This window comes from Helianthus annuus, chromosome 2 (genome assembly GCF_002127325.2).
Source record: "Helianthus annuus cultivar XRQ/B chromosome 2, HanXRQr2.0-SUNRISE, whole genome shotgun sequence".
NCBI lineage: Eukaryota > Viridiplantae > Streptophyta > Magnoliopsida > Asterales > Asteraceae > Helianthus > Helianthus annuus.
In genome coordinates, this window is record NC_035434.2 from 112,833,460 (window position 1) to 112,977,638 (window position 144,179).

At 37.8% G+C, this 144,179-nt stretch overlaps 5 protein-coding genes, 3 long non-coding RNA genes and 1 pseudogene across 9 annotated transcripts in view; 4 read left to right on the top strand and 5 right to left on the bottom strand.

Moving 5' to 3' along the window:
• Window positions 1-2,576, bottom strand: part of LOC110915588 (purine permease 1) — a 3,351-nt gene extending 775 nt beyond the window's left edge. Inside the window, exon 1 of the mRNA XM_022160318.2 lies at window positions 1,424-2,576. Within this exon, the coding sequence (XP_022016010.1) occupies window positions 1,424-2,200 (777 nt within the window). The 5' untranslated portion in view covers window positions 2,201-2,576. The remainder of the gene's footprint in view (window positions 1-1,423) is intronic.
• Window positions 2,577-23,553: 20,977 nt separating this feature from the next.
• Window positions 23,554-28,912, bottom strand: LOC110889769 (endoglucanase 9). The gene is made up of 6 exons (XM_022137337.1): window positions 28,537-28,912; window positions 27,956-28,254; window positions 25,446-25,931; window positions 24,909-25,038; window positions 24,639-24,814; window positions 23,554-24,003 (listed from the first exon to the last, which is right to left on the bottom strand). Exons 1-6 carry the CDS (start codon window positions 28,910-28,912, stop codon window positions 23,611-23,613), a joined length of 1,860 nt encoding a protein of 619 aa, XP_021993029.1. The 3' UTR covers window positions 23,554-23,610.
• Window positions 28,913-33,004: 4,092 nt separating this feature from the next.
• Window positions 33,005-60,200, top strand: LOC110889759 (annotated as a pseudogene).
• Window positions 60,201-65,639: 5,439 nt separating this feature from the next.
• Window positions 65,640-67,011, top strand: LOC110915580. 2 transcript variants are annotated; one of them, XR_004881301.1, is made up of 4 exons: window positions 65,640-65,743; window positions 65,820-65,997; window positions 66,496-66,617; window positions 66,748-67,011. It is a non-coding gene; the product is annotated as an uncharacterized LOC110915580 (long non-coding RNA). The 2 variants fall into 2 exon arrangements; XR_002579097.2 differs by having other exon boundaries at window positions 66,496-67,011.
• A 4,133-nt stretch (window positions 67,012-71,144) lies between these two features.
• Window positions 71,145-96,255, bottom strand: LOC110889749 (purine permease 1). Its single transcript, XM_022137319.2, has 2 exons — window positions 95,202-96,255; window positions 71,145-71,483 (listed from the first exon to the last, which is right to left on the bottom strand). Exons 1-2 carry the CDS (start codon window positions 95,919-95,921, stop codon window positions 71,145-71,147), a joined length of 1,059 nt encoding a protein of 352 aa, XP_021993011.2. The 5' UTR covers window positions 95,922-96,255.
• On the top strand, window positions 77,354-79,657 carry LOC110915576. The gene is made up of 4 exons (XR_002579079.2): window positions 77,354-77,942; window positions 79,088-79,173; window positions 79,304-79,393; window positions 79,475-79,657. It is a non-coding gene; the product is annotated as an uncharacterized LOC110915576 (long non-coding RNA).
• LOC110915571 lies at window positions 93,564-94,272 on the bottom strand. Its single transcript, XR_002579059.2, has 2 exons — window positions 93,986-94,272; window positions 93,564-93,909 (listed from the first exon to the last, which is right to left on the bottom strand). It is a non-coding gene; the product is annotated as an uncharacterized LOC110915571 (long non-coding RNA).
• A 31,556-nt stretch (window positions 96,256-127,811) lies between the features above and the next one.
• LOC110915565 (phosphoribosylaminoimidazole-succinocarboxamide synthase, chloroplastic) lies at window positions 127,812-133,639 on the bottom strand. Its single transcript, XM_022160291.2, has 12 exons — window positions 133,129-133,639; window positions 132,955-133,056; window positions 131,907-132,036; window positions 131,497-131,589; window positions 131,334-131,422; window positions 131,057-131,137; window positions 129,638-129,727; window positions 129,452-129,541; window positions 129,061-129,111; window positions 128,931-128,977; window positions 128,569-128,626; window positions 127,812-128,099 (listed from the first exon to the last, which is right to left on the bottom strand). The coding sequence occupies exons 1-12, from the start codon at window positions 133,450-133,452 to the stop codon at window positions 128,037-128,039; spliced, it is 1,218 nt and encodes a 405-aa protein (XP_022015983.1). The 5' UTR covers window positions 133,453-133,639; the 3' UTR covers window positions 127,812-128,036.
• Window positions 133,640-140,530: 6,891 nt separating this feature from the next.
• LOC110889732 lies at window positions 140,531-143,448 on the top strand. Its single transcript, XM_022137307.1, has 4 exons — window positions 140,531-141,374; window positions 141,431-141,808; window positions 141,908-142,579; window positions 142,910-143,448. Exons 1-4 carry the CDS (start codon window positions 140,531-140,533, stop codon window positions 143,446-143,448), a joined length of 2,433 nt encoding a protein of 810 aa, XP_021992999.1.
• The last annotated feature ends 731 nt before the right edge of the window (window positions 143,449-144,179 follow it).

Below are 144,179 nucleotides of genomic sequence, written 5' to 3' on the forward strand. Positions count from 1 at the left end.
ATTATGTACGAAACGTACATAAATAACACTACTGAGTTCGGGGGTCCCTGTTGTTCACAAACTCTTTCTAGTTTCGACCATGATTCATGAGACATTTTGATGAAAAAAATTCAAATAAGTCTGTTGTGGAAATGTTAAAAATCAAAACCAAATATAATATTTTACCATCAATCTTATGAAGTTAAGGGTATCTATTTCAGTCAACACTGACGAGAAGTTTGTTTACATAATAAAGAGTTAAATGCCTGGTTGGCCTTTGTGGTTTACAAATATTGCAGACGTGGTCTTAATGCTTCAATAATTACAGAGTTGGTTCTAGTGGTTACAATTTTCGCAGTCGGGTGATCCTAAGTTAGATTTCTCAGTTAAGTGTATGTGAAATGAGTATCTTACCCTTAAACAATTAAAAAAGTATAAATATGGTGCAAAGTTGTGGATTTCAGCGGGACATCAAGACTCACCGGAAAAACGAATCTGGCCGGCGATGCGATATCGAGACTCACCAGAAAAAGTATTAGAGATTTGATGCGATATCGAGACACACCGGAAAAACAAATCGGGCCGAAAAATCTTGTTTGCCGGAATAAGAGTTAAATCGATTGAAAACGTCTTTGACAAGTCAACAATAGGTGGTGATGGTGGTGGTGCTCGATTTGAGGGGGGGGGGGGGGGGAGAAGATAAGGGTGGGCTATCTTTAAAACCTTTTTATTGTTCAGTGGCAATCTAGTCATTTCACACACACTTAACTAGAAAACTTAACATGGGTCAGTGATAAGGATCACCTGAGTGCGAAAATTGCTACCACTAGAACCAACTCTGTAATTATTGAAGCACTAGGACCAAGTCTGCAAAATCTACAAACCACAGGGACCAACCAAACATTTTACTCTATAATAAGAGCACAAACGCATACATGCAAACACATACATATATTTTTGTTTATTAATTTAACGAACAAACATGAACACGTGTCCTTCGATCATTTATGTTCGTCAATTTGGTTTATTTATGTTCACTCATTAATATTGATTTGATTATGTTGGTTTAGATATTAATTTAAATTTATATATTAGTTGTTAGTGATAGTAAGAAACTAATCATGCATCAACCCTCCCAATCAAATTCTATAACCAAGCCATGGGTCACTAAGTAACAAACAAATAAGTATACACTAATTTCTTTCATTTAGGCTCGTTCATTTATTTTCATCTACCTTTGTTTATGTTCATATTATTATAGAAGTAAGTTCAAATACAAACCATCTTTTATATAAAAATTGTAACAAACATTTAAAAAGTGCCAACAAACATACAAGAAGAGAAACAAGTTTTTTTCTTAAGGAACAAATATTAAAAAGAAAATACATTCATTTAATTATTGTTCATTCGTTCATTCACCTTTTTTTCAGGTAAAAAGCTGTACCTGGAAGTCATTGTTGACAATCATTCCGACCACACAAAACACAGTAGCAAACAAACTCAACACCATCTGAATCTCCAACACCAACGTATATGTAATCTCCTGTTGTGCCTTGTTGTACGTTAGTTCTATCAACGGCAACAAAAACCCATACACCAACGCTGCCATCAACGTCATCACGAACCCCATCGTATACTCCTTCTTACTCTCCCCCTCCGGCCGGTCACTGCTCGCATGCAACGCCAGCACCCCCGCCCCAACAGTCAACAGCACAACCGCGTTGACAGAATACGGTGTGAACTTTAGTTTCACAACAAGGTAAGCGAAAAACGCCGTGAAAGCGAGCTGGAAAGCTATGATCAACGAGGAGGTGGAGACGGGGAGGCGGGCAACGCCATAAGCATACAAATAGTTGTCGAGACCGGTGATGAGGCCGATGAAAACCGCGGCCAAGAATAATCTTGGACGCATGTAGAACAACTTTGTGGTTTTGTTGTTTTGGTTTTTTGCCACTGCACTGCGGCAGAAGTAGAGAATTATAATAACCGCAATAATGAACGGAAACCCAGCAGTTTGTAGGACTGAAGACAACCAGACGCGGCTGCCACCGTGGACGAAGTAGAGGCGCATGATCAAAGGACCACCACAGGTTCCGATAGATAACAAGAGACAGTTGAGTATTAGAAGTGTCTTTCTTGCAAACAAGCTAACTTCTGTCGTCATTGGTGTGGTATTGGTGTCTTTGCTAATGGTGATGGTGGTCTCTTTTTGGTTTTCCATCTTCTTTGATATAATAAACTTAACTTCTAAGGCCAGGGATATGCTATACCGCCCTTGGCCACCTCAGCCTCGTTAGTACCCCCTACCCATCCCATCCCCTGCTCGCCAAAGGGGGGGGGGTCATCGATCCTCCGCCGGCCCAGTAACGAACGCTAATGGCAGCTGCAGGTGGGACCCATTGTTTTCAACCAATCATTTTTTCTCTTTATTTTTGTTTTTTGTATTTTGTTTAATAGGGATTTTAAAACATTGGATGCAAGTTAAGGGAATGGTTAAAGCCCCTTATGTGATATGACGCTGACGTAACACTATAAAGCCCCTTGGGAATTTAAACCACACCTCCAACCTATGGACTATATATGTCGTATATTTATGTGAAGTGATAGTTTCCAATTTGTGTGGAAGGCATGCAACTATTATATAAATTATGCCCCTCACCCAAAAGTGCTGGGTTGTAACCTCATTTCGTGGCGTGAAGTAGATTTAGATCCGTTGGGTATCACTAGATTCGATTAGGACTTTTTAAGAAAATTTCTATGTAGTTTTTTTGAATGAAAAATTTGGATCAATGACGGACCACTAGAGTGTTATCGTTTTGCGAGCGGAACCATCCGATCATATCTATCTCCCCTAGACAATAAATATGTGAAAAACCTTCTTGTGAGAATCGAACCCATAACCTAATGGTTCCTAACCTTTATCCCACCTAAAAAAATGCCAGCGATGAGCAAGTATTATGTAAATTATAAAGGGTTTTCTGGGATGTATACATCATTACAAGTAGAAGTCCATAGCTTAGATAAAATTACCAATTTAAACCTCTTTGCATTGGTTATCTCTTTAAATGTTTATACATTCCTTATTTCCTTTCGGAATTAGCTAAGATTTCCAATAATACTTTCCTTTTATCATTCCATTTTGCTTTACACTGTGTTCCCGAGTTTCATTTAACGATAGAAGAGAAAGGAAGGGGAATTATAAGGGAATGGAAAGGAAAAGATGTGATTATATTCGTGTTCCCGAGTTTAATGAAAAGAAAAGGAAATGAAAGGAAATTAAACATTTTATGTGTTCCCGAGTTGGGAGGAAAAGAAAAGAAAGTTTATTTATAATGAATTAGAGGGTAATTTAGGAAATTTAAAAAAGTCTGAGATTCATAATAATCTTTTCTCACCAAATCTCTCCAAATTGGGAGGATGAATATTTGCATCAATCATCCCCTTGTTTCCTTTCTTTTCTCACCACTTCCCTTCCTAAAAAAATCTCCGGAACACATTTTTTACTCTCATCCTTTTAATTCCTTTCTCTTCCCTTGTTAAATAAAACTCGGGAACATAGTGTTAGCGTCATATCATCATCCATCTCCAATTTTCACCCCCTAAATCTTAACCTATTGTAGATGGAAAATCACAACAATAGACAAGTTGACCTTCAAAGTTAACAAATATGCATATTTAGCCTTGACAAAACAGATAAAGACAAAAAAGAGCCAATCGCACGACGCAAACAAGATCAGTAGGCTTAAACGGCGAATGCCTACCCTCGAAATAGCCTACACAAAAACTCAAGATAAAGTATATAGGGTCCAAAAAAAAACCGACAAAAAGGACATATGCAAAGTGTAGGTTAAATAGCCAGCAGATGAAAAAGCGTAGGCTAAATAGCAGGCAAATGAAAAGGGGTAGGCTAAAAAGAGGAGGATAAATCCTATCTGTCAGCTATTTAGCATACGCTTTTATCTATTTTGCCAAAGGCTTGAATATGCATGTGTATTTCGTTAATTTGAAGGTCAACTTGTCATTTAACTCCGTCATGTATATGCGTATATATAATAATGAAACCGTAAAAAATACATGAAATTTAGAACAATTTGTTTTTTTTTTTTTCAAATTAGAGAACACTTATCTATGAAACACTATAATATTATTTAATATTTAAATTAGTATACTTCTTGGAATTGTTTATTTGTTCAGATATATCTTTCCAATGTCATAAGTGACTTTTTCATTGTTATTCTTTCCAAGTCTTTTCATTTACGTCAAAAACTCAACCATTTATCTTCTCTTTTGCTTTATTAAACGACATTCTTAGTTCTTCTCATCTTCATATATTTTCTAACGTTAAATATGTTCCACCAATTCGAGAGAAGGAATTTATGCTTTTCCCAATTCCGTAATTCTAAAATATTAGTTTCTTTTTGTTAGACACTAATTTCTACAGAAGACTGCGGTTGAATATCATCTTCATTATGGTGACACAGCTCCTGACCTTTATTTTCTCGAATCGTATTATGTGATATGATACACTCATACAATATGCTTCTATTTTTTTGACCATGTTCATGCCGAATTTTGCATCGTGTGTAAATTTTGCTTGAGAACATCAAATGCTCATTGCATGTCCTTTCTTGCTACTTCTTGAGTTGCTTTAAGCTTTTATCGTTTTCATCTTGTGTACATGTGAACTATTTGACAATTCATCAAAAAGATAATATTCATGTTTGTATTCTACTCCTCCAACTTGAAATGAAAACTCGGTGGTATTCTATTTATGATGCCGAGAAAATTCGGGGACTAATCAAGAACATTGATGTCATTATTGAAACCGGCAACTCCACAGAATGCAAAACAAAACAAAACTATACCTTATTGTCTCAAGCCGAGTCGAGTGAACTAATCCTTGAAACATCCCCTGCCCCCACCCTCACCGTTCAGTTGTACAATATGCTTTAATAGGGAGGGGGGGTCGCTTTTTGGTTTTCCATCTTCTTTGATATAATAAACTTAACTTCTAAGGATAGGGGTGTGCTATACCGCCCCTGGCCACCTCAGCCTCGTTAACGCCCCCTACCCATCCTCTACCCGCCAAAGGGGGGGGGGGGCGTCATCAATCCTCCGCCAGCCCAGTAACGAGCGCTAATGGCAGCTGCAGGTGGGACCCATTGTTTTCAGCTAATCAATTTTTTTTCTTTTTATTTTTGTTTTTTGTATTTTGTTTGATAGGGGGCTTTAAACCATTGCATGCAAGTTAAGGGGAGTGGGGCTAAAGCCCCTTATGTGACATTGCGCTGATATAGCTCATACGTGCCACTATAAAGCCTCTTGGAGCTTTAAACCACACCCCCAACCTATGGACTATATAATATATATGGCTCCGACGTGCCACTATAAAGCCTCTTGAAGCTTTAAATATATAGCATATATATAGTATATATTTCGTATATTTATGTGAAGTGATGGTTTCCAATTTGTGTGGAAGGCATGCAACTCTTATATAAATTATGCCCCTCACCCAAAAGTGTTGGGTAGCACTAGATTAGATTAGGACTTTTTAAGAAAATTGTTATGTAATTTTTTTAAAGAAAAATTTGGATCAATGACGGACCACTAGAGTGTTATTGTTTTATGAGCGGAACCATCCGATCATATCCATCTCCACTAGACAATAGATAAATATGTGAAAAACCATGTTATGAGAATCGAATCCATAACCTAGTGGTTCCTAACTTTATCTCACCTACAAAAAAAAGTCACTATACTATAATGCAATGAGCAAGTATTATGTAAAGAGTTAATTGACATTCTAGTTTCTGAGGTTTGTCCAAAATTTACCATTTTAGTCCAAATAGTTTTTTTCTCCTCTCTGGGTCCTTGAATTTTCACTTTTGTTGCCATTTTGATCACATACCCTGACTTCATCCAAAAACCTCATTTTTAACCAGGGATGGGGATTTTAAATTTAAATCTTTACAATTGCCATTTTGATCCAATTCTTAAAAAAAAAAAGAAATATATATAATATTAGTAATGATTATTATTTTATTATATATAATATATCATATATACACGTATACATCACTAACATACATACATCAGTCTCTCTAATATCTCACTCCCTCAGTCTCTCTAAAACCACCACTTTCCATCTCCAACAATGGCAGCCATCACCACCTTCCACCGTTTCACAACCCCTTTCTATCTCATGGCAGCCATCACCACCTTCTACCATCACCAACATCAGACACCATCCCCACCGTTTCCGTCAACATCCACCGTTCACCATTTACCACCACCACCACCGTTCACTATCACCACCATTCACCATCACCACCATCCTCCACCGTTCACCATCAAAACCCAAATCTGAAAACCCCAAATCCAAAAACCCTTAACCTTAAACAAAAAACCCAAAACAGTATACAAGTTGCAAATCATACCAGATGAGCGGCGGTCAGAGCTTTCTTGGGGTGGAAAAAGGGGCGACGGTCGGAGCCTCCACACATACACACATCAGTTGCCGGCCATACTGTGTTTTCTGGCCATGGCTCTTGTCAGAAACAACGGATCTCAGTTCAATTTTTTTCCCAAAATCGTCACATCTCAACAATCTCGGGTTTCTTTCAGATATGGGGGTTCTGAACCCGCTATTGCAACCTATTTGGGTGGGTTCTAAACCCACTATTTTCACCAATTAGGGTGGTATTTAAACCCACGATTGCGAACTCATCCAGAATCCATTTTCCAGCGAGTGCGAGTGATGGCTATTTAGACACCAGCAGGGTCATCGTCTTTTAGGGTTTCATGTGAAGAAAGTGAACGGGGTGAGGCTATATTTGATGGTGAGTGGTTGTGGTTGTAGTGGTGAATGACGGTGGCTGTGGTGGTGCACGGTGGTGGCAGTGGTGGGGAATAGTGGGGGTGGTGGTGTGGATGAAAGAAATGGGAGAGAAGAGAGAGAGAGAGAATTAGGTTTGAAGATGAAATTGATATGTTTATATTAATATATGCTTATATTTATAATATTATTTACATTAATATAAATATATGTTTATATTTTATGACATTTATATTTTTTATATATAAAATTAGTTTTGCATGAAAATGGAACCGAACAAAACATATACGTAATTTGACCAAAATACTGTTGAGTTAACTGACAATTTTTTAACAAAGTTAGAGGGTGTGATCAAAATGGCAACAAAAGGGAAAAGTCAGGTACTCAGAGAGGAGAAAAAAACTATTTGGACTAAAATGGTAAATTTGGACAAACCTTAAGGACTAAAATGGCAATTAACTCTGATGTAAATTATAAAAGGGTTTTCTAGGATGTACACATCATTACAAGTAGAAGTCCATAGCTTAGAGAAAATTACAATTTAAACCTCTTTGCACTGGTTATATTGATTTTAATATCTTTTTAAATGTTTATACATTCGTTATTTCTTTCCGGAATTAGCTAAGATTTCCAATAATACTCCTTTTATCATTCCATTTTGCTTTAGCGTAATATCATCATCCATCTCCAATTTTCACCCCCTAAATCTTAACCTATTGTACAGGGAAAATCACTAGAATAGACAAATTGACCTTCAAAGTTAATGCTTATTTAGCCTTGACAAAACAGATAAAGATAAAAAAGAGCCAATCGGACGACGCAAACGAGATCAGTAGACTAAAACAATGCCTACCCTCGAAATAGCCTACACAAAAACTCATGATGAAGTATATTAGAGTCCACAAAAAAAACCGACAAAAAGGACACATGTAAAGTGTCGGCTAAATAGCCCGTAGATGAAAAAGCGTAGGCTAAATAGCAGGCAAATGAAAAGGGGTAGGCTAAAAAGAGGAGGCTAAATCCTATCTGTCGGCTATTTAGCATATGCTTTTATCTATTTTGCCAAAGGCTTGAATATGCATATATATTTCGTTAATTTAAAGGTCAACTTATCTATTTTGATAATTTTCTTTGTTTTATCTAGCGGATTTACTTTTGAAGGGATTCGTGATCTTATTCTGAGCAAGGACGTCAGATAGAAAAGTTCAAGTGGATCATCGAGTGAATTACTGAATGTTGGCAGAGGAAGGAAGAATAACAGAGATAGTCGGAGCAGGGTCAGAAAGACGAGTCAGTCTAGGGCTCGAGGTGATGTAACCTGTTGGAACTGCAAAGAAGTAGGACATTTTAGGAATCAATATCCAAATGAGAAGAAAGAAATCAACGTTGCAGTAAACCACTCAGATGATGATGTTTTGATCTGTAGTGTGGAGAGCAGTGCGGATTCCTGGGTTATGGATTCGGGTACTTCATTTCACGCTACCCACAGCAGTGAAGCACTGCGAAATCTGAAAGAAGGTGATTTTTGTAAGGTAAGACTGGCGAACGATGAGGTTCTTGATGTGACGAGCATGGGTGACTTAGATCTGAAGACTCCAGTCGGTTCATCGACTTTGAAGGATATCAGGGTGATTCCAAGCTTAAAGAAACAGTTAATTTCTGTTGGGTAGTTGGATAAACAGGGGCACGAGGTTAAGTTCAGGAACAGGCAGTGGAAGGTTCTAAAGGGAAATCTTGTCGTAGCCCGAGGAAAAAAACGGGGTTCGCTGTATATGGTCAGTTCACCGTCTGAGGGAGTAACCGTCCCAGTTCAGAAAAAGACCAAGATCCGGTTCACAGAATCTCGTGGGTAGAAGAGGGTTTGCTTTGTAGATGGCAAACCTAGAGCCACAGGTCAGACTCAGGATGAACATGCTGGAAAAGGTTCAGTAAAACCAGTCAGGGGCATTCATGGCAGTGGGAGCACGGGACGTGCTTCAGTCAAAGTTACCAGACGACAGTGGGTTAAGAGAACCAGTATTCCAGCTGTTAAAGTCTCTCCAGTTGATAATCTGCTTTATTTGGAGAGTGTTTGTTCTCAGGATGTTCCAAGATCGGGCAGTTCGTGTCAGTGGGAGCCGATAGGAACAGAGAATGAGTCAGGGGTAGACTTAGCCATGACTGATGTGTTGGAGCTAACAGAAGCTTCAACGGGCCTTCAGGATAATAACTGAAGAGAAGGCCGGGTAACTAGGAAGGAGCTAAGATCAAAAGGTTTTTACAGAAATGCAGATGCACAGTTGAAGCACAGGTCAAGATTATCCCGTGGCTTCAAGTGGGAGATTGTTTAGTATGAAGCCACTTGATCAAGTGGACAAGACAACTTCTCTGGTGTCAGGATAAGAGGATAAGGGGCAGGGGCCATTATTCACTGATCTTGTTTTATTTCTACTTCTTTCTCTTTCTTCAATCTCTATATAAGAGATTCATATGTATTGTAATTTCTAGTACCTCTCCAAGTATTATAAACTCCTAGTTACCCGTGGGCGTAGGTCAGTTTAGACCAAACCACATAAATCCTTGTGTTCTTGATTGTGGCAGATTGTGTGAGAGCAGAGAGTGTGTGGTGTGAGTTCGTGTGTGAGAGTGTACTATCCTAACACCGGTCTTCTGTTAGTGGATCACTAAAGATCATATTGCTTGCTCTACCGAATCTTTAACCGGCCAAAGACAAAGAATTAAGGAAATAAATAGTGATGGCATACATGGTAATTTGGGGATTTCAATAAGGGCAGGCCCAATATGATCTTCATGAACATTTTTATTTGGGCCCATGTCGTGAGAATCGGAGTTTTAGTATAATTGTGATACCGTATGATACATTATCCGAATATATACATCCTACAAACCCATATACACACGACCAATACACACGAGAGAACTAGAGAGAGAGTTTACAGAGAGCATTTGTAAACATTGTGCTGTAACTGTTTTTCAAGTATTAATTTTTGAGGATGAACTTTGATGGATGTAGGCATTAGGTTAAATTTAGAAGCTAAACGTCAACTTTTTGCCGATAAAAGTCCAAATTTTAACCTTGATCCGGTACCGGTATAAACCAATTTACCGGCGGTACAACTTCTTTGCTGTTCCCTCAAATTACCGTTATGATTCTTGTCGGTCAAGATTCCGGCACCTTGTATAAACTGGTCTTCTGTTAGCGGATCACTAAAGACCATATTGGGCTTGCTCTACCGAATCTTCAACCGGCCAAAGACAAAGAATTAAGGAAATAAATAGTGATGGCATACTTGGTAATTTAGGGATTTCATTAAGGGCAGGCCCAATATGATCTTCATGAACGTTTTTATTTGGGCCCATGTCGTGAGGATCCGAGTTTTAGTATAATTGTGATACCGTATGATGATACGAAAATTATCATCTTCAATAATTTGAATGTTTACGGTAGTTATAAGAATTGTAACATGTGTATACTATATCCTTATGTTTTTAGCACTCTCTTTCTAGATTCCTTCTTTCTAAGATTTACGAGCGTATGGTGGAGTTTCACAATGCTAGCACGAGTGTTCAATTGATAGAGTTGTTCTAAGTTGTGATACAAATATTGACCGGAACAAGAAACCCTACAGGTGCATGCGAGCACATTTGTTGTTTACGAGTGAATCTTCAATATTGCGATTGCTATTCGGTTCATCGGGTTTTCTAAAGTCTCAATAAAGGCCTCACGCAAGCTTATTGAGTCACCTTTCGTCACACGCGGTGGTATGGGCCCACTAACTGAAAGAAAATTGTAACTTTTGGAAATATAATAAACCTACGCAATAAATAATAAATAGACAAAAAACACCAACATAATAGCCCATCACGCTTTCATGCACCGAGCACCACCGTTGTTGAGGTTGAGACGAAAGGTAGGGTTTTTGGATGTATGACGGAGGACTTATTTTGGTTACATATTCTTTGATTCATGTTAGTTTATGTTTCGATTAGGTGTTTTTGATCGGATTATTATTCAGGTTGCTTTATGTTTGGTTTCGGTGTTTTTGTAATTATTTCTCAAAATTTAGTTATTAGGGTTTGATTCATGTTAGTTTATGTTTCGATTAGGTGTTTATCAAGAACCTGCCTGCTAATTATTTCTCAAAATTAGTTATAATCAGGGTTTGATCAGGTTGTTATTTAGATTACATATTCATGTGCTTTGATTCTTGTTAGTTTTGTTATAAATAACTCTCCTTGAAACGCTTGCTTTTTTTGGTTAAATACAGACAGAGGCGAACGTTGCAATGACTGCTATCGACATTGACGACAAAGACAGCGAGCAATTTGTGAACTGGAAGGAACAGTGGGGCAAAGTGTACGCTACCGAAGAGGAGGATGATCGTAGATTCGAAACCTTAAAAAAAAAACTCCGTAAAATAGAGGCTCATAATTCTGGTCCAGACTCTGCATATTGGACGATGGGTTTGAACAGATTTTCGGACCTAACTAAAGAGCAGTTCAAGACAGAATTCCTCTTATGCAAATGTAGGTCCGGCTAGGGGAGGATCTAGTCGCCTAATCCTTGTGTACAAACCAAACCGGTTGTGCGGAATCCAACCGAGATAGCAAACTGAGATCGAACACGTAAATGATGGACACGAGACTCAACGATTAACACCAATGTATTAATACTTGAAAAACAGTTACAGCACAATGTTTACAAATGCTCTCTGTAAACTCTCTCCCTAGTTCTCTCGTGTGTGTGTTCTGTTTGTTCTCTTTGTGTTCTGTCTGTATATATAGCATCATCAACACAAACCATGACGAAACAGAACTGCCCTCGGCGAAACACAATGATCATCGACGAAACAGAAGAATAGACGACGAAACAGGATCAATGTCGACGAAACAGGTTTGTTTCGTCGACAACCTCTATGTTTCGTCGACTTGGGCTTTGGCCCAAACAGTTGAGGCCCAACTTGCTTTTTTCGCCGAGTTGGTTTAGCCCAATGATATGTTTCGGCCTACATTTGTTGTTGTTGCACACGCCGGAGGAATGTCGTGGCTTAAACCGAATCACGTCGAGCCGAGTTGCGTCCACAAATCATGTATCAACAAACTCCCCCTTGGACGCTACTCGTGAGATTCGTCTTCCATGTCTTCTATGTCGGAGGATCTTCAAAGTCTTCACATCTTGTAAGTAGAAAGTGTATCAACAAGCTCCCCTTTTCATGTAGGAAGTGTGTTAACAAACTCCCCCTTAACATAAGCTCTCCTTTGAGTTATGCTCATGAATCTTTTGATCTTCAATACTTGAGATCCTTGTGGTGTTGACGATTGGCCAGCAGCAACTCGATCATCTTTATCATTTGAGTGCCTTCATGTAGTGTTTTCATTCCGAAGCTTATCATCGAACATGTTCTCCTTGCCTTTAGCATCTGCACATGCAAGAAAGCTAAACGCGTAATGAGAACAACTGCTTGGAATATAGTTAACATAAACAAATGACACACATGTGACCATTTTTCAATCAACTACCGTCCGACAGTTTGAAAGTTTAACAAATTTATCAACTTTAGTCTTTAACTTTCAAAACTTGCAAATTTCGACCGTTTATGAAGATTTAGTCGATTTGATTTTCAATCAGGTTTCAAGTAACGAAGACTCGAGATCCAACATCGTACAATCGAAAATAAGATAGAAATAAAATCTTTTTGGCTTTTAGAAAGTTTATATTAAAACACACCTAAAATCTTTTTGGAATTTTTGAATATTTCAAATGTAAAGACAGAAAGCAGTAAATAAATATATACAAAGATGCAGAAACTGAAAGCATTAAATAAATATTTACAGACATTCTTTTTGTGAGCTTCGAGGGTAAGAGAATCATATCAGTGTACAGTCACGCCAAAACGCTCTTGTTGTTCAATTAGTTCACATTAAGATAAGCATCCTATAACGATTATCGGTATTGTTGTCCACATAAGCTCAACTTATCAGATGTAACCATGGCGAGGGGATACGTTAAGGTATGATTTATACTTACCGACCGGTGTTCATCCACATCACGACACATTCCCGTATCAAGGTATGCACGAGGATTCATCTTACTGGTGAGTATACCATTTATCATCTGTTTTGACGTATATGAAAATGTGAGATACTCACTTATTTTGATTGAAAACAAGCCCTATGTGATAGAATCACTTATTGATGAGGAACTTGATTTTCATATGCATAGGGCACAGGAGCACGTCCGTGAACAGGTCAGTACTTTCGTACAGCAGAGAGACGAACTTGTCTCCTGGATAAATGTGATATTTTATCACTTATTTGTTTGGACATGTGATTGTTGATCACTTATTGAGGTCGAATGCAGTATGTACACGTATGTATAGTATCATGGAAGATCTAGACTTGCGTCCCCGTTATTTTTCGGTAAAAGATACAACCATGATACCCAGATGATAAGCAGCATAAAGACCGAATATCTTAGAACCTCGGCAATCTCTCAAACGAAATTTCGGTACTAAGACCATATGCCAATGTGTGGTTCCCACCTGGTCTTCAGTCGATTTAAGATTATATCGCCCTGCACACTTTAAAATGATTGTGAGTGTAACATACCAATTTTTATCATATAAATTATAAGGTTTGGTTAAATTTATTAACCACTAGCAACTAGTAACTAGTTTATTTTTAAATATAACTATTCGACCCAAATAGTTTTAAAACTATTTTATATATATTTGGTTTGAAATAATATTCTAATTAATTGGCCTGTATATGGGTGACCTTTCTAATAAAATAAAAGTATATAAAAAAAACTTATATTATTAGACGGGTAGATTACAGGTAAGTCAAATGTTAGAAATATTAAGTACCCAGACGGGCCCAGGAACCGTTTACTAATTAAACTATAAAAATACATTGTATTTTGAATCTACTCCATTTTTAATGAAACTTACACCCAAATGTAGACAAAAAAATATTCTCGTTCTGATGACATATTTATTATTTTCTAGAACATTATATTTTAGAAATTATACACGCCAAATAACTGAAGCAATTATAATATATAAATAATAAAATAATAAAAAACCTTTAACATTTGATTTATGTATAGATGCACATATCGAAATGAGTAAATAAGAATCAACACAAACTATAATAATAATAATAAAATTTCATATGAAATAGAATAATAAAATTAAGAATTTGCATGTCTACATGTAATTGATTGAGATGAAACGTGTCAAAAGAATGAAAAAGGAATGTAAATAAAATATAAATAATAATATGTTCAAATAAACATATCAAATTATCAAATTATGACATGTATGTATGTACGTGTATGTTTCCTATGTTTTCCTACTTTCCAAGTTAAGATTTTTTTACTACAAATAGGCTAAGGATAAGCATTCAGTTTGCACACCATTTTTCTTTTCTTACTCTTTCTGTCGACCATCTTTTCCTCTCCAAAATTCTTTAGTAGTTATTTATTTTATTAAGGCTATGTCCTATGTCCCGTTTTAAGTGTTTTAACTCACGATCACCGCTACCCTTTCCGATTGATCTGAGTCTCATAACATATGTCAGGGCTCTGCCCGACTAAATTGTTGGGATTCGGTCTCGGGACTTCGGGACAAGGTTGAATTAGGGGTACTATACTTAACACGAGTGCATTATATTTTTAATAGCCCAAAAGTTATACCCAAAATTTATACCAGGAGATTTTCTAGCTAAACCCTAAAGTTACAAAGTGGGTCCATTCTCTTTTCTCACCGTTTTATTTCCTTTTTGTGATTTACCCAAAACTATTATTTATTATTCTATTTTGTAAACAACTCTCAATTAAAAGTCATATCTATTATTTTATTTACCCAATAGGAAACCCTAGTTGAGACACCCAAGTAATTCTGCACAAACCCTAAAATTTTCATAACAATCAGAATCAGGATCAGGGCCCCTAAAACTCAGGGGGGATATTCCCTACTTGACGTTTATCCTTATATCTCGTTGTCTAAACTGAAAATTATCGTTCCGTCGACTCAGCAGGCCTAAGTAGGTGACGAAGCAGGCCTAGCCTACTTTGGATTCCCCCGCGACACGCGACAGATCCCGGGGATCCTGTCGCGACACGCGGGCGGTTCCAAATCAGGCTATAAATAGAGGGGCCTAGGACTTGATTTCTGGCATTCGTTCGACGTTCAAATTCGTTTCCTACGTTGAGTTATTATCCGTCTACTACATAACACACACTAGCACGAAGCGCTGCTACGATACAGGGTATTAACTCGATCGCTGCTACGATTCAATATCCGATCGACTGAAACTATCCGATAGGATGTTTAAGTGCTATCCTTTGTCATTAGTCGTGATTCCGACAGGATGTTTGAGTGCCGCCCAAACTCGGGATAGACTCTGTCATTCGTTGTGAATCCGATGGATGTTTAAGTGATTGCACTTTGTCATTCGTCGTGAGGGTTTTAATCTCGTGAATTTATCGTAAATGTTGTATTAGTTATTTACCTAGTTTCAGGTGCGTTATCACTTAAATTAGGTTATCAGGCTTATTAGTAGACTAAACAATACCCCATACACTTACAATCAAAGTAGATGCTAATTCTCAGAAGAATTTAAATCATGAAGCTTATTAATTCGATACTGCATGCTTATAATATGAGTCATTCTCTTTTTATCAACAGTTTTACAAAACTCCAAATTATTTTCAAAGTTATAATTACAGGGATTAAGTCTTTGTAATCACCAAGTTACAACCGGTATGTGGGGTTTTGTATACATTACTTGATAATCTTCAACATTGGGGCAGCCAATGGGTGATATGACCATAATCACAGACACCACTGGACAGGTGGGCCAGTGGGTCGAGTGATAAAGTACCGTGGGTAGTTGGTTTGATATCAGAAACATTGTAATCGCTCTTAATACTGTGAATTATAACAAATCTGTTTTTGTGCAAACTGAATGAACTCACTCAGTATTTCCCGCTGGCAAAACCTTTTTAAAACACGTTTCAGGTAATTACAGTAGATTGGAGTAGGGATTGGATCCGGCACTAAAAGGACTTCAAGAAGTGGCTTATTGTATTAATTAAATCAAATTAAGAAATATTGTTTTTATTAAAAGCTACCTTGGTAAAAATGGAATTTATTCCATCTGTTTAAATAAAATCCGGTGTTTCTAAACTCTGATATTTTTCTTAACTCACGGTCCTGATGAAATTTCCGCTGCAATGTTTTTCAAAATAATCACCGGTACCACTGGACTGCTCATGGCTTCCGATTTCGTCCAGGGTGGGTCGGGGGTCATGACAGTGAGCCTACTGATACATCTTATATAGAGCTGCTTAACATTTTTCATTTAAGGTTCATTTCAAAGAGGTTTAGACAGACCACTGATGTACTATCCTTTTCTCTTTTTCTCGCCAGGAAACTCATTTTTGTTTTTCTATTGTTTTTGTGCTTTTAAATTTTTTGATGTTTTTGGATTTCTAAAAGTTTGGATTTACTCCCCCTAAAATCAACAAACTATGAAAAATTAAGAAAACACAAACAAATATTTACAAAAATGATTTTCCGATGTTGGTTTTACTCTTGCTTAACCTTAATGCTGTTTTCCAATAATAAAAAGTCAAATCTTGATTTGTCAAATGCTTTGGTAAAAAGGTCGGCACGTTGGTCATCGGTGTGGACCTTAACAACATCGATTAGCCTTTTATAAAAGCAATCACGTATGAAGTGATATTTGATTTCGATGTGTTTGGTCTTTGAATGCTGCACATGATTTCTAGTGATCTGTAAGGCAGCAGAATTATCAACGTAAATAGGAGTAGTTAGGAATTCAAAACCGTAGTCGCGCAATTGTTGTTGGATCCACAAGACTTGGGAGCAACAACTTGAGGCAACAATGTATTCAGCTTCGCATGTTGATGTAGCGACACACGTCTGCTTCTTGCACTGCCAAGTGACTAGGCGATTTCCCAAAAACTGACATCCAGCCGTTGTGGATTTGCCGTCGATTTTGCATCCGCCAAAATCAGAATCACTTCAAATAACGAAAAATCCTTTTTACAGCTGCAAGATGTGAGGCCTTCGGGTTGACTTGATATCTGGCAAGCAGGCACGTTGGGTACATTATATCTGGTCTTGATGCTGTGAGGTACATAAGAGATCCGATCATCGCGCGGTAGAATGAGGGGCTAACAGCTTCACCCTTCAAGTCTGGATTAATTCCGTGATTTTGCTGCAATGGGGTACCGATGGGCGTTGCATCAAACATCTGGAACCGGCTCAAGATGTCACCAACATATTTAGTCTGATGGATGAATATCCCAGACTCAGTTTGTTGCACTTGTAGGCCCAAAAAGAAGGTCTGATGTAGCGCATGATACGGAAACGAAGATCAAACACGTTGATTCAAAGAATACCCGTGTGTTCTTCCCCAACCCCCAAGATTCCACCCAAAAGGCACGGAATTTGAAGTGAAAAATCAATTATTTTATAAAACTCAAAAACTATCCCCCAATACAAATTAAATGAGAACTTATATAGAGTTTTTATGATCAACTCAATGGAAATAAATTAAAACAAAACTTAATGAACACTAAATGTGGATTTATTTCATGACATAATTGAGTCGACACTTGATATTCCCGCATCATTCTCCCCACCTTTGGAAAAACTTGAATTTATCCTGCATAATACGCTCGAAATTCCTACACAAAACATCATTAGTAGAACCAAATATAATATCATCCACATATACCTGTACCAATAGAAGATCTCCATCTTGTTCTTTGATGAAAAGAGTACAATCGATAAGACCTCTGCGAAATCCATTCTCCAGCAGATAATTAGATAAGGTTGCGTACCAAGCTCGCGGTGCTTGATGTAGACCATAAAGAGCTTTGTTGAGCAACCAAACCCGATCGGGATGGATAGGATCTTCAAAACCCGGAGGCTGTTCGATGTACACCTCTTCTTCAACCACACCATGTAAGAATGCACTTTTGACGTCCATCTGGTAAACCTTGAATCCTTTGAATGAGGCATAAACCAGAAAGATCCGAATTGCTTCCAGACGTGCAACAGGTGCATGCACTTCGTTGTAGTCGATCCCTTCAATCTGACGAAAACCTTGAACGACTAATCTTGCTTTGTTTCGGATAACTACTCCACGGTCATCCTTTTTGCATTTAAACACCCAACGGGTACCAATCTTCTTGTAACCAGCAGGTTTCTCTACGAGCTTCCAGACACCAAGTTTCTGGAATTGTTGCAGTTCTTCCTGCATTGCTTCAACCCAAGAGTTATCTTTCAAAGCATCTTTCCAAGTTCTTGGCTCTTCCTGTGAGACATAACACGCGAAAGACCAATCGTTTTGTTGACCAGATTCTCGAATAGCTGTATACAAGCCTGCATTGTTGTTGTTTCGCAAGATGTTTCTTGTTTGAATGCCACTTTGCATATTTCCGATGATGTTTTGTTGAGGATGGGTATTGTGAATCCTTGTTTCTGGATTATCTTGAATTGGAATATTTGTACCCAGATTGTTGAGATTGAGATCAACAACCAATTCAATACCCGGAATTGACGAAGAGGATGATGCAGTAGCTTCAGCTGTTCTAGGGGCGTCCACTGGAGGTGTAGCCTCTGAAGTACCATGAACTGCTGTTGTTGGAGCTTCTTGATCTGCATCGAGAAATTCATCATCCTATGAAGATACGTTCAACTTGGTAGCATCGTGAAAATCCACATTGTTGAGAGCATTATTATTCACTGAAGATGGTTCTTGATTGACAACAATTAGACGAACCAACGGTGAATCTGGTGCGTTGCCACTCTCGAAAAACATCCTTGCCGCAACATTTTCTTCAACTGCTTCAACATTGATCAAATTGAAAAAGTCATCATACTCAAACATCCAAGGCTGACCAGCACATTTGACTGGCAATGTGTGCCTTTGTACTCTGACCTCAGACCATTCCTCGACCCTTTTAGTCTCTAGATTCTAGACTCTTAAGTTCGGGGTGGCATACCCAAGAAAGTATCCTTTAATTACTTTTGCTCCAAACTTTCCATTAGGATCAATTATTGTGCACGGAGCTCCAAACGGTTCAAGATATGAAAAATCTGGTTTCCTTTTGTGAAGAAGCTCATAGCAGGTCTTGTTGTGTCTTTTGACTGTAAGGACTCGATTCAACGTGTAACATGCAGAGGCCACAGCTTCAGTCCAGAAGGGAATCGGCAACTATGACTCTACCAACATCGTCCTAGCAGTCTCGATCAATGTACGGTTTTTACGTTCAGCGACGCCATTCTGTTGAGGATTATAAGCCGCACTAAATTCGTGAAGAATACCTTTTGAAGTGCAAAACTCTGCCATGGCATGATTTTTAAATTCAGTACCATTGTCGCTGCGTATCCGCCTAACCTTCAACTTATACAAATTCTCAATCTGAATGATCAAGTTTTTGATAATACCAAAGGTTTCACTCTTGTGTGCCATAAACGCCACCCAAGAAAATCTTGAATAATCATCGGTTATCACGAGGCAATATTGATCATTTCGAATGCTTTTATGCTTGACAGGACTGAACAAATCCATGTGCAAACGTTCGAGCGGAACGGCCACCGTGTTGATCTTCTTAGTCGGGTGTCGCTTCTTCGTTTGTTTTCCTTTCTGGCACGAAACACATACGTCTTGAAGATGGAAGTTTTTAAGAGGAATACCATTCACCAATTCATTTGACACCAAATGATTCATTTTGCGTAAGTGAATGTGACCTATTCGTCTGTGCCAAGTGATTGAGTCTTTTTCTGTGGCTTTGGAAACGAAACAGGTTGCTTGTGCAGACGTTGTAATAGCTTGGCTCATATCAAGGACATACAAATCATTTATCCTTGGAGCAGATAAGAGAATCCATTCTTTTGGAATTTTGAAGCCGGGTTTCAGCACATAACATCCATTTGCATCAAAGTGTACTGAAAACTTCTTATCACAGATTTGTGAAACGCTGAGAAGATTGTGATCAAGTTGTTGTACAAAGTTGATCTTGTCAAAGCTTACAACCCCGTTGGATATCATTCCTTCACCAGTAATATATCCGCCTTTATCTCCAGCAAAAGCAACATAACCTCCTCTAATAGATTTGACATCGTAGAGAAGCTTCATGTCGCCTGTCATGTGCCTGGATGCCCCACTATCAACAATCCAATGACTACTGATAGTTCCTCCTGGAACACCCTGCACATGAACTCACATGATTAGTTGGAGATAGGGACCCAAGCCATTGTGGTCTTGGGTCTTCCATTTTCATCAACAACAATAACTTCCACTTTTTGATGGTTAGGAAATTGTGATGGTCCCCCTGAATTTGTGGTCATTTTAGGTTTCCATGTCTGTTGAGTTTTACCAGTTTGATTGTTTGAAAATTTAACTTCGTGATTGTTTGAAGTTTTTGAAAACTTTGAAAATTCTGGTTTAACTGAAACAGATTGTTTTTGAACCACATCAGTCTTAAGTGCTTTTTTAATCACCTTGACTTATTGGCGTTTCTGTTTCTTTTCCCTTTCTCGTACAAGGCGGGGATCTTGTTTTGAAGAAACAGGTCGCTTTTGGTAATTTCATTCACGGGGATCATCAACTTTGGCTTTTAACTTATGAAGATACGGACAATTTCGAATGATATGCCCAATTTCACCACATTCAAAACATGATCTTCGTTCAACAAACCCCGAAGTATCATGTGATTGTCTTGTCGATGATGAACTTTGTGATCCCGAGGTACTAGGTTTTGAACTGTTTGGTTCATTTCTTTTTGACATTTTTGCTTGCTTAACAAAATCTAAGTTAGATTTGTTTTCAAATGTTTCAATTTTGTCCATTCCCTCTGATTTCACAAAGTTCACCTTCTTGTTCTTCTTTTGGGTCTGTTTCTTTTGACCTTGAGTCGGTGATTTACCTATTGGTTTTGTATGATTTTGCTGCTTTTTCACTGTTGGTAATTTTTGATTGCCATATTGTTTCCGAACTTCAGCCTTTGGGATAGGAGGACACTGTGTTACCACAACGTGTGAACCCGTCTTTCCCAAGAACTTACTTGTCAAATTTTCAAAAACTTTACTGACTAAAGATTGATTTACATTCTTAATCGGAAAATCTTTGTCAGAATAAATTTTATCATCACCAACAAGAGTGTACAGCAAATTCACACTCTCATACTCTTTTGCAGACGAGGACTCGATTGGAACAGTCTTAACGGGTTTTGCGGGAGGATCACATAGAATATGATTCTCAAGAGGTATGTCCTCTTCTTTGATTACCGCATCAGACTTTGCTGAGTCAGTATCATCGGATTCATCATCAGAATAATCAACATCCTCAACAATAACTGGAGGATCCTGATTCTTTTCAGTAGAAGACACACTTGTATCTGTTGATACATCCGAATCTGATGATACTTCCTTCTTGTATCCAAGTCCTGTTGCAAATTCCTCAATGTCCAAAGGAACAGATGGTTCAAAGTAAGTTCTATCCTCCTCATCAGGCATGGCATCATAATTGTGTCTCACAGGTGGTGGACATTTCTTATATCCAATGCATGTGATATCCCTTTTCTCTTTCTAAACGTCAATGATGTGATCCAACACATAGCTAGAGCTTAAATAGCTGTCTAACTTGAGCTGGATCGCCTCACTTTCAGTTTTAACACAAACCATCTCTTTTTGCATTATCTCAAGGCGATTGATATACAAATTTATGTCAGTTTGTTTTCTTGAAACCATTTTTGTTAGCTCAGTTTTATCTTTCTTTAATTTTTCAATCACCGATTTAAATTCCTTTTCATGGTTTTCATAAAACATGTTGGCTTCTGTGCATTTAGAAAGATTACTGTCAACTTTTGGTTGTGGATGGATGTCACATCATACTTGTTTTGCAAAGCCTTATGTTTGCTTTGCAAATCACACCACTTAGCATTCAAAGAAACATATTTGTTTTGCAAGTCAAACAAGTTAGCTTTTAAAGCATCATGTTTGCCTTGCAACTCAGACATATTTGCATCCAAATCAGCACATTTAACACTTAAGCTAGCACAATTATCACAATCAACAACAGTAGGTTCATCGACACATACCTGACTTGATGAACTGTCGACATTAGCCATAAAGGCTGAATGGAGAGAAGAAGAAGAATAAACAGCTTGATCCACCAGAATAGATCTTCTATGATTTCCTGCTGCAGCTTCTCCCAATAGCTCATCAACATCTGCATCGACTGACACACTTGACGTGTCATCCAAATGATCATTGCCTGAAGTTGAGGATTCTTCATCTGAGCTTCTACTGTAACCAGAACTGTCCGTCTTCAGAAGATTCATCACCATTGGTGGAAGATTCTCCACCACTGGCGTGCTTAAGATCCTTGACTACCTCAGCAAAACAAGCTGTTCCATCCGAAGCATCATTTCCCAACTGAATTGACCAATCACAACCTTCATCTACTTGTACCACAAGAGCCTGGTTGGCATTTGATGGTCCTGCCTGGCTTGGGTTGTTAACAGGTATCAACGTACGCTCATTATTATTTAGTTAGGTTAATTAGATCCTAGGTTAGTAATTAAATTAGATATGGCAATTATGGCGGTTGGTAATTATAACCGTCAGAACGGTTATGTCTCTTCCTAACAGTCACGACCGTTCCACCATTTTGTATAAATATTTCCATATTGTGAACTTTGTAATTACCAAGATATTTTCAATACAATATCCACATGCATGTTTTTCTGTTCTCTGTACAAACACACACACAAACACGAGTACAAGGACGATTATGATGACGGCTTCCGCTAACAAGATAGTGATACAAATATAGCATTTAGGACAATCTTATCATTCATGTTTCACCATAGTAAAACTCGCTAGAATCACTATTTCAAGTAGCACGGAAACTTGCTCCCGATAATAAAACCTGATTGAGATTCTCTTATCTGAAGCGAAAGACGACGAAGAAATGCTCAAAGATGACTTAAAGACCTTCACGGCTTTGCTTATATACCACTTCTAGATGAAATACATTCAATTTTGGTGCGCTTCTTGTTGATTTTTAATGATCCTGCAATACTAGAAAAGTGGACATTTGCATAGGAATTTTTAGTAGCAAAACGGTCGCAAATGCCCTTTTGTGACCGACTTCCGACTACAAAGGCGATCACAAAAATCTCTGTGGATCATCTTGTTTTGCGAGATTTGATGATTTTAGTCGCAAATTGTTCATTAATTTTGCAACTGATTTTGTCGTTCGCAAGTCCAGTTCTCTGGAGTACTGTTAAATTTGGGTTTATCTTGAAATTTCAACACATGATCGTTAATTAGTATGTGTTTATATAATCCACAGGAAACCTATGGATTGAACCGGCTGAAGGCAACTTAAAGACTGAAGAGAATGGTTTACAAACAAAAAAAAAATATTATATGTATCATTGTAATATGCACACAGTAGATCATAGAATACCATGTAACACTGTTTGGAAAATGTACATAAGACAATAGTTTTCCATGCGTTACTCATAATATGTTGTCATAGTTACTTTTTTCGCACCTAGTGTAACCCCATGCTGATTCTTGTGCAAATATATTTTCTTTTATATTTGTGCTCAATTGTATATTATGTAAGCTACGTGACATGGATATATAACGCCTGTCGAATAGCTACTAATATTTTCGAGTGCTAGCAAACCTTCCAAATACTCTCAGCATTAGATCGAAATTGGTTATCAATGAGGTTATGATTCAATTTAAATGAATATTATGAAAGATGCCGTAACTATCTATACCTAATGAACCTGCACCATTCAGGCTTGAAGGCGAATGAGGAGGATCATGGAGGGCTACAAGCGCTGCAACTAGACCGGCATTACTAGAAATGGATGGTTCAGTGAACCACGGCTTATCCCTTTCGTCTAAGAACATGTCATACTGGTCGGGTCCTCGTACCATAGCTCCCAAAAGTTGATTGGGATTTGGTTTTTCGGAGTTCAACCATGTACCACCTTCTGCACAAGAATGCCATTGATTATCCCATGGGATGGATGCACCCCTATGATGAACATGTTGTGGGTAGTTGTTACTAAATCCTACCACATAGCTCATTTTCATGGGATTGTCTCCAAGTATGTAATTGACCTAAAACAAGATGGTAAATGAACCGAAAGTTAATTACTAGCTTATTCAATGTGTTTATATTAAGAGGGCCAAAAACATAGTCAAGAAATGATATGCTTTGTCCCCTTGACATGTTTCGCACTACAAAACAAAGGACTATCACAAGTTGTAGGTCCATCAGCAATCTGTCAGTGAATTCATTTACATATTGAAATCCATCGGCAATGAAACATCAAAGAAAAACGGTGTGGGCAACCCCATTCACAATAGATTACCGAAAGATCACCGACAGACCACTTTATTGACGGTTCACTGACAACTTTTGTATGGTCGTCCAAAATTATTGGTTCCGATGGTATACTGACATATCTTAGTGGCGGTATACCAACAACATATTAAGTATTACCAATGGAAATACGGTTGGAAATTCGTTGGCAGTAATAACTAATTTTAAAAGATAGTATTGAAATAATCAGGGTTTCTCAAGATCCATGGGTAAGTAATTGGGTAATTCGTCTATGTTTACCAAGCGGTGACGCCCGTCGGTAAAAGTGTGCCCGTAATACTCCTTTGTTTGCTTAGTTGTTTCCGTTTATTTTCTATTACTACTAAAGTTCTTTGTTCAATAAGTTGAATTATGTTAATCTAGCACTTGCCTGAGACAAAGAGAAATCCTTCAAACTTTCAACTGAAAAACTAGTACCATCAGTGCAACCGCTACTATACCTTTGCAAAAGAGCAAGATAGTCGCTATACAGTTTGCTAAGAAAGGACGCGGTGGCCGCATACTCAAGCGGCGCATACTGATCCGGTTTTAGGAGTATTAATCCACCTATTTGTATCAAGGGAAAAAGGTAGAGTAATCACACATTATATGCTTCATTAGTTTGTGTATATATAATTCGATATAGATCTTACACAAATACCTTGTGTTTTATGCATAGTAGGAGACAAATACGAACACATTAGCGAGTCTACATTGTTCGTTGATGATAGGAAGGATTCTTCATATGGATATCCAAGATCAAGAAAGTATCTAAGCCTTGTTAACAAAACCTGTTGATAAAAGGTACCAACAAAAGCCCTAGTTGAAATTTGACTTTTAAACAAAATTCAGATGCAACATTGATTCCTATTGACCTATTGTTATGTATAAAATTTCTTCGAAAAAATTGAAATACTAATTCATGATCATTTCAGTAGAAAATTGATAGGTGGGATAATAGAGGTCAACCAATGAAAACTAACAGTTTGGTCAACAACAATTTGGGCGAAAATGGTTAGGTCAACTAGTCTTGTCGCAATACTAATTTAGTAGTAAAATACGTTGCAAAATTTGGTCGCTAAAGATACGATCACAAAACTCAATGCAAAAGAACTTCCGTCGCTAATTTGGTCAATAGATTTTGTGAAGAAATTCCGATCGTTTTTTCAGTAGTTACGAGATTGACATGAATACATACCGTGTTAGCAGTGAACTTGTTATTCCAATAGAAGATACCTTTATCTACCGATAATTCTTCTTCTTCTTCTTCAGCCAAAACAAGATTTTCTGTAGTGTATCTAAGATAGCTCGTATTGCCAGTCGCGAAAAATAACCAAGTCCCTCCCCAGACTAACTCATCTTTGTATCCTGTCGAGTTATAGAACTCTCTTGCTTGTCCTCCACACTCATCTTTCGTTGTATACATACCTTGAACAAACCCGGGTTCATCTTTTGTGACAATATCAAATAACTCCATTGCGGTTTTGGTTAAATTAGTTGAGTACATCTTGTCATCCTTGAAAACTAATGATGCTGCTGAAAGTGCGGCAATAATTTCCCCCGCTAAATCCGAGGCAGTCTCATCGCAACTAGAAACCGGCCTTGTGTATCGCATATCCTCCGGTCTTTGCCAGCATTTGTCATCATTCTCAGTCGACGTTTTGTTTTTCCCTACGCTCCCTACCTGTAAAAAATAAACTATGTTGTTAGTATCTTGTAGTTGTTACTAAGAATAATAAATTTCTTTTGAAACACCTCATGTGTTTTAGTGTTAAATAAATCACCGTACAATAAATTCGGTATCAAAATTTTTGTATTCTGAAAATCATATGGTTTTTCTGTGTAACCTCTAGGTAATTGTTTTTTATTGGCAAGCAAAAGAGAACTTTATTCAAACACAAAAACCATAGCAAGGAACTAAGGCAGATGTCTGAATGTTTAAGCATTATACTGAGTCTGAATGGTTAAGACCTCTAATCTGAATTGGTCAGACATTAGTCTCTGAGCGGTTAAACATTATACTAGCTCTTAATGGTTCAGACATCTTACTAGTTCAGCACTTAATGTTTCAGACCTCTTACTAGTTCAGCACTTAACCATTCAGACCATTTAGAAGTTGTCAAACAACCGCTTAGCGAAGATACAAGACACAAGCACATGGTCCGCCTCCTCATCTACAATGCCACATAAGACTAAGCGGTGTGGGGGACGACCTAGGGCCGGCTTGGTGCGGCGCCGGGCCTGCACACCGACCCCTAGGTGCGTCCCCGTCCCCCGTCGCCTTCCAGACGGTCTTGCCGGGCGGCAGGGCCTTCTCTTCTCACACACACATATACATACAACACACATATTTATATATTGAGGCCCATCCCCACACCCTAGGTCCATCCCCTTAGGCTCATCCCCACACCCGCTTACGTGGACGCCTACGTGGCGGATCATACTTTGAGGACTACCCTCCTCCACACCCCATAGTCTACCGGACACTTACCATCTCGCACAACAGCATTCCCTTTGCTAAGGCCTTAGAGCCGACGGGGCGGTACGTGATAATATCATGGAATCGATTTTTCAACGCGTTATTCCACCCCCACAAGAAAGTTCAACGCGTTATTTTATCAAGGAATCGATTTTTCGTTATTTTTATCACGCGTTGAAATTGTTGAATTTTGAAACGATGATGGGACCAGAATTGAACGATGATGGGACCAGAAGTGAATTTTTATCACTCATGATTTTTATCAAGCAGGAGGTAGAAGAAGACGATACAGAAAACTGGGCCTACACAAAAGGCTCTCTGAATTAATTGGGCCTACACAAAAGATATGATTATGGATTATATAAAAACAGAAAAACAATTTTTTTTTTATAAAAACAGAAAACTGTTTTAATTTATTTGTAATTTTAAAATGAAAATTAAAAAAATTTGGGAGTGATAGAATTCCATCACTAGTGATACCACTCCCCCTACATTTCTATCACTAGTGATAGAATATTGGGTGATGACATGGCATGATTTGATTGGATAGTGGGAGTGATAGAAATCTATCACTAGTGACCACCCCTCCTCCCCTTAGGCGTTGGAATCTTGCCGCTAGTGGCGTGCCACGAGAAGCAATTCACTTTTTGGACCACCACCTTGCTGCACCTGAACCATTGTTGTTGATCATTCAAACAAGCCCTGGCCTCGATGTCTTGAAGCACCTGCTTGAAAGAAAACTCCTATTTTACACCATCCAAGAGCCACAGCCACGAGTCCGCCACTATCTTTATGCTGAAATTATTCAGCTCATACTGTCTGGACTTGTCCCTCTCCAGCTCTGAATCCGGGCTTTTCATCCAGTTAAAAACCCAACTGAACCCGTCTGTTTTTTCTTAATTTTGGTTGGATTTTTTCATCTTAAATGGTTGTTTGATACAAAACATCATATATAACTAATGTATGGTAAACCCTTTCGGAGATAACACTTGTCCATGGATGTTTAAATTCAAATAGAAGGATAAATAAACTGATTGGGGATATGAATAGATACAACAAATTTTGTTTAGGGTTTTTTGCTACTTTTGTAATATTTGTTTAAGATGTATGGTTTTTTTCGTAAATCTTTTGCCACGGAGAACTGATCCCAACATCTTATTGCACGGTTAAGGACTAAGGAGATCAGCTTTGTCACTAAAACATATTGCAGTTATGAGTTTTTAGTGTACCTGTGAAAACAAAGTAGCCGAACCAGGAGAACTTTCGTTTGGACGAATGAAAAGCTTGAGCAAATAGTCACTCCCCCATTTTATTATGCTCTTGATATGATCAAGTTCTCCGATTTCTTCATACTTGGGATGATATTCAATCACAGACCAACTCAACAACGTGATCGTATACGCGGTTGGAAAGCTAAACTTGATGTTGTTTCCAGAGTCGTAGAATCCGCCAACAAGACTTTTGTTCCCATCATCTAATCCAGAATCACCTCGAAACTTTACTGTATTATCTTTTGGCAACACTCCAGCTACCAAAACAAAACAAAAAAAAAAAAGACATGAATAATAGTCAGTAAAGCGTCAAGAATGCTTATGAAGACTGCTAAACAAGCACCACTAACACACTATCCAAACACCTAACGTGTCATTCAGGCGAGATCATTATATGGTCATACAGGGTGTATAATAGCCCAAAAATGGTATATGAGTTGTATGAGGATTGTATCACACAGCCCGTATTATGTGTTTGACTAACAAATAAATTAGTAATGTGACCACTAACTATAATACGACCCTGACCCTTTACATACATTTCTGAGCATCAAAGAAAACGAGAGCCTGTTTAAGAGCTAGAGTAAGGTCTTTTGTTGCACCATGGTGACGTTGCTTGTTTGGCAAGAAATGTAACAGCAAACATAGAACTACAATGAGCGATACAACAGCCAACGAAGCATAAATGAAGCGTTTGAAGTTTTTCTTATTTGTGACGGTTAGTTTGAAATCAACGGATTTAGAGAAACGTGAAGGGAGGGAATTGTAGCCCAAGTTGTTTCGAGATTGAGGGAAGAGATTGAAGTCCATTTCGATGGAGTTCCAGCGGCTCGCCGATGGAAGAAGGCGGCCCGCGGGAGAGATTGAGTGGAGGTAGAGTATGGTGTCGTTGTTGCTGGTTTCGCCGATGTCCATTGTAGATATGATGAACTAGGAATGTTTGTATTTGATGTTGTTTTATGAGTGTTTAGAATTGGTGTGTTTATGAGTTAAGTTAAATATGCTTGTGGTTATTCTATGAATTCATCGTCGAGAATGGCATTGGAAAGTGCTCCAGTTAATTAATTAGAATGTATTGGCCGGTCAATAGTATCAATTGCTCCAATTAATTAATTAATTAGAAAGTTTTGGCCGGTCTAACTAATATGGACTCCTTTGTTATTTTTCATCAATCATGTAGCTAATTCAAACGCCTTTTTACTGAATAATCAATCAAACAACAAATTTAGCTTCCAAGAGCGAATTAATTATAATGACACCAAGATTAGGGAATAGGGATGTTGAACTGCAAAATTACTGAACAAACACACTGAATCAAGTTTTATTTGTGGACATATAACCATAGAAAAAACTAAAACCGTTAAAATCTGATTAAATAAATAACGAAATCATACCATCAAGCAGAAACGCCGGTCTCGCTAGCTACAGCGGACCTATTAGTTCAATTTTGAAATAAAAACTTCATTGTGATAATGCTAAATATTAACATCAGAACAAAACATATGAAAGTGACTGACATACTAGAATTTATCTTCAATTAAGCCAGACACTCATCTGTACCAAAAAATGGAGTTCACTAATAAGAGGAATCTAGTGATTATCAATGAGGAATACATGGAAAAAGTAGCTGATATGGTCTATGCTTTTTGGAAGTAAACTGGCGCAGTAGCAACAGCGGCAAGTAGAAACGACAGAGAAAGGCTTTTAAACTTGAAGTGATATTTGTCCCCCTTAAAATTTCATAGTAATAATTTTAGAACAGCAAAATTAGGTCTCCAAGAGCAACAAAAAGCACAACAACAGATTCAATGATCGAGAAACATGCTTTGAACAACCCATTTAAGAAAAAGCAACTTCAATCAAGAAAACAAAACCCGAAGATAATTGCATATCTGCAATCGCAAATATAAGTATGTTAAAGCACCGGATCGATGACCAACATCAAACATTGCACTTGATTCAAGACATGAAGAACAAAATATGAACAAGATAGAAATATGTAGAAGATGAATCCTTTATTATGAATCAGTCATCACAGATTACACAAACCAAAGGAGTATACATCATCTACAAGCTGGTTTAGATCACAAAGATCTAAACCTAGCTTTCTCTCACTAACACATAGTCTCCCTCTCTCTCTAGAATACACACAGTGATGGGGAATGGATGAGATCTTGTGAGAGGTGCACCAAGCACTCAAGGGTTGCCCTAATCTACACAATACACACATATATATAGGCTAGGGACTAAACCCGGACAAAACACATTGTCCGGGATACAAAACAATACAATAATCCGAAACACTAGAAAGTCGTCAGGAATACCTTCAGCAATTGATAATCTTCATTATCATTGACTTTAACTTGGACTTCTGCTTTGGTTGACACAGAACTGATAAGCGACAGTTACCCGGCAGGAACTGCACTTACAGTCTCCCCCTTAACTGTTGCATCAGTTATGTGTCGCATCGATAATCTTCAATCACCGGGGATCCTGCACTTACAAACTCCCCTTTAACTGATGATATCATGCCTGCTTTCAACTTTGGCTGAGACTTGATCTTTCTGACATAGCACAATGATCTTCAACCCTTCTAATCAAAGACTTGCTGACGATCACTTAAATGGCCGCTTTGTGAAACCCGAAGAATCCAACATCAAACATTGTTGATCCTCCCCCTCAATCTACTCCTGAATCAAGTTAACGCGAACCGACCTACAACCACATGTAAGAATATCGCTCGATACGTTAATCTTCAAACCTAACCAACAGCAGAAAGAAACATTGGATTTCCAATGGCCAGCCTTGAACACTTCAAATTTCACAAAGACATGAAGCTCAGTTCAATAAGTTAATAACAAACTGAACTTTGTAAAAGTACATCCACCATCTTGATCAGAGTCTTCAACCGAGTGTCTGAAATCATTTCATCTCGAATCTTCAAGATCCAATCTCGTATCTTCACAAATCCACCAATTACCCGATGACTTTCGTCTCTGATCTCCCCCTCAATGTAAGAACCCCTATTTCGAGAATCCGATCAGTCACCCACTTGGAAGAGGTACCAAGAAGACTAATCTTCTCTACTCTAACCGGCATACGATAAAGGCATGACCTTCAACTACTTGCCAAACGAACAATTTGCTTCATCACGTCAACACTTGATTAAACCTCGAACAAACTTGACAAAACTCAATCATACACTAGCTCTAACTTGCTTCATGTTATAAACACTTCGCCACCGGTAAGATTAACACTAAGTTAATCTCAAAGATAGTAAACATGAACTTGTTTCGATGTAGCACCACGAGCTTTTGATTTACAAAGAAAATAGGAATTTCAAAAATTTTTACTCCCCCTTTTTCTTTGTAAACAATACAAAAATCCAAGCAAGTCTTATTCTCTTCACCTCCTCACTTGATCCGGACAACATAAGTACCATAAAACTTTTCGATAATCCGAAACCGACTTCAAGTTTCCAAACTACACATAATTCTGACTCTTAGTTAGTTATCCGGTACCCTAGGTAACCCGGAATAACTAGAAAAACTCGGAACATGCACAACTCGAAACTTCCGAACTACACAAGCTTCTAAACTTAGTTAAAAATCCGGTACCCCAGGTAACCCGGAATTCTAGAAAATTCGGAACTCGTAAAACCCGAAAGCTCTTGAAACCTCGAATCAGAGCATCGGAACAATACTTAGAGTACAAAGAAATTCGGAACAAACAAAATTGGTTTTGAAAGTTGGTTTTGAATAACTCGGAACCGAATTTTACCAAAACTCGAACCAAAATACCTTATACTCGGACCAAGAAAGAGTTTTAAACTTGGACAACTAAGAAAGAGTTTTAAACTTGGACCAAGAAAGAGTTTAAAACTCGGACAACTAAGAAAGAGTTTTAAACTTGGACCAAGAAAGAGTTTAAAACTCGGACAACTAAGAAAGAGTTTAAAACTCGGACAACTAAGAAAGAGTTTTAAACTTGGACCAAGAAAGAGTTTAAAACTCGGACAACTAAGAAAGAGTTTTAAAACTTGGACCAAGAAAGAGTTTAAAAACTCGGTGTTTGACTAAACTCGGACACTTGAAATATATATATATATATTTATTTTTTTCTTTTTTTTAACAAAATTCGGACTAACAAAACTCGGACTCTATGAAAAAGAAAGAAAACTCGGACTCAATAAGAACATAAAGAAACTCGGACTGAATAAGGAAACTCGGATAAAAAGGCAAAGGCTCAAACTCGGACCTCAAGGGAGGAGTAAACTTAAACTCGGACCTAGTAAAAGGTTCTTAAACTCGGACCTCAAGGAGTTAAAACTCGGACCTAGTGAAAAAGGAGAAACTCGGACTCAAAGAAACATAAAATTCGGACAGGAGTTGGAATTCGGACCCTAATAAGAAGTTAAAACTCGGACCTAGTGCTGAAATTGAAACTCGGAACAAGTAAAGTTTCTCAAACTCGGATCCAGTAACCAATCTCCGGACTATCTCCCCAGTGTGACTTCACACTGGTTCACCAAAAACCCCGGAAACACAAACACAGAGTTTTAAACTCAGACAATCCTTTTTGGATCAAAACCTTAGATCTCCAAAAACCCAGCAGTTCTCTCCAACACAGCTAAAATTTCTTCATATCTGGACCAAAATCTTCATGTCTTCAAGATGTTTGGCGGAAACAAACATCAAATCAAGAGGAATAGTGATTCGGAAGGCGGTTAGACCATTCCGAATCGGTTACCATGCTCTGATACCACTGTTAAAGCACTGGATCGATGACGAACATCAAACATTGCACTTGATTAAGGACATGAAGAACAAAATATGAACAACATAGAAATATGTAGAAGATGAATCCTTTATTATGAATCAGTCATCACAGATTACACAAACCAAAGGAGTATACATCATCTACAAGCTGGTTTAGATCACAAAGATCTAAACCTAGCTTTCTCTCACTAACACATAGTCTCCCTCTCTCTCTATAATACACACAGTGATGGAGAATGGATGGGATCTTGTGAGAGGTGCACCAAGCACTCAAGGGTTGCCCTAATCTACACAATACACACATATATATAGGCTAGGGACTAAACCCAGACAAAACACATTGTCCGGGATACAAAACAATACAATAATCCGAAACACTAGAAAGTCGTCCGGAATGCCTTCAGCAATTGATAATCTTCATTATCATTGACTTTAACTTGGACTTCTGCGTTGGTTGACACAGAACTGATAAGCGACAGTTACCCGGTAGGAACTGCACTTACAAAGTAGTCTCCTTAGCATCATCACCATGATCCTGTTGCTGCAGATCATCAGGAAAATGATACTCGCCTGCCTCTCAAACCTTTCCTTTCTCACTGCAACTTCCAGCTCCATCTTCTTGGTTTCTCTCTCTCTCTCTATCTATCTATATAAAATATATGTAGTTAATTTTAGTTTGTATTGTAGTAATCCCACAAAGTTTCCTTAAAACTTTGATTTTTTTGACATGCAGATAAGATAGGGCCAACGATGGCCGTTATGAGACAAGACATCAGTCGGAATACACAGGTAATCTTTGGATTTGACCCATATTACTTTGTTACACACTCTTGTTCTTAAAGGGAGCTAATGCACTTTGTAAAATATTTTATTAAAGCTGATTGGCATTTTGCAAAAAACCAACAAGAGAGATGGTTAAAGTTAGTGGTAATTATTCCTAATAAAAAGAAACTTCTGTAGATTTTTAATCTAATTTAGGTGTAACCAAAACAACAAATTTAACAAATTATGTGTGTAAAATATGTCATGTTTGTAAACTATATATTATAAACTCTACCCATATAGAAATTGTAGTAAGGAAAAAAAACTTCATTTCTAAATGCAATTAAGATAATAATATAAAGAACAAAAACTATTTAGATCCTATAAAGTTAATGATGTTAATAATATGTGTAGAGATTTAGGCCATATGGTACGGGGTCGTCCGATGGACGTCCCGGGGCGGCGCCGACCCCCTCTCCATTTCCTTAGCTTCATCGCCGTGCCTCCTTCGTCGAGATCATCCGGCCCTTGACGATGAGGACGTGCCTCCTCTATCACACACACATATACATACATACATATATATATACACATATAGGAGAAGGATCCGTTAGAAACCACCCTTTATTGCAAAAACCACGAGAACCAGTGTGAACACAAACAATAATACCTAAAAAAATCTAAAAAACACCCAATTTTTTTACTATTTTTTTTTTTGTAAAAATCGCTATATTTCGTTTACAATAAAAAAATTTCAAAAAAAATTAAAAAAAATCGAGTCACAATTATCCATGCACATGTGCATTTGTATCATTTCTTTGACAAATTCCATAATTCATTACAAATATTAGACAATTGCACTTTCATTTACACTGTCACGTGTAATACACTACTTTTTACGTTAACAATATTAGAAATACACATGTGCATCTATATGTATCAACATGAATAAGGTGTGTTGGTACACTACTTTCTCTTTCATCTATCATTCCATCCATAATACACAAACATGCACATGTGCATTTTGTCATTTCTTTGACAAATTCCGTAATTCATTACAACTATTAGACAATTGCACTTTCATTTACACTACCATGTGTAATACAATACTTTTTACATTACCAATATTAGAAATGCACATGTGCATCTATATGTATCAATATGAAATAGGGTGTTTTGGTACACTACTTTGAATACACTTTCCCTTTCATCTATCATACCATTCATAATACACTACCATTACCTCCTACCATTACCAATATTTTCACTTTATTACATGTATGTAAACACCATTTATACCATCCAATCAACATATTATATCATAAATTGACAACTATAACCAAACCATCAACCACTAGATATAACTAACCAAAAAACATGTATATGGGCCTACTTCTCCATTCAAAATCACAAACTTTTTGTACCAAAACACGTTATATCAAGGTTATACCTAATGATGCACATGTGCATTTTGAATATTGGTAATGTAAAAAAGTAGTGTATTACGAATGATATTGTAAATTAAAGTGCAATTGTCTATTCCTGACAACGTATTACCGAATTTGTCGAAGTAATGATACATATGCACATGTGCATGGATAACTGTTACTCGAAAAAAAAATTTATGGTAACAAAATATAGCGATTTTTTTTTAAATATTAAAAAAAATTGAGTGCTTTTTTTGATTTTTTTTAGATTTTATTTTGTGTTCACATTGGTTCTCGCGGTTCTCGCAATAAGGGTGGTTCTCGCATGAACCTTACCACATACATATATATATATATATATATATAGGGTAGGTGATGTGTGTAAAATGCAACATATAAAATACATCAAATAAGGCATAAAACTAACCCTTTTTAAGTACTAATGTTGGAAAAAGAGTGCTTTTGTCTTCCTTTTGTATTTTCAGGATTAAATGAGCTCAAATTCACAAAAGAAGCAAAAAAGACAGCTAAATCTAACATAAATACAAGAAAAGGAACATAAGTGGATTGCCCGACCCCTCCACAGCATCCTCCCAAGCAAAATAGAGAAGACAGAAGACTGAACACGCCCCGTGCTCAGCCAGCACGGGGTCGTGCCCAAGAAGCAGCAGAAAAGACAAACCTATAAAAGCTTCTATTGCCCACCACGGGGTCGTGTCCAGTGAACACGGGGGCGTGGCGAAAGTACAGCAGGCGCATTAATTGTAATTGCGAATTACAATTAATGAAGAAAGAGAGTGTCAGACAGGCACGGGGGCGTGTCCAGCGGACACGGGGCCGTGCCCAACCTTCTGTTCAGCCTATAAATAGGAGTGCTTGGTTTCATTGCAACTCATCCCTTGGCACACCACCTCTCTCACACTTCATCCACCACCCACCACCACCATAACACCATCATCCACCACCATCATCCATTGTCCATCATAGAGTGTGTGAGTCGTCTCGGGATCCAAGATTGATCGTAAGAGTTCTTGACAATCAAGGCCATGTTTGCCTAAGTCTCTTACATCACTTGGTGAAGACAAGTGTTTAGTATAATACTTTTTATTTTTAATCTTTTGCACTTTTTATTTGGTTTTGTATTAATGACATTAATAACTAGTTGCTTATGTTGAAGGTGATCTTTCCTTATCGTTTGTCCGTGGTGTCTTGGCATTATTTTACTGTCTATATAAAATAAAAGATTTTCACCATTCATATCTCCACGGTCTATATGGAAGTATGTTGGCTACCTGGTCGGGGGTTAAGGGAACGGTTTGGTAAGGGTCTTGCCCTTGTTCAACGTTTAGAGGTCCTGCAAGGGACCTGGGTCAAATTTAGTAGGATCTCCTTCAATGCCCATAGGTATTGGATGGCGGGGATCCAAACTCTTTGACGCCCTCATAAGTTAACTACTATTAATACTATAACCCGGCTATTTAGGACTGTATCTCTGCGGACTCAGACTACTTAGTCGAGCGTAACGTCACCGCCAAAAGCGGGGCCTACCATAATTTGCATTAATAACTTAATTCATTATTTTCCAATAATCCAACCCTTTAGGATTGTATCCTTGCTGACTCAAACTACTGGGTTAAGGGTAACGTCGCCTTCAAAAAAGGGGCCTACTATAATAACTAAGATAATCTCTTAAACAAGTGCAAAAGTGCGAAAATAATCAAAGGTTATACTAATACACGAGTCGAATCCAAGTGATTCATCTTGTCTATCTGTTTTTATTTTTATTTTATTTTTTAGCATTTAGTTAGTTTTTATTTTGTTAGTTTAAAAACCTTTTCTAACCTTTTGATTTGATTAGACGTTGAGGATAAACCGGTACTAAAAGCTCTTGTGTCCTTGGACGACCTCGGTATCTTACCAACACTATACTACGTCCACGATGGGTGCACTTGCCCATATGTGTGTTTAGTGTTAGTAAATATCGTGTTTTATAAATTTAAAACATGGCTAAAAGTGTAAAAAGGGCTTAAAATATACATCAAAAATATATTACACTACACACGCATCAAGTTTTTAACGCCGCTGCCGGGGACACAAGGATTTTAAGAAAGCTTAAAATCGACGGCCTAATCAGTTTTTCAAAACCTTTTTAAAACGCGCGCACATTTTTCTGCATTTTAGTTTAGTTTGCATTTACAGTAGCCTGAACACGGGGCCGTGCACACTGAACACGCCCCCGTGCTGCATATTTTTAGTTAGATACCCAGATACAGAGTCTGAACACGGGGCCGTGCTTATTGAACACGCCCCCGTGCTCAACGTGACCAGTGACTTTAATTAAAACGCCCAGATACAGACCCTGAACACGGGGCCGTGTTCACCAGACACGGGGTCGTGTCCAGCCTTCTGTTTCCGTCTTTGTTTTTGTTTTCTGGTCCCGAGACTCAGTTGTGGTTTGCTGAGTGATTCTTATGGATCAATACTCAGGAGGTTACAACTACACCTATGAGAAAGATGATTATATGAGAGACTATTGCACTAATTGTGGAAACCCGCACTCGGTACAATATTGTAACTTGTTTCAACCATCCACTTCATACAACCATTATGAGGAGCCCAGGTACGAGCCATCAACTTCATACACATCCTATGAAGACCCAAGGTATGAACCTTCTCCCTCATACTCATATTTTGATGAACCAAGGTATGAGCCTTCGTACTCATACTTTGAGGAGTCAAGATATGAACCACCACCTTCATACACTTATTATGAGGAACCATGGCGTGAACAACCCACCTCATATGAGTACTATGAAGAACAAAGTTTCGACCCTTATCCATCATATACTTACAATGAAGAACAATGGTGTGAACCATCTACTTCATGTGGGTACTATGAGGAACCAAGGATCGAACAACCGGATTCAAGCTTTGAGGATCCCAATTCTTTCTCTCTCACCGAAGTAACCAATAGGATATTAGAACACACTAAAACTATCGAACATTGCATAAAAGAATCTCGCGCAAGGGAAGAGGAGTCCCGCGCAAGAGAAGAATTAAATTTTAATAATAACGTAGAGATAGCTGAAAATGTAAAAATGGAAGAACAAGAAAGTGAAAAACTGACACATCAGTTAAGCAACGAAAAAGGTGAGGCCGATAATGTTAAATTTCAAGAAGAGTCTAATTTCGAAGAAATTAATCTCTTGTCACCTTCTTTCGAAAATCATTGTTTAGTAACCCCTCATGCCAAGTTTTTAAAAGAGTTAAACACTAGTGCTAAAATTGAAGAAATGGTAAGTGTTAAGTTAACAAATGATCAAACCTCGCTAATAAAAGAAGATCCTTTTGAAATTAACATCACACCGGTTCCATGTTTCTTTCAAAATTCCTTTATTACTAATATCACCATTGATAAAGATCTTTGTGTTAACATAATGCCTAACTATATTTTTGAAAAATTAAGTATTAGTGATTTTTCTCCACTTCAAATACCCATTTTTCTATCCGATCGAAAGGTAATAAAATCAATCGGTGTGGTTGAGGATGTCTTGGTTCAAACAAATCAAATGGATATTCCAACCGACTTTGTCATCCTCGATGACGCTCCTCTAGTCTTAGGAAAACCTTTTGTGAAAACTCATGAAGCTTTGAAAAACCGGAAATTTAACAACCTACCTCTTCAATTAGAGGCATTCAAAAGGAGCATAGATCTTGAGCGTTCAATGAAATATCCTTTTGGCAATAATGACCCCCTAATAGAAGATGAAGATGAGCCACCCGATACAACTGAAGAAGATGACCACTTTGTTGAAGAAGAGGTCACCATAGAACAAACCTTTAAGGTTCTTGATCTAGATGAGCCACAAAATAAGGTGTCTCCTAAAGACCCACCCATTGAGCTCAAAGAACTTCCTAAAGGTTTGGAATATGCTTTTCTAGACAAAGATGGTAATTTGCCTGTAATTATTTCATCTAAATTAAGTAGCGTATAAAAAGAGAAATTAGTTAATCTTCTTAAAAAACACAAAAATGCGATCGCTTGGAAGCTTGTAGATATTAAAGGAATAAGTCCTTCCATGTGCACGCACAAAATTCTAATGAATGATGACTACAAAACAGTAATTCAACCACAACGAAGAGTAAATCCCAATGTACAAGAAGTGGTTAAAAATGAAGTCATCAAGCTACTTGACGCCGGACTAATCTATCCTATCTCCGATAGCCCATGGGTGAGTCTTGTCCAAGTAGTCCCAATGAAAGGAGGTATGACGGTAATAACTAATGAAAAAAATGAATTAATACCGACAAGAACCGTCACAGGATGGAGAGTTTTTATAGACTATAGACGATTAAATGAAGCAACAAGGAAAGACCACTTCCCTTTGCCCTTCATTGATCAAATGTTAGAACGACTATCCGGTCATAAATTTTATTGTTTCTTGGATGGTTTTTCAGGTTATTTTCAAATACCGATAGCACCTGAAGACCAAGAGAAAACAACTTTCACATGCCCCTACGGAACTTTTGCCTATCGACGCATGCCATTCGGTCTATGTAATGCACCTGCAACATTCCAACGTTGTATGGTAGCCATTTTCCATGATATGATAGAAAAGACAATGGAAGTCTTCATGGACGACTTTTCTATCTTTGGAGACTCATATGACCAATGCCTCGATAACCTTGAACGAATGCTATCCCGATGTGAGGAAACTAACCTCGCCCTTAACTGGGAAAAATGTCATTTCATTGTAACAGAGGGAATAGTACTCGGTCATAAAATATCAAGCGAAGGTATGGAAGTTGATCGAGCAAAAATAGAAACTATTTCTCGATTGCCTCCACCATCCTCCGTTAGAGCAATCAAAAGTTTCTTAGGGCATGCCGGATTTTATAGAAGGTTTATCAAGGACTTTTAAAAAATTTCAAGACCTCTAACAAAATTACTTGAAAAAGATGCACCTTTCATCTTTGACAAGGAATGCAATCAAGCATTTCTAACCCTCAAGGAAATGCTAGTCAATGCACCTATCATGATAGCGCCTGATTGGAAATTTCCTTTTGAAATCATGTGTGATGCAAGTGACTTTGCTGTTGGAGCAGTCTTGGGATAACGAAAAGAGAAGCATTTCCACCCAATTTATTATGCTAGTAAAACGCTTAACGATGCACAAGAAAATTACACAACTACAGAAAAAGAATTACTAGCTGTGGTGTTTGCTTTTGATAAATTCCGTTCTTACCTTGTTCTTTGTAAAACTGTAGTCTATACAGATCATGCAGCTATCAGATACCTCTTCAAGAAACAAGACGCAAAACCCCGTTTGATCAGATGGATTCTACTCCTCCAAGAGTTCGACATTGAAATCAAAGACAAAAGAGGAGCAGAAAACACTGCTGCAGATCATCTTTCACGCCTAGAAGACCCAGCTTTGGAGGCAACCAGGGACGAGCAGATAAACGAAAAATTTCCCACAGAGTCCTTGGAGATGATGGAGAGTAGACAAGAAGCATGGTATGCCGACTACGCTAATTATTTAGCTAGCGGTGTAGTCACCAAAGGATGGCCACATCACTAAAGAAAGAAATTCTTTGCTGATGTAAAGCATTACTTTTGGGAAGACCCTTATCTTTTCAAAATGTGTGCCGACCAACTCATCCGAAGGTGCGTCCATGGTAATGAAGCACGAAGAATTCTCCGCCATTGTCATGAAGGTCCATATGGAGGACATCATGGTGCCGCTAGTACCGCACGAAAGGTATTTGATTCAGGATTTTATTGGCCAACCATTTACAAAGATGCACAAGATCTTGTAAAGACATGTGATGCTTGCCAAAGATCAGGTAATATTTCTTCCAGAAACGAAATGCCTCAAAACGGCATTCTCGTTTGTGAAATTTTTGATGTGTGGGGACTCGATTTCATAGGACCCTTCCCACCGTCAAAAGGAAACAAATATATACTTGTGGCAGTCGATTACTTGTCTAAATGGGCAGAGGCCGAAGCTCTTCCAACAAACAATGGAAGAGTGGTGGTAAAATTTCTGAAAAAGTTATTCTCTCGTTTTGGAACACCAAAAGCTTTGATAAGTGATAGAGGTACCCATTTTTGCAATCATCAACTCGAAAAAATATTAACAAGGTATGGGGTCTATCACCGGGTCTCAACAGCATATCACCCTCAAACAAATGGGCAAGCCGAAGTGACTAACCGAGGTTTAAAACGAATACTTGAAAAAACCGTAGGGTTAAATAAAAAGGAATGGGCGGATAAATTAGATGATGCTTTATGGGCTTTTCGAACTGCTTATAAAACCACTATAGGCACAACCCCATATAAGCTTGTCTATGGAAAAAGTTGTCACTTACCAGTAGAAATAGCTCACAGGGCCTACTGAGCAATAAAAAGCGTAAACTTAGACTTAGAAACTGCAGGTAAAAATCGATTCTGTCAAATGAATGAATTAGACGAATTAAGGAATTATGCGTACTCTAACTCCGAAATTTATAAGGAAAGAATGAAAAATTTACACGATAAATATATTAAGTCTAATGAATTTCGGGTAGGAGACCAAGTTCTTTTGTTTAATTCACGACTTCGATTATTTCCTGGTAAACTAAAATCTAGGTGGTCAGGACCTTTTTCTGTCACCCATGTTTTTCCTCATGGTGCAGTAGAAATTAAAGCTCGAAATGGTATTCCATTTAAAGTCAATGGCCAACGGCTAAAACTCTACCGAGGATCCATTGAGGATGAAGAAGAGGAGATCTCGCTTCAAACGGTTAACGAATGAAAAGCATCCACATCATACCCAAAATGTTGCAAACAAACAAGTATACATCAAAACCGGTAAGTCTTCTAACCATGTTTTCAGAAAAATGGGCACTCACACAAGCACAAAAAAAATTTTCAAAATTTTCGCTCAGCACGAGGCCGTGTCCGCTGGACACGGGGCCGTGTCGACGCAACTGACGGGATAAAACCCCCATTTCATAACAGTTATCTCATTCCACACGCCCCGTTTTGACGAAAACGCTCTGGTTCAAGGCGATTTTCCGCAGATTTCCGACGTTACTTCCACGTTTAACAACATCAAGGTATGATTCTATCATCATTAGTAGTTAGATTAGTTATTTGCATGTAGTAGAAACATCAAAATTTGGGGAAAAATCTAGGGTTCTTCGAGTTCATCCGGATCGAACTTCAAATTTTTGATGTAATCTGTTAGTATTAGTTTAGATTAGTATAATGGGAAGTAAATACACTTGTATTGTTGATAGATTTGTCTGATTTCTCACAAAAACCTCAAACCCTTGTTTTTAAACCGAAAAAGATGAAATTGGAAGGGTAAACGAGTTATTTTGGGAAAAACGGCACTTGGGGTTTCATTTTCGGGGGAAACCGCACCTACTTGGCCAAAAATTTTCAGATTTTCGGGACCGGGACGAAAAATGAAGTTTTTGGGTTACAGACGTCTGGACACGGGGCCGTGTCCAGCCCAATGTTTGCAGTTTCTTTAAAAATCTCATTGTTTTGTGCTAATTTTTGGTGTATTCTTTCAGATGGCAAAGTTCACAAGGTTCAATGCAAGTGAACTCGATGCTAGGGCAAGATACGAGCTACTTCAAACAAGGCCCGAGGAGTACCCCAGACGAGCATGCACGGACCTGTTAACCTTGGTAAACTAGTTGGACCGATTCAACAACATCGTTACGGGACCATTAAGGGTTGCATTAACCACTCGGCTTAGGTCGGTGCATCAATGCACCTTGGAGTTCTATAGCACTTTTACCTTCACTTCAAGGTGTGACCCATTTGACAATGAAGGGGTTGCATTTCGGTGTGGGGGACAAAGTACTCGATCTCTATGGCACAGTTTGGAGCAATTGTGGGACTATACGGGGAAGAGGAATCGGGAAATGAGGAAAATATCGGGGGATTAAGAGATTTGGATGAAAATGAACGACAAGCTGCATGGGCTCAAATCGGTGAAGGAATCTACAACCCTAGCAGCACCAAGAGTACTAAGCTGAGGGGCCCACTCTATCGCTACATTCACAGGCTCCTCACCTACTCTCTTAGCCAACGTCACGACAGTAGTGGCGTTGTAGGGTTGAAAGATTTGGTTGTCCTTCACTGTATCCACAACCGGAAGCCTCTCGATGTTCCATATCTCCTGCTACGAAACATGCATCTCAACCGCCTTGCTCGTGCTCCAACACCTATCTTCTTTGGAGGGTGGGTGTACCGTCTCTTCAAGCACTTCACACATATCCCAAGGTCCTTTGAAAGAAGCCCATGGTCGGGACGAGTTGACTATCACATTTGCCGAGCCATGAACTTACTTTATGAGGCGGAAGACGGGTCAGTGAGCTTCCAAAGGACGCAAGGCTATGCATGGAACCCGCAGGAGGCCCTAGTTCTTCACGCACCACCTCCTCACTACCAATATCAACCCCATGGCGATCCGGGTCAATCCTCCTCACAAGGAGGCGGTTTTCCTAACTTTCAAAGCTTACATGATCTTTTGCAGGAAAACCTCATGTGTACCAGGAACACCTACAACCTTGCCAACAATACATACCACCGGGTCGGCGCTATCGAACGAAACATCAACGATATACAAGACGATATCGGTAGCATCCGGGAGTACATGGCGGGTCAGGGGGATGGAGGTGATGATAGCGATGAGGACATGGAGTAGGGGGTTTGAAGGAGCAGGAGCGGGTTGATGGCGAGCCCACAGGTTTAAGTCCCTTTTATCTATCGAACAGTTTGTGGCCTACGTGCCAAGTTGTTGGTGCATTACGTCTATTGACTTCGTCTTGTATCATGTAATAGGATAGGATAGGTTAGAATAACCAGTGCACGAGGTTCGAGAAACGAGAAGTGGTAAATTAGCATGTTGGATCGCTTATGTGAACAATGTCCATAAAAGCGACCCACACTATCCTGCTGGACCGCTTATATGAACATTGTTCATATAAGCGAACCACATTAACTTGTCTAGATCGCTTTTATGGCAGTCCGTATAAGCGGTTCAAGAACTCTATAAATAGGTGCATGGTTGTTTCATTTGTAACGGCTTGGAACTTGTAACGAAGTGCTGCCGATTTGCTTCCAGGTTGTAAACGTTGTCAAGATCAATAAAGTGAAGCATTATATTTAGTTTGAGCATCTAATTCACTGATTCCGCCTTTGAATTAGAGAAACAACTCTTCTGATCGACTCATTCAGGGTCAACGACGATCCAACAAGTGGTATCAGAGCACAGGAAGAAGAGTTCAGCTCAAATTTGATCCGTTTTCTGTCTTCTACACCTTCTTTTTCGATTTAGACAAGTTTCCACGGTTAAAATCGGACGAATTTTTCACAGGACGTGTGTTATTGGACAATTACAAACCCTAGAAAGTTTTAGAGTGAAATTCGGACTAAAAATAGATAAAACAGGCTAAAAACTAAGGATCGTTTTTTCGAACATTCAGGATCGCTCGAAAAGAAGTTGTTTGAACCGCTCATTTGTCCAGTTTTGCATTTGGACCGCTCCAAAAAACTGCCTTGAACCGCTCGAGTGTACATCCCTGGACCGCTCGAACGATCATAGTCTGGGCCGCTCATTCGTACATTAGTTCATCTGGACTGCTCCAAAATAAGTTTGGTCCGCTCATCTGAACATTTCCTAGTCCGCTCGAGTGACAATATCTGAACCGCTCGTATGACAAGTTCTGGTCCGCTCATATGACAAGTCTTGGTCCGCTCGTTTGAACTTATTTGGACCGCTTATAGATACATTGTGTTGGTTCGCTTATTCGACTTGATTCGCTCTTTTGGTCAAAGTTACTGGTTCGCGTATCTGTCCAACCAGTTCCGCTTATTTGTCCAAATTGGTTTTCGTACATACGATCAATTTGATTTCATTCAAGTGTCAAGATTATTTCACGCCAACCGAGTGTTAGTGTATTTCAATTTACTTGATATTGTTTGAACTGATTAAGTTTGTTTGTTTGCTTCCAGGTTATTGATTTTCAGGAGATCAAAAATGTCGAACAACGGTGAAGAATTCTACAATACTTTCTACAACGCGTTTACGACTGAATCGTCTGATAGAAGAGCTGAGTTGAAAGAATATTCAAAAGAGATTTCGGATAATCTGAAGTTCGAAAACATGTACGGAAGTCAACAAAAGCCACCAAAATTGATGAAAGTTGAAGATTATAATTGGTGGAAAAACAGGTTTGAAGGATGGGTGAAAGCTTTCGCTCCTGAAAGCTGGTTAAAGTTAGTAACTGAATATCAAGCACCAGAGAAAGCAGAGGGAGAGTTAATAGAGGAGAAAGATTTTACAGAAAAAGATGTAAAGAATGTTGTTGCTGAATACAGAATGATAACCTTGATCAAACAGTCAGTTAGAGAGGATATTATTTCATTGCTTGAACAAGAAAAAACGTCAAAGAAATTGTGGGAAGCATTGGAGAGAAAGTGTGTTGGGAGTAACGAGATTGTCAAGAATAAGAAGAAATTGTTGCGTAAAGAGTTTGAAGTGTTCAATTGCATGAAAAATGAATCTGTTTGTAAGATGTTAGAGAGATTTGGACATCTAAAAATGGAATTGGTTAGATATAAAATTGAATATTCTGAAGAATTGATGGTGGATAAATTGTTTGATGCATTGCCACATGATCAAGATTGGCAATATTTTGCTCTTATGCTGAAGAATACAATCAAGCCAGATGATCTAAAGGTTGACTTGCTGATTGAGAGGCTTGAAAGCCATGAATTGGAGTTAAAGAGATCTAAAGTCAACAGTCCAGCGTATCAGCAGAATGTAGAGATTTATTACAGAGGAAATGTACCAAATGCTGGTTCTCCAAAAACAGCATTTTCTGCTGAAAGTTCGAAATCAGTCAACAATGAAAGTCTTCACAGTGGTTTTCACAGTGGTTCTTCTTCAAACACTTCAGATCAAACTGCTTCAAAGAATGTATTTCAGTGTAATATCGCAATCGATTTAAAGAATGGGCAGAACTTCAGTGAAGAATCAGCAAAACAACAGATGGTTTTCTTAGCATCTGTATTGGAATCGTATGAAGACCTCGTTGCAGGGAAGATTGGAAATACCAATTTGACAAAAGAAGAGTATGATCAAATAGACCCCGAAGAGATGGAACTGATGGATATCAGATGGTGCATGGCCAGTGCAGTTCGTCGAGCACAACGGTTCATGGAAATTACGGGGAGGAAGTCAATTGGAGGGCCATCTACTAAACTGGGTTTTGACAAATCCAAAGTGACATGTTTTAAATGCAAACAAAAAGGTCACTTCAAGCGCGAGTGCAGAAATTCGTATGTTGCTGAAGATTCTGAAAATCCGTTCAACGAAAACTATTACAAGAAAGCGATTTATCATCAAAATAAGTCTGAACCACCAAGGTTGAAACAGCAGGAAGAAAAATCAAGGGCTCTAGCAGTCATTTATGATGATGATGAAGGCTATGACTGGAGCAAAGAAGTTCTTCCAGAACAGGATGCTGTTGGTTATGCATTCGTGGCAAAAGATGATCATGATACATGGTGGAGAAGAGACAGTGCAAGATGGGAGATTGGCAAACTGTATGAACCATTTCAAGAAGCACAGAGAGCCAAGAGATGGAATGAAGAGTTGGAGTGTTACTTGGATCCACGGGGGAATCCAGTGGTAGATCCGTCAAAAGTTGATTTTGATGCTGTAACTAATGTGTTTCCAAGTGAGCGTGTTTTCAACACAAAAAGGCTTTCTGATGGCAGCTATCTGCCAGAGTTGATGAACAAGTTGAGAGAAGTCTTTGAAACGAGTCTACCGAAGGTGGTAGAGATGAAGAAGAGAAAAGAAGAAGAGTTGAAGAAGATGATTGAAGAAGTAAAGACTGTTGCAAAGCTTGCTGGTGACGAAAATAAAAAAGCTGAGGAAGAACAAAAGCCGAAAGAGATGGAAGAAAAAGTTGAGAAGATACAGGAGACAAAGGAAGCTGAGCACGCCGAAGTTTCAATCACTGAGGTAATAAAATCTTCTGGATTATCAAATGTTGAATTGGTTGTAGAAAAGGAAAACAAGTGCAGGAATTGCATTGAAAAGTGCAAAGCCTGTATTGAAAAAGAAGAAATAATCAAAACAAAAGATAATGAAATGAACAAACTTGAAAATGCGTTAAAACTGAAATGTAAAGAAAGGATTGACACAGAGCAAAGCTTAAAATTAAAAGTTGAGAAATTAACACAGAAATGTCATGATTTTGAAAAAGAAAATAAGGTTTTGAAAGAAAAATGTGACACAAAATGTGTTGATTGCATTGAGAAAGAATCTAAGTTTCTAGAGTTACAAAAACAGTATGATTCTTTAAAATGGTCAAGTCAAAAGGTACAAGAAGCTTATGATACTTTGAAGAGCCAAGTCAAAAGTTTTGATCAAAGATTGTCTGAAACTTTAACAACCAAAGAATTGTATGAAAGATAGTTTAAAGAAAAACAAATTGAATTAAACAAGCGTGTTGATGAAATTGCTAATCTTAAACAAGTCTTGGCTGAAAAAGAAAAGATTGTTACACAACTTCAAAGTTATCATAACTCTTCGTACATTCTCGAACGTATTTTCAATATCACACCAGATGACAAAGATACTAATAATTGTAAAAAGGGTATTGGTTCAGAGTTTCATCAGGTACCACCACCATTGAGGGACAATTATACTTTTTATGATGAGGAAAAGGTGGCAAAGGGTTTGAACATAGCTGACCAATTACCTGAAAGTATCGATGTGATTTACACCAAATCTGATGATGCTAATGATCAGAGGTGGTGAGTAAGGTGGTTGATAGTGTTTTGAAAGATGAGTCTACAAAAGGTAAATCTGAATCACAGAATGAAGATGAAGGAAATCTTTATGATGGATATCTGAAAGACACAAAATCCGAGAAGAATTTGAATGATGATTCAAAAGGATTGGTTTATACCATGATTGGATCGGACAAACTATTCTTAGATGTTGTTTTCCCGATTCAGAATGTGATTTCAGAGAAAATTGACAAAGTTTTCAAGATGGTTGAAATTGAGAAGTCTGAAATGTTGAAGTTTGCTGGTAAAGGTTTCAAAGGGTCTTCTAACAAACCTGGTTCTAAGAAGAAAAACATGAAGTCTGGTTTGGGGTATAAGAAGAAAGATAATCGAAACAGAACTGAAAGGTCCAATTTTCAGACAAAAGTGAATTTTGTTCAAGGAAAAAGTTTCACCGAAGAAGAAAAATTCAAAATTGGAAAACAATCTAATGCAGAGTTTGAGGCCATGAAAAAGAAACAACAACAGCCAAAAGATGTGTCAAAGAACGTATGTTTTAAATGTGATAAAATTGGACATGTTGCACGAAAGTGTCCAAATCCAAAGTCTGTTGATGTTGAGACACAGAAATCTGAGATTGTGAAACCGAGGTCAACCAGATTTGATTCAAGACAAACTTGGAGGTATACAACAAACAAGTTTGCCTCAAATCAAAATTGGAAATCAAACCCGAACAGGTTTAGTTCTAGACAGACCTGGAATTCTCACACACTCAGAATGAGAACATCATGGAGTCAGAAAACATCGGTTGGTGTGACAAAACCTCAAAAGATTTGGAAACCTAAAAATGTTGTTCAAACTCAAAAGGTTCAGAAAGAAACAAATTTTTACAAAAGAGGTACTCCGAGAGGTCAAGTGTGGTCTGTTAAGAAAAGTGTTGATTTGATGAAAAATGAGAAACAGAAACAAAGTTGGAAACCAAAAACTGACACAATAAGTTCAACTTCTGCGGAGAAAACGTCTGAGTATTCAGATGTGGTTGCTTATGATGCAAATTTTCCATCACTAAAGGCTGAAAATTTTAAAATTCAGGTTGCTAGAATCAAGGTTACACCTAAGGCTGCTGAGGCCTGGGTAGACACCATGTTTGATTAAGTGGTTGGAATTGCCGGAGCTTCCTGGATTGCGAAGCATGAATCGGCATCTATCTTTATTGATTGAAATTTTTATGACAAATTGTTTGCGTATTTGATAAGGTTTGAATGTGCAGGTGATAATTGCTGATGAAGATTGTGAGAGTGTTGCACAGGAAGAGGTTGAAGATCCCTGGTTTTGGTCAGACAGGGAGTTTGTTTGTTGTTTTGTATAAGTTTGTTTGGTTGATGATTGTGATGTTTGATGTTAGTTTACTTTGAATAAGTGGTGATGGACTATGCCGAAACCCTCACGGCGGAACAAACATGATTACTCACAGGTTGAAGAACAGTTTTCTAACTGTTAAAATCAATGGGTTGTAAATCATGAGGGTATGTTATATTTTCTGCAAAACAGAGCATGAGATGCAGAAAATGGATGGCGAGACAAAGCTATCAGTATCGGTTTGTTAAATTTTCTTTAATGGTTTTGCATTTTAGGGGGAGAAATATTGTTAGAAAATACAAAAACATTAGAAAATTTGAAAAAGCCAAAAACATGATAAAATCAAAAATTTGAGTTTTGCGTAAAAAGAGGAAATGATTGTACATCAGTAGACAGTTACAGTATGCTAAAGAAATGTAATGATTAAATAGCATTAAGCAGTCTCACAAATGATATGTCGATAGGTTTTTATACATTTAGTAAGCTTTTTCGGGATATAAACCTAAATTCAAACTTACTTATTTTGTGGGGAACACTACTTGGATATATAGGTAACCCCTGAAATCTCGTTTGAAAAGTCTCGTATTCTGATATACTAGGTGTTTATACTCTATGATGTCTGGGGTATTATTCCGGGACTTCTGCTGAACGGTAGTTCTGACCTAGTCCTTGGCTAATACTTTATCCAAAGATGCTTGAAATATAGCATAAAGCCCTCAGCTGGTTAGACAATAAAATTGATAATCAGTTGTTGTAGCTGAAAAGATCCTCTAAAGGGGACACACTGCTAAGTCGAAGCTGATATCTCTCTGCTGAACGGTAGTTCTGACCTGAGATCCCTCAGTTCTCGCATTTAACCCCTAATTTATGTACAGACATCATTGTAGTATTCTTACCTGTAAGACTGAATATTGGGATTCTAGATACGGGAGTATATTCAAGAGGTGGGACACATGAATGAGTTTAAGTCTTAAAACATCTAAATCGTATCCTGAATCAGTTGAAATTTGTATGAAAACTTAAATGGATCAGTATATCGACAATCTAAGTGAATTGTTTAATTCTGAGTATGATTTAAAGCTTAACGGTACTTGTGACTTGTCAAAAACTGATATGATCCTCTGTTGCATTCTCAAAACAAAAAATATTGTTTGTAAATATGTTTGTATACATTTCTTTACTGCTTTATATTTTCAGAAAATACAAAAAGATTTTGATTTCTGCATTATTTTCGATAAACCGATGTCTGAGTTGCTGAGTTTCAAAATCTAAGTATGCTGATTGTGTTTTTGAAAACAAAACGAGTTCGTTAATTTGAAACTTGAAATTTTTAGAAAACTTCAAAAACAAGTTGTGAATATTTTCAAGGTCATTAATTTGAAATTGAATGATAATCTGTGGGGGAGTGTTTTAGAAAGTTGTATAGTGCCAGTTTATGGTTACTGGTTGATGATTTTAAAATGATTGTTACTTATCATTTGTATGAGTGATTACAGGAAAGAACCAGATTACGATCCTGAAAGCCGAGTCTAAGGGGGAGTCTGAAGATAAGTTGTAAGTGAGGAAGAGCTTGTAGCTGAAAAGCAAGGTGATGATCTCTAAAAGCATGGAAGCTTGATGAGAGGGGGAGCCTACTGATGATGAAGTTGGCAAAGATGATCAAGACTGAAGAGGTGGCATCACAGAGAATGTTCACTGAAGACTTCGTCAATATCCGAGGGGGAGTCTGTTGGTGCATTACGTCTATTGACTTCGTCTTGTATCATGTAATAGGATAGGATAGGTTAGAATAACCAGTGCACGAGGTTCGAGAAACGAGAAGTGGTAAATTAGCATGTTGGATCGCTTATGTGAACAATGTCCATAAAAGCGACCCACACTATCATGCTGGACCGCTTATATGAACATTGTTCATATAAGCGAACCACATTAACTTGTCTGGATCGCTTTTATGGCAGTCCGTATAAGCGGTTCAAGAACTCTATAAATAGGTGCATGGTTGTTTCATTTCTAACGGCTTAGAACTTGTAACGAAGTGCTGCCGATTTGCTTCCAGGTTGTAAACGTTGTCAAGATCAATAAAGTGAAGCATTATATTTAGTTTGAGCATCTAATTCACTGATTCCGCCTTTGAATTAGAGAAACAACTCTTCTGATCGACTCATTCAGGGTCAACGACGATCCAACACAAGTGTTGAACAATTTACTTTCCTTGACTACTTTTATTTTCCGCTTTATTTTTTCTTTTACTTTATGCTTGGAACAATTAACTATGGTAATGTAGGATGTTTGTGTTGCTTGGTGTGGTATTAAGTGATGAAACAGGTACAAACCGAGGCTTAGAGTGCTAAGCCTCAGCACTTATAAGGCCAGGATGGAAAAAACGGAGGAAGGAACCTGTTTTTCAGGCTTACAGACTGTCCACACGGGGACGTGTCCAGCCGACACGCCCCCGTGCTCACCTACCAGAACTGCTGTTTGGTTACTTTCCTGCAAGTTTTTTTTAGACACGGGGCCGTGCCTAACCAACACGCCCCCGTGTTCGCCTTCTGTAAGTTTTCGTTACTGGCAGTTCACCACGGGGTCGTGTCCAGCGGACACGGGGCCGTGTCCAGGCTGCCAGTAACATAAAATCTTTGCTTTTAACACTATATTACACATCTAATCAACCTAAAAATTTTTTTTTGGGACACATTGAGGACAATGTGTAATTTAAGTGTGGGGGGGATGCTAAAACCTTGAAATTTTGCAAGTCCTAATAACAAGCCTTACACAAAACTCTATTGGAACCGCTAAACACCCCAAATTTTTTCAAAAATTCTCATTTTTTTACTTGTCTAAAGTTTAAGTTAGGAATCCTAAGATTAATAAGGTTATATTTTTACAAATTTACAACCGAGAGCGTCGTGATAAAAAGAACCAACATATGAAAATTATGAAACGGCATGACAAGCTTAGTTAAAATTTGATTATATATACTTGATCACATAGAAAAACTCATTCCCACAAAAAGTGAGTTTTGAGCCGTTATTGAGCATACAAATTTACATCTTTAGACTAAATTCTCATTTTTCGTTTCTTGTGTGAATAGCCGCTTGGTTCTTACGACTCTAGAACTTGCCATGACGATTCATTCCCGGTCCTTACCAACTTAAACCCAAGTAAGTAAATGATGGAGGCATTAGGACTAACCTTTTTTCTTTCCACACCATTATTTTTCATTTTTTTTCACCTACCCAAAATCCCCCTAGTTAACCCCTTTGAGCCTAAACCTTTCATTTCTTTACCCTAAAACCCTTTTACCCACCAAAACCCTTTTTTTTATTTTTACCCTTTATTTTAGTAACAAGCTCGGTTTTCGTGTGACTAAAAATATATATATATATATATATATAGGGGACCGCTAAAATGAGAACCACCCCCAGTTGTAAGAACTGCGAGAACCACTCTCCACCAATCATATTCAGCCAACAAAAGGGGTATTTTGGTCTTTTACCCTAAATATCAAATCATTCATCTCTCTCTTCATTTAAACTCACTGACATTTTGTAAACCCTCTCTCCTCTCTCCTCTATAACTCTCAGATCTATATCATCTTCTTTAATATCTCAAGCTCTCCAAATTCATATCTCATGTTCTCCAAAAATAAACACAAACAGAAACATCAAACTCTTCATTCCTCAATTCATGGTCTCATCTCTCTCGTCCTCTGTCTGACAGCCACACCGGCCGACTGTCGGAGCTGGTATTCCGGTCACCCCCCTCTTTCAATGGATGAACGGACCACCACCACCATCGTCTGGGTGGTGGTGGTGAGCGACGGGGAGTGGGAACGGCGGTGAGCGTCGAGAGTGGGAACGGCGGACCGGCGGACCAGAGTAGGAACGAAGAGAGAGAGAGACAGAAGGAGAGAGAGGAACACAAGGGAGTGGGCCGACAGACCGGCGTCGTTTTAGCGGCGGCGCGGCAGCTCACATCGGCGGCGGTTGGAGGATTTGGACGGTGGTGTTCCTCCGGTAGGGCTTGTGACACAAGAACCTTCTTTAGCATGTTCAAGCATACCGGGTTTGATCTGTTGATTTTCTTCATGGGTATCTCAAATAAATTGGGTTTGATCTGTTGATTATTGATATGTGGGTTTCATCCATTGATTTTTTGATGAACTTTGATTTTTGATACGTGGGTTTGATCTTATATGTGGGTTTGTTCTATTTTGTGGAATTTTTGGATATGTGGGTATGATCTGTTTCGATGTGTGTTTGATCTGTTTTACTTTGGATATGTGGGTTTGATATTGATATGGAATCAACTGTTGATATGTTGATTCTATTTTTGTTGGTGCTTTTGATGTGTGTTTGATCTGTTTTACTTTTGGATATGTGGGTTTGATCTGTTTTTCGATGTGTGTTTGATCTGTTTTACTTTGGATATGTGGGTTTGATATTGACATGGAATCAACTGTTGATATGTGGGTTTGATATTGAATGTTCAAATCGTTTGAATATGGTGCCTTATTTGAATCGGCTGTGATGATGAAAAAAAAAAACTGACGAAGGCGCGGCAAGGACGGCGGAGGGTAGGGTTTTTGATCCTGCAACCCCACTTTTGCAGCCTCTTGATTATCGAATAATCTGAGCCAAACCCCGTTTTTTTTTCGAGATACCCTTTGTTTTTTATGTTTGTTGAGTTTTTATTTTTTATTTTTGAGGCGTCGATGATGATAACAATATATCTGAGACACCTCCCGAGTTTACGGTTTCTGGGTGCATTCGTTTTTGCGTAAAAAAAAAATTTTGTAAAAAAAATGAACCGTAAACTTTTTTAACGTAAAACGTAAAAACGTGAAGCGTAAAAAGTTTTACGTAAAACGTTTTACGTAAATCGTAAAAAGTCTTACGTTTTACGTAAAACGTAAAACGTTTTACGTTTTACGTAAAAAGTAAAAAGTTCTACATAAAACGTAAATTTTTTTTTACTAAAACGAAAAAAACGTTAACGTAAAAACGTTAACGTAAAAAACCGTTAACGTCACCGTTAACGTAAAAAAACCGTTAACGTAAAATAACCCGTAAAACTTTTTTGACGTAAAACGTAAAAACGTGAAACGTAAAGTTTTACGTAGAACGTAAAAAGTAAAAAGTTCTACGTAAAACGTAATTTTTTTTTTACTAAAACGAAAAAAACGTTAACGTAAAAACGTTAACGTAAAAAACCATTAACGTAAAAACCGTTAACGTAAAAAAAACCGTTAACGTAAAAAAACCGTTAACGTAAAAAACATGTAACGTAAAAAAACGTAAAACGTAAAACGTTTTACGTTTTACGTGACGTTTTCCGTAAAACGTAAAAAGTAAAAAGTTCTACGTAAAACGTAAATTTTTTTTTATTAAAACGAAAAAAACGTTAACGTAAAAACGTTAACGTAAAAGACCGTTAACGTAAAAACCGTTAACGTAAAAAAACCGATAACGTAAAAAAACCGTTAACGTAAAAAACCTGAATTTAAAAATGTTAACGTAAAAAACGTTAACGTAAAAACCCGGTGCGTAAAATGTAAATAACGTTAACGTAAATTACCGGTGCGTAATACGTAAGGGGTTTTACGTAAAAATGTAAAAAAGGTTTTTTCGCAAAAACGTAAAAAGTTTTAAGCAAAAACGGTAAAACGGGACGCCAAAAAACCGGCGCGCAAAAAAATTCGGGTTGTTAAAAAAATCTTAATTCAAAGAAAGATTTTAATAAAAAAATTCTTTTAAAAAAAAATTATTATACAAATCTGAATTTAAATTATTGTTTAACATAAAATTCTGTTTTTTTAATATAAAGTAATTAATGAATAAGACAAAAAGGCAATTAAATACTAATATATATATAAAGACAAAATAGTGTAATTTTACTATACTACCCTTTTGGATTATAATATTAAAGACATAATAAGACAAAATCTATTTAATATTAATTTTAGTTACTTTAAATCTCATCCATCCATCTCCTTGATCTAAAGGCTAGAAAGTGGTTCTCTCAGTTCTTACAACTGGGGGTGGTTCTCATTTTAGCGGTCCCCTATATATATATATATATATATATATATATATATATATGAAGATGAAGTTAGAAATAAACAAACAAAGCTTTTAAAACAAAAAGCTTGTTTGAAGAAATACTTCATTAAGAATAAAAAGTCACTAAAATAAAATGTTTTACGAAAACCGATACCTTTTACGCTTTTCGCCCTTTTCTACTAACCACTAACCCATTCACCCACCTTTAGCCCAAGCCTTTACCCAAAAAAGTCCTCTTGATATTTACAAAGGTAACAAGTTAAAAAGGAGGAGGATTGATTGCTTGGCAAGCTTATGGTAGGAATAAGTTCCATGCCGCTCTCGAGTGATTCACTAAAAATACACCTTCGGCCGAGTGTGAGTGATTTCTCCCGTGAGGTGTGTGAACTTGTATATAAATGGAATTTTAAAAAGGCATGTTATGCCTAAATAAGTAATTTTTCCTATGAAACGTTCTAAACAAATCATAACGAATAGGATTGTAAATAAATAAAAATAAAACCCAAAAAGATCATGGATTCCCGACACTCTATGACAAGCCAAAACCTTCTCTTCTACCCATTCCATTTGGGAGTGTAAGCCACATATTAAAGAGTTTTGCTTGAGGACAAGCAAAAGTTCAAGTGTGGGGGTATTTGATGTGTGTAAAATGCAACATATAAAATACATCAAATAAGGCGTAAAACTAACCCTTTTTAAGTACTAATGTTGGAAAAAGAGTGCTTTTGTCTTCCTTTTGTATTTTCAGGATTAAATGAGCTCAAATTCACAAAAGAAGCAAAAAGACAGCTAAATCTAACATAAATACAAGAAAAGGAACATAAGTGGATTGCCCGACCCCTCTACAGCATCCTCCCAAGCAAAATAGAGAAGACAGAAGACTAAACACGCCCCGTGCTCAACCAGCACGGGGCCGTGCCCAAGAAGCATCAGAAAAGACAAACCTATAGAAGCTTCTATTGCCCACCACGGGGCCGTGTCCAGTGAACACGGGGGCGTGGCGAAAGTACAGCAGGCGCATTACTTGTAATTGCGAATTACAATTAATGAAGAGAGAGAGTGTCAAATAGGCACGGGGGCGTGTCCAGCGGACACGGGGCCGTGCCCAGCCTTCTGTTCAGCCTATAAATAGGAGTGTTTGGTTTCATTGCAACTCATCCCTTGGCACACCACCTCTCTCACACTTCATCCACCACCCACCACCACCAAAACACCATCATCCACCACCATCATCCATTGTCCATCATACAGTGTGTGAGTCGTCTCGGGATCCAAGATTGATCGTAAGAGTTCTTGACAATCAAGGCCATGTTTGCCTAAGTCTCTTACATCACTTGGTGAAGACAAGTGTTTAGTATAATACTTTTTATTCTTAATCTTTTGCACTTTTTATTTGGTTTTGTATTAATGACTTTAATAACTAGTTGCTTATGTTGAAGGTGATCTTTCCTTATCGTTTGTCCGTGGTGTCTTGGCATTATTTTACTGTCTATATAAAATAAAAGATTTTCACCATTCATATCTCCACGGTCTATATGGAGGTATGTTGGCTACCTGGTCGGGGGTTGAGGGAATGGTTTGGTAAGGGTCTTGCCCTTGTTCAGCGTTTAGAGGTCCTGCAAGTGACCTGGGTCAAATTTAGTAGGATCTCCTTCAATGCCCATAGGTATTGGATGGCGGGGATCCAAACTCTTTGACCCCCTCATAAGTTAACTACTATTAATACTATAACCCAGCTATTTAGGACTGTATCCCTGCTGACTCAGACTACTTAGTCGAGGGTAACGTCACCGCCAAAAGCGGGGCCTACCATAATTTGCATTAATAACTTAATTCATTATCTTCCAATAATCCAACCCTTTAGGATTGTATCCTTGCTGACTCAAACTACTGGGTTGAGGGTAACCTCGCCTTTAAAAGAGGGGCCTACTACAATAACTAAGATAATCTCTTAAACAAGTGCAAAAGTGCGAAAATAATCAAAGGTTATACTAATACACGAGTCGGATCCAAGTGATTCATCTTGTCTATCTGTTTTTATTTTTATTTTATTTTTCAGCATTTAGTTAGTTTTTATTTTCTTAGTTTAAAAACCTTTTCTAACCTTTTGATTTGATTAGACGTTGAGGATAAACCGGTACTAAAAGCTCTTGTGTCCTTGGACGACCTCGGTATCTTACCAACACTATACTACGTCCACGATGGGTGCACTTGCCCATATGTGTGTTTAGTGTTAGTAAATATCGTGTTTTATAAATTTAAAACTTGGCTAAAAGTGTAAAAAGGGCTTAAAATATACATCAAAAATATATTACACTACACACGCATCAGTAGGGATAGTGTACATTAATTCAGAAATGTGAGAAGTGTAATATAACACTATATATAAACTAAATAACACCATATAAACACCGTATAACACTATGTAACACCATACAACACCATATAACACTATATAACAATATATAACACTATACATCTATAATAGACATGCTATCAGACAAAATATAGTGTTATATTTAGTGTTATATAGTGTTACATAGTGTTATATGGTGTTATATGGTGTTACACCGTGTTATACGGTGTTTATATGGTGTTATATAGTGTTATATATAGTGTTATAGTACACTTCTCACACTTCTGAATTAGTGTACAGGATCCTCTACCTATATATATATATATATATATATATATATATAGGGGAAGGTTCATTTGAGAAGAAATATAATGTGAGAAGAAAAAGAAGAAAGGGCATATTAGTAAAATATTATTTCATTTATAACTCTCATATCATTAATTTTTCTCTCTTTAATTAATTATTCAACTAATCATTAATTATTCAACATATAATCTACAAAACCTACACATATCAAAATTTTCCTACATATACCTACACATTATAGAATTTTATCCTACACAGCCGAAATTTATCCTACACACCTTGAAATATATCCTACACAACTCGTAATTTATCCTACACAACTAGTAATTTATTCTACACTTTAAATTAAGTTGTTTTTTTTAATTTGGAAAAAGTATATATTTTAAAAAGGAGTTACAAATTTTATTTAGTTAGTTACTAAATGGGAAGAATACAAATTAATTATTTATGTAACTTTACCAATTTACCCTTATATTAAAATTAAATGCTAATATTAAATGAAGTAAAATAAAGTATTCTTATTGGTTGAAAGTTCTTCTTTTTTCTTCTTACAAAAAAATTCTTCTCATTTGAACCCACCACTATATATATATTAGGCCCATCCCTCATTTCCTTGGCTCCATCCTCTTTGCCCCATCCTCACACCCAACCTACGTGGCAGACTGACGTGAAGGTCCATCCTCCATCAACCACACCGAGTAGCCTTAGTAATTTATCAATGTTTATTATTTCGGGAGTGTTAACCAGAATCTCCATGGTATTAAATTAGATGATTTAGAATTAAGGGTGGGGTTCGGCTTCAAAGTCTATTTTTCCTACAAAGTGTACAAAGTCATAAAACACCACAATTTCAGCCATAAAACACACTCAAAACCCACGAATAACAAAGTGAAGATCACTAAAACACAATATCTAAACCCTATCGGTCCATAAAAACTTCAAACACACCATCGTAGAACTATGAATATAAAACACAACATGATAATCAATATAAAACACACTAATGTTACTCATTCGATAATCAAAGCCTTATCATCCAAAACACAACACAAAACCCACAAATATGGCATTTTAGTAATCTCCACTTTGTTATTCGTGGGTTTTGAGTGTGTTTTATAGCTGAAATTGTGGTGTTTTATGACTTTGTAAACTTTGTAGGAAAAATGGACTTTGTAGCCAACTTCCACCCTTAGAATTAAATACTCAATTTATTATTCAATATACTTTTAAATTCGTGAGAATGACAAGTACAATTTATTGAATTAAATTATATAAATGTTGTACTACGCTAGTTTTTCAATAAATAAACTAGAAATTCGATTTTTCTTTTTCTACATATTATTATTGGGGTTCATGTTTCATACTTGATCCTTAGATATTGGAAAAGATGCAAGAATCAGACCCTAAACTTTATTCAAATGTTGTGGAGATCCTTAAGAAAGAAGCAAATGAAGGCACATCCAGAAAATTTACTAAGCAAAGCCTTCCTTTGGCTAAGTAGGTAAATAACCAGATAACCTTTCTTGGCAACAACTAGGATAACCATATTTGTATTGCCAATTATATCCTAAGCATGATTCATTTTTACAGATCTTTAGACTTTACTATTAATCTTATGGAGTTGATAGAAAAAGATATTGCGGTGGGACATGCAGCAAGCCGTTGAAGAAGCATACGAATCTACTCTAAAACCATGGCATCCATGGATCTCTTCAACGGCTTACGGAGTACCAACAAATTATCTATGGCCTTTATCTATATAACTTTTTTAGTGTCAAACGTAGATAAAGTTTTCAAATGGATTAAGATTAATAACGTTTCGCTTTCTACATGTTGTGACATCTTATCAAACATATTAACCAATATTTTCGGTTTTGTTCAATAGGGCTTCACATGTATTTGTTTTTAATTGTCACAGTTGTGAATTCTTACTATATTACCCATCCTTGGATTTCTCCTTGTGAGTACCTATAACTGTGGAATTCATTATTACCTAGTATCTCTCATTTGCACAAAATAAAACAATCTAAGATCTGACTAAAGTGTCACATTTAACGTACCAAGTATAGTTTCGAATAGTCTAGAGGAGGGAGCAAATAAGTTTGTTTGCTTCTAACATATAAAACTGCTACATATAGGAGTTAGAATCATGTTACGTACTTCATGTAGCACTGAAACTAGTTCCCGATAACAAAACCATGATTGAGATTCTCTTATCTGAAGCAAAAGATGAAGAAAACCTTAAAGATGACTTAAGGACCTTCACAAATTTGCTTATACCACTTCTAGATGACATACACTTGATTTTGGTGCGCTTCTTGGTGATTCTAAGTGATTGTTAATCATCAAATTTCAACACTTGATCCTTAATCGTATGTGTTTATATATACTACATGAAACTTACGGTTTGGACAGAGGCAACTTAAAGACCGAAGAAAATGCTTTAGAAACATTACATACTATATGTTACATTGTAAATTATGCACACAGTAGCTCAGAGAATACTATCAACACAACAAATTAAGTCACCATTAATTGCAAATTATTATCCATTGTCATTCCATTTACTTAGTCAACAAGATTTGTAACCACTGCATAATTCTCTTACTAGAATCAAGCTCTTGTAATTATTGTATTCAATATATTGATTTGTAAATAATGAGAATAGTATCATTGATTCAATGCTTATAATCATCAAAGTTTATATGGTAATCAGAGCCTAAAGCTCCTCTGAGCCACCATCGCCGATCCCTTCCATGTTCCTGCCCGATTTTTTTTCTTTTCCGACTAACCATGGCTCAACCGATTGTTCACATCACCGCAACCACCCACTTCCCTATCAAACTAATTTCCCAAAACTTCCCCTCATGGCGCACCCAAGTCACCAGCACTCTCATTGGCCTTGAACTCAACCACCATATCATTGGTCCCGAAAACATCCTTGCCGAAACTATTGTTGACGGCCAAACCACCAAACCAAATCCGGAACACCTTCGTTGGTTTTGTCAAGATCAAATGATCATAAGTGCTCTTCTTGGTAGTTGCCCCGACCAAATCCAACCCATTGTTTCCTCCACCTAAATAGCCCGCAAAGCTTGGGAACTCCTAAACTCAAGTTATGCAAGTCGATCGCGTTCGCGCATCATCTCTCTCAAATCTCGGCTAGCCAAAAACACAAGAGGAAATTATTCCATTTCTGACTACTTACGCGAAATGAAATCTCTATTTGATGAACTTGCTGTTGCTCAAAGTCCCATGTCCGAAGAACACCTTGTCGTCCACATCATGAACCAACTAGGAGACGACTACTCTAATTTAGTCGCCTCTTTTCGAACCCGTGACACCACAATCTCCTTTGCTGACCTATTTGAAAAACTCCTCGACCATGAACGAACCCTAAAAGAAACTCTCACCGAACCTCTCCTCACCACTGTGAACTACACTCACCGAAATTCCCCTCGCACCAACCAAAACTGTCAACCACCTACATATGATAATCGCCCAAACCGAAACCCAAACCCACCCACAAACCGAAACCAGTGGCAATCTCGGAACACCAATAACAACACTTGCCCAACCCGCAACAACAACACCCATTGTTATTATTGCAACATTCCCGGGCATGACACAAAAGATTGTCGCAAACTTAGTCGCTTCCTACGAGAACACAATGTTTCTCCTAAAAGCAACAACGCTCCGGTGGTTAACTACACAACCTCTTACCCTACGGCCCCAACCCCATCTTGGATGTGTGACACCGGTGCTTCCAACAACACCGCAAACAACCAACAACAGTTTCCCGTTCTTTCCGAATACGAAGGACCTGATGAGATCGTGCTAGGTGATGGTAAAACTATTCCTACAAACTCATGTCCAATTCGTTTAAATAACATTTTAATTGTTCCTCACCTTGGAAATAATCTTATCTCTGTTGCCAGAGTTTGTCGTTCTAATCGTGTTTCGGTTGAATTTTTTCCATATCATTTTTTGGTCAAGGATCTACGCACGGGGGCGAGTCTCATGCATGGAGTGAACGTCAATGATGTCTACTATGGACCAATCTCCTTATCTCCTCAAGTCAACAACAACCAAACAAACTCTCTTCCCATATGGCACCACATACTTGGACATCCATCGCTTCAAGTATTTAAGTCTTTAATTTCTAGATTAGGACTTCATTGTAATAAGGTGACCCATGAGTCTTTTCATTGTATTTCGTGTTCCTTGAATAAAAGCCACAAACTACCGTTTGGAAAAATTCTTTTGTTGCAAATCAACCACTACAACTTATCTACTCGGACGTATGGGGACCCGTAAAAACATCAATCGATGGTTTTAAATACTATGTTATTTTTGTTGACTATTATTCCAAATATATTTGGTTATACCCAATTAAATGAAAATCCGATGTCAAAATTCTTTTTCCACAATTTAAATCTCTTGTTGAAAAATTTTTCAAAACCAACCTAGTTGTGTTATTCACTGATAGCGGGGGTGAATATGTGGGTCTTTCACCATATCTTGTGTCTCAAGGCATTTGCCATTACACGACACTGCCTCACACACCGGAACAAAACGGTATTGCCGAACGATGTCATCGACACGTTGTTGAAACCGGCCTTGCAGTACTTCACTATTCTCAGTTTCTCACTTACCACAACATTTTTGGTCCCATGCTTTTCAAACCGCTACCCACCTCATAAACTGTTTGCCTACACCCACTCTTCACAACAAATCACCCTATGATATGTTGTTCAAAACCGCTCATAGTTATTCCAAACTCAAACCGTTTGCTTGCCTTTGCTACCCGTGGTTACGACCGTATGCCACTTCCAAATTACATTCACGTTCCATGGCGTGCATTTTTCTTGGGTACTCATCCTCTAAATCAGCATTCAAATGCTATAACCCTCTTAATCACAAATTCTATCACGCCTGCCATGTCCAATTCATTCCCCACATCTTTCCTTCTAAAGCCACAAATTCCAACCCCACACATGTGTCATTCGACACCTTCTTAACCACAAGACCCTCGAGTCCCACTTCCTCACCAACGCCACCCTCACCCAATGACATCAACACTTCACCACCACAACCTCACCAAACTGCACTACAACTCAACACTCAACAGCCTCACAATGTTCAACCCACTACATCCCATCCAAACTCTACCCAATCGCATAACTCATCTGAGGCCCAATCTGCTGCCACTCCTTCTTCCCACGTCCCAACTATGCAGTCCCATACACCACCTTCTTCTTCAACCGTATCCCCCAACGGCCCATCTTCTACCTCAGCCAACCCCTTAAACCCCGGCCCAACGACCCAGCCCAACAGTCTGCCCACTCCCCTAACCGCTTCCAACTCCTCTACTACTCCTACCTCAACTAACTCCCAAACCAACCAACCGGATTCCATTACGAACCCTCCCAACAACCACCCTCAATAAACGCGTAGACAACCCAAACCCAACCCCAAATACTACAACTCAAACTTTGTTAACTCTACCACTCTTCATCTATTACCCGTGTCACTTAAACCATCCACCTATACTCAAGCCATGAAAGATCCGGATTGGCGTCATGCCATGGATCTTGAGTATAACGCTCTCATCCAAAACAACACATGGGAGTTTGTACCTCACACCAACCAAACTCCCATTGGTTGCAAATGGGTGTTCTGAACTAAACGAAAACCCAATGGCACTATTGACAAATACAAAGCACGTCTTGTTGCTAAAGGGTTTTACCAACAACCTGGTAAAGACTACCATGCCACATTCAGCCATGTTACTAAACCAGTCACCATTCGCACTGTCCTCTCCATTGTTCTTTCTAAAGGATGGTTTTTACACCAACTTGACATAAACAATGCGTTTCTTCATGGTACCCTACATGAAGATGTATTTATGATACAACCTCCCGGATTCACAAATTCGGAATTCCCACGTCACATCTGCAAACTCAAAATATCTCTTTACGAACTTAAACAAGCACCGCGTGCTTGGTACATTGAACTAACCACCTTCCTCATTGGATTTGGTTTTAAAAAATGTCTTTCTGATACCTCCCTCTTTGTATACAACTCAAATGGTATCACTTGCTACCTTCTTGTCTACATTGATGACATTGTACTTAGAGGAAATCACAATCCTTTCATGGATTCTTTTGTTTAAGCCCTAAGCAAAAAATTCTCTATAAAAGACTTAGGCCCTCTCCATCACTTCCTAGGAATCGAAGTCATTCCTAAGCTCCATGGTCTATTTCTTTCTCAACATCGCCATATACAAGATGTTCTCACCACCTTTAAAATGGATGGTGCAAAAGAGGTTCTCATTCCTTTAAGCGTTTCTGATCTGCTTCCCCCAATGATTCATCTCCTCCGGTCGACCCCACACCTTAACGAAAACTGGTAGGTACTCTGCAGTTTCTTGCCTTCACTCATCCAGACATATCTTTTGCCATCAATAAATTATCACAATTCATGCATTCACCAAAACAATCACACTGGCAAGCTCTCAAACGGGTTCTTAGATATTTGAATGGAACGGTACATCATGGGTTATTCTTGAAGCATAACACCAACCTTACCTTACAAGCCTTCTCGGACTCGGACTGGGGGTATTAATGATGGGGGGTATTAATGATGGAGGACGGTTAACCACAACATATCTCTTATACCTTGAGTCAAACATTATCTCTTGGAAATCTGCAAAACAAAAAACAGTCTCTAGATCATCCACCGAAGCTGAGTATAAAGCTCTTGCTAATGTAGCCGCTGAAATATTATGGATAAAAAAAATTTACTCACTGAACTTGGTTTATCGACTGTGAGCACTCCCTCACTTTACTGCGACAACACCGGGGCAACCTATGTATGTGCCAATGAAGTTTACCACTCCCACATGAAACACATTTCTTTGGATTTTCACTTTGTAAGGGAACAAGTCAACTCCGGGCAACTAAAAGTTCTTCACGTCAGCTCAAAGGACCAACTTGCGGATGTCCTCACCAAACCACTTTCGCGGGCACCTTTCCTGTCTTTTAGGTCCAAGATTGGAGTCTCCAATGGATCCTCCATCTTGCGGGGGTGTATCAACACAACAAATTAAGTCACCATTAATTGCAAATTCTTCTCCATTATCATTCCATTTATTTAGTCAACAAGATTTGTAACCACTGCATAATTATCTCCCTAGAATCAAGCTCTTGTAATTATTGTATTCATTCTTGTACATCTATATATTGATTTGTAAATAATGAGAATAGTATCCTTGATTCAGTACTCATAATCATCAAAGTTTATAAGTACCATATAACACTGTTTGGAAAGGTAAATATGACAATATTTTTTCTCATACATACTTAATGATATATGTTGTCATAATTTTCTTTTTCACACCTAGCTAGTGAAACTCCATGCTGAGTGTTGTGCCGTATATATTCTTTTACATTTCTGCCCAATATGTAATATACATTACATTTATATATAATGCAAGTCATTTAGCTAATTATATAAAATCAATCGACTAATATTTTCGCAAGACACAAAAACCTATTTACGAGAGAATGTAACAAATGGGACAAATATGTTACTAGAGAAGTATAAGATGGGGATGAAGATCTAATCCCTTCACATCCTTAAGTCCAAGGGTTGTTGTGTAAATAGTAGATAGTTAGTTTATGTGTTAATTAGATTAGTAAAGAAGTGTGAGGACCGGAAGCGGCAAAATAAAAAATTATAACCTATAACATAAGGGAATCAACACATCCCAAAGGACGCATCAATTCTGAATGGTGGCAGCACATCAGGCGACTTCAACGACACATCGATTCATGAAGGGATGCGATTGTTCAGACGCACCTGTTCGTTTAGTATAAATAGGGTTTGTCTATTTCATCTGCAATTATTAGAATCACTTATACTTTCATATTCAATACGGGTATTTCGATTGTTTGTAGTTTATCATTGTGTTCATGTTCGTGTTCGTAAGGGTTCTGACCAACAATGGTATCAGAGCACATGTTTCAAATCTGGGAAAAGGAAGAAGCTGATTGAATCAGAGCATGGTTAATCGATTCGAAGAAGGAAATGATTTCTATTCCAAGACGTCGACGGTGTTCGGTTTCGTCGTAAAAGGTGCATTTGATTCTTCTTCTTTTGGTTTAGTCAAACCACAAGAGAGCATTAAATTTTCCTTGGGAATAGCAATTATCGATTTTTGCAAATACAATTTGAAGTGATCGAAATATAGTTTGGATTTTTTGAAGACTTGAAAGTTGTAATAGAAAATCAATTTGAAGAGCAATCTATATTTTTTTTCTTATCAATTAACTATATATAAATTGATGAGAAAATTCAAATTGGAAATCTCATTGTTGAATCGTTTTTTTAATCCAATTTAAATAAAGTTATATGAAATTTTGTTTTAAATCACGTTGAAAAGCCAATTCAAATCAATAAATTTTAAAATCTTACAAAAATTGCGGTCACAAGGCAAAAAAAAAGGAAGAAAAAAACAAACGAAACTGTGTAGGTCATGTTTATTTCTTTGGGTGGGGAATGTTTCATCTATTGATTATTTCTTGATAACATAGGTCATTTTTTGGTTTTTGAATATTATTTGTTCTTTTTTAGGTCCAACAAATCCAAATACATAGATGATTCTAAAAAGAATTTCACTGCTGATAGGAAATGTGGTTTGAAAAGTGTTGCACCCACCAGTTGAGCATCATATCCCCTTTCTATGAACTGATTTTGTAAGTCATTTTTAGGGATAGTTTCCAAACCTGCCATGTCGTTTATGTTTATGTTGTGGAAATGTTATTTAATAAAAATGTTCCCCTTTAACTGTGGAGGTGATTGTTTAGCACTTGTGTTTCGTAGCAGGATATCTACATTTGCCCAAAATTGGCAGAGGGTAGCCTGATAGACTAGTGCATTGAGGGTGAGTATGGTATGTTATTTTGATGATGTAAGTGTCAATAATGGAGTGGAAGTCTGTGTTTTGGCCATGTTTGACAAGGTATGGTAAGTAGTTATGGGGTGATTTGAGAATGAGAGCCTTAGATGCAGGTTATGAGAGAATCTTTTGAAAATCTTTTGAACAGATATTCTTTTGATTGAATTTGATGATTTTTTATTTTCGATTTCTAAGTATATCTCTTTTGAAATGCTTTGAATTTGAGGGTTTTCAAGGATGGATGTAAACTCTATTTGGTGAGGGTCTTTATAGGGTTTTGTGAGCAGGGATGCCAATGTGGCCAACGGTTACTTTTGAGTGACGTGGCCAGCATCAATTGAATAGGGCAAAATGTTGTTCAGAGACTGGGTCGTTTTAAGGAAACCCTTTGGTGAAGGAATGGAAGGACTATTTGGCAAAGGTCTATTTTGAGAGCACTATTTGTAATCAAAAGACTTTTGGTCAACACATGGATGGAAACATATATTTCAAACCTTTGTTAAGTTAAAAACTGAGTTTTGAAGAGAATAGTAGTTGCCTTTGCACAAACAATGGTTTTGTTTGACCTTTTTAGTCAAACAATGGGGTAATGAATCAATAGTTCTATGTAGCTAACAATGGTTAACAAAGGTTAAACATAATTTTGAAACACTGAAACAGATGTTTCACTCCTTTGAACAGAGTTTTCGTTTTTGGTGATCTTTAATAATCTTTTCATGATTTTAAAACAAAGTTTTGGTATAGCAACATTTTAATGTTTTTATTTTAAAGAAATTTTTTTATGAATTTTCAGAAAATATTTTCATGTTTTATTCAAGTGGGGATATGTGCTAGGGAAACCTCTATTTACACTTGTAAAATGCCAATAGATGTTCCCTGCAGATAGTGAAAATGGATCAATTTTGTAGAGAATCCAAAACGTTATTTGCTTTGGATTTTTATACTTTCTTCCATTGTGTCAACACTTTGAGAATGGTCTTTTGTGATGAGTAGTTTTTGAACTATCTCAAACTGTTGTTTTTAACCCTTTAGAAGTGCTTTCACACTTGGGTCAACTGTTGTTTGACCATTTCTAATTAGTTGATCATATCCAAGAGGATGCCTGTTTATCCTTGGCTTATGGGCCATGTACACAGATTTATTATAGCTATAAGGTACTCTATGACATGGTGGTTGCCTATATCCTCTACAGTATGTGTTTGATGGCAGTGCGTCTATTACTTGAACATCCCTGTAAACAGGGTATTGGTTCAAGGCTTATGTGATAGGTGTTTGACCAAACTCGAATCTTTTAGGAAGTGGTGGTGATTCACTTTTGATAGGACCAACTTCCTTTTTGACAGCCATTCATTCTTTTGACATATTCTTGTTGATGTCATAAGGTTTTAAGAATGAGCATTGTTGAGTCACGTGATTGGTTATCCCACAGATGGTGCACCCAGATGGTAGCTCACATATATAGTTTTCTTTGATATTATAAGGTTTTAGGAATGAGCATTGTTGATATGATTAGGTTTTAGGAATGAGCATTGTTGAGTCACATGATTGGTTCTCCCATAGATGGTGCACCTAAATGTTGACTCACATATATAGTTTCCTTTGTTGATATCATATGCTTTTAGCTTAAAATACTCTTTTGTCATATGATTTTTTCATTTCATGAAAGTCATAAAACAATTATGTGGTCGTATCTTTTTTATTACCCTTGTCTCCCTTTTCAGCAACAGATGTTTTAAAAATCTCTTTTTGAGAGTTGGTGATAGGAATGATGTTCATCTTGGGTAGCTTGAGACCATCTAGGTTAGTGAAATCAACTAGTTTGAAAAATTTAAGCACATCACATTCATCAGACCATGTGGGGTTAAATTCATATTTTTGTTTTTCAGCCTAAATGGAAACGTTATGGTTTTTCTAGAGTGATCTTTTTACCACTTGATTCTATGATCTTGATTTTTTTTTCACCAATTGAGTTGGTTGGTATGATCTCAACCATTTCAGAGTCGATGGAAGTGTTGGAGGGTTGTTCATTATCATGTTTTCTGAACCCAACTCCAAACTTCACATTGCTTTTGATTTGTTTTTCAAGAAGCATCTCATAACCATTACAAGATTCTACCCATTTTTCACAGGTAATCTGAGTGGATTCCAACTCCTTTTTGCAACTTTGATAACTCTCTATCATAGTTTCGAGTTGGTCCTTGGTTATGGTAGCTTCATGTTTGAGACTGCTGATTTCTTGGTCCTTTTCAGTTAGTCTTGTTTTAGAATCCTTTTTAAGTTTTTCAAGAACAATTTCACTAACTTGGACCTTCTCCCTTAGGTTTTCATTCACCTCTTTAATTTTTGCAAATGCTATGATGCGTTTGTGTAAACAGAATTCTTTGAGAATGTGAGGTGATACCTTGGAACCAGTAGTTTGCACCAGATCACAATATTGATGCATTAATGAATGAAACTTTTGGGATAGTTTTCTTCAATCCTTTCTACAGGCCTTTTGTCACAAACAGATGTTTGTTCTGATAGTAGTGTCACCAATAGTTGTTTTCTTTTCTTGATCTGCTTCTCCTGAGGTACATTCAATTTCCATAAAACAGAAATTTGCATGTTCATCATTGTCATTTGCCATTAATGCAAAATTTTCATCAGTTAAATCTTCTAGCAAGCTGCTTCAAACAACATAGTTTTGGGTGAAAAAGCTTTATTTGTTAGGCTCTACGGTTGCATGCAGGAGCAACTTGGGGTGCTTGAACTCATGCAATGGGCATTTGAACATAATAAACCTAAGGAACAAGAGTTCCTTAAACATAATGCACATGCAAAGGGTTTATGCTTTGTGCAAAATCAGTTTTGGCCAAATCGGAACAGGTTACAAACCAGGTGGGCCAAAAATGAACCAAACATTTGTTGTTTTTTTATTTTTGTAATATTATAGTTTTATGTTTTTTATCAGTGTTATTTTTACTGTTTCTTTTACATTTCCATTTAAATTTCATTCAAAATCGATGTGTTCTCCGTCGCGAAACGCGACTGGTCACTTCTAGTCGTTCTAAAATTATATAGAGATAAATATGTGGTTGCCAATGTAGGACTAGCTTACATGATAGAGGCTCTTATCTTTTAATGAGAGGTCTTGTATTCAATACCAACAAGTTATATATTAGGAATATTTTGGTATAATTTAAGGGTTGGTAAGTTTTACTATTAAAAAAAAAAAAGATAATGTGTAGTTATCTATTTTCGAATTTAATATTTTGACTTGAATGCAACATACCTGTCATTATTTTTTTATTTTATTTTATTTTTTTTTTGAACGGCAACATACCTGTCATTACTAAATGCATAGTTTTATACTCAGATCTTTATTAATCCACCCTGTTGTCATATTTATGGATATGAATGAGTGAGAGCTAAATGGATATACTATTAAATAAAGTACTAGGTTACACGCACGTTATGTGGTGGGGTGACCCAATTTTTAACGGAAACGTAGACATAATAGTAAAAATAACGTTAATGGTAGAAATTCGTTTGATATTGGTTCGGTTCATTAAGATACCGACACTTACCGAAAGAGAAACAAAAAAAAGTCATGCTATGAACAAAAAAAATACCGAGATGTGTTACATCGATCGAGACAATAAAAACAAATATCAACTTCGGTACTGACGTTGTTCGGTCAGTATTAGACCGTCTGTCTTGTTACATGTACCACACGAGGTTCGATTCGATTGAAAAAGAAGAAACCAAAAAATAGAAATGAAAAAGGAAATATGAAAAAAAATCACAAAAGACAAAAATCACTATAGATAAGAAGTTCATAAATTATACATATAATAATATGGATATAATGTCACCAGATTTATAGATTCATTTCACGTTTTCACACGGTAGTTTTATTTAACTTAGTGTTTTTTTTTTTTTGGGACAGCTAGATCACACGGTTGGGTATTTGGCCTTTGATCACTCAGGTCTTGAGAAAGAATCCTGCGGTTGGAATATTATTGTCAGGTTGAATCTCACTCCCCCGCAAAAATTCGACCCTGAGACCTTCCGGACAAAAACCTCATATAAGTGGGTAAACCTTCTAACCGCTCCCCAAGTCAATTGATCTAGGGATCATTGGCAAGTTAGTATTTCTTAGGTGGTGAATTTTGTCCAAAATGTTCTAAAAACACATAATCTACTTAAAAAAGCTTCTTATAGTATTTAAATATTCTTTTTTACGTTTTACAACTAAATTATATGATATTTCGACTTAAATGACACAACATAAAAATTAACTAAAAGCTTATGGTTTCCAAGACTATACAGACGTGAAATTAGCTTAAACAAGCTCCACTGATTGGTGAGGAGAATGTGTTGCATCTTTTAGTTTTTTTGTAACCTTGTATTCTCCGTAGAAATAAGAAGCAAATCCCCACAGAGACAAAATAAGTGAGACTTCTTTTTCGGCTTGAAACTTTTCTTTAAAAAATACAACAGCTAATACTTCTGTTACTGGAACAAGAACAGAAATTATGATCCCTGACAGCAACGCTGATGAACAAAAGATTACCCCAATGGCTCCTAAGAAGAAGGATTGTGAAATTAAGGCAGTAGCACACAATATTATGTAATATTTGGTTTCTCCGAATTCGAAGTCCGATGCCTCCCTTGAAATCGCCTACACATAACATAATTTCAATAAATTCCTAATGCTAGGGGTGGCACTAAGGGTGGAGGGTATAGTCAAACAACTTAGAGTGTTTGAGTGAAATTCTACCCAATAGTATTATGTCATGTCAACTCTCCATTTTACACTTAATCACTAGGTATAATCAAACACCCCTCAATTAAAAAACAAAAAAAAAAAAAACATGATTGGTCCATCCTCTCTCTCCTCTCCCCTCAATCACACTCAATCATGTTCGGTGAGAGTTCACCGATTTTGGATCCCTCTCACTTGGTCACCGCACATATTAAAACACAGGGTATAGTCACCGCTCGGTGATATCCCTTCCCCGCACATGTCCCCGAGCCCTATACCCTCCACCCTAATTTTTAACATGGGTCTCAAGAAAGGATTAATCTTCAAACAACAATTTAAGAGGTCAAACATGAAAGCGACGACGTTAGATGCCTTTGTTAATACAAAATATGGTGAGTTGAAAAGTCTACGATTTTCACAAACCCTTCCTAATTCCACCCATGATTCACTATGATAGAGAATTTTCCTTTTTTAAGAAAAAAAAATCAACTATTCAGTTGTGTATAAGTTAAAATCGAAACCAAATCTAATATTTTACCATCAATCTAATCAGATTAAGGCTTGTTGGGATTGTGTATTTCAGTAACCGTTTAACTAGCTGGGTTCAAATCCAGGCAATATATGGGGATTTCCATACTAACTTGGTGATACTAACATACTAACTACTAACCCAGTTAGCGACATCCTAACCGTACGCCGTTCAAAAGAAAAGATTGAGTTCCTTTAGTAAAAGCACAAACACATGCATAAAAAACATGAACACATATATCATTCTTTAATTTATATTTGTCAATATTTGATTATTTATGTCCATTCATTATTGTGCCTTTGCTTATTTGGCTTAGTAACTTAAATTTATAAATTCATTATTATTAGTAATATACCTTGCTTACGGTATGCGTATATAATATATGTATGTATGAGCATTTAGGAGCTAAAAGCGAAAGTGTACTAATTTTAATGTTATTTTGCTAATTTCGTGAAAATAATATTAAAATAGTGGGATGATTAATCATGCATCATGTGGTGGCGTTGATAGCCGAAAGACAAGGGAGTACATGCGCTAATCGGGCTTTATCTTAATTGTTGAGTGTTATGTGTCTTATGTCCAAGGCTTGATGCAAAACTACTATCGAGCAAGGGTTTTCATTGGAAGCAACTTATCTATTTCTATGGGCTAACGGTAAAATTGTCTATATCTTATCCTTCTTAGACTCTATCTTAGCTCTGCTATTAGTGAGATTTGGTGAACGATATGATATGATGTTATTATTAGTAATACTAATGAAGTAATAACTAGATATTTAACCTTCGCGCGCGTTGCGGTGCGAGCCACGAAGGCTGAAACATCGTTAACATGCGTTATATCACATGATATCAGACGTACTTTATAATAATCCAAAGTGGTTGCATTCTATTTAATAGGTACCGATTTCACATTCATTAGTATATGGTCGTGAATTGGATAAAGAACTATAGTCCATATGTTAAGAAAGACACAGGTCAGAACACGATACAGGAAGTTCCAGCTAGATCCAGAAACTTGATCGTATAATCCAAATGATTACCCAATGTCGCCTCATCTCGGTCTACCTGATCCAGAATCATCAAAAAATGGTGTGGTCCCTTCTCACAACTCATCTAAGGTTCCACACTTCAACGTCCTTTATAATTACCACTCTTTCACGCCCTCTTCCTCGTATGTTAGGTGGACCATGAACATCTTATGCCAACTACAAAAAAACTTATAAATTAAACGTAGTGGGGCGCGAGCATGGGCCATAGCGCCAATATAGCGCCGCCCACACCGCCCCCCCCCCCCGGCGCCATGACCAAAAAAACAAGAACGGCGTGAAATTTATCGCGGCGCGAGAAGGAATTGTTTTTAATTTTTTGACCGTTGAATAACGGTCATATATAAAAAAAAAATCAATTTTTTATACTTTTCACACTATAAATACCCTCATATTCTTCCATTTTTTTTACAACTCAATACATTCTCATTCTCATTCTCTATATATTTTTAAAAAACCTAGTGTCACCTTATAAAAAAAATGGGTTCCCCGTCGGAAGAGTCTTTCACCGAAATTTACCGAAGATATTTTTCGCCCGACGAAGACGCGGCCGAGGAAGAAGCGGTTACGAGTGCATGTACTTTTGTGGTACAAGCATTTGAGCGCATTCGGCCTACTCCCCCTCCACGACCCATCTTGCGACGCACCTATATCTTGCGAGATCGTGAAGCCGCGAACGAGCGTTTGATGAAAGACTATTTTGATGCGACACCGGTTCACGGACCGAATGTTTTTAGACGACGTTTTCGGATGAGCCAAAGGTTATTTTTGCGCCTTAATAATGATTTGGAAAATAGGTATGATTTCTTTAAGCAAAGAATGGACGCACGAGGATATCTAGGCTTCACTACAACAAAAATGGCTTTTTAGGACCTTTTCTGTGGGACGCTTGTTAAAGATGGTCCTAAAAAACTATTTAATAGGACTAATGAACATTTGGGGTCCTTTTATAATATACTCTACTAAGCCGGTGTCCTAAAAAACCATTTAATAGGATGGATGATTTTTTGGGGTCTTATTATCATATAATTTAATAGGACACTTAAAACGTAGATCCTAATAAAGTACTTTATAAGACATTTAATTGTTAGTGTCCCATTATTTGGTATTGTATTAGGATACTTGATCATCTAGGGTCCTATTATAACATAACTTAATAGGACACGTTGTCGTTAAGTCATAAATCTTCAGTGTTATAGGACCCTTTCTAGTCGAAGTCATATTAGAACTTAACTTAATAGGACACTTAACACTTGGGTCTTATAACTTTAAATTTTATAGGACGCTTAATCATTGTGGTGTTATTATAATACACCGTAATAGGACACTTGATATTTGGGCCATAAAACATTAGTTTTATAGGACGCTTATTCGCTAGAGTTTTATTATAATATAACTTAAAAAGACACTTGTCACTTGGGTCTTATAAATTTAACCTTTATAGAACGCTTAATCATTGTGGTGTTATTATAATACACTATAATAGGACACCTGATATTTGAGTCATAAAACATCAGTTTTATAGGACGCTTATTCGCTGGAGTTCTATTATAACATAACTTAATAGGACACTTGACACTAGGGTCTTATAACTTTAACCTTTATAGGACGCTTAATCATTACGGTGTTATTATAATACACCGAATTAGGACAATTGATATTTACTAATGTGGCTAATATTTAAGACATATGGTTATGTATATTATTTTCTGTGACCAAAGGTTATACAATATCTACACTTAAAATTAAAAAAAAATCATGGACCTTTACATAACATTCATCACATCATTGTCACTTTGTTTATTTTCGTGTGACGAAATATTATCAAATGTTATGAAAAAAATGTGTAATTAAATGTTAAACTTACAACATATTAAAAAATTTCCCAAAATTATTTCCTTCTAAAACTTCCCACCAAAATATTTATCCTAGAATTTAAATTTTTCCTCAAAATATTTCATCCTAAAACTTCCCACCAATATATTTCATCTTAAAACTTTCGATCAAAATATTTATCCTAAAAGTTAAACTTACCCCCATAATAACTTCCCCCCAAAATAACTTCCCCCCAAAAATATTTCATTCTAAAATTTCCCACCAAAATATTTCATTCAAAACTTCGTTCTCAATTAATATTCTCATTTGAAAAATTAAATTAGTTAATATTATAAAACAAAAAAAAAATCTTACTTCATATTTAAAATTTTATCCTATTATGAATGTTATATATTCTAACCATATGTGTTCTCTTCTAAATAATATGTAAGAGTATGCATATTAGTTACGTTTATATACGTTTTTAATGTATGCAAAATTAGTATCAGTGCCAAATTTCCCGTACCGAATTATTTTCGGTACCCACTTTTTGGCTTTTTCGGTACGGTACCAATATTATACCGAGTTTAATTTTCAAATACCGGTAACGTAGAGTATCGTGCCAAACATTTTCAGTACTGGTACATATACCCATAGTTGACGATTTTCGGTAGCGGTATTTTCGTATCGATATTGAGCCATCCCTAATCATATATGTCTTAATATACCATATTGGATCTTCATGGATCACAATGGTCAATAGTGCGCCATATATGTGTGTTAATGGACCATATTGGGCCTTAATGGATCATAATAGAGAATAGTAGTCAAACATGTCTTAATGGACCATGTTGGGCCTAAATGGATCACAATGGCCAAAAGTGGATCATGGATGTCTTAATGAACCATATTGGCCTTAGTGGATCACAAGGACCAATAGTGGATCATACATGTCTTAATGGACCGTATTAGGCCTTAATGGATCATATATGTGTTAATCGACCACAATGCACAATAGTAGATCGTACAAGTCTTAATGGACAATATTGGGCCATAATGGATCATGATAAACAGTAGTAGATCATATATGTGTTAATGGACCATATTGGGCCTAAATAATTCACAACGGCCAAATAGTAGATCGTACAAGTCTTAATGGACAATATTGAGCCTTAATGGATCACGATAAACAGTAGTAGATCATATATGTGTTAATAGACCATATTGGGACAATTCACAATGGACAACAGTAGATCACACATGTCTTAATGGACCATGTTGGGCCTTAATGGATAATAAAGGATAATGGTAGATCATAAATGTCTTAATGAACCATATTGGTACTTAATGGATCACAATGGGTAATAGGAGATCACATGTGACACCCCACAATTTCAGGTTAACACCGTTAACAGAAACTCCGTTGTCTCAATCACTCGTTCATACAATACACTTGATTATGGGGCTTTATGGGGCGTTATATCACTAGAGCCCGTAGTCATAAAGCCCCTACCAATTATTATCTAATTATTAATTATCAATTTTATTAATTAATTATAAAACCTTGCTTTATTTTGATTGGTCAAATTTTTGAAAACAACCCCCAATCAAGGCGCTATATGCATGGCGCCTCCCCCCCCCCCAAAAAAAAAATCCCGCATAGTGTCGCCCGTCGTGGTGTGCGGGGCGCTATGGGGCGCTATAAATAAAAAAATGGGCCAAATAACGCCCCATAACAGGGGGTCTAAGCAATTAAATATATATATATATTCGGTGAACATATATGTTATATGACTTACATGTTTATTTTGTGAACTTCCGTAAAATTGCGTATGTTAACGTGTTAGTGATTTTTTTGGCAAATCAGTTATAAAGCGCATCTTCATATTTATGTATTTTTATTATAAGTAATAACGGCCTATGACGGGTAAAACCTATTATTAAACTAACGATTCTGGCCAAACACATTTGATTTAACAAATATATATGAACCAAATACCCGTTTAGTGAAATTTATATAACCAGCGTATCTGGTTTATTTAATTACGGTTTAGCGAGCAAATTTTAGTAAGTGATCGAGACAACGTGCAACGATTAAACGGGTTCGTATTCTTTTTTTTTTTGAACGGCAACAACGAAACTTTATTCAACAAAAACGATAGACCTATACGAATAGCAAGATGCTATACGATACATCTATCGACTCAAGAGTACATCCAGGAATACAATTACATCATCACAAGGAAACTTAATCTAGGGTCCAAAACAAAACAAAACATAAACATGTTGTTCTAAACACTCTAGGGGGGATCATTCCAAAACGTGAATTTACTCCATTCGTTCCAAAACGGGTTCGTATTCATGGTATGGACCCAATTAAATAAACATAGGTATAAAAGCATCTCAAACTCCTTTTTCCTTCATTTTTCTCCATCAAAACCCTAGCCCCCATTCTTATTTCTCTCTCACAACACTAAGATCTGCAAGTCTAGAGAGAGAGAGGGAGTGAAAGCCGTGAGAGAGAGAGGATCGAGATAGAGAGATAGACGTGTGAGAGATGTGGCAGCCGCACGCGGGGGTGCCAGACCACAGAAGCGACGGCTGCAGGTTGGGCGACAGGGAGTTGTTTTAGATCTGGTTCGGTGATGGTTCAGGGGTTTGGCGGTGATTGACGGTGGAAACGATGGTTACAGGGTGGTGGAATGCAGCGGTTAATGATGGCGGAGAAACCACAGACAACAAGGGGCAGAGGTGACACGGTTAGGGTTCCTCCTAATCCTATGGTGGCAGCGATGTGGCGGCTCAGCCGTCTCCTGACGGTGGTGACATTTTCAAGCAACGACAATACAGATCTAAAGCCGGCTAGGGCATGAAACGGATTCCGGTGATTCGAGTGTGGTATTCCAGTAACCATGGTGGTTGACGGCAGGTTTTGGTGGTTCTTTCCGGTGGCAGCGGCTCGGGTTTAAGTGCACCTCTTGCAGCGGTAACATTTATATTGGACATAAATATCCAACAATACAAAGAGTCTTGTGCTTGAATTTGAGTGGTTGAGTTCGACCGAACATTTATAATGATCGGTGACAAATGTCCTCATTTTACACTTGAATATATTTTAACTATTACGGTGGAAATACATACAATAAGCCTTAGTTTATAAATACATATATAACACTTGTGTAACACATAAAAATTATCACTTTCGAGATTTTTTATAACTATAAATTAATTTTATAAATACATTTATAAATTAAAAGCCTTTTAGTGGTTAGCAACTTATTTTAATGCACATGTAAAAATAAAAAATAAGAAACATAATGATAAACTGAGAATGTATCCTATGGCTGACTGTCAACAACAATTGGAGCACATGAAAAATGCAGCTCTGTACATTTGGTGGCTGTGAGTTTTAAATCCGATGTCATTTCGACATGTATGTGTGGTTTGTTTGGTTCTCGGTTGATGAATCATTTTAATATTCTTAGCTTATGCATGCATTCATGGTTGTCTTTGAGAATTTGTGGACTTAGGCTTTGTGTGTGTGAAAATTTGGGCGCCCGAGGTGTGTGTGAGCGTAAAAAATGTATGTTGGGTGCAAGCAAAAAAAGTGTCAAATAGGGATGTGTATGAACTTGAAAAACTGATCCTTAACCAAAATAATCGAACCGGGATAACCCATATATTAATCTCGTGTGATTATGTAATTCTCTTAATGGTATTAAACGAGCTCCAATCTAGGATCGAGCTCGTTTTTTAAGCTTGACTTGGTTCGAGCTTTTAGCAAACTGGATCTTGAGTAGCTCACTGGTGTATCGAATCGTTGACACCCCTAGTCAAGCAGGTTGAAAGTCGTCTAAAGTTTTATTAATGTATAAAACCTCTTAAATGATTTCAATTAACTATTACCGAAATAATACAATATTATTTTTATAATCATTTTGATATGTTAAGTTTCAAAGTTAATGGACAAAAAGTGACAGGTCAACTCAACCTCGAGACTTATTTCAACCTGTAAAAAAGGATTGGGTTGACCCGAACTTGTTACGTGACCCGGCCCGGCCACGTTGCCACCTCTACTTTATCTATTCTAGTGTTAAATCTTATCTTATGCAACTTACATGCTTGTTTCAGATGAAGTTGATCCGGAATGGGATTCATCACAAACCACAATTGGTCATGTGGATGGAAATAGTGACCTAGCTCATAGTGTGCTTGAGGTATTTTTTTATTTTATTATTCTCAACCTGCACACATTATTTAACATGATGCTGAGATCAAGCAATTAATCTTTTATGTTAGTATTTCATTATATGATGCTGAGATCAAGCAATTAATCTTTTATGTTAGGATTTCATTATACTTAATCAACAATCTGAATTTTCAACTGATTTAGAATGCATTGGTGCATCCATCGCATGACCCTATCCATTCATCTCGGTATGTATTTGTTAAACTTGCGATACAAATAATTTTAATATCATGAAACTTAATGCTTATATATGGATGGTTTATTTGTAGGTAGTCCATGAGGCTTGAGGACGCATGATGACTCAAGATTTTATGCTTCTTATTTCTTTAATTGCTTTTAATTTCTTTGTTAAATCTTAAGACTTTATGTTAGATAATGTTATAACTTATTTATGGTTAGTGTTTTTGTTATAAACATGCTTATTTGAAATATAATAAAGTTTTATTTCTTTCATTAGTTGATGTTATACAATAACTATTAGGATGTTATATGTTGATGGTCTGTTTATAAAATTGGTTTTATAATTTTATTTGAGATATTAGGACAATTTTCTTGATATAAAATTAGCTATAACGTTACATTATAAGGTCCTATAAATTAATTTTTAAGGACACTTGTATGTGTATCAAAAGATTAAAAGTTATCACATATTAGAACATTGTAAAAGTGTCCTAATATGTTCTTTTTAGGACGCTATTTAAGTTGTCTATAGACATATTATGCGACCATAAAATTGGTTTCATAATCTTATTTGGTATATTAGGACCTTTTTCTTGGTACTAAATTAGCTATAATGTCACATCATAAGGGTCCTATCAATTAATTTCTAAGGACGCTTGTAAGTGTATCAAAAGATTAAAAGAATGTAAGCACATGTTAGAACATCGTAAAAGTGTCCTAATATGTTTTTATTAGGACACTATTTTGGTTGTACAAAAACATATTACGCGACCATAAAATTGGTTTCATAATCTTATTTGAGATGTTAGGACCCTTTTTTAGTTCCGGGACTTATTACGACCCCTTTACATGAAACGTTTTTACCGTTGGTCCTATTAAATGAAAGGTCCTATAAAATAGCATTTTAGGACGCTTTTGCGTGTACTAAAAACCCAGTTTTCTTGTAGTATCCGCCTTACGCGTATTATCATACGGAAACACGTACGACATCAACGACGAGTATTTGAAGATGGCGGAGAAAACAACCCGAGATACCTTGGCACATTTTTGCTATGGTAATTTTTATTGTCTTTTATTTATTTACTTTTATATATTTATTTTTTGGTAACTTATTAGTAAAACTTTTGTATATTAAATTATATTTTAGGAATATGCCAGTTATATGGAAAACGTTATTTGAGAAACCCCACTCGGAACGACCTTCAAAAAATATATGAGGTGCATCTAGAAAAGCATGGAATACCCGGCATGATTGGTAGCTTGGATTGTCGTCAATGGCGTTGGTATAATTGTCCAACCGCATGGCGAGGTCAACATACACGGGGTGATCAAAAAGGGCCAACTTTGGTATTACAAGGTGTTGCGTCATACGACCTTTGGGTTTGGTCGGCCTTCTTTGGTGTAGCCGGGTGTTTTAACGATATTAATACGTTAGAGGCTTCACCATTAATAGAGGGCTACATTTCTGGAACTATACCAAAGGCCGGTTTCCATGCAAACGGGAACGATTACGAGCATGGCTACTACTTGGCCGATGGTATCTACCCTGAGTATTCGATTATTGTTAAAACGTTTTCTGAAACTTTTGATGAAAAAAGAAAGTATTTTAAAAAATTACAAGAGTCTTCGAGAAAGGACATCGAGAGGTGTTTCCCATGGGGTGGCATTGGCAGCAACCAACCCTAACATCTGCACTTGAGCATTCCACCACGTGAGAGCCAAACCCTCGAGAGTACCAGTAGCATACTTCACCCTGCGCGCTTCAGGGCATTCACACATTTCGAACACAGACTCCAGTTTCTCAAACCAGTGTAGGAGACCTACTGCTCCCTCAGTTCCGCTAAAAGTAGTGGGTCGACAGTCCATAAAGGTCTTAAAAGTGCACACCGGTGCCTGAGCATACTGACCTAAGGTAGGTGAAAGAAAAGACAGAGTTTAACACAAAGGTTGGTTCACGAGAGTAGGATCCAAATGATCCTAGAACAATTTCGGACTGCAGGATATACCTCCTGCGTGTGCAGCTGCGAGCGCTGCGGCAACTCGCTCGTTGATCAAAGCCGTCAACTGGGCTTGTGTCATGTTAACGCGTCCAGACATGGTTCTTCATAATAAAAGCAATACGTGTGAGAGAGGTTCGCGAAAGCACGATAGTAGGACAGAGTAAGTACGCATGTGTTCAAACAACAGTAGTTATACTAGTCAAGCATACCATGAGCAATGTACTACGCAACTAACAAGTAGGCCATATACATACATTATATTACCTAGAACGTCGAGCCTTGCATGAGGAGCGAAGTGTCGTTGTGGACCGTTGAGCACTAAACCGGTTATAGTCTGGTTTTAACAAAAACGTTTCTCCTTTATTAAAACCAAGTTCACTATAACCAATGGCTCTGATACCAATCTGTCACACCCCCAAAATCCCACCTGCGGAGTACTACCGCTTGGAGGCGTGACTGACCAGGATCCAGCCACCAATCATACTGAACAAGCATATAAGTAATTATAAAAGTTTAACCAATACGATTGGTGTTCCAAAACAAATAAGTTTAAGTTGTAAGCGGAAGCATAAGTTTAAAGTTGTAACATAAGTTCCAAAAGTTTCAAGTTTAACATAGTCTTGTAGCAATCCCTGTCCCACAACGATCCTCCTCCATGCAAGCTCCCACTGAGTACCTATGGTCCTGCAAAGCATGTAGTAACGAGTCAACAACTAGTTGAGTGAGTTCACGGGTGGGCGTTCGTTTTAGTTGTTTCGAAAACAGTTTACTTTATCTGGCATCCTGCCGTGGGGGTTACCCCATAGTTTTAAAAACGTGACCAGTTCGTTCCCAGTTACTCCGGCACTCCGGCCGTGGGGGCTACCCCATGTAGTTATCAGGCATTTCGGCCGTGGGGGCTACCCCATGTACATCATCTGGCTCTCCAGCCGTGGGGGCTACCCCATGTGTATACTAGACTCGTTACCGTATCGATTGCTGACTGTAGTCATGTTTATGTGCCCTGAAAACATCAATGTCTATCATCATTGACGTGCCCCAGATCCATTAGTTCACGCCCGTCCTCTGCGGCACGGTGTGAGGCTTGTCAGACCTAAATAGCGCTATCTAACTAATGACCCGCTCGCCATTGGCCCGGCGATTAGTCGATACAAAAAGGAGGGACTTCGTGATAGAGTTTTAGTCTAGTACGTTTATCCGTCCATCCGGACGAGGAATCACATTCCTGAACCACTGACGTCCTGCCCAAGGAGGACGAGGAACCCACGTTCCTTAACCCAGTTCCCAACCCAGGGAATCCCATGCTTTGTAGAGGGTGTGAACTCACCTCGGTTTGCTCGGCAGTTAATCACAGAAAGTCAATCAAGTCGCAAGTAGTCAATAACGTCCTATCACGGTTATCACGTATAATCAGATTCGAACCAAGTAGTGCACAAATGTTCAACACGTATGGCAGACACGTTTAATCAGTAGCAGTTCATAGGTAACAGTTAATCACATGTTCAAAGTCCAAACAGTTGGGCTCGTGATAACAGGCCCAAATAACTCATCAACAGTAGCACAGAAGTTCATAAGTCCGGCCCACTAACTAAGGCCCAAAGTGTGGTCTCGAGTCGCAACCGGACTCGCAAGCATGGTCTCGAGTCATGCTGTGTGTTGATCATGGATGGTTGCGAGTCGCAACCGGTGTCGCAACCGTAGTCTCGGTTCATCATGCTAAGGTCTCGAGTCGCAACGGGACTCGTAACCTGTGGTTTCGGCTTGTCCTGCTATGGTTGCGAGTCGCAACCGCGTGGTCTCGAGTCATCACGCTGTGGTTGCGAGTCGCAACTGCGTGATTGCGAGTCGGTAGCAGTCGTTTTCAAGTTCACGTGTTGATGCAGATGTAGTCAGATTAGTGGTACAATATAATCAGGCCCAAATCCGGAAATAACCAATAGCATTCCACTAACAGTTTTCCTAATCAGGTTATTGGTCAAAGATGGATCAAAATCACAAGGGTTTTCAATCTTCAACTATCATTCAAAGTGTTCTTCACATATTCAAACATGTGTTCATCAAGTTCATAACATATTAATCACTTATTCAACCAACACTATGAACAACAATCAAAATACAATTTACTATCATGCATCCTATATGACAAACATGTTCATTAGCCGATTTGTTTAGTATAAACACCCAACTTTTCGGATCCAAATCCAAGTGCAACCAATATCATCATTCACCTTTTAACATACAATGAACCCATTTTTACATTAAGCATTTATGCATAGTTCCACACATAACAAGAACATTCATGAACCGATTTCTTTTCAAAACATCATGCATAACTAAGTTAACTACCATATTATCACATAATCTCCTCATACAAACATAACATGAACATACTAACACTAAGCATTCAACCATAATCTTTAAAAACACTAACCGGTTAATGGGTTTCGAGGGTGTGTGTAAAGCTTCCAACCGGGTGTGTGTGTGTGAGCCGATCCAAGTCCAAAGATCCAAGAATGATGAAGTGTTTGTGTTCTTAGGTTTAGAGAGAGAAGTAGGAGGGTGTGTGTGTGTTCTAATGTTCAACAAATGGTAAAAACTAACTAAGGTGGTGTATATATAGTCAAGTTCCAAGTGTGCACCCTTAGTGGGTTTCGAGTGGGGGTTCACGGCCCAAAGGCCCAACCGGCCACTAGGTTCTCGGCCCAAGTCCACTCGAGACCTCATGGTCTCGAGTCGGGTTCTTTGTTCTCGGGTTGGGTTCTCGGTTCACATAAAACACGTACACATATATATACAAATGCACACATAACAAAGCACTTATCACATAAAAAGGTTCACGTTATCATTTTAACTAGTCACATAACGTACAAGCAAGTTACAACGAAAGGTTCTAGATTTCGAGTTGTCACATCATCCCCAAGTTGAAAGAAATTTCGTCCCGAAATTTGATGGCACTCACTGAGGAAGCTAGTTAGGTTGCAAGGTTTTCCCGGTTTTCCTGGGGTGTCACATCCACCCCCCGTTGATCTGGAATTTCGTCCCGAAATTCCGTAGCTTCAGCCTCAGTAGCGTTTGTACTGTTCTCAAACAGTTGGGGATACTTTTGTTTCATCCGATCTTCGCGCTCCCAGGTAAACTCTGGGCCGCGACGTGAGTTCCAACGAACTCGTACAAGAGGTATTCTAGTGCTCTTGAGGACCTTAACATCCCGGTCCGTGATCTCGACAGGTTCTTCGACGAATTTCAACTGTTCGTCGATCGTAAGTTCCTTCAGAGGAACTACGTGCGTCTCATCTGACAGACACTTCTTCAGATTCGACACATGGAAAACGTTGTGAACTGCACCGAGTTCTGCTGGTAATTTCAGTCTGTAGGCCACCTTGCCTATTTTCTCAAGAATTTCAAAAGGTCCAACGTACCGTGGGTTGAGTTTGCCGCGTTTACCAAAACGAACCACACCCTTCCAGGGTGAGACTTTGAGTAATACCCGCTCCCCAACCTGGAGCTCAAGTGGTTTCCTGCCCTTATCGGCGTAGGCCTTCTGACGGTCACGAGCCGCCGCCATGCGTTGTCGTATTTGAGCAATCCGCTCAGTAGTGTCTACCACATGTTCTGGACCAGTGATCTGACTATCCCCCACTTCTGCCCAACAGAGGGGTGACCGGCATTTACGTCCGTACAATGCCTCAAACGGAGCAGCTTTAATGCTGGTGTGGTAGCTGTTATTATACGAGAATTCCACGAGTGGCAGATGCCTTTCCCAGCTGTTGCCAAAGTCGATTACACAAGCGCGAAGCATGTCTTCTAATGTCTGAATAGTTCGCTCGGACTGCCCGTCCGTCTGTGGGTGATACGCTGTGCTCATATCTAAACGTGAGCCAAAAGACTTGTGCATTGCCTGCCACAGTTCCGAAGTAAAACGTGCATCTCGATCAGAGATAATAGAAGTGGGCACACCGTGCCTCGAAACAACTTCCTTGAGGTATATTTCCGCTAGAGTGGAGAATTTATCTGTTTCTTTGATTGCCAAGAAGTGTGCGGATTTTGTGAGTCGATCCACGATCACCCAGATAGTATCGTTCCCGCGCTGTGATCTAGGTAAGCCAGTAACGAAATCCATGGAAATTTGCTCCCATTTCCATTGTGGTATCTCTGGTTGCTGAAGTAGGCCTGAAGGTTTCTGATATTCTGTCTTGACTCGCGCACAAGTCAAACACTTGCTGACGTAGGTTGCTATGTGGGCCTTCATGCTAGGCCACCAATACGTAGTTTTAATATCGTGGTACATCTTGTCCGAACCAGGGTGTACCGAGTAGCGAGATTTGTGCGCTTCATCCATCACAAGTTCTCGTAAGTCGCCATAGAGTGGGACCCAAATGCGTCCTGTTACATAATAAGCACCGTCTTCCTTCTGTTCTAAGCGTTGCCTTGACCCGCGTAGAGCTTCAGCTCTAACGTTTTCTGGTTTCAGTGCTTCTATCTGAGCAGCTCGTATTTGCGAAGGTAGACTAGAATGTATCGTGAGTTGTAAAGCTCTTACGCGCTTAGGCGTAGTGTCCTTCCGACTCAGGGCGTCTGCCACAACATTGGCCTTGCCCGGGTGATACCTGATAGAGCACTCGTAGTCATTCAGCAGCTCGACCCATCGTCGCTGCCGCATATTCAGTTCCTTCTGTTTGAATATGTGTTCTAAACTTCTGTGGTCGGTGTAGATGGCGCACTTGGTTCCGTACAGGTAATGCCGCCATAACTTAAGTGCAAAAACAACAGCTCCCAGCTCTAAATCATGCGTAGTGTAGTTCTTCTCGTGAACTTTAAGTTGTCGTGAGGCGTAAGCTATGACTTTATCTCGTTGCATCAATACACAACCAAGACCTTGAATTGATGCATCACAGTAAACCACAAAATCTTCTGTGCCCTCTGGCAGTGAAAGGATAGGTGCACTACAAAGTCTATCCTTTAGATGCTGAAAAGCTAACTCTTGTGCATTTCCCCAATGATAAACAACGCCTTTCTGTGTTAACAACGTGAGGGGCTGCGCGATCTTAGAAAAATCCTTAATGAATCTCCTGTAATAACCTGCCAATCCCAAAAATTGGCGAATTTCCTTTGGTGTGCGAGGCGCAGGCCAGTTCTTAATAGATTCCACTTTGGATGGATCAACGTGAATCCCATCCTTGTTCACCACATGCCCTAGGAAATGGACTTCACGAAGCCAGAAGTCGCATTTCGAGAATTTTGCGTAAAGCTGTTCCTTCCGAAGGAGTTCCAAAATAAGTCGTAGATGTTGTTCGTGCTCTTCTTTGCTCTTAGAATAGATCAGGATGTCGTCGATGAAGACTATAACAAACTTGTCCAGATACGGTTTGCACACTCGATTCATCAAATCCATAAAAACTGCCGGTGCGTTCGTCAGCCCAAACGGCATGACCAGAAACTCATAGTGCCCATATCGAGTCCTAAAGGCCGTCTTAGAGACATCCCCTTCCCGAACTCTCAGCTGGTGATATCCCGATCTCAGATCGATCTTTGAATAGTAGCTCGACCCCTGCAACTGGTCGAACAAGTCGTCAATACGCGGTAGAGGATAACGATTCTTCACAGTCACTTTGTTGAGTTCGCGATAGTCGATACACATTCTGAAGGTACCATCCTTCTTCTTCACAAATAACACTGGAGCTCCCCAAGGCGATGAGCTAGGACGAATGAAACCCTTATCCAAGAGTTCTTGTAGTTGCGTGGAGAGTTCTTCCAACTCTGATGGCGCTAAACGATAAGGTGCACGGGCTACAGGCGCGGCTCCAGGAGCTAGATCAATCTGAAACTCGACTTGGCGATGGGGCGGAAGACCAGGTAATTCCTCAGGGAATACCTCAGGATAGTCGCGTACAACCGGAAAATCCTCTAGCTTCTTCTCCTTCTCTGTGGTATCAGTAACTAGAGCCAAAATCGCAGTGTGGCCCTTTCGTAAGCATTTCTGAGCCTTAAGAAGAGAGATGATGTTCTCAACAGCACTTCTCTTGTCGCCACGAATCATGAGAGGTTCACTACCTAAACCAGGAATACGAACGATCTTCTCGTTGCAAAGAATCTCTGCTCGGTGTTGGGATAACCAATCCATCCCAATGACAACGTCGAAACTACCCAAGACAATAGGAATAAGATCGATAGAGAAAGTCTGGTTAGCGAGAATAAGCTGGCAACCCTTGACTACGTGAGAGGCTTCCAAACTCTTACCATTAGCTAGCTCTACAGTGTGCTTGTCGCTCAGGGGTGTAGGAATACGCTTAAGCATCTTACTAACTTCTAGTGACACATAACTAGTATCGGCACCCGAATCAAATAAGACTGTAACATAAAAGTCGTCGAGAAGGAACTTACCCGTCACCACGTTGGGATCATTCCTTGCTTCACCTTGGCCAATCACGAACACACGTCCCCTAGCACCATTGTTGTTGTTCCCATTGTTACCATTCCCCTGATTATTGTTGTTGTTCTGGTTCAGTTGGGGACAATCCTTCTTGAAATGACCTTCAGCTCCACACTGAAAACACCCTTTGTTGTTACCCTGCTGCTGTCGCTGGTTCTGCTGAGGTTGCTGACGATTCTGATTGACGGGATATGCGCTCCTGCAATCTTTTGCAACATGACCAGGCTTGTTGCATCGATGACAGTTGCCCCTGGTGCATGGCCCACTGTGGTGTAGGCTACAACGATTGCACTTGGGGTGATTTCCTTTGTACCCACCATGACTTTGACCACCAGACGATTGCTGACTGGGGCTCTTGTGATCGTCCGTCTTTCTCTGCTGAGACTGAGTTTGCACCGAAGTTGAACCCCTGCTTGAAGTTCCATCCCATTTCCGTTTATCCCCACTAGAAGCACCAGAAGTAGTTGCAGCACCTATGCGCTTCGGTAACTTGTTCTGCTCCACCGCTTGGTCAGTGAGACGGTGAGCCAACTGTACAACCTGCTGGATAGTAGTCAAGTTCGCTGAAGTCACATGACTTTGGATCTCTGGCACCAAGCCCTTGAGATAGAGTTCAATTCGCTTGTAGGGAGGATCCACCATAGTAGGACACAACAAGGCAAGCTCATGCGATCTCTTAGTGTATGCCTCAATCTCCGACCCCGACATCTTGAGATTGTAGAACTCATCTTCCAGTTTGTGAATGTCGTCACGACTGCAGTATTCTTCCCTGATCATTTCCTTGAAAGTTTCCCATGGGGTGGCATTGGCAGCAACCAACCCTAACATCTGCACTTGAGCATTCCACCACGTGAGAGCCAAACCCTCGAGAGTACCAGTAGCATACTTCACCCTGCGCGCTTCAGGGCATTCACACATTTCGAACACAGACTCCAGTTTCTCAAACCAGTGTAGGAGACCTACTGCTCCCTCAGTTCCGCTAAAAGTAGTGGGTCGACAGTCCATAAAGGTCTTAAAAGTGCACACCGGTGCCTGAGCATACTGACCTAAGGTAGGTGAAAGAAAAGACAGAGTTTAACACAAAGGTTGGTTCACGAGAGTAGGATCCAAATGATCCTAGAACAATTTCGGACTGCAGGATATACCTCCTGCGTGTGCAGCTGCGAGCGCTGCGGCAACTCGCTCGTTGATCAAAGCCGTCAACTGGGCTTGTGTCATGTTAACGCGTCCAGACATGGTTCTTCATAATAAAAGCAATACGTGTGAGAGAGGTTCGCGAAAGCACGATAGTAGGACAGAGTAAGTACGCATGTGTTCAAACAACAGTAGTTATACTAGTCAAGCATACCATGAGCAATGTACTACGCAACTAACAAGTAGGCCATATACATACATTATATTACCTAGAACGTCGAGCCTTGCATGAGGAGCGAAGTGTCGTTGTGGACCGTTGAGCACTAAACCGGTTATAGTCTGGTTTTAACAAAAACGTTTCTCCTTTATTAAAACCAAGTTCACTATAACCAATGGCTCTGATACCAATCTGTCACACCCCCAAAATCCCACCTGCGGAGTACTACCGCTTGGAGGCGTGACTGACCAGGATCCAGCCACCAATCATACTGAACAAGCATATAAGTAATTATAAAAGTTTAACCAATACGATTGGTGTTCCAAAACAAATAAGTTTAAGTTGTAAGCGGAAGCATAAGTTTAAAGTTGTAACATAAGTTCCAAAAGTTTCAAGTTTAACATAGTCTTGTAGCAATCCCTGTCCCACAACGATCCTCCTCCATGCAAGCTCCCACTGAGTACCTATGGTCCTGCAAAGCATGTAGTAACGAGTCAACAACTAGTTGAGTGAGTTCACGGGTGGGCGTTCGTTTTAGTTGTTTCGAAAACAGTTTACTTTATCTGGCATCCTGCCGTGGGGGTTACCCCATAGTTTTAAAAACGTGACCAGTTCGTTCCCAGTTACTCCGGCACTCCGGCCGTGGGGGCTACCCCATGTAGTTATCAGGCATTTCGGCCGTGGGGGCTACCCCATGTACATCATCTGGCTCTCCAGCCGTGGGGGCTACCCCATGTGTATACTAGACTCGTTACCGTATCGATTGCTGACTGTAGTCATGTTTATGTGCCCTGAAAACATCAATGTCTATCATCATTGACGTGCCCCAGATCCATTAGTTCACGCCCGTCCTCTGCGGCACGGTGTGAGGCTTGTCAGACCTAAATAGCGCTATCTAACTAATGACCCGCTCGCCATTGGCCCGGCGATTAGTCGATACAAAAAGGAGGGACTTCGTGATAGAGTTTTAGTCTAGTACGTTTATCCGTCCATCCGGACGAGGAATCACATTCCTGAACCACTGACGTCCTGCCCAAGGAGGACGAGGAACCCACGTTCCTTAACCCAGTTCCCAACCCAGGGAATCCCATGCTTTGTAGAGGGTGTGAACTCACCTCGGTTTGCTCGGCAGTTAATCACAGAAAGTCAATCAAGTCGCAAGTAGTCAATAACGTCCTATCACGGTTATCACGTATAATCAGATTCGAACCAAGTAGTGCACAAATGTTCAACACGTATGGCAGACACGTTTAATCAGTAGCAGTTCATAGGTAACAGTTAATCACATGTTCAAAGTCCAAACAGTTGGGCTCGTGATAACAGGCCCAAATAACTCATCAACAGTAGCACAGAAGTTCATAAGTCCGGCCCACTAACTAAGGCCCAAAGTGTGGTCTCGAGTCGCAACCGGACTCGCAAGCATGGTCTCGAGTCATGCTGTGTGTTGATCATGGATGGTTGCGAGTCGCAACCGGTGTCGCAACCGTAGTCTCGGTTCATCATGCTAAGGTCTCGAGTCGCAACGGGACTCGTAACCTGTGGTTTCGGCTTGTCCTGCTATGGTTGCGAGTCGCAACCGCGTGGTCTCGAGTCATCACGCTGTGGTTGCGAGTCGCAACTGCGTGATTGCGAGTCGGTAGCAGTCGTTTTCAAGTTCACGTGTTGATGCAGATGTAGTCAGATTAGTGGTACAATATAATCAGGCCCAAATCCGGAAATAACCAATAGCATTCCACTAACAGTTTTCCTAATCAGGTTATTGGTCAAAGATGGATCAAAATCACAAGGGTTTTCAATCTTCAACTATCATTCAAAGTGTTCTTCACATATTCAAACATGTGTTCATCAAGTTCATAACATATTAATCACTTATTCAACCAACACTATGAACAACAATCAAAATACAATTTACTATCATGCATCCTATATGACAAACATGTTCATTAGCCGATTTGTTTAGTATAAACACCCAACTTTTCGGATCCAAATCCAAGTGCAACCAATATCATCATTCACCTTTTAACATACAATGAACCCATTTTTACATTAAGCATTTATGCATAGTTCCACACATAACAAGAACATTCATGAACCGATTTCTTTTCAAAACATCATGCATAACTAAGTTAACTACCATATTATCACATAATCTCCTCATACAAACATAACATGAACATACTAACACTAAGCATTCAACCATAATCTTTAAAAACACTAACCGGTTAATGGGTTTCGAGGGTGTGTGTAAAGCTTCCAACCGGGTGTGTGTGTGTGAGCCGATCCAAGTCCAAAGATCCAAGAATGATGAAGTGTTTGTGTTCTTAGGTTTAGAGAGAGAAGTAGGAGGGTGTGTGTGTGTTCTAATGTTCAACAAATGGTAAAAACTAACTAAGGTGGTGTATATATAGTCAAGTTCCAAGTGTGCACCCTTAGTGGGTTTCGAGTGGGGGTTCACGGCCCAAAGGCCCAACCGGCCACTAGGTTCTCGGCCCAAGTCCACTCGAGACCTCATGGTCTCGAGTCGGGTTCTTTGTTCTCGGGTTGGGTTCTCGGTTCACATAAAACACGTACACATATATATACAAATGCACACATAACAAAGCACTTATCACATAAAAAGGTTCACGTTATCATTTTAACTAGTCACATAACGTACAAGCAAGTTACAACGAAAGGTTCTAGATTTCGAGTTGTCACACATAACACGTTGAAGGCGGATTTGGTTGAGCATGCTTGGGTGATTCGCCCAATTCGATTAAACAATGATCACGACGAAGATTCCGAGGAAGAAGTGGTTGAGGAATTCGAAGACGGGAACTTTGAAGACATAGGTTTAGATGCTGGAGAAAACGAAGAGGAAGAAGGAGAGAACGAAGATGACACCGAAGAATAAATTTATTTTTTAGGTGTAATTTTTTTTTTTAGTGTAACTTTTTTTTAATTTTAATGTAGTGTTTTTTATTTAATGAAATGTTTTTTTTATTTTATAAAACTTATAAATTATTTAAAAAATTGAAAATTAAATTAATTGAGTAATGATTACACAGGGGCTTTATGACTACGGCCTCAAATTGCATAACGCCCCATAAAGCCCCTTGCTGACGTGGCATGCCACATGTCGCATAACGCCCCTTTGAGGGCTTTATGACTACACATGCCCTCAATCATGTTCGGTGAGAGTTCACCGATTTTGGATCCCTCTCACTTGGTCACCGCACATATTAAAACACAGGGTATAGTCACCGCTCGGTGATATCCCTTCCCCGCACATGTCCCCGAGCCCTATACCCTCCACCCTAATTTTTAACATGGGTCTCAAGAAAGGATTAATCTTCAAACAACAATTTAAGAGGTCAAACATGAAAGCGACGACGTTAGATGCCTTTGTTAATACAAAATATGGTGAGTTGAAAAGTCTACGATTTTCACAAACCCTTCCTAATTCCACCCATGATTCACTATGATAGAGAATTTTCCTTTTTTAAGAAAAAAAAATCAACTATTCAGTTGTGTATAAGTTAAAATCGAAACCAAATCTAATATTTTACCATCAATCTAATCAGATTAAGGCTTGTTGGGATTGTGTATTTCAGTAACCGTTTAACTAGCTGGGTTCAAATCCAGGCAATATATGGGGATTTCCATACTAACTTGGTGATACTAACATACTAACTACTAACCCAGTTAGCGACATCCTAACCGTACGCCGTTCAAAAGAAAAGATTGAGTTCCTTTAGTAAAAGCACAAACACATGCATAAAAAACATGAACACATATATCATTCTTTAATTTATATTTGTCAATATTTGATTATTTATGTCCATTCATTATTGTGCCTTTGCTTATTTGGCTTAGTAACTTAAATTTATAAATTCATTATTATTAGTAATATACCTCGCTTGCGGTATGCGTATATAATATATGTATGTATGAGCACTTAGGAGCTAAAAGCGAAAGTGTACTAATTTTAATGTTATTTTGCTAATTTCGTGAAAATAATATTAAAATAGTGGGATGATTAATCATGCATCATGTGGTGGCGTTGATAGCCGAAAGACAAGGGAGTACATGCGCTAATCGGGCTTTATCTTAATTGTTGAGTGTTATGTGTCTTATGTCCAAGGCTTGATGCAAAACTACTATCGAGCAAGGGTTTTCATTGGAAGCAACTTATCTATTTCTATGGGCTAACGGTAAAATTGTCTATATCTTATCCTTCTTAGACTCTATCTTAGCTCTGCTATTAGTGAGATTTGGTGAACGATATGATATGATGTTATTATTAGTAATACTAATGAAGTAATAACTAGATATTTAACCTTCGCGCGCGTTGCGGTGCGAGCCACGAAGGCTGAAACATCGTTAACATGCGTTATATCACATGATATCAGACGTACTTTATAATAATCCAAAGTGATTGCATTCTATTTAATAGGTACCGATTTCACATTCATTAGTATATGGTCGTGAATTGGATAAAGAACTATAGTCCATATGTTAAGAAAGACATAGGTCAGAACACGATACAGGAAGTTCCAGCTAGATCCAGAAACTTGATCGTATAATCCAAATGATTACCCAATGTCGCCTCATCTCGGTCTACCTGATCCAGAATCATCAAAAAATGGTGTGGTCCCTTCTCACAACTCATCTAAGGTTCCACACTTCAACGTCCTTTATAATTACCACTCTTTCACGCCCTCTTCCTCGTATGTTAGGTGGACCATGAACATCTTATGCCAACTACAAAAAAACTTATAAATTTTCTAGTAGAAATAACTTCACAAAATGAAAGACCTTAAAATCATAAAAATCTAACCTCTATATTCATATTCAACTAATGGTTGCACTTAATCCGCTGCAATAAGTGGTTGATACCTGCATATCAGTAAGAGCAAATAAAAAACCAACATTGTTGATTCCGTGATTACCCAACAGATGACGAATCAAGCTCCTTCTTTGATAAAGCAATTGTAATCACGAACACATGATGGGTTGTTTCAAGACTACATTCAAAGAAACAGAAGTTGCTTTCTTCGCATAAATATATCATAGAAAATAGATTATGAACATTCACATCACAGCAAAGATTATTATTTTTTTCGTTCTTACGGTTCTTGCGGTTTGGATTGTAAGAAGCGTGTCTGGTTGATGAGGCCATGACCGCCCAAATACATAAATGTCTTGAATGGGATTAATCTTTACAGTAGCTTTCATTAGAGTCCCATTCAGCCACTTTTCAAAAGTACAGCTCATTAGCCACACTTCCCAAATGGCATAAAGATACTCTGATCTGCAAATAACATTACTTGGATGATTAATAAAGCAGGGGCACATATAAAAAGCCATGAAAAATAGCATCCACCACAGAACTATAATCAACAAACCCACAAGGAAACAATTTTTTTTTTAAATCACTGCTCAATAATCAGATTAATAGACTTAATTTAAAACCCTAGAGTTCAACTGTTCAAGCTGCCAAAATATTCAGTAACTTAACACAAAACGTACACAGAATCAAGTGATGATGGTTGTTCCAAGGCTTGATCGGGTCTTCTAGCGGTGAGTTAGGGCATAAATCGGAAAGTGATGCTAACGAAGCCGGCGACATGGGACTGCGGGTAAATGTCGACGGTATCGTTTGGCAGCCGCATTTGCCAATCTCCGGAAAGTAGTGGCTGAAATACCCAATTTTAGGTTACATCTGGTAGTTTTGAGAGTTTTGGAAGGATTCTGAATGTAATTTAGGTGTGATTGTGAAGGAGGTGTGATTGTGAAGCACGTTGATGACTTTGAAGATTGGATGCATTGTATGGTGGGGAGTGGGGACATATCGGGTTTTATTTGGAAAACCCGCCAAGCCTATGGTACAACCTACCTAAGCACAAAGTTGTTGCTTATTTATAGGTTTTAATTTTAATTTAATTTAATTTAATGCATCACCCCTCCCAATATCAAATTCTTGAACCAAGCCTGGCTACTCGGCTACTCGAAAGAAGTATACCGTCATCTCTCTTTCATTTATAGAATTGTACCTTGAAGTCATTGTTTACAATCATTCCAACCACACAAAACATAGTAGCGAACAAACTCATAACCATCTGAATCTCCAACACCAACGTATATGTAACCTCCTGTTTTGCCTTGTTGTACGTTAGTTCTATCAACGGCAACAAAAACCCATACACCAACGCCGCCATCAACGTCATCACAAACCCCATCGTATACTCCTTCTTACTCTCCCCCTCCGGCCGGTCACTGCTCGTGTGCAACGCCAGCCCCCCCGCCCCAACCGTCAACAGCACAACCGCGTTGACGGAATACGGTGTGAACTTTAGTTTCACCAGTAGATAAGCGAAGAACGCTGTAAAAGCGAGCTGGGAAGCTATGATCAACGAGGAGGTGGAGACGGGTAGGCGGGCAACGCCATAAGCATACAGATAGTTGTCGAGACCGGTGATGAGGCCGATGAAAACCGCGGCCAAGAATAATCTTGGACGCATGTAGAACAACTTTGTGGTTTTGTTGTTTTGGTTTTTTGCTGCTGCAGAGCGGCAGAAGTAGAGAACTATAAGAACAACAATGATGAATGGAAAGCCCGCAGTTTGGAGGACCGACGACAACCAGACGCGGTTGCCACCGTGGATGAAGTAGAGGCGCATGATCAAAGGTGCACCACAGGTTCCGATAGATAACAAGAGACAGTTGATGATTAGAAGTGTCCTTCTTGCAAACAAGCTAACTTCTGTCGTCATTGGCTCGGTGGTGGTGGTGGTGGTGAGGGTGGGGGTCTCTTTTTTGTTTTCTATCGATCTTCTCTAGTTTGATCACTTAACATCAAGGGGACTATATATTTCGTGCATTTATGTGAATTGATATTTTCCAATTTGTGGGGAAGGAATGAAGGCACCAAGGGACTCAGGATTTATTTTCTAGAGAGCGGATTGAGCAGTGACAGATCTAAAAGAAAAGTTTAAAGGTAACGTAAAAGAATTCTTGAACCTAGGATAATATAAAAATTTACATAAGTTTTACAATTCACTAACAAAATTGAGGGGTAGCGGGTGCTACTTCTACCTCTAAGCTAACTCTGCCTCTGGGACAGAGGCGTTTAACTGAACTTTTAAGGAGGTTGATCAAAATTTTTGCCTATAAATTACACTAACTTTTTTACAAGGAATCGAAGCGAGCTTAAACGGATAAATAAACGAAGAACCGTGAGTTAGTAAGATCAAGGGACTAAAATGCAAAAAGCTGAAAGTTCTTTTGATAATAGTTCATATAACTCAAGGGACTAAATTGCAAGTTTAGTGAAACTTGAATTAATGTGGATGGACATTAATTGTGCTACACGACAAAAGAAGAAGAAAAAAGAATTCAGATTGTGAATTGTGATGTGTTATCCCACTGTTATGTTCTGTTGACCACAAACCAAAACATTGACCAAGCCATTCATAATTGACAGCATATATTCTTATCTTTTTGGTAAATTGGATTTAAATAATTCCAACTCACTGTTATTGGCCAATAATAATCCCAACTCATTTAATCACCAATAATAATCCGAACTATTCACTTTTTTTGTAAAATACTCCCAGTTAAAAAAAACACTAACTAGGTTAAAAATTGCTGACGTGGCAGGTGACGTGGCATGCCACATCAGCAAATTTGTTGACATGGCAGTTGATGTGGCATTTTTTGATGACGTGGCAGCTGACGTGGCTGTCTACGTGGCATTTTTATGACGTGGCAACTGATGTGGCAGGTGACGTGGCATGCCACATCAGCAATTTTTTAACCTAGTTAGTGTTTTTTTAACTGGGAGTATTTTACAAACAAAAGTGAATAGTTCGGATTATTATTGGTGATTAAATGAGTTGGGATTATTATTGGCCAATAACAGTGAGTTGGGATTATTTAAATCCAATTTGCCTATCTTTTTTTGGACGGTTTAACATGTACTTTGGGCTTCTGGATCAACACTAGAGCAAGCCTACATGGATCCTTAGCATGCCGCCAATAAAGTCTAGATTGAGAAATTTGAGTTTTAATATGATAGTGATATCGTATATCTAGTAGAAGTTGGCTACAAAGCCAACTTTTCCTACAAAGTGTAGGAAGTTATATCTTTGTGACATGTGGCAATTAGATATTTTTATCAAAAGCGCATTATAATAATTTGATAATCAATTTAAATATGGAATTTATTATATCCTAAACTAACTAATAAGAATTTTAAGGAAACTAAATATCTCTTTGATTTCAAATGCGAATCAATGATTATAATACAATCACTTCAACATATTCACATTCAATTCGTTTTTCATCTAGTTCGTCGCATTGTGTTTTATCACTAAAATACACTTCTATGAACACATCTATGTTGTGTTTTAGCATCCGGTAACTGATTCGTCACGTTGTGTTTTAGCAGTCAGTAAATGTAACTGGTTTTATCACATTGTGTTTCATCATAAACAAATTCTTGACGTTGTGTTTTAGCAGTCAGTCGCTAGTTTGTCACTTTGTGTTTTATCAATAAAACACAGTACTACAAAAACATCTAGATCTTTTTTATCGTTATTTTTTGTTTGATTTGGTGTTTTCGGATGTGAGGGATTAGAGAGAGGGAAGGAGAGAGAGAAAATCGCGACAATTATGGAGGTGATTTATGATTTGCAATTATTTCCTTATTTAAAACAAGTTAAATGACATATCTACCCCCATTCAATTAAATTAGTCTATTTTTAAGAAACATATATTACTAAAATGCCACCAAAATGATCTCAACCGTCAAACGCACTCATCCAATAATCAAGATCACTTCCTACACTTTGTAGGAAAAACACACTTTGTAGAGGAACCCCACCCTCGTATATCTAATCTAATCTAATCTAACTTATAATAAAAGACTACAAATAATGCCACATGGCATTTTCTCCGTCAACCTTATAAATTCTATTTATATTTGTTTAATAAATTTCTTTTAATATTAATTAATAACCAATATATAGATATCACTTATTTTTATTGTTATCTTTATCAAAAATTAATAAATAACTTCAATTAGGCAATTTAGACTTTTTTTTTACTTTTAACCAAAAGTTTTTCATCTTTTGCAATTTAATCCCAACTTTTTTTTTATTTTCAGGTTTAGTCCACCATACTTTTCATCTTTCCCAAGTTTTTTGTTTCGTTCTAAATTTTATGAGTTAACGCACCGCAACGTGCGTGTGGGGTTCAACATTGTTTCGTATATGTTTTTTCCAGTTTGACTGCCCTGTCGCGTCACATCTATTTTTCTGCGTTTGACAAGTTTGTCCAACACACGGTTCCTGGATGGACTTAGTTATTTTTTTCTATGTTTTAGGTTCGGTTTAATTTCTCAGCAATGAGCGTGCGTGATTCAAAGATTTTACGTCTGCTTTTCGCTCGACGTTATTTTTTCCCGTTTTTATTTATTTTGTTTTTTACGAGGTTTTCCGGGATTGTTGGTTTGTGACAATGGTATTGTATTGCTATTACTTAACACACTTTTATGACAAGCGCTGCAACGCAGCTGTTGCGCAAGAGGAGTAGGACGATTAGAAGAAGAAGAAGAAGAAAATTATTGGTTTGAGTTCAAGTGTCGAGTCAGGTTCGCAATTTGTTAGTTTCGATTTTATATCTTTAAATTCTTCGAATATATGAACATGCATTGCTACTCAGTTCAGATTTATTTATTGTTTTTTTACTACGGTTCTTGGCTAGACTTTTTCACTGCCTAGGATAGATGAATATACATTATGTTTGACGTTTGATTTATCGGTTTGGAATTTTATTTTATGGATTTTAATATTAAAGTAAAAACATGGTTTTCATGACCTTTCGTATATGCATAGGGTTAAGTATTCTACCAATCTTGATAGCTGTGAGATGAGAGGTTGTCGATCTATCTTTAGTGTTAGATTGCTAGGATTAGAGGATTTGTGAGAAGATCTACCTAGTTTCCCTTTCACTACTTGCTTATCGAGTTTGATCAGAAATCCATAGTTACCTGTGACTATCGCGTCGTGGGGTAGATTTTCTAGATTTAGAGTAGAAAAGCCCATGAGGGAAACCTCTAAAACCGGTAGTTTAATGGATTTCATGTTTCCATAGGTTTCTTCTCGAGAAGGGTCGAGGGTCCTATAGGTTATCCTTTAAGTTTAGTATATTAAGATCTTGGTTTCAACAATTAGTTCCATAACCGATAGGAAAATGTCATTCATGTGTAGGAGTCTGACTTAGATGGTGTCTTTATCATCATCAGAAGCAATCCAAAATCCCAATGCACGTCTTAGGATGGTTATTAGTTAGTTTTTAATTAATTGAAATTAGGTTGTTAGTAACAACCCCCCCCCTCAAACAAAAAAAAAATAATTTAAGTCGACTCAGTTAGATAACTTATTCGAGTCTAGTATTCGTAGTCAGTAGAGTCTTGTGAGTTCGATACTCGGACTTACTTTAGCTATACTGCATTAACCGGTACACTTGGGGTTGTGTGGTTTAGGTTTAGGTAGAGTCAAGGTTTATAAATTTAAAACTTAGGGTGTCTAGTTTATAGGTTAATTTTAGTTAATTTAATTTAACCACTTTGAGCACATCAAGTTTTTAGCGTCGTTGTCGCGGACTTTTAGGTGATTGCGTTTGTTAGCTTTGACTACACTTATCTGTGATATTTGTGTTACGTGTGTTTTGTTTTGTTTTGTTTTGTTTTGGTCTTTTGGTATATTGAGTCGTAGTCCGTGTCTTTTATTTCTCTTGACTCTTAGTTATTTGTGAGATTTGTGGAGGACCCCATTTTACCGTTAAAGGTCCACAATTTGTGGGGTTCACTACACAATATTATGTTAACCCCTTTGTGCAGCTGCAGCCATATCATTCACAGGGGTATTCCACATATCAGTATGACGACCCGTATCAGCAGCCACATCAAGCAGAAAGTAACCTTTCTTTTGAGGAAATGCTTCGACTAGGAAAAAGAGATGGCAGCTGAATTAGCAGATACAGAAAACACTGAACGCATCGGTAGTACAGGTAGAGTCGGAGACCATAATGGCCATCTTAGTCCCATAACCGGTTCAGCAGGACGAACGAGAAGAGAATAAGGGTAAGTTTATAATTGATTTTTCCTGCAGTGATGAGGAGGTAGATGCGTAAGTGGCTGAATATAGGAGATTGAAGGGAGAAGAAGAAGAGGTAAAAGTTCAGACAGAGCAGCCGCCAAAAAGCGGTTATACATATGATGCCAAAAAGCGGTTATACAAACAAGTTGATTCAAGTTCTTGTTTATTGGATTAAAATCGAAGTTATTTTCTTGTTTATTGTTAGATTATTGTTATTATATGAAGTTATTTTTCTTCATGCCATCCTGAAACAGAGTGGGTTTTGTTGTTTGTTACATAACAAAAAGGGTAAATTACTTTTTTAGTCCATGTGTTTTAGGGTTTTAACCACTTGAGTCCAAAATCAAAATGTTTAAGGCCCTGAGTCCCTATAGCCACTTTTCTTAACCATTTGAGTCCAAATTTCTAACACTACTAGAATTGATAAACTTGATCAATAATAATCGAAATTTTATAAAATCTTGGTTTTTTGGGTGTGAATTTTCAAGATAATTGAATGGATTTGAAGATGGTTTTTTTTGCGATTCAGAGATTGTTAAGATTTTGGTTTATTTGTCGTCTGGTTTTTGGTGCGATGGTGACGGTGGTGACTGTGCTGGAGGTTTGTGGTTGTGGTGGTTGTTGGTGATGGATGTGGTTGTGTTTGTGGGGGATGTAGGTGGTATAAAGAGAGAAAGAAAGATGAGAGAGATATGAAGGTGCAGAATGTATAAAGAGAGAGAAAGAGATAAGGGGAGAGAGAGAGAGGGAGAGAGAGAAATCTATTAATAATTTATTTTTTTATTTTTTAACTATAAGGGTATTTTGTTTATTTAACAATACTTAACCAAAAAATTCTAACAGTGTTAGAAATTTGGACTCAAATAGTTAAGAAAAGTGACTATAAGGACCCAAAATACCCTGACATGTTACATACTTAAAAGTGGGTTATAACCATGGTTGTAAAAAAAGGTTTCCAAGGCCGAGTAGTCGCTACAAGGTAGACTGCCGAGGTGACTTTCTTCGACTCCGCCTAATTACTCGGAGTCGGTCAAACGCGGTCACCCTTGGCCAGAATTGGATCTAGTAGGTCAACTCGGACCTTGTTTGACTTAAATAATAATAAAACATAATTTCTATGCCTATCATATTATGGAGTGAATATGATTTTCACATATTTTGTTATAAATATTAGTAAATTTATGTTATTTGACATATATTAATCTCCAATAAGTAATTTCTTTATAATTTAACATGTCCGAGTACTCCCCGAGTACTCTCCGCCTAGACCGAGTACTCTCAACTCCCCGGCCGACCGACTAGGGAGCGCCTAGCGACTTTTGCAACCATGGTTATAACATATGTCGCATAACTTTGATCATGTAAATATGTATGTTAAAGTTTATGTAACATAAATGATGTACGTTACATTTTTATGTAACATAAAAGTAAAATACGTAACATGTTTTCCTACAGATTCATAAACAAGTTAATTGGGTCTTAGCAATGTAACAATTCTCTATGACATTTTCATGTAATATTCTAAAAAAATGTAACTAGGTCTTAGCAATTTAACAACTCATGTAGCATTTTAATGTAACATATACGATATATGTAACCTCTTCATGTCAGCTACATGTAAATTTATTGGCTTTGATCTTTTGATTAGTACATACATGATCTTTTTCTTCTACACTTACATATACATTTGAAATAGATCAAAAGAGAAATAAAAAAAAAATATAAAGAAAGTAGAAAAAAGAAGTTAGAGAGAGAGAGAGAAAGGACAAAGGTGAGACAAAAAAAAAAGTAAAGATGTACTTTTTGATTGGATTAAATGTAAATTTATCGGCTTTGATCTTTTGATTAGTACATACATGCCGTTTTTCTTCTACACTTGTGTTAAAAATACAGTTTAAATGCTTTATTATTTCTATTATTTTCTCCCTTCTAATCCTTTTTTTTGTTTCTCTTTGAGGTTTGGTGTTTTGGGCTTATCCTTGTCTCGGGCTTCCTTGCTAATGGGCTTTCCGGATTGGGCTTATAGCCGTTTGTGGGTTGCTGCTGTTTTTAGGGTTATGCCCTTATGAGAGGCTGAAGTGTCTAGAGATCAATGCACTCGATCTCCTTCTTCTCTTGTGCACCTCTTCTTGGCTGTTTGTCTGATTCCCTGTCACTCACACGTTACATTCGTGAGTGTTAGGTTTTGTTTGTATTGATCATCCTACTGGAGATCTTTTGATTCTTGTAAAACTGTGATGACTGGTTCATCCCTTTGGTATATTTGATTGTGTGAATTTATCAGTTGGTTCATTTCATCCGTGTTTCTAACATGGTATCAGAGCCCCGAGGTTAAGACGGTGCTCTGGTGCTCTTTCGCTGCTCTATATCTGGTCTCACCGCTGATCGTGAAGATTGAAACCCAAATTTCTAGGATTTGGGGTTTTCTGTTTCTGAAGCCTTTTTTGACTTCCTGGAGACGGATCTAATCTTGAAGATTGAAACCCTAGCTTTTGGGGCTTTTGTGTTACTCTCGGAGAAGACTCTCGTTGGTCCCTCTTTAGGGCAAACCAACAGATCTTGTGCTTGTTCATTGATCAGAAGCTTGTAATCCTAAGTGAAGGTTACAAGCCTGATCCGCCGGAGTTTATTGCACTCGCTGTGAGTTTGTTCCATCTCATCCTTTTTACTTTTCCTTGCATCATTTGATTGTTTGAGTCTAGGCATCTTGATACCGGGTTTTAGGCAAGACCGGTTTGATATTGGGACACAGAGAGGGTACACTCTGTGATGTCTGTCGTTAGTGACATGCAAAAACCGAAATAAACTAGGTAGCTAGAGTAAGTCGGGTATCGAATCCAGAGGAGTCTGTGGTTAATGCTAATTATTATTTGTTTTTAAATATTTGAATTACTTTGAGAACTTGCTAGAAAACTATAAACAATAACTTTGAGATTGTAAAAACAATGATAGAAAAGGTGATCACTCCGGGATTCAGATTCTGTAATTACTAATAACCTAGTTCTGATTTTATTGGATGCTATTGATTGAATAGTAAATCTGTCACATCTACCAATTACCTATGCAGTTCAAAATCTTAATATTAATTGATCAGAGAAATATTAAAACAAACATTCATAGGAATCATTCAATCAACAAAACCATAACTGGATTCAAAACATAATTATAACTCTGACTGTCACTCAGGATTTGTCTGTCACACAAATAATATAATCATGTAAATAGTCGGCTGTCACCCGACTACAAATCCAAATCTCAATACAAACAGAAACTAGAATTAAAAGTGTCTCACAAGAATCATTCACCCGAAGTGTTCACGAGAGATTTAGCCGCTCATGTTGGTTGACGGATCTTCACAAGTTGGAGCTACGATTGAAACCATCTTTTATTTTGATCCAGTGGGAAGAATAATGAGATATTAATTAAAACCAAACTTCCCAAATCTCACCCCAAAGTCAGCGACAATGATGATGTTCCATTTCTTCTTAGTTCCGCCAATTATATGTGTGTAGGTATATTGATGATGAATATTGTTAGACTTGTGAACAAAAGCCCAAAAGATTCGTCCCACTCAAAGTCGGCCCATCATGATGATGATTGTTATCGGCCCAATCCCCCTTATGGCTCCACATGCTGCTTCTAATTAATAATCTGTGCAAGTATGTTTGTTGGCCCAATATTCACGTGATACCTCAAGAAGTCAGCCGCCAATATATGTATATGATATCCATGATGTGATGGCTCATGTGATGTGATGATCTCCTTGAAAACCTCCAAACCTTCTGCCTCTTCACGTGATTTTTCCCTCCAACATTTGTGAATCCACTAAAAATGGGTCCACCAACAAAACAAAGTCCACGCTGCCATCTTATTCAAGCCGTAACTTACACATTGGGGACCGTAGCCTACGCTTTGGCTTTGTTGTGTTCTTTTTACTTTTCGAACTGTAAGTTACGGTTTTGGTCCGTAAGCCACAACTCAAAGTTTCTGAAAGCATTCTTGTTCATATCATGACAACCGCAAGTTACGTCGCAATTAGAGCTCCCATCTATGTCTTACATACAATCTTTCATATTCCTTACACATCCACGATATTTTATGACCCGAAACAACTTGAAACAATTCCCGAACACCATGTTTATCATCCTCGAGCGTTCCACTTCATCTCTAACCACTTTAACTTCACCGAATTACGCGATTAACCTGTAAAACCACAAAAGCTCGTAGTTATCATATTCAAAACATATAACCACATCAAACGCACTAAAAAGACAATATGTAAACACTTTAACACCTGGGTTTCACACTCTCCATCACATCCCCACACTTAACATTGATTGTCCTCAAGCAACCATTACAAACATTACTCACCTTATTAACAAATCACCATTGAAATCCCTTACCGAATTAGCAATTTAAGGTCTCAAGTCATACCCGTCCCATAAACTGACACAATCGAGATTGACAATCTGACAAGGAAGTGATACGCATTTAAAACAATTTAAGACTTGTCTAATTAAAACTAACATGCTTATATTACTACACACATGCCACACGCCCCTCACAATAATCACTCTTCTCGGTTTAATCAAGACTAGCGTGTAATGTGCTAGCATATGTATCGCTCAAAACCAAATATGCTACTTTGCAATCATAAGCTTGAATGGCAATCATACCTCCACTGAATCAAGTAACATAACACATATCAAAAGGACTTTCGGGTTTTGGGTTAAATGTAAAGGTAAGGAAGTATTTTTGGATTTTTATATTTATTTGCGAACACAAATGAATATACCAAACCATGACAACTTTATTTACAATAACTACTAACTTTGGGTTATTTTCAACCCATTTATTGAACACGAACATAATAATGATTTTTGTTTTTTTCTTTTTTTTTTCTTTTTCCTCTTTTTTTTCTTTCTTTTTTTTCCTTTTCCTTTCAACAAATATCTAACAAACACTTGTCATTCATGGTTGGTAAGCAAACGGGTCAAACAAGGTGTAACAAACGAAAGGTTAAGGCTCAACATGGTTAACTAAGAGTGGATGGATAAACAAATAACACAATGGAAGGGATCCTAATGCCTTTATCATTTATGTGCATACGCTACACCACAGCCTCGGCACGTATCAAACCACACAAGTTCTAACACAAAGCAACATATGGCCTACTCTCAGCAAATGAAATTTTTGTTATAATTCAACTATCACTAAGTAGGCTCAAATATCTCACCGAATAAAAGGAATATGGGTTACCGACATGGTTGTAAAAGTCCCGCCTAGGCTCCGAGTACTCCCCGAGTACTCGCTACAAGGTAGGCTGCCGAGGCACGAGTACTGGTCTCCCAGGCCAATTACTCCCCGAGTAATCTCCGCCTAAGCCGAGTACTTCCCAAGTACTCCCGAATCCGACTAGGGAGCGCCTAGCGACTTTTACAACCATGGTTACCGACATATAGCATGTGTAATTCCTAAAACATGTTACCCCTAGTTAGGCATCTCCTCTCAATTATTCTCTAAAACTTGTCAGAAATACTCTCATGAAACTTAAAGGGACAACCATGACTAGGGATCTAAGTTAGCTTAATATCAGTAGGAACCCTTTAGCAATTGAAAATATTGGTTTTCTTGAATTTCAAGCATACTTGAGACAAAAGTTTTTAAAATTTTTCAATTTTTTCCAATTTCAACCAATTCAAGCATTTAAGATCAATAATCTTACCAACCCTCTCTCAAGTTACCGCATCCCCACACTTGGGATACATTGTCCCCAATGTATGGTGCAATTTATAGTTATAACCCGAGAGATACCACCTAACAAACCATGAACGGCTAATAACTAGACAACTCAACACAAAGAAACCACTCCCAACACAAGAAGTTCACACCACTAAATACACGAAAACAAATAAAACACAGGATAGATAAACTGTTGGGATTGAACCCTACCAGAGGAACAGATAATGTAAAGCCAAAACCGGATCACATCAGTGGACTACCAATAAGCAGCAGTTTACCCTTTGCTCTCCCCTTGACAGTGGTATTCTAACAGCTGATGAACCTTAAGTGCTGCTCAACTACAACAACTGATGAACCAAACACTGATGATATTCTTAAAGACTGCTGAATACAAACACTGAGCTCTATCTACTGCTGTCTCATAAGTACTGCTGAAGATTCAAGCACTGCTCATTCAAAGACTGATCACCTTTTGAAGAAAGCACTGATGTTCAAGTAATCAGTACTTAGGTTACAACAGTGGAACGTGAACAGTGTTAGACTGGTTTTGTATTGTATTATCAATCAGTTGTTTAGACAACAGTAGTTTGTATAGGTCAGTGTTTATAGTTTGTTAGGTCGTTAGATGCCACTATCATGGTGACGTCAGCTGAGGTACATCAGTAGTTTGGTTTGCCTATAAATGGAGTGGTACTCTGTACTGTTACATTTGATTCGTTTTGAGTGAGTTCTCCTCCTCAATTCAATCCTTTCATCTTGTGCAACCAACTCTGGAGTATCAGGCTGAGGGGGAGTTTAGTATGTAAACATGCTGTAATCTTTTGCTTTGTATTGTTTAATCCTTCGACTCAATGAAAAGCATGTGTTTATCAAACTATTTTCTTCCTTTGATTGTGTTTACAAAGTTTGTATCCATTTCCGCTGCACTTTACATTGTTTTACATTTATTGATATGTCAAGTTCATACAAACAAACACAATCATGAGAGCCTCGGATCCTAACAATTGGTATCAGAGCTTGGACAGTCAAATTCGATCTAACAATCAATTTGACATAACAGTTCAGCTCACAATTTATTGATACCGAGGTTGGTTGTATTCAGTTGAAAAACAGAGTAACAGGCGAATCATGATCAAAATGATTATTCAGAAACTCTGTAAAACAACCAAGATGTCATATGACACACAAATTTCACGCAACAAGTGATATCATGCACAAGTCACTCATAGTTTTCAGATCTGAAAAATATCTGTTAAATTATGGGATCGTCTGATATTTTCAAAATTGATTTCAACTGTTGTTACGAAATTTGCGATGTTTTTACATTTTACACTAAAGTATACCCTCTGTTCAGCTAAACCTATGTTCATCTAAACACTAGTGTTCTGCTAACAAAGAAAGAGGGATTTAAAAACTTTAGTCAAAATTCTTATGTGTTCAAAGGCAGGTTGAGAATCCTCAATAGGACCAAAACAACTTTGTCAAAAACACATTAAGAAAATAAGGTGTCAAAACTGTCCTAATCATATGTGATGTGAGATCTGGTAATAAAACATGGACAAATGTGGCCAGATTTCTCAAAACATTACTTCAAAATGATTCTGGATTAAGTTTCCTTTCAGTGAGTATTTCTATACTTGTGAATGGGAAGGGCAAAAAGGGATAAATAAATAAATCTCAAAGTGTGGTTATCTCAAAAACCTTTGAATCCAAAAGGAAAAAGAGTATAAGCACAAAACACTTCTGAGGTCAAAATTGGGGTAAACAGTGGTCATCATGCAACTGAGTGCTTTCATCAATCCAGGAATTGTTCAGGTAACTACGGCATCTCCAATGATTGTCCTTAAAAGAAGAATTTACAATCAATTGACAAGAAAATGACCCCAAACAATGGTCAAAATAACTTGAGAATGATATGATCATGAACACGTTTGTAAAGCTGTCAGATCCTTTTGTTGATTTTCAAAACTTCCTTTAATTTTTCTAAGGTGTTTTTCTTCTTAATAAAACCAGATATATTACCTTTTATAATATATTCTGTACTTTTACTCATTTTTTTGTAAAAGTTCATCTCTGGTCAGGATGTAATTTACTTGTTTTTGTGTAAAATTACTATCCTAAATCTGGTCAAAAGGAAATGGCACATATATCAAGGTCATGTTATGCTCAAGTTTGGTTTTCACAGATCATAAATTGATTGCAAATTGATTTAGACTACTGAGATACTCATGTTCTAGTTCAAGTAATTAGACACAAAATGAGCAGCTTAAGTAGAAATATCTTCATCATCTGGAATGCTAAACCACTGTCTGGAATAATGGACATTTGGCAAAACCTTGAACAAAATTTAAGTAGACAACTGCTGACAATTTAATCTTGATAATGTACATCTAAAATGTATTTTGTTAAGAATAGCATCTCTGGTGCTCAACAGATGTTGGATAAGACAAAATCAAATTCTACATCTGAACAAGCAGATGCTAACATTATTTGTCATAAGTTGAAACACTGCTGCACTATCAGTTGTTGAAACAGTTTTATTTTCTACCACTGTTGTTCCTAAAATGCTGTTGTGCCTCAACATCTATTCTCTAAAGCCTGTCCACTGCTGAGAGTCAACCTCTGCTTCTCCAAAACACTAATGTTTAAAATCTTTGTTTCATCCACTGATACATCCACTGTTTCATTTCATTACCGTTGTAACTACTGATGATTGTTCCATCAGTAGTTGTCAAAACAACTGTCCTCCATTATTTACCATTTCATCAGGGGTTGGCACGTGGTCAGCTTTTAGCCATCAGATCATTATAACCGCTCTCACATCAACATTCACCTTTTCTTCCTAAATAAAACTCTGCCCTAACACCAAAACAGGGTTTTACTCTCGAATTGAATTCCAAAAGTTCTCTTCTCATAGCAGTTTCCCTCTCATAACTCCAAAAATCTTCTTTGATCTTCTTCATCAAAAATGACGAAACCAAAATCGAAAACAAAATCAAAACCATCATCTTCCTCCACAACAGCAGATGCCACTCAAATGGCCACTGAAACACCGGAGATTCGCTACAAAGCTCCACACAACTATGTAGGTATACTCATAAAACCTACCGATAACCACACCTTCGACTCCATCCTTGACATCCTTTCTGCATCAAAGTACAAAACTTTGATAACAGCAGACGCTCCCATTTACCTTGATACCCAGAGAGAGTTCTGGAAAATGCCACCCTTGAAAAACAAGGAGACATCATCGCCGCCATCAACTCCTCGATACAGGGTAAGAAGGTACAAATCCCTCCAAAATCCATCTCTAAAATCTTTAAACTCGATGACTTGAAAGGAAAAACCTCATTTACTAAAGACGAGTTGATAAAGGATTTCATGAACAGGGGCTATGCAGAACAACCAAATAGGGATACCCTACAAAAGGGTTATTTCCCTTCTGCACCCAGATTTTTATTTCACACACTACTCATGTGTGTTTCTAATAAAACAACGTCTTTTAATGAGATTCCAACAAAAATCCAATGCCTGGGGTATGCAATTTTAAAAGATAAAAACTATAATTACTCCCAGGAAATATTTGATGATTTGGTAAAGAACGTTGATAATAAGGCATTTCTGCTCTTTCCAAGATTTCTAAGCTACTATTTTGAACAAAAATTTGTAGAGAAAGATGCAGAATTACCCAAACAAGGTGTCTCTTTCAAAATAAATTGTTTAACAATTGAAACATTTTCAAGAGTGATGGCACCAATAAAATTAAAAACAAAGGAGCCTGAGCAGGTTTTAGAAACTGCCACTGATCCTCAGGCAACCTCTGCTGAGCCCACTACTCCAGGTGATCAAAGTAGCACACCCACTGCTTTGAAACCCACACCTGCCACCAAAAAGACCAAAAGAAAAACATCCAGAAAACCCACCAAACCCATACCAAAGGCAACTCTGGAAGATGAGATCCTAGAGTCAATGCCAGTGACAACACAAAAGTCACAAGTAACCACTGCTGCTACTTCCTTACAGCAGTTGGAAGAAAGATCTCAACCCCAGCCTAAAACTCCTCCTGCATCCTCTCAAAAGGATCAGGTTGTAAGCACAGGGACACCAAAATATGAAGCTCTGGACCCACTCGGATCCATCTTCCACAGTCCTGATCCCAAGGACATGTCTCTTTCAACACCCATACCCTCACCAATCAAATTGCCACAATCAATAATACCCCTGTTGCATCTTGTTGATATGGCACAGACACAAACCAGTTCCTCTCTATCACCCATTACTGAGAGTATCCTTCCACAAGTGACTGCGTCTGATGCTCATACCTCTGCTACCCCAGCAACAGTTGAGGAGGTTACACCCCCTGAGTTACAAGTAACTCTCGGTGGTAGTTCAAGTGGAGCAGCAACTACAACTGATGGATCAACAGATCTTCAGTTGGACAGTTGTTACATTAATAAGACTCCCTTGAAGGCAATTTCTTCCATGGCACATCGGTAACCACCGGTGAGTTAATTTTAACCACCGGTACCATCAAAGGTTTATCGGTTGCTGAAGAAAGAAGTCCCCAGTACCAAGAAAAAGGGGCATCAATGGATGATTTTTGGGACTCAGCTCCTAAGTCACACATTGATACAACCACCACTGGTGGGGATTCAGATGATCCTGTTAATTCAGGTGATGATTCAAAGTATAATGAATTGACGGCCAGAGTTGAAAACTTGGAATCTTCTGTTGTCGAGATAAAAGATATGGTGCAGCAGCTGTTAGAAGCTCAAAAAGCCCAATCAACTGTTCCTCCTGCTCAAGCATCTGCTCCACAAGCATTTGCTGCAAATGAGCTATGGAATATCTTTCAACCCATGCTTGAAAAACAGCAACAAATGGTTGCTCAAAAGCATGCTCTTCAAGTACAAATGCTGACCAACATGGTGGAATCAAGGTTCAAAGACACTCAAGCAGATATCAAAGCTATAAAGGCTAGCATCCAAAAGACTGCCCAGAGTGAAAAAGCTCCATCTACCATCTTCTTCATGGATACACCCCTGGTAGATAATGCCAAAACGAGGGAGAAAATCAGGTTAAGAAAGAAAGGAATTGAAGATGGAATATATATTGAACCAGAAGATACATCAGCAGTTACAAAAACAACTGATACAAAATCTTCAAATCAAACAGCTGATACTTCAACAGTTACAAAAACTGCTGTCAGTAGCCAAACAGCTGCCATATCATCAACTCAAACACCTCCAACACACACCACATCATCACACACCACCACAACTACTGTTCCACCACCACCATCTGTGTCCACAGCACAAAAACCACCATCAAAACCAAAAACTACCAAACCATCATCACCCCCTGCCAAAAAGCAGAAGACAACAGGTGTCACAACATCTGTTGTAATGGCAACAGTAGTTGAAACACAAGTTGTTTCAACTACTGCTAGTCAACCACTGATCACCACCCAAACAACTACCACAATAACCCCTGCTCAAAAGCAGAAGACATCTGCTGATACATCAGCAGTTGTGATGACAACAGCAGTTGAGACACCAGTTGTTTCAACAGTTGTTAGTCAATCATCCACCACTGCCCTATCCTTTCCTATATCACAACCAAAGCTCCTCAGTAGAAAAAGAAAGCCAATACCTGCCAATGAGGGAATACATGATCCTAATGCTGCAAAATATCCACTGGAAATTGAAGCTCTCAAAAATGAGATGAGGCAATTCTATACAGAAGAAGATCCTTCAAAAAGAAGATTCTCCTCACTCATAGGCTACATGCCACCAGAGGATATGGATGATTATCTCAAAATAAAGGCAAGGCAAGCTAAAGTAAAAGCTAAGGTTGACAGTGAAAAGGAAAGTCTAAGCGAAGAAGGCATTGCTAAAAGACTGGAGTTCTACCTTACAAAGGTAAAGCAGATAGAAGAATTTGCACAAGAACTAGACAAAGAAAAGGCTAATCAAAAGAAGAGGTTAAGAGAACAACTTCTAGCCTTTATCATGAAAGAAAAATTATATCCTGCTGAAGAACAACAGTTCAAAGAATGGCCATTAGTAGCTTTAAAGCATGAGGCTGAAAGGATCCAAAGAATCAAGAATGATCCTTCAAAGAAGAAAAATGCTCCAAACTGGAGTAAATACAAAAAGCTCATTGCTGACCTCACTGCTAAATATAAAGGAAAGAAAAGGGAGCTGGTGGATGCTAAGATGGACACTGCTGAAGCCATATCAAAATGGTCTAGGCAGCAGATTGATGAAGCCTATGAGAGGCTAAAGAAAAGGAAGAAAACTGCTTCAGATGCTTCAAAGAAAAGAGAACATATGATGAAGCTTGAACAGAAAATTGAAAACCTCAAGACAATGTTAAAATCAGCAGACAGTCCTACTCTTGGGTCAAACCAAGATGAAGGCAAACAGCTGACTGAAGAAGAGGTCATAGAAAAAGAAGCAGAGTATCTCAAGGACACCATCTTAAAAATGGGTCTGAATGAAGACAGCTCATCAAAGCTTCAAAACCTTTTTAAGAATGTACTCAACAAACCTGCATCTCCAAACACTACAAAAGACAAGACAGAAGTTGAAAGACAAGAGCTTATTGAACAGGAAACTGCAGAAGATATAGCTGCAGCAGACAAAGTCATTGAAGAAGCTTTCAAAAGAATGTTTGAAAGTCTGTAGATGTTTTCAAGGCCATCATCTCTCAACTCATCTGCAAATAAGTCTCTCCCAAGAAACCCACTTGGCTTAAAAATACTAAAGTGGATGTCTGATCAAAAGACCCACGTATTGACCCTGGTCAGAGCCAATGGCGAAGTGAAGTACATATCAAGGAAAGAAGCACTAGGCCTTAGTGTTGAAGATTTGCAGGATCTCCTTGAACTTTCACTGTGTAGGGATGAGGATGACCAGAGTGCAAAGGAATTTGAAGCTGAATTCAAAGAATAAGCTAAGACACTCTTGATGAGAAATAAAGGTCCTGAATAATGAAGGGTTTTGGCATTATCTGTTCCAGGGGGAGATTGTTGGGATTGAACCCTACCAGAGGAACAGATAATGTAAAGCCAAAACCGGATCACATCAGTGGACTACCAATAAGCAGCAGTTTACCCTTTGCTCTCCCCTTGACAGTGGTATTCTAACAGCTGATGAACCTTAAGTGCTGCTCAACTACAACAACTGATGAACCAAACACTGATGATATTCTTAAAGACTGCTGAATACAAAACTGAGCTCTATCTACTGCTGTCTCATAAGTACTGCTGAAGATTCAAGCACTGCTCATTCAAAGACTGATCACCTTTTGAAGAAAGCACTGATGTTCAAGTAATCAGTACTTAGGTTACAACAGTGGAACGTGAACAGTGTTAGACTGGTTTTGTATTGTATTATCAATCAGTTGTTTAGACAACAGTAGTTTGTATAGGTCAGTGTTTATAGTTTGTTAGGTCGTTAGATGCCACTATCATGGTGACGTCAGCTGAGGTACATCAGTAGTTTGGTTTGCCTATAAATGGAGTGGTACTCTGTACTGTTACATTTGATTCGTTTTGAGTGAGTTCTCCTCCTCAATTCAATCCTTTCATCTTGTGCAACCAACTCTGGAGTATCAGGCTGAGGGGGAGTTTAGTATGTAAACATGCTGTAATCTTTTGCTTTGTATTGTTTAATCCTTCGACTCAATGAAAAGCATGTGTTTATCAAACTATTTTCTTCCTTTGATTGTGTTTACAAAGTTTGTATCCATTTCCGCTGCACTTTACATTGTTTTACATTTATTGATATGTCAAGTTCATACAAACAAACACAATCATGAGAGCCTCGGATCCTAACATAAACACATGCACCTGATCAGAAAACAAGTGAGTGTTTGTATTGGTGTAGCTGCTGCGATCTAACCGGAACATACGCCCCTCATAGATTCTTTGAGATCTCATCGGGGATGTTGCCAAACATCCCCACACTTGATTCCTTGCATCCGTGAAGATGGAACGTAGAAAGCTGTCAAAACACAAACACACCAAAATGAAACCAAACAAAGTACAATACTCTACATCCTAGGGCTGCCTCCCGAGAGCGCTAAGTTTAAAGGTCTTCAGCCAGACCATACCTGATTAAGCTCATGGTGGTTCAAATGGCATCTCTCGTGCAAAGAACACTTGCGCTGGTGGATGGTTAGTATCCCACTGCCATCCATCACTCCATATGGCATCCAAATGATCCGGGTTATCGAAATCTATCGACTGTGAGAATTCACCCTTAATTTTCCTCGCGGGCTTCTTCTTTTCCTTCAACTGTGAGAACTCACCCATATTCACCTCAAGTGGTCTCTTCTTGGATTTGGTTGCATCCTTTGTGACTCCTTTTCTAACTTGACTGATCTCTTTTTGTTTCTCATCTTGAGCCACCACGGTGATTTGACCACTTTATCCTTCACGACCTTTTCACCCTTCGACTTGTCAATCATAGCAACACTCTCTTTCGGGACGTCCTCATTAATTGGAGGATGACACTTATTAGCAATATTAGAATAAGCACAAGTGTGAGACATAAAGTTTAAGGAAAACTTACGTGACCCGAAGACCATATTTACCGTATTAGCATTGCAATCAATGATAGCCTTCGCGGTTTTCAAGAATGGTCGACCTAAGATAACTGGCGGTTGTCCTTCAACATTGGATGGCGTGTGGTCCACAACTAGGAAATCTTCGGGGTAATAGCAATCGCCTACTCTTACAGCAATTCCTCTCAACATCCCCCTAGATGGTTTCCTTGACCCGTCTGCAAGCACAATCGTGGTGTCCACCTTTTCAAGCTCACCAAAATCATATTCATCAAACACTCGACCCGCCAATATGCTTATGCTTGCCCCATAATCCACCAATGCCCTCTCAGTCTTGAACTCACCCAACTGGACTGGGATCATAGGCACATTCTGCTCTTCATCTTCAACACTTGCAACCAAACGGATTGCACAAATGGTCATATCTAAACGGACGGGTGAATCATTATCATCAACTATTACCCGTGCAGGAGTTACTGCCTCTATATCTGATTCTTCAATACAAACCTCATATTGGGAATCCGCGATTGACTCAGATATTTGAGATTGTGAGTCCACTTGATTGTTTCTTCCTAACCTCTCGGACTCTCTTTTAACCCGCTCATTGCATAGTGCATTTATTAATTCACCTTGCTTGACTATATCTTCATAAATCTGATATATATCAGGGATGTCTTTGGCGTAACCTGATGAGTCATATTCATTAAAATGACCATTGCCTCCATAACCATAGTCCTCAAAATATTCTGATTTTCCATTACAACCCCAATCTAGCTTGTACCGGTGACCATCATCCATCTCATAACCACTGTACTCCCAATTTGGATCATGATGGTATTCCATATCATTGATCTCTTCTTGATATCTATCTTGATAAGAATAACCCTTGTAACCCGCATTTTCTTGTCTTTGCATGCATTGGGACCATACCCACTCATTAAGTTCAGCCTTACTCTCGAACATTGGGCATATAAACGCCCAATGTCCTTGGCACCCACACCTTGTGCATGAAACATATTTTTTATATTCACAGCTCATATTTCCTGCACAAGTAGCAAACGAAAAACAATACCGAACAAAAAGAAAACAAAGAAAAAAGTGAAAGAAAAAAAACAAACTAACTAGAAAAGGCAAATACTTTTTAGATTTTTTAGTTTTTTTATGTAAAACGAAAGCAAACAAACAAAACTAAACTAAACTACCACTAAGCGCACGACTCCCCGGCAACGGCGCCATTTTGATGTCTGTCGTTAGTGACATGCAAAAACCGAAATAAACTAGGTAGCTAGAGTAAGTCGGGTATCGAATCCAGAGGAGACTGTGGTTAATGCTAATTATTATTTGTTTGTAAATATTTGAATTACTTTGAGAACTTGCTAGAAAACTATAAACAATAACTTTGAGATTGTAAAAACAATGATAGAAAAGGTGATCACTTCGGGATTCAGATTCTGTAATTACTAATAACCTAGTTCTGATTTTATTGGATGCTATTGATTGAATAGTAAGTCTGTCACATCTACCAATTACCTATGCAGTTCAAAATCTTAATATTAATTGATCAGAGCAATATTAAAACAAACATTCATAGGAATCATTCAATCAATAAAACCATAACTGGATTCAAAACATAATTATAAACTCTGACTGTCACTCAGGATTTGTCTATCACACAAATAATATAATCATGTAAATAGTCGGCTGTCACCCGACTACAAATCCAAATCTCAATACAAACAGAAACTAGAATTAAAAGTGTCTCACAAGAATCATTCACCTGGAGTGTTCACGAGAGATTTAGCCACTCATGTTGGTTGACGGATCTTCACAAGCTTGAGCTACAGTTGAAACCATCTTTTATTTTGATCCAGTGGGAAGAATGATGAGATATTAATTAAAACCAAACTTCCCAAATCTCACCCCAAGGTCAGCGACAATGATGATGTTCCATCTCTTCTTAGTTCCGCCAATTATATGTGTGTAGGTATATTGATTATGAATATTGTTAGACTTGTGAACAAAAGCCCAAAAGATTCGTCCCACTCAAAGTCGGCCCATCATGATGATGATTGTTATCGGCCCAATCCCCCTTATGGCTCCACATGCTGCTTCTAATTAATAATATGCGCAAGTATGTTTGTTGGCCCAATATTCACGTGATACCTTAAGAAGTCAGCCGCCAATATATGTATATGATATGCATGATGTGATGGCTCATGTGATGTGATGATCTCCTTGGAAACCTCCAAACCTTCTGCCTCTTCACGTGATTTTTCCCTCCAACATTTGTGAATCCACTAAAAATGGGTCTACCAACAAAACAAAGTCCACGCTGCCATCTTATTCAAGCCGTAACTTACACATTGGGGACCGTAGCCTACGCTTTGGCTTTGCTGTGTTCTTTTTACTTTTCGAACTGTAAGTTACGGTTTTGGTCCGTAAGCCACAACTCAAAGTTTCTGAAAGCATTCTTGTTCATATCATGTCAACCGTAAGTTACGTCGCAATTACAGCTCCCATCTATGTCTTACATACAATCTTTCATATTCCTTACACATCCACGATATTTTATGACCCGAAACAACTTGAAACAATTCCCGAACACCATGTTTATCATCCTCGAGCGTTCCACTTCATCTCTAACCACTTTAACTTCACCGAATTACGTGATTAACCTGTAAAACCACAAAAGCTCGTAGTTATCATATTCAAAACATATAACTGCATCAAACGCACTAAAAACACAATATTTAAACACTTTAACACCTGGGTTTCACACTCTCCATCATTCTGTTGCATTTAGTTGGTCAGTCGTGTTGTGGCTCCCTGGATTACGTCTGCGGAGGCACCTTGAGTGACGAACCTCGGATCAGACCTCTGTCCAGGCTTCGCCGGTCCTTTTGTTATTGCATATGTGTTTGATGGTTTTGTCTGCTCTTATATACTGACTGTGTTTTTTGCTTATTGTGTTGCCTGCTTCTGTGTTACTTGCTTCTGTTCTTGTGTTACTGACTGGTTTCATGTACTTAAATGGGTGATAAGTCTGAGTCATCTGTCACATTGGTTAGTAAGCTTGATGCTAGTGATCCTTTATATCTCCATGCCAGTGACTTTAATGGTCTCACTGTTGTCAATATAAAATTGAAAGGAACTGAAAACTACGTGGTGTGGTCAAATGCTATGAAACTTGCACTAATGGCTAAAAAACAAGTTAGGTTTTATTGATGGCACCTGTGTTAAATCTAAAACTGACGATGTTCTAGCTAGTCAATGGGACTGATGCAATTCTATTGTGTTAACATGGATTTTGAACTCTGTTTCTGAAGAATTATATGTTGGACGAGTTTACTCTAGACTTGCATCTGAAGTTTGGGATGATTTAAAAGACACTTATGATAAAGTTGATGGTTCTGTTGTGTTTAGTCTGTTTCAAAAGATCAACTCTGTGAGTCAAAATGGTGCTAGTGTCTCTGAGTATTATCATAAGATTAACATAATGTGGAAACAATTTGATGCCATGCTTTAATTACCTGCTTGCACCTGCAATTCCTCTACTAAGTTTAATGAATTCAATCAATTAATCAAGCTTATGTAGTTTTTGATGGGATTAGATAACATTTATCAACCTGTTAGAACCAATATGTTGACAATGGACCCTTTACCCACTATCAAAACTGCCTTTTCTATTATCTCTAGAGAAGAATCCCATGGAGGATCAAATAATGTTTCAAAAATTCCAAATGTTGGATTTGTTACAAAAACAAATAACTTTAGTGATAATAAGAAAAAAAATTAACAAAGCTCCTAATCAAAATCTTAAGTGCTTCCGCTACAACAAGATTGGACACTGTTGATAAATGCTTTGAATTGCATGGGTATCCTTCAAATTATAGGCAAAAACCAAATAATCATCAGTGGACTAGATCCAACAACTCTACCAGTAGTGTATTAGTTCCTCTATAAATGACTCTGTGAATGATAAAAGTGCTAGTTCCTTGAACTCTTTGACTACTGATCAGTTTTCTAAGTTACTAGGGATGCTGAATGAAAATAAAACTGAGGACACGAGTAAATCCAATGTAGGAGGTAAATGTTTTAACTCCTTTTCTTCTGATTGCTACAAAAACACCTTCTGTTTTAATTCAAAAAGTTTCTCAACACAGAATCTGAACTGGATAATAGATTCTGGTGCAAACCTACATATGGTTATGACAAGCAACAACATGTTTAATCTTGTTGATGTGTCTGAATATAATATTACTGTTAAACATCCTAATGGAACTGATGCTAAAGTAACACAAATTGGCTGTTTTAAATTGTCAAATTCTGTGATTCTAAAAGATGTCTTTGTTATTCCTGAATATTGTGTGAATCTCATTTCTGTGTATAAATTAGCTAAGGACAATAAGCTTAGAGTAATATTTGATGAAAATGCTTGCTATATTCAGGATTTATGCTCAAAGAAAACCCCGGTGACTGGTAAACAGACTAAGGGTCTGTATTTTAGTGGTAACTCTATCAGTTCTGGTTTTTCCTGTTTAAGTAAGACCGAAAATATAAAGCTCAGGCACTCTAGACTAGGTCATCCTGCTGAACATGTGTTAAATGTTTTACCAATCAAGTCTGAGTCTAATGAGATTAAACCTTGTGATATATGTCACAAAGCTAAACAATATAGGGTTCCTTTTCCTCTTAGTGACCACAAATCAACTAAAGTTGGGGACCTTGTTCACCTTGATGTATGGGGGCCATACAAAGTCACCAGCATAGAAGGGTATAAGTATTTCCTCACCATAGTTGATGACTTTACCCGGACTGTCTGGGTTTATCTAATGAAATCAAAATCTGAGGTTTTCAAAAATATACAAAGTTTTTATAATCTGGCTAAAACTCAATTTGAGGTAAATATCAAGGTTTTTAGGAGTGATAATGGGTCAGAATTTATTAATTCTCAAATGTGTGCTTTTGTTAAACAAAAGGGAATTATTCATCAAACTTCGTGCACATATACTCCACAACAGAATGGGGTTGTGGAGAGGAAACATGGACACCTGTTAAATATTGCAAGAGCTTTATTGTTTCAGTCTAAAGTCCCTCTTAAGTATTGGTCTGAAGGTATGCTGACTACCTCTTACCTGATTAACAGGCTTCCTTCTTCTGTGCTTCGTGGTTGTTCCCCTTATGAAATGCTATTTGGCTTTAAACCTTCTCTTGATCACTTGAAAGGTTATGGCTGCCTATGTTTTTTTACTGTTTTAGATAATTCTGATAAATTTGAAGAAAGAGCTGAGAAATGTGTTTTTATGGGTTACTCAAATTTTAAAAAGGGATATAAAGTTTGGAGTCTAGATCAAAAGAAGTTCATTTTTTCAAGGGACGTCAGTTTTCATGAAACTGTATTTCCCTTAAAAAATGACTCCTGCCTTGATCTACACAATCCAAACAACTTAAATCTGTTAAATTTTTTTGATAACTTTGATATTTCAAGTGATATAAATCCCGATGATGAAGAGAAGGGTTCTATTGATTCAACTACTGTGACTCAGCAACACAGTGATGAAGTTAAATCTACCAATGATAGTGATGCTCGGCAGTCATCACGGACGGATGACTTGTCTGAGAGTAGTGAATCTATGAGTGTTGAAACTGTTCCTGTGAGGGCTGAGTCAAGTCGTGTTAATGATGTGTCAAACCTTCCTGAGGGTACTCAAACTACTAGAAGATCCTCTAGATCTACGTCTGTTCCAAAAAGATTTGATGACTTTGTCGTTGGTAATGCTAGATATAGCTATGATAAGGTAGTTAATTACTCTAACTTGCCTCATGAAAATGTTTGTTTCGCTGCTAATATTAATAAAATCTCTGAACCTTGCAACTATAAAGATGCCCTTAAGGATAAAAGATGGATTGATGCTATGAATGATGAATTGTCTGCTCTATATAAAAACAACACTTGGGATATTGTTGATCTCCCAAGTGATAAAAAACTTATTCGGTGTAAATGGGTATTTAAAGTAAAATACAAATCTAAGGGTGAAATTGATAGGTTCAATGTCACACCCCAACCGAAGGTGGAAACCTCGGGGCATGGCACTGAGCGAAACAGATTGTTCAAGAGAAATTCCATAACAACTACATTACCAGATAGTTAATATTATGTCCCATACCATAACCCATCGAGCAAATTAAGTTATTACAGACAGCGATATCTCAAAAACAATAACATGTCTCGACAACTCAGATTTCAAATAAAAATAAATTGTTAGTTCGTTTCTAGACTCTTCCTAACTCGGTTCCACATAGCAAGCATCCTAGCAGATAGCATCCTAAACACCTGTCACATACGTTAAAATAATGGTCAATACATATAGTGTAAAGGTGAGCATACTAGTTTGATATAGCATAATAGAGTTTAAAATAGTTAACGCATAACCAGCATGTAACATGTACAAAGTGAAGGTAAGTAGGTTATCGACAGAGAAATATGCACAGACGTGACTGCGAGTTGTAGAATGCGCAACACATGTCCCCACTGGAACACGTGAAGTAAAGCCCTTAACAACCCCTGTCCACGACAGGTGCTGAGTCCAAACTATAGTACTATCGTTGCTAAGGTGTCAGGAAACAATCACTGTGTTAACATAACAAACAAGCATTCATCGAATAACACGTGGCATGCAATAACGGTTAGCGTATAAATAGTGTTTGCGATGTGTGTCGATTGTGATTTGAATATAGATAACGTATGTAACACCCAAAAGTGCGTAAAACAAAAGGGGATCGAGTATACTCACAGATTGTGTTTAACAAAACACTCTCTTGGATTGAAGGAAGCGCTGAGAGAGATTAGCCTGAACAGTTAACGATAGCATAAACGATAAGCGGCGCGTAAAGCAGTGCAATAATACCAAGTGTCGGATGGCAATCCAATCGGATGGCCATCCGATCGGATGTCAATCCGTTCGGATGGTCATCCGATCGGATGGCCATTCGGTTGGATTGACACCTCGTTTGGTGAGGATGTGTTTGTGTATGATGGTTTGCCTTTTGAAGTTTTTGTTGTAGCATTTTGAAAACAGAGAAGTATCTCTACCCTTCAGGTCGATCGATTGAACGGCGGTCCGATCAGGTAACGATCCGATTGGTGGGACACTTAGTGAGAACAAGTTCACAGCAGGGTTGTCACTCGATCGGATTGCAATCCGATCGGGTGGCAATTTGTTAGTCATTGAACATGTTGAAAATTGTTTAAGGGTTGAAGTTCCAAACATCACATGGTCGGATGGTCGTTCGATCGGATGGCAATCTGATCGGACGATAATCCATTCAACGTTCAGTCCTTTGAGTAATAAAAAGTTTAAGTAAAGAACCTAGTGCAAGCCGATCGGACGGCTGTTTGATCGAATAGCAATCCGATCGGATGGCAATCCGATCGGACGGCAATTCGTCCCATCAACCTGATCGTCTTGACACTTGACTGTTTTAAAAGTTTTGCAGTTCTGATCGAGACGGTGTGATAACGTGCTTAACAACAGAACCTCATCCAGACCCAAGTGACCCGATCGGACAGGAACCACCCTAGTCCGACCAGTTAACTGTTCGAGACGGTTGTCCATGTTTAACCCGAAATTGGTAGTCCCTTTTGATAGATTCCAGATCTTGAACCAACATATCACTAAGATAGAGTAGAAGGTCAGAACAAGCTCCGATTCTATCGGTTTTGAATGCATTGAGTGTAAAAGAGTTGAAAGAAAGTTAGAAAACCATCTTTCAATCCTTTTCACCATGAATATGTTCAGATCTATGCAAGATCTTTGTTCATTCATGTGGAAATCGTCCAGATAAAAGTTGTTCTTGGTGGATTGAATCCAAAACATGAAGTTCATAAGATCTTCATGATGACATCATCCTAGAACACCTCAAATCCACTTATTTCATGGTTAAAAGTTAATATTTAAAAGAGAGAATGACGAAGAAGTGCGTGTAGATCATAGAAATACAAGATTTAGGTTGAAAACTTACAAGAATCGCGAGAAATCGAGAGAAAGAAGCTGAAGTGCGGCTGGGTCGAGTGGAGGAGCTGTCACATCAAGTGATGTGACAAGTGACGGTATTTATAGGGTTTCCCAAAAAGGAAAGTGCAAGGGTCGAGTGGGTCACCGATCGGATGATTGTCCGATCGGGTGGCAATCCGATCGGTTGGCCATCCGATCGAGCGGTCACTCGATCGAGTGGCTCCGACGATTTGAGTCTCGGCGTTTCGTTTTGTGCGTTGAGTTTTGCGATGCGAGTTTCGATTAAATGACGCGATAGATTAATAATAAACACACAAATACTATATCTAACATTTAATCATCCAAATTAACGGGCGTTTAGCGTTTACGATTCGATTGCGATAGAGTTGCGATTGCGTTTCGATTAATCACCACAACATAAACATAAATAAACATGCACAAGTAACACACAAATATCACACACACGTACAACAATATCCAGAGCGCGTAATTCGGGTTTCGAATGCGATTGCGATGCGATAAGTGATAAAACATGCGACAAATAACGATTAAACCTCGATTATTAGCAAGTACTCCACATAATACAACTAATGCGATAAAGTAAATAGATTATCTACAAGTCAAAGAAGTCAAAACAGGAGTTGAGCAAGGAGTGGCAGATCGCAATTAGCAATCTTTTCTTCCATTGACTTCAATCTTGACTTTGACCTTGACTTTCGAAACACGGGGTGTTACATTCAAAGCCAGACTTGTTGCTAAAGGCTTCAATCAACGAGAGGGTATTGAATTTGAGGAGACCTTCTCTCATGTCGTTAAAATGGTTACCGTAAGGTGTGTCATTAGTCTATCTGTTCAAAACAATTGGCCTCTATATCAGCTTGACGTAAATAATGCTTTCCTTTATGGAAACCTTAGGGAAGAAGTTTATATGACTCTTCCCGAAGGGTTAAAAGTTGAAAATCAAAATAAAGTTTGTAAGTTAAACAAGTCGTTATATGGCTTAAAACAAGCTCCACGAATGTGGAATGAAAGACTTGTTCAAGCTTTGGTTAAATTTGGCTTTGTTCAATCCAAATGTGATCATTCCATGTTTATTAAGTCTGAAAAAATCTGTTTTTATTGCTCTTTTGGTGTATGTTGATGATATTGTGCTAAATGGTAACTGTGAGCATGAGAAAAATAAGATTAAGAACCTTTTAAAAACTGAGTTTTTTAATCAAAGATCTTGGTTTACTAAAGTTTTTTCTTGGAATAGAAGTAATTCGGGTTAATGATAGTATTTGTCTCACCCAAAGAAAATACTGCATGGATCTATTAAACGAATATGGGATGAGTGGGAGCAAGCCCACTAGCTGTCCCATAGAACAAAATCATGTTTTGACTAAATTAACTACGAAAGATTCTAAAACCGTCAATGTCACTCAATACCAAAAACTGATAGGTAAACTAATTTACCTATCTCACACTAGACCGGACATTGCATATTCCGTTCACTATCTATCTCAATTCATGCATAAGTCGACTGAGGCACATACACAAATTGCCTTCAAACTTTTAAGATCTAAAAGGGTGTTCCTGGTACTGGTATTTTGTTCAAAAAGGGAAGTACTTTTCATTTAACTACCTTTGCTGATTCGGACTGGGCTAAGTGTGTTGATACCCGTAGATCAGTCACGGGGTTTTGCATTTTTCTTGGCAACTCTTTGATTTCTTGGAAAAGCAAGAAACAAAGTGTTGTTTCAAGATCATCCGCTGAAGCTGAGTATCCGTCCATGTGCAGTGCTACATGTGAAGTTTTGTGGTTAATAAATTTAGGGAATTGAAAGTTGATGTGAACATTCCTGTTGTGATGAAATGTGACAATATAGCAGCCTTATCTATTGCTGTTAATCCAGTTTTTCACAACAGGACAAAACATTTTGAAGTTGACCTGTTTTTCTTACGCGAAAAAATAGCTTCAGGTTTAATTAAAACTATGGAAGTCAAATCTGAGCATCAGTTGGCCGACATGTTCACTAAAGGCTTGCTGCCGAAAGATCATTCCGAAATGTGTAAGTCATTGGGAATCACTAATCTCTTTACACATTTAAACTGAGGGGGGTGTTAAAAATACAGTTTAAATGCTTTATTATTTCTATTATTTTCTCCCTTCTAATCCTTTTTTTATGTTTCTCTTTGAGGTTTGGTGTTTTGGGCTTATCCTTATCTCGGGCTTCCTTGCTGATGGGCTTTCCAGATTAGGCTTATAGCCGTTTGTGGGTTGCTGTTGTTTTTAGGGTTATGCCCCTTATAAGAGGCTGAAGGTTCTAGAGATCAGTGCACTCGATCCCCTTCTTCTCTCGTGCACCTCTTCTTGGCTATTTGTCTGATTCCCTGTCACTCACACGTTACATTCGTGAGTGTTAGGTTTTGTTTGTATTGATCATCCTACTAGAGATCTTTTGATTCTTGTAAAATTGTGATGACTGGTTCATCCCTTTGGTATATTTGATTGTGTGAATTTATCAGTTGGTTCATTTCATCCGTGTTTCTAACAACTTAGCATGTATATTTGAAATAGATCAAAAGAGAAATAAAAAATATAAAAAGAGTAGAAAAAAGAAGTTAGAGAAAGAGGGGGGCAAAGGTGAGACAAAAAAAATAAAGATGTACTTTTTGATTGGATAATAGATAACAAATTGAGTAAATTACACATATTGTCCTTCGCTTATACATAAAATTTCATTCATTGTCTTTGTCTTTAAAATGTACATTGCATGCCCTTTAAATACTAATTTTGCACACCCCTTGTCCTTTTCTCTAACCACCATCCACCAACCCAGTTAAATGCCATCATGTGCCCCTCACGTGAGGGGTGAAATTGTCAATTTACCTATCCCAACCATTTAAAACCCCCTAGACTTCTTCATTCTAACACACAAACGAGACTTTATTCATCCTCAAAACTTTACGCGATTAAACCCTTCCCATACAATCGAACCCTTATACAACCAATCGCTATGCAATGAAGGATAAAGAAGAAAGGCAAAAAAGATGGTCAATTCGTGCAAGCAGTGGTTGATAAATACTATACGGAGTTGCATTTGCTCAATTTCTTTATAAAGGTCTGGCGTTGGAATAAAAGGGGTGTATTTTACAGCATATAACTAATCTATGCATGGTTGAAGCTTTTAAGGGGCGGGAGGGGGCGACCGACCCCCCAAACTTTTCGCTCAGTGGTGGAGAGTATGTAGTTTTCGTATAGAATTTTTTTGGTATATACTTTTTCGACCCCCTAGTTTTATAGAAATTTTTAGGTCCGGTGACTTCCGCCCCCGGTCAAAAATCTCAAACTTCGCCGGTGAATCTATCGTTGTGATCTTAAAGTAGAATGAGTCATGTAGCTATATATAATAAGAGAAGAAAGAGATAGACACCAATTAAAACAATAGGATAACTATGTGGGAAAGATAAGGGGTCGGAGGAATCAAAGCTAGAGGAGTAGAGTTCGACACCAGCAAGGAGAACACACTACATCATCAGAATTGAGTTAGTTACTTACTTACTGAAAGAAAGAGAGAGAACGGTGGGGAGCTGGGGAGGATGAGGGTTTCGCGTGTGAGTAGGCGGAGGGTAGAGATCGAGCAGGGAAGCCAAATAGAAGAACCTTCTTCCCTGAAACCCCTTCTCGCAATCCAGCGTACGAATCTCGGGTTCGATTCAACATACCACAAAGTACTCGGATAACTATATCATTAATGGTTGGGACAGGTAAATTGACAATTTCGACCCCTCACTGAGGGACACATGATAGCATTTAAGTAGGTTGATGGATGATGGTTATGGTTAAAGAAAAGGACAAGGGGTGTTCAAAATTGGTATTTAAAGGACATGAACGCACATTTCAAAGACAAAAGACATGGATTGAAATTTTGTGTGTAAATAAAGGACAATCTATGTAATTTACTCTAATAAATTTGTTAGGTGTTCCCAAAATACCATCTGTTGTACCTTTTTCTTGTTTTTATATAAAAATATTCATATTTTACAACCAAATTGATGATAACCATTTATCACAATTAATCGATGGTAGATATATAGTTTTCTGAGTTTCTTTAACTCAATAGGGTTTTCGTTTTATCTTTCCCCTATATGTATGTATGTATGTATGTATGTATGTGTGTGTTTGTATATACACGGAAACCGACTCAAACGAACTCCGATTGAACTTATTCCAGTGACGTCTAACCCTTAACCGTTGACCGGCATACAATTTGTTTGATATTAATATGAGAATCTTTCGGGCAAGATTGAACAAATTGGTTATCCCTTGTTTTTTAGAAAGTGTTTACTTGCTCAAACCGTATTTGCTTCATGAGAGTTTGCATGGCTCGATTTAAAAGCCATTCGAGTATCAAACCGGACTCCGTCGAGTGTCAAACCAGAACGCACGTTACTTGGTCATAGACTCATAGTAACATTACAAAACTAATGATGAGTTACAATATCACATACGAAATAAAAGCCTAAATTGTGAAACCTAAGGCTGGCAATTCTGACACGAACACGATAACACGACACGAACCTACACGAAGTTAACAGGTTTCGTGTTTAACCTTAACAGGTTTCGTGTCTATAACAGGTCGACACGATAAGACCCGTTTAATTTCGTGTCGTGTTCGTGTTTTCCTATTTCGTGTTCGTGTCTTATCATGTTCGTGTCTTAACAGGTCATGTTTGTGTCTTAATAGGTAGTGTCAGTCATGATACGACCTGTTAAAACTTAAGACCATTATACAATACATGTTGAGACCTGTTAATGGCTAAATATTATACATGTAGTAACAGGTCATTCGTGTATTAACAAGTTGTATTATACATTAGTAATTTTTTCGTGTCTTAACAAGTCGTTTCGTGTAACCAGTTTATTATCATGTTCGTGTTTGGAAAATCTGACACGATAAGATTTCGTGTCGTGTTCGTGTTAACCTGTTTCATGTTCGTGTCTTATCGTGTTCGGGTCTTAACTGGTCGGGTTGACACAATATGCCAGCCCTAGTGAAACACTGAAACCAAACTATGTTATGATTTAGTTTGTTTCAAGTTTTTGATGGCTTGGTTTTGTTTACGAAGATTAACCACCACTACTTGACTCATGAATTACCAGATAAAACCATCAAATCAAAACCATGTACACCGCGATCAAGAATGTTTCTGGATAGCAGAAACTGATCATGCTCTCAGGTTAGAGGATGATGGTATTAAGAGTTATATTGATCAAACATTATAATTGGTTGAAAGTAGGTTCATAGTTCTTGCATTAAACTGCAAGCCATAAAACCAATTAAAATTATAAACCTCAAACTTTTAGCAAAGAAAAGAGAAACAGAACCCACGACCATAGTTAACGAAGGGAGAATTAGTTCTGTATTAATGACAATGCCTTTGAGACGTTGCGCGTTATTCGATCATGTATGGGCTCCTGCATACAAACACAAGAGCATAACTTAGACTACTGTTCTTAACTTGAGGTGGCAACTTAGACTCATGAGTCGGTACATTAGGGTTATGTATTAATCTCTAACAGGTCAAATGTGTCAAAAGACGCAAAAAAATGAACATAAAATTGCCCAAGTCATTTAATTTGTGTTTGGGATTGAGTTTGGAAATGGCATTGACTTGTTGGCTTTTTCAAAAAGCCAATAAAGTTATAAAAAAAAAAAAAAAAAAGTGTTTGCCATTAAAGCCAATAAGTTAAAAAAGTGTTTTAAACCTTTTCAAGGCTAATTAGCAAACTCTTTGTCCCAAACTATAAAGGGCAAAAATAAATATTGAAATTATATCAGAGCAACTTGAGCCGACTGCGATCAAACCACTTTTGACCCCTTACCAGCCCACCTATATGCTACATTTACATCTTTATTTAGCTACAAAGAAATGTAGGGTTTTACCGTAGTCTCAGGTATCTGAAATCTTGATCTTGTTATCGTCTCAAACAAGAAAATGTATCTGCAATTCAAAAGGCCCAAGTAAATATAGAAACTCGGGGTAATGAATGGAGTCGTTTTTTGAAACCATCGTATTAACCTTATCATTAGAAACAAGCCACATTCTTGAAAATATGGCAAAAAAGAACATAAAAAATCTACACTTATCGCGTGCGTGTGTGCGCGCGCTCATTTTTGCATTTATATTTCCACAACTTTGACCTTCCTTTTTTCTTTCATTTTTACCAAAATGATGGTAAAATCGAAACAAAAAAGGCAAATTTAATAATTAATCAGTCAGAAGTATAATGGTAGTAATGACGTACCGCCAAGCCAGTTCAGTAACAAGGTCTTCTGGAGCATCAGGGAGGACCTAAATTGTAATTAAAAAAATCAAGATTTCGATGTATTAAAATAATCTAAACAAAATGCGTTTAAGAATATGTTTAGACTTACCTCGTCCTCATAGGGATTGCAGTGATTTTTGAACCACAACCTCAAGAACTCCTAAAATGATTTAAAACATCAAATGGTAAATATTTAATCAATAGCAAAATTAGGGGATTTGACTAACCAAACTGAAACATGGAAAAAATGGGACCAAAAAAGAAGCAAAGTTAGCCCGGTATGGCTTGTGATTAGAACCACTTAATCTTTAAAAGCATACTGCGGAACGGATATTCGGTTTTAGTCTGAAACTGTACAGAACCGAACTCGGAACCATTTAAAAAAATCTTAAACCAAACACAACCGGTTCGGTTCTTTGATTGTATGGGTCTCAACCGAGTTTTGTCAGCCGCAAGGAGAAAATCATAATAAAACCATTTATTATAGAGAAGACTTGGACCTTATCGACATTCTCTGGTTCAAGACCATTCTGAAAACGGGATTCGTAAGAATGGGCTAACCAGTATCTGCTTGAGTCAGGTGTATGGACCTGCATAAACGGTCATGATTTTATGTTATCAATACAAACTAGCCATAAATTATGTTACTTCAACTTGCAACGGGTGTGAGAGAGAGAGAGAGACACCTCATCAATCAATAGCACCGAACCGTCAGGGCCCTTTCCAAATTCATATTTTGTATCAACTAGTATCACACCATGTTCTGATGCCACACGCTGTAAATACGAAGAAAAAATTAACAAAAAGATAAACCATACACATCTCTAACCTTCCACGCTATGAAGTTAATATCGGTGATTATATCTGTTATCGGTCCCCATGTAAAATATCGGTACCGATATTATCGGCGATATATATCACCGATATATCATTGAATTGTTGTTGTTAAATTGCTATATATATAAATTCTTCATGATACTGAATTTCCGAGATAACCGATATTATACCGCATTAACTGCATAGCTTCCATGACTCCGTCCCATGAAAGCTAATACCAGAGAAACCGTGCAACACTTTCTAAATTGGAAGTTTCTCAAGCAATAATTACGTGTTTGCCATTATCACAATTAAGTGATAGAATTTCCTCAAATCAGCAAATTCCCTTACTTTTCAGGTGTTTTAAGGTGGTTTACTTGTTTCAGCCTTAGGTATTAGATATATAGCGCATAGTTATCGATAGCGAATAGCGACAAATAGCGATAACGTACCTATATGCTACGTCGCGATAGCGATGAAATAGCGCCCGCTATTTCGTGTTTAGCAATAAGGTAGTTAAAAATTTAAGAATATATATATATATATATATATATATATATAATGTTTATTTTATACCTTTTTATGTATAAAATATAAGTTAAAGGACCAAATGTAAGCTAGTGAAAATAGGGAAGTTAAATGTTAAGATACACAAACTAATTTTACACTTTTTGTGTAAATTTTATAAGTTGTAGGGAGTAAATGTAACTTAATGAAAGATAGAAGGGTTAAAAGTTAAAATCCATAAAATTATTTAACCCTAAAAAGGCTCCAACGTAATAAAAACGCAGCCGCTCTTCTTCTTCCTAAGTTTCCAGCAGAAATTGCAGGTTTCTGGGCGGAATTCATAGTTTATAAAACCCTAAAGCCTAAAACACGCTAAAAACCCAGCCGCTCTCTTCTTCCTCTTCTTCTTCTTCCTGCTTTCCAGCAGAAAGCATCACCGGAATCGGAATTTTTCGCCGGAAATCGCCGCCAGAGTTGCTATACGCTCGCTATATGGTCGATATGCACCTTGTAGCGCCACACCACGCTATTCGCTATAGCGTCCGCTATGGACGCTATTGATAACTATGATATAGCGAACACTTGTAATTATATATTACACTTGGAAATTTCATCAGACAAACCTTTTGTGTATGGCATCTCCAAACAACTCGCATGTGACTCAAATGTCATAGGTTCAAAAGAGAGATGATAAAACCAATATGTTTTAAAAATGGCATTAAATTTTTTGAACTTAAAAAATTATGTATAATTTGAGCTGATAAAAAAGAAAGACAAATTACCTGGCCGTACTCAAACAAACGTAATGCTTTGCTACTTGCTTCATCATAATCAGCTTGACTCATCAACCCTTGTTGCACAATCTGCAAGATAGGTACAGAATAACATAAACACACATGTACTATATTACTTATTTATTGCCCATAATTATCACTGCAAGCTTTGGTGTTATTGTTTTGGTCCACATTTTAACTACCAAAAGGTGTTTAAACAGTTAACTAACAATCAAGCGACTCCCTAAACCATGTGCAGTGTCAAATATTGCATATAGCAACAAACCTCGTCTGGACTAATAGGAACATCGTGATCTGCAGCTTTGGTAGTTGGCGTGATTATATTTGCAGGTAGCCTTTCATTCTTCACCATTCCTGTCGTGTAATATTAATAAAAGCTTATACGTTAGAATCCATGAAATATATAAGTAAAAATCCAGTGTAAATACCTTCAGGAAGAATATTGCCACAGTAATTTCGCACACCGTTCTTGTAAACGGTCCATAATGATGTATCAGTACTTCCAGTCACGTATCCTCTCACTAAAAAGAGTTAAACAATATTTTATATTCAAGAATCAACTGATTAGTACACAAAAATTAAGCAGGTTTAGATTAGCATCTATCTTATAACAATGATATGATCGTATTCTTCAAATATTAGTTGCTTCCGTTACTAATTGCATAAACAAGAGAAAATGTCAAAGGCAGCTTCGATAACTCGTAAAGAGATTAGAATCAAAACCGGCAATCGTTAGATGTGATCAAAACAGGTCAAGTCGAGTTGACCCGCCAACATTTTCTAAATTTAATAAATGATGTAAACATTCAATTCAAATGATACTTAATGCAACACTCACCAACAAACTCGACAGGGAAAACGGAACATTTCTTTGCAATGGTAACATTCTGATCAGGGACGGCTATTATAGCATTGGGAGCAATGTGCTGGGTTTGGTTGAACCACCATAAACTTGTATCATTAAGAACCTGTAGTTACCAATTTACCAATCTTGAGAAAAATCTCAACTCAAGGTATGACTTTCCAACACGGATTTGGATTTAGTATAAACGGTTTCTGGTTAAACCCACACACACTTTTAGCGAAACGGGCCATGCTTGTGTCACGGGTTGACCCAGTTAACCCATTTATTATTTTTTTTAAATGTATTTATGTAATAACTAAAACTCTGGGTATATTTTATGCATATTTGTTAATGTCGAATAGCGACAAATAGCGATAAAGTACCTATATGCTACATAGCAAATAGTGATAAATAGCGGGTGGTATTTTATAAATAGCGATACACTAGAAAAAAAAATAAAAATTTATATTTATATTATATCAAAATCATAGTTATTAAAGCAAGCGCGCAGGCGCGCCCATGCGCAAATAAGGCCCCAGGCCCAACAAATCGCCCTGGGTGTGCCTGCGCCTTTCGTAACTATGATCAAAATATTCTGGTATATAAGCTATTTTACATTTATATTTAACAAAAACCTAAAATCCAGCTATTTTATAGCTATATTTAATTGCTATTTAAATTAAAAAACAAAAAGAGATTAAAGGCCGCAATCTATTCGCTATAGCGACCGTAGAGATCACAATTGACAACTATGATTTTATACCAAAATTTTAATGTTTACAAATAAATTGACAAGCTTAAATTTTAAACATCATTGCTTCAAAACATAAAAATCACAAGTGAATTAGAGTTATAAACATTGGAGTCTTAATAATATGCAGAATAAAGTTAAACTAAAACTTTTTTCGCGTTAAACATTGTTCGGGTGATTTTAGGATCCGCGTAAAACTTCCAGCTTTCTTATCAGGCCTGACCCACAAACACAACCCATTTAACACCCCTAAATTCGCAACTGAAATGAATCCAAACGAAGACAAATAACCTGTCCTTTAAACGGAATCGAAGCAAGAACTCTATCGAAAGCACTTTGTCTATCCGTCGTCACTAGTACAAGATAATCACCTCCATCATAGATATCTCTAACCTATAAAACATATATATCACATTAACAATTCAATATAACTTTTTTTTTAATTTACAGCAAACAACTTTTTACCTTGCCTCTGGTTTTAGATTTAAGAGCAGGAATATTAAGATGCAGATTCGTCTCCGAAAGGCAATTAGAAATCGACCTTTTAGCAGCAATAATAACTTCATCTCTACGGTCACTGTTTGTTAAAACATTCAAATTGGGTTCATGTTCCTGCTGTTTGGTTGCCATTACAATACTAAAGTTGGGAAATTTATGCGAAATTTGTGTGGATTTGAAGTGGGTTTTTGCTGGTGATGAAAAGGATGAACTGTTTTGGAGTGAATAGGATGAGGATGATGTGATGGTGCCTAGGGTTTTAGGAGGGTTTAAGGTTGGAATACAGGCCATTTTTTGTTGGATTGTAGTATTGATGACGAGAATTTGTGATTTTACGCCATCTTTAGGGGAGAGATTGAAAAATGAAGCAGGAACCGGTGCTTTTGGGAGATTGAAAGAAGATGGTATGAATTAGGGTTTTGGTTCTTTGGAGATTCGATCCTGTAAAAACAGGTGGTAACTGGTAAGGTTCTTTTTAGGGCCGAATTTTTTTTTCCTTTTTTCCTTTTCTTTAATCTGCCCTCTAAATTTACATTTTCCTATGGGTTAACTGGACAATTGGACATCTTTCTTTATTGAGTTTGAGCTCAAGCTTAAAGCTCGTTTAGAATATGTGTAGTGGTGAAGAAAAATAATGCATCCATTATGGGGCATTATCCGACACGTGGCAGTTCACTTAGTATGGGACGTTATTACAAAAGTGACGTAGTGGGAATAATGCCTAATAATGCCCCTTCCAATCATTAAAAAAAAAAACAAACAAACAAACTAGTTTGTCAATGGCTAGTCAAACTCTCCTCCACTCCCATTGGCCACTTCAATAAACCATTTGACCACTTCCAGCGTTTTAATTAAAACGCCAAGATCCAATTCTTTCAAATATAACGCCGGGTGTAATGGGGGTGGGGGCGTTTTGAGGCGTTTTTTTTTCAATTTTTTTTTAAATACCACCCCACTACGGGTGGTCTTAGGCTCAGGTCTAAACAAATTTTATATTTTTTATATAACATGTCTATTATTTAACATTGTTTAGACGAGCTCAAGCCCTTCACCGCTATTGACTGCTTAGTTTAAGCTATTGAAAAGAGCTCGAGCCGAGCTTTTAGCTCGTTTAAATTTTTTTCTCAAATTATCTCGCGAGCCGAGCTCAAGTCAAGCTTTGGCTTGTTTAAGCTATTGAAACGAGCTCGAGTCGAGCTTTTAGCTCGTTTAATTTTTTTTCAAATTATCACGAGCCGAGCCGATCTCAAGCCAAGCTTTGGCTCGTTTAAGCTATCGAAGCGAGCTCGAGCCGAGCTTTTAGCTCGTTTAATTTTTTTCTCAAATTACCGTGAGACGAGTCGAGCTCAAGCCAATGTGTAACTCTTTGGATCGTACCGAGTTTTTAGTGTTGGAGATATGTATATGTCCAATCGCAATTAAAGTCAACGTAACCAAACTCGGTACGATCCAAAGAGTTACACATTGGTACACGAATCGTATATGTTCACGAGTGTTGGGGTTTAACCCATACAAAGGAACAGTTGATAAAGTTGTTTGTACATAATCTTTCCCCTTGACAGTGGCCCCTAACATCTGATGGACTCAAGTACTGCTCTTCACAACTATTGCTGCTCTAAAGAACTGATGAAGTTAAAGTACTGAAGCTCAATCTACTGATATGTCTCAAGTACTGCTGAAGACCAAAGCACTGCTGGAGCTATAACAGTGGAATGAAGAATCAGTGTTTTGTTTATTCTTTGTTCATGTAAGCAGTAGTTTGTAATCAGTGGTTGTATAGGTCAGTAGTTAGAGTTTGTTAGCAGGTTAGATGTCACTTTCATGGTGACGTCAGCCAAAGATGCTCAGTGGTTTCTGTACTATAAATAGAACAGTACCCTGTACTGTTCTTTTAGCTCTTTCACACAAGTCAATTCTGTACGAACAATCAAGTGAGCTCAGGCTGAGGGGGAGATTTGTGCATGCATGCATTTAGTTTGTTTATTGTAACCAAATACAATCATTCGATTAAATGTTAAACATGTTTGTTGAAACTTTTCTTCAATTGATTGTGTATTAAATGTTTATTTCATCTATTCCGCTGCAATTAATCTCTGTTTCATTTTCATTCTTATTAAACAAACACAATCAAAAGAAACTCAGATCCTAACAATTGGTATCAGGGCTAGGACTGTCAAACTTGATCTAACAATCATTTTGACGTAAAAGTTCATCTTAATTTCGTTGATACTTTCGATTGTTCGTATTTAGTTGAAAAACAAAGTAAGGTGTAATCACGAACAAAAGTTGATTATTCAGTACCTGTAAAACAACTAGAATGACTTCACAATCATAGGATAACACAAATAACACTGGTTCACTTTTCAAACCACCCATGTTGGTCAGGTCTGAATACAACATCTGGAAGCGAAATATGAGTCCCATCTTAGCTCAACAAAATACCAGATGTTGGAAGTCGGTTGTCTTTGGACCACATGTTCCAATGGTGCCGAGTGCTGAGGATCTAAAAGTCCTAGTACCTAAGAAAATTGAAAACTATTTTGATCAGGACGAGAGGAAACTATCATCTTTTCAATTTAAACATAATTCTTCTATTTGGCGGTATTAAACGAAACCTAGGGACAAACGTTCAAGTGCCAATATTATTTCCGGATGATATGAGTGCCTCAATAACCTGATCACCCAGTGATAGAACATGTAGTCGAGTTCCAACCACAATTAATATCAATGACATTTTTTCATTTTAAATATTATTCAAGTATAATATTGTGTATTTTTTCCCGAGTGTTACAACTATACCACCCTAAAAGAAAATTTCATTCTCGAAATGAATAAATAATAAAATAACCAACTTGATATGTGAATAACGAAGACACAAAACCTAATTTAATATAGACCAATACATACGAACACTATTCATAGCAATAACCTAACTTGTACATATATTCTAACCACACATCTACCTTTATCTTACATATTTTGTTTTATAAAAAATTTTTACATCATCAATGTTTTCCTTGTCCAGTTTTTTCATGACCCTAAATAAAGAAATGTTGTATAAAGTAAGAAATAATAACTTAATCGACCTTATATAAAAACATGCTTTATAAAATAGGAAATGGTAACGTAACTATATTATAATATTAGTAATTTCTTTTTTTACCAACTTGTGAAATAATAAATTAACAATTAATTATGAAAATATTTTATTTGGCATACCATTAACCTAGGTCATATTTTTATAATCATTTATTATTATTTAAATTAATTCGCATAACAACGATTAATAAGAATAACAAATCTAATTAAACGCACAACAATAAATTTATTTTCATCAACTTTAAGTAAAAGTAATATTTAGAGGATACCTAATAATAAAAAAATATTATTTATATATAATATTATATCTAACTTATAATAAAAGACTCCAAATAATGCATGGCATTCTCTCCTTCAACCTCATAAATTCTATTTATATTTGTTTAATAAATTTTTTTCATATTAATTATCCTTTATATTAATTTTACTAGCATTCTTTATATTAATTTTACTAGCATTTGAACAGTAAAACAGTAACCAGCCCTACGTGTCAGGGCTGGTTTGGTTGATTTTTTTTGCCTATCTCGCTTCTGGTTTTGTTATAAAAAGGGCATCTTCACTGATTTTTCAAATGTGTTCTTCTGGCATACTGGTTCGTTATTTCCCAAGGGAATGTTAATGTCCAAGTTCGATTCCCGTTTTGTTAATTTTTTTCAATCGGCTTTGATGACGTTCTCCAGTCGGCACGTGTTAACCTCAGGGTATGAACACGTGTTTTATTAACACGTTTCAGCCCTATAATCCCCCAGCAAAATCATCTTCCCACGCTAAAACATGTTTCAGTCCTATAATCCTCCCACTAAATCATCTTCCCCCCTTTCAGTTCTTTTGGTGGTTCGAATTCAGCTTTCAAGATTTGAAGATCAGGTACCCACGCGAAATCATCTTCCCTCTGCTTTCAAGATTTGAAGACCAGGTATATATCTTCCTCACAATCGTTTTATTCTGTATATTTTTAAGGTGTGTCATTTAGGGCTTTTACCTCCATATCTATTCCACCTTCATAGTTACAGAAAAGTACAATCAAACTTTCACCAAAACAGTTTGGGTTCTTCCTAACCTAATAAAGTTATGTGCTTATTGCTTATTGCTAATTACAAGATCCACTTTCAGATGGTTTATGGCTCTCTTAGAGAAAATTTTGAAAAGGCATATAAGCTGTTAAGTAAAAGGAATCCATTAAGGACCTTCTTGACACTTTTATGAAAAAGCGTATCTGAAAGAAGGGAAGTATGCATTTTTTTTTATGATTCAACAGGCTACTATTTACATCTGTAATCGTCCTTGCGGATAAGTTTTGTAAAATTTATCATCACAAGATTAATAGGTCGAGTCTAATAATCATTTTTGTCAAATTACTTTTGTGAACCTATTCATTCTTTTGGCAGACATTATTGGTAATTTTCTTTCAGTTTCCAATGATTCTAGATATGTATTAGTTGGCTCTTTTGTTCTGTTTTATCCCCAGCCACTGGTTGGGGTTTATTTTGTTTTGGAAAACGTATAAAAATAAAGCAACCAAAAAAAGGAAAAAAAAATAGTATAAATGTGTAGAAACTGATTCGTTTCAATTTTCATTAAGGAATAATATAACCTAACTAATATACTAATATGCTCTTTAACTTTGTTATCTAGGGATGAGCATGGTACCCCTTCGGTACCAAATCGGTACCGGTACCGAAAGTAGTTTGGTTTAGCGCGTCGCAACACGCGTACTTAAACGAACTCTTTCATCGGTTTCTTTCAAAAATTTGTTGACGCGTACTTAAACCAACTCTTTCATCAGTTTCTTTCAAAAGTAGGTACCGGTACCGGATATACCCGGTACGGTACAGTTCGGTACCCGTACGGTTCCAGTTTTTTAGTGAAAAAACCGGTACCTAACTAATATCGAAAACGTCAAAAGTCGAATGTACCCGATTTGGTGCTGGTACCGGTATCATTTGCTCATCCCTATTGTTATCGGGTCGTCAAATTGATTTGGGTTTCATGAACTAGATAAACTACTAATCTTCCTAAACGATTCCACAAACAAATAACTTTTACTTAGGTAAGAGTAAAATTGATAACTGTAAAGAATGATCATTTTATCAAACATGCTCAGCCCACTAATTTGGTCTGGTCTATTTGTTCAGTTGATGTTGTTGGGACGACAAGACTAGCAAAAACGATCCAGTGTAGATAGCTTGATTGGGTGTTGTTATTTATTGTTTCTTGATTGGGTTTATATAAATACCAATTCTGATATGTCTACCTTCGTATGATCACTAACACAAAGAAGATACAGTTCAGTCAACACCAAATTCATTTGTTAACTTCAGGTCTGACTTCGCGTTGAGGCTAAAGTAGTCATAACTCATGACTTCACTCTTTTAGGTAGATATTTGATAGAATGATAGATATTAGCCGCGTGTAAATCTCAGTATCATTTGTAAACCTTACGCATTTAATAACATGTCATTCAACTAACCTCTTTACTGACATATTTTATAGGCCGAAATTGAATTCATACTTATAATTTATACTTATAATTTATTTCTTCAGCTATTGTTCATGTTAGATTTTTTTTTTTGGTGTATGTCTTCTTCTTTTATATAACACTTTTCACTTTCATGGATTGATGGTTCAGGATTTGTGTTGAATATTGAAGATAACAGCCTTAAAGACCACACACGTACTTCAACAAACACTTTGATCGGTATCGTCTCCACATCTATAATATAAAGGTAGTTTTAAACTTTTTTAGCTATCTGAAAAGCTCATGAAAAATGCAATCTACAGTTTCATCTAGCGCATCGCAAAACGTGTACTTAAACAAACTTCTTTGTCGATTTCTTCTGAAAATTTATCGCCTGTATGTAAATGTGTGGTTATATTATATAAGTAACTTGGTTGTTTGTTCGATCTTATAATGAGAAAACTTTAAATGGTCAACTAATTTATTCGTGCATCTTCAACTCATTAGATGGATTTGGGTGTGCGTTCTATATGATTCTTCCACTTATCCTTTGGGCTTAGGGTAAAAGAGGTTCAACAAGATCTATACTGTTTGCATTTTCTTGCTGCCATATGGATAAAAAAATCATAAAAACAAAATTATCAGATTTACTTTTTGATCTATGTGCTAAGCATTTTGGTCTCTGCCGAGTTAACCAATAAAAACAGAAAAGAAAACAGTATAAATGTGTAGAAACTAATTGATTTCAATTTTCATTTTGTTATCTACGGATGAGCATGGTACCCGTTTGGTACCGAACCCGTGCCGATACCGAAAATCCCCACAAATGGGTATCGATAACGTTACTGGATATACCCGGTACGGTACAATTCGTTACCGGTACAATTCGTTACCGGTACGGTACAATTCGTTACCGGTACGGTACCAGTATTTTAGTGTAAAAACCAGTACCGAAAAAGTCAACAGTCGATACCAATTCGGTAACGAAAATGTAATCGGTTCAGTCAATTCGATACCGGTACTCGGTACCATTTGCTCATCCTTATTGTCATCAACTCATGAAAGTGATTTGGTCGGTCTACATGGCTTGATCAGGTGTTATTATCTATTATTTGTTGATTGGGTTTGAAATTGGTTTTACATTTTGTTGTGTCACTTTGTTCAAGAGGTTGTTCAATATCTCTTTGAAACATTTTTCATCCACCAATTTTTTTTCCCAGGTTGTTGGTTTACATATTGGTAGAAATTTGGTCTTTTCACACTTGGAAAGGAGAACCATTTAGGTATTATATTTTAAAATGGCTATTATTGGTAACTTTTCTTTTAAATTTTAATGTGTTTTCTTCACTATTCTACCGATTTGATGTCCATCGTTCTAGGAAGGTATGTATACGTGTATTTTTTTAACTTTACTGTTAAACTGATTTGTTAAAAAGAGGTAAAAAAATGGGCGGATTAGCGATTGTCAATGCAAACTTCAGTCTTGATTTGCTGTTTTGACTTTCTTCAGTTTTGCAAATCACCATGTCCTCACGCCAACGAAATACTAAACGTAGACGTGGTTTTACCAACCCAGATGTTGCCTCTTCGTCTAATGCCTCTTTTGAAGCTCCGTCTCCATCTCAGCGCCAAACATCCTATCGTACTTCCATGTTGCGCTCCAGAGCCCTTGGTCATGGGTCACAAGCATTCACTCCCCTTCCAGATGCAATGCTTCAGTCTCCTGATTACATGGATTTAGGGAGTTGTGCAGAGGTCTGTGAATTTTGCGGTGCTCTTTTCTGGTTTGAAGAATGATTGTCATCATTCCCAATGAGTATGCGACCAAGGTATAACAAATGTTGTAAAGGTGGGAAAATTGAAATGCAATATCCAACAGACCCGCCAGATCTGTTGAAATCTTTGTTTGCGGAACCTCAATTTATGCTAAATATTCGTGCTTATAATGCTATGTTTTCTATGACGTCGTTTGGTGCAACTTTTGATGATGCTATCAATGATGGTAGCGGTCCCTATGTGTTTAAGGTTGCTGGCCAAGTTTCACATTGGTTAGGTTCGCTGTGTCCAAATCCTGGCGATAAACCAAGGTTTTTGCAGATGTACATCTTTGATAGCCAAAATGAGGTAGAAAACAGGCTAAGCTTTTTCCCGAACGACTCCCAAAGTCTTTCTTCGGAAATTGTGGCTGCGTTGTCACATATGTTAGACGAGGTAAATGGATATGTCCATTTGTTTAGGTCCGCAAGAGAGTTATGTTTGCAACCCACGATTCCAAATTTCGGTATAAAGCTTTATAGCCGCGTTAAAGAACGTCTTTATGATATTCCGGCAACGCATACACTTGGCGCGATAGTTTGTGATGCCGGTTTGACCTCTGAGGACTTTGACGTGATTATTCGTAGCAAGGACAACAGGCCACATAGGGTAAGTAAGTTGCACTCATCTTACATGCCCTTACAATATCCACTTCTTTTTCCGCATGCTGAACAGGGCTGGTCACCTGATTTACGCATATCTAGAAGCGTGCTTCCGTCAGAAGCACTGATGTCACATGATGATTTGCAGCCTCAAGATCGCAATCTTACACCTATCATGTTCTACAGTTATCAGATTCATGACCGTGCCAACGTGTACACTCACTTACTTGAGCCTCTAGGTTATTTCAACAGTATTTAGTTGATGCTTATATTTGCGTTGAACATTGTCGTTTAGAGTACATAAGAACTAACCAAAATGAACTCCGATGCGAGTTTTTAGAAGGTGTTTATGACGCAATTTCTAAGGGTGACACGGAAGCTAGGAGCGTCGGTAAGCGTGTGGTTTTACCGTCCTCCTTTACAGGTGGTCCAAGGTACATGTATAAACATTATCAAGATGCACTTGCCATATGTCGTGTTTATGGGAATCCTCAGTATTTCATCACGTTTACATGTAATGTTCGATGGCTGGAAATAACTAGAGAAATTAGTCGTGCTGGTGTCTCTAGCCCGCAAGACAGGCCCGACATTGTTGCAAGAGTTTTCCAAATGAATGTGCGCTCCTTTATCAAACACTTGAGAACCGCCAAACCATTTGGAGATGTCACGGCAGGTATACTTACTTTTGCCACATCATTACACATTTACCTTTACGCCTTCCTTTTCCTCATGAAACTGCATTGTTGGGTATCCATCTTTTTTTTTTTTGCAGATCTTTACACAATCGAATTCCAAAAGAGAGGTCTCCCCCACTGTCACACTTTACTATGGGTGTCCAGTGCATCTAGCGTTCAAAGTGCTGAGCAAGTTGACCAGTACATTACTGCTGAACTCCCCGATCCGGTTGCTAATCCTACCTTATATAGGATTGTAACCGACTGTATGTTGCACAGGCCATGTGGCTTAGCCAGGATGACCTCACCTTGCATGAAGGATGGTGTCTGTTCCAATAATTTTCCTAAACCATTTGAACATGCCACCCGTTTCGATAATGCAGGCTATGTGCATTATAAAAGGTCTTCAGATTCTCATACATTTTTGAAGAATGGCGTGCCTCTTGACAACGGTTACATTGTTCCTTACAACAGTAATTTGTTGATGCACTTTGACGCTCACATAAATGTTGAATATTGTGGTTGGAGTATGCTTATCAAATACCTCTTCAAGTACATTTCAAAAGGAGCTGATAGAATTCGTTTTGCGATAACCAAGGAGAAAGAAGTATCAGGCAATCAGTCTAATGCCACCTTAGAGGTTGTTGATGAGATTCAAAACTATCTTGATGGCCGGTTTATCTGTCCACATGAGGCTTCCTGGAGAATATTCGCATTTCCAATACATCATAGAAACCCTCTTGTCCAAGTTTTGGCTGTTCATTTAGAAGGTCGTCAGAACCTAACCTTTAAATAGTCACAAAACCTATTGGACATCACGAATAATCCAAACACCGGAAAGACAACACTAACTGAGTGGTTTGCAAACAACTTCGCTGAATTGTCCAACGGTAGCAGCTCCAGTTCTTCGGGCACCAATCTCCGCTATATAGATTATTTGACAAAGTTTAGATGGGACATGTCTACGAAGTCATGGAAATTGAGAAGGTCTAAAAGGATACCTACAGTTGGTAGGCTAACTTATGTGCATCCAACATGTGGTGAGTTATTTTACCTTCGAATTCTCCTTACCTATCAGACTGGTTGTTGTTCGTACACAGATGTTCGAAAAGTGCATGGTGTTGTCATGCCTACCTTTAGGGAAGCATGTGAAAAGCTGGCTCTTATTGGTGATGACAGAGAATGGAACACCACCATTTCTGAGGCTGCAGAATGGGCGACATCCATCGAGCTAAGATCCCTGTTTGTCTACATGCTTTTATATTGTGATATTGCTAACCCATTGAAACTTTGGGAAGAAAATTGGAAGTACATGGCTGATGATATAAATCATAGGATAGGTGAAACAAGTAGTAGCAATTCTGGTCTCACCAATAACAATGACCTTCAGCAGTTTGTACTCTATGAGTTAGAGACATTGCTTAATTCAAATTCAACACCTCAATCATTGGTTGATTTCAGATTGCCAATGCCCAACACATCAACGATATCTGCTCTGCGAAATAGCTTACTCCTGGAAGAAAAAAGCTATAATAGAGATGTGTTGCAAGCAGAACATACAAGCCTCCACGCTGGACTTCGTCCTGAGCAACTACAAATATACAATGCGGTTATGGCCTCCAATAAATCTTCAGCGTAAATTTTACTCTTCGTCTATGGACACGGCGGGACTGGAAAGACATACCTATGGAGAACACTCATTGCTGCTCTTAGATCGATGGGTCAGATAGTACTTGCTGTTGCAGCTTCAGGTATTGCATCATTATTACTTCCTTCAGGTAGGACAGCGCATTCTCGCTTTAAAATACCCTTAGAGCTTACTGATGAATCTGTATGTTACATAAAGAAGAATACAAATTTATGCGAACTTCTTTTGGAAACCAGTCTTATAATATGGGATGAGGCACCCATGAGTGATCGAAGATGTTTTGAATCCCTTGATAAGACTTTACGAGATTTAACAGATAATGCCTTTCAACTTTTTGGCGGAAAATCAGTTCTGCTAGGCGGGGACTTTAGACAGACTTTACCAGTAAAACCAAAATGCACTAAGAAAGAGATCATTGCATCATGCCTACCTAGGTCTTATTTGTGGAAACACTTGATCGTCTACAAGCTTACTGAAAATATGCGCCTTGCAACAGCAGCAGCCAGTTCCAGCAGTCAGCCTAGCAGTCAACAACATTTGCAAACCTTTTCAGAGTGGTTACTAAGGATAGGTGACGGTCAAGAAGGCATACCCATTAGCATTGATCAACCTGATGTTAAAACAATTCAAATTCCTTCACAATTTCTTTTACAACAGAATAATAACATGCTTCAAGACTTGATTGCATTCCTTTATGATGAACATTTACTACAGAATCCAAC

Bases quoted from the DNA above. Each gene is read 5' to 3' on its own strand.
- LOC110889769 (XM_022137337.1), bottom strand. From the start codon at position 28,912: ATGGACATCGGCGAAACCAGCAACAACGACACCATACTCTACCTCCAC. The intron at 24,815-24,908 runs GTATTTGTGTAA...TGATACAAATAG, and splicing joins TACTATGCATAAAACACAAG to GTGGATTAATACTCCTAAAA. The intron at 24,004-24,638 runs GCAAGTGCTAGA...ATCTTGTTTTAG, and splicing joins AGGATTTCTCTTTGTCTCAG to GTCAATTACATACTTGGAGA.
- LOC110889749 (XM_022137319.2), bottom strand. From the start codon at position 95,921: ATGACGACAGAAGTTAGCTTGTTTGCAAGAAGGACACTTCTAATCATC. The intron at 71,484-95,201 runs GTACAATTCTAT...TGTTATGTGTAG, and splicing joins TTGTAAACAATGACTTCAAG to GCGATTTCAAGGGAGGCATC.
- LOC110915565 (XM_022160291.2), bottom strand. From the start codon at position 133,452: ATGGCCTGTATTCCAACCTTAAACCCTCCTAAAACCCTAGGCACCATC. The intron at 131,138-131,333 runs GTTTGTTGCTAT...CCTATCTTGCAG, and splicing joins TTCCTATTAGTCCAGACGAG to ATTGTGCAACAAGGGTTGAT. The intron at 128,978-129,060 runs GTAAGTCTAAAC...ATTACAATTTAG, and splicing joins GCAATCCCTATGAGGACGAG to GTCCTCCCTGATGCTCCAGA.
- LOC110889732 (XM_022137307.1), top strand. From the start codon at position 140,531: ATGAGTATGCGACCAAGGTATAACAAATGTTGTAAAGGTGGGAAAATT. The intron at 141,809-141,907 runs GTATACTTACTT...TTTTTTTTGCAG, and splicing joins ATTTGGAGATGTCACGGCAG to ATCTTTACACAATCGAATTC. The intron at 142,580-142,909 runs GTCGTCAGAACC...GTTCGTACACAG, and splicing joins TTTGGCTGTTCATTTAGAAG to ATGTTCGAAAAGTGCATGGT.